We start from the raw sequence: 144,179 nt of genomic DNA on the forward strand, positions 1-144,179 counted from the left end.
GCACACGAGTGGCACACAAGCAACAACCAATAGTTTTTTTGTATGTGACAGCTTAACTTGCAATAAACTCCATTCATGCCTTTGCTGTGTACCGCCTGAACTTCTTTCCCACATTTGTCTTCACACACAGAACTTCACACACTTAAGTTAATTGTGAAATGTCTTTTGCATACATTCAAATTTCTAATCAGTTGGCTACCCTATGCACAATATATGTTTTAGCAATTTTGTGACGATTATCAGTTGACCAAAAAGTCAGATTTCCAGGTTTTCTAAAAAATCATCACTCTTTAGAACATTCTGGGTTCTTTCCACATACATCAATAATCCAGAGTATGGTTGTTTCCCATAGATTCGATTTTTGAAAAAAAAAAAAAAAACAATAAATGCAAAAGAATGTTAAAAAGAAGCACTGGGTTCAGTGACCCCTGCTGTATATAACACAAGATTATTTATGTAACAAATAAAAAGACATTTTGAAAATGATCCTGATCCCTCTGGCCACAGACTAATTAGACTTGAGGTGAGTGGGTGAGAGTTGGTGTTGGTGGAGCGCTGCAGTGATTGTTGGCGACAGCAGCAGGTGGTGCTGCTGGTGGGCTCTGCAGTGGGGCTACAGTGAGACGAGGCTGTGGGGTTGACAGTTGGTGAAAACTTCCCCTCCCCAGAAGCCCCAGCGCTAGACTGCTGCATTAACCCCTCTTGACCTTCTATTCTCACCTGTAATAAAGGAAAGGAGCAGACCCTCCCTTCACAATGCACATCGACACACACACACACACACACACACACACACACACACACACACACACACACACACATACCTCGCAGCAAATATCAGAGGGGCTCTTAGAGTGCCCACGCTCATTAGCCCAGCACCAGTGCCCCAGTGGAGGAAGTGTGTAAGTGTGTGAGTGTGTGTGGAGGGGGTCTCTGGTGGATCACAAGCAGATGAAAGAAAAGGGGGTAGAAGATAGAAAGGGGGGGGGGGGCAAAGTAAAATGTGTGACAATACAGTGGTCGTGGCGTGGGGGCCAGCTGCTCAGGTTATTGTGTGTGTGTGTGTGTGTTTTGGTGGACAGAGTGAGGCCACCGGTGCGCAGCCTGTGAACCTCTCATTAGGCCCTTTCCCACCGTGACAGAGCAGGGGGCTGCCAATGGGCGGGGGGGTGGGTGGGGTTGGTTGAAGATGGGTGTAGATGTGTGTGAGGACAAGTTTCCGGGTGGGTGTGTATGCAAAGCTGTCAGCAAGCGTGATAACATGCTGCGTCTACACCGACACACACGTCACACTCATTACATGCGACAGCCACAGACACGGATGTGTGCGTGACACTGCGTCCTGACGTTGGTGCGTTGCAGTGTAACAACCCCCAAGCCACCCAGCCGCTGCAATGTAGCGGATGCTGCTGCATGCTTGCGCCCGTGCCGAGGCGATATCTGATAATCGGGAATGGCAGGCCTGATTTAATCATGCACGCCGGCGGAGGAACGCAGCGATGAGAGAACCTGCGCCGCGACATCACACCCGTTCGGCCCTGATGACGTCCTCCTCCAACACCGATCACTCCCACTGCCCACTAATGCACATCCAATTTACCCTTTCAAAACCTATTAAGCTTGCTGTGAAACCAAATTTGCACACATATGTCCAGAGTGGCCGTGTGCCGTTCTTCCCGCACCTCGCAACATATTCCGGTCAGTTGATTAACAGTGACTATTTGTGGCCGTGAACTGTCTATATACTGTATGGAAAATGCATTTTTCTCCTGGGCGTCCACCTTTGGGGAAAAATTCTATTTTAAACATACGCACATTTAACATGCAATAATGTCTGTAAAGAACATTGGTTGTAGAGCGTGTGTGTTTTTTTTCTGGTGTAAGTGTGTGTGTGTGCATGTAAATTACACTGTCCGCAGCACGTTTTGGAATAGAGATATCTGGGCATTTTCTCCATTATTGATCGGCGAGCGCTTTGAGAACAAAGAGTTAATCCCTGAAAGGCGAACAGCAGAGATTCCTTCTAAGTCATGAAAGTTTAAAATGTCTTCTTTTTTTCTTGTTTTGGCCCTGCGAGACGTGTTCTCAGTGTAGCTGCCTGTGTGACCCGGGGCACATTGGAGATCCAATACTCAACCCTATTCATCCTACATTGAACCAGTCAATACCTATTATTAGCTACTGTTGGCCTATGCGCTGAGTTATGGATGAGGAGGAAAAAAAAGTAGGTTTCCAGTTTGGCTGGTGAGAGAAGATGGGAGGGGTGCAAACCCCGCCCATTCCCTCCTTCTCTCTCAGACCTGGAACATCTTCTGTGAAAGCTGCTTTTTAATTGCACAGGAACACAAAAAGTGATGTGGGTGGGGAGGGATTTTTTTTTTGTTTGTTTCAACAATACAACAAAACAAAAATATGGCCGCATTGTCTCCTCATTTATGCATACAGTACATTCATTTCCACAAGGGATGTGGGCAACAAAAAAAAATGCAAAACAAACACACAAACAATAAACAACAGCAGAACAATGGTAATGTAAACTGTCATGATGTGATTACTCTGGCAATAACTGTGAGTGTGTGTGTGTGTGTGTGTGTGTTGCCCTGGCCTCTCACCGTCTCCCTGCTCTTCAGGGCTGTGTGTTACTGTAAGTCCTGTCTGATGACAAATGCAGGCCCGGCCACTGAGGTGACAGTTTTAGGCCACAGTAGTGGGTGAGACAGAGAAGAAGAAGCTTGTTTGCTAATAGGTAATAAATTGTGGGCGTAATTATAACAGCGCGGTAATTACAGTAAGTGAAACGCCCTCTGAGAGAAGAACAGCAAAAAAGGAAAAAGAATGACATCTAAACTGCAGCGTGAATTAGAAACAGAAAATTCTTTTGTGAAAACATTGGTATGTGCAGTAAATAACTTAATAACGTAAATATGTGTAAAGATGGGAAAGATTTAAACAACTGAATGCACACAAATGTGGCCAGGCTTGGTTTTTTTGTGCCGAAGCACTATTATCCCCACCTCGAACTTTGCAGGCCTGCCGAGTTGAGCTCTCAGTGCTGATTTGTTAAAATGGCATCTGAGAGAGTCAGGCCGTCAGATCCGAAGGCCTTGCCAAGGTCTGCTTTTTGTCTATTTCTCCCCGTCTCTGGCATTCATTTTCTAAAGCCCTTTGTTTAAATGGCCAGCAGACCCCGCTGGTTTGAGTCGACCCTACAGCGGAGAGCGCGGCTGATTATGCACACATTCACAAGCGCGCGGCTCAGGAAGGACAGCAATCAGATTGCTTCAGAAAGACAGCAATGCTTGTTCAATCAAGGAGCGGCATAATAAACAGATGCGGCTAAAAAGAGAATAATCACATCAATCCCGGTTTTCTGATGTATAGAGATATTTCAATGAGTTTATTCATGCTGAAACTTTTGAATAGATAGACAGAGAGTGAAACAAAGTCACAAAATTCCAAATTTCGTTCAATACATTAGTTCATAATTCATTAATTTCATGGTTGGACACATTTTCAGTATAACAAGTGTCTAAATGTTTAACTTAATGTTAAATGCATTGAGTTAACATGGACGGTTCCTGGACTATTAGGATATGTTACACTGCACCATCTTGTGTTACACAACATACATTTCCACAGACACAATTGCATGAGTCCTAATTCCATTTCTTACTCACATACACAAAATGTTGATTTATATACATATAATTATTATTACAATTCTGGCATTCAAATGCATTCAAATCAACTGCAGATATTTGTCATTATGACCATCCGGTATAGATTATTGTTGCCTGAAGAGAGATGATTTCTCACACATGCATGAAGCTCTTAGACAGACCAAGAGTGAACTTTTGTGCCAAGCAGTATGGGTAGGAGTGGTTCCTGTGGTCCTTTAACTTCTCCAGGGGTCAGACAGTGACCACAATTCTCCTACGGGTGAATGAACTGTCCCCGGAACCTTCCGGAACACTCCTTGTGTGGCAGCGTGTTTGTGGTGAGCCAAACAAAAGCCATTCTCTCTGTGTGCTGTTTTTTATATAGGCTGAGGGCAGTAGCTGAAGGAGCTTCAGATGTCCCCCCCCACCCCCCCATTTCAAACACGCACCTCCAACCCACCCTGTCACCTCTCCATATGGTGACATCCAACCTGGAGCGCAATACAGTGATAACAGATTAAAGGAACTTCAACCCCCTCCCGAAAAGTCCACCTCCCCTCGAGACTCAGGCCCTTTTTAATTGCGCTAGCTACCCATGCTGCTGCCCAATGGGGGGGTCATCAATCACATGTCCAAACCTGTTTATCTGAAGACCCCTTGTCCCCGCGCCTAAGTGGCAGTCTGACGCAACATATGCTTTTAAAGCTGTGTGCCTGCGCCACGCCGCGCTGCGCTGCCAGCCCTGCCTGCTTCCTGCAATGTGAGGACAGATGCATGAAGAGGCTTGCAGGCAGCTCTCTTTGTCAGCACCGCTCGTCTTCAAACGGGGCCACAGCGGGCCACTAGTTTAAGGGGTGGTCGCAACACTGCCTGCAGTCTGGTCAAGTGTGTGTGGAGCAGGCAGCAGAAGCCATGCTGTGCGGCTGTGGATGCAAATATGTGTGTGTGTGTGTGTGTGTGTGTGTGTGTGTGTGGTCATGCAAGCATCTTAACATCTCCTTATATCAAGTTTAATATACATTGGGCCATTTTCTGTATTGTTCCTAAATGTTAATTAGGTTCATTATTGAGTTATTTCTGCATTTCTGTCTACCTTTGACAAACGGAGGTGTGGCCGCATTGAATAATGCACTTTCTGTTTGGAATAACTACATTTCCACTGTCAGAACTGAGTGCCCATTGCACTCTGTAGAGCCAGTTCTAAAAGAATTGGAGAAATTTCTCTTAAATGATTATCCATATGCACTGTTATACTATGGACCATTTGACGTTTGAGGACATTTTAATTAGGTCAGTGCTGAAAATGGCCGAACCGTCCCTTTAACTGATCCAACGTCCTTTCAGTTTTCACTCGAGCCCCTGCAAATCAGACCCCTGCAGTGGTGACTGAGGGGCTTTGGTGTCCCACTCTCTTACATCTAGGGTCTCTTGTCCCTTCTCCCACTCCCTTTTGACAGGCCCTCAAAGCTGACGTGGGAAAATGCGTCAGGAGAAAGAGAGTAGAAGGCGAGAGGAGAGATGAGGCGAATGCGTCTCGCCCGTCTCAGACGCTCTCGTATCTGACCAGCTCTGGGGTACGTTTCTTAATCCTATTATTTCTGCAACGCCACTGCTTTACATTCATTTCTTCAGATCCTGTCTCAAGCCATTATGCTGACCAGCTCTCCCCCTTTATTTCGGAGTCATCACAATGAGGACAGAAAGATTTTAAAATGGCCTTCTGTCTTAAAAAAAAAACATTTTAAAATACAGCTTTTTGTTTCATAAATATTTTGTGTAAAACTGATATATTAAATCTATTTATTCAGCATCAGCCTTGGAAAGAAATAAAAAACCACAAAGCAAAAAATCTTGCACAGGGGCCACCAGCTAACGCTGAGGTAGAGCCGTTAAAATTTCACTTACCTGCTGAATTACTGCAGTGAATCATGGCGACAAAAGATGAGCAAACATAAATATAGCATTTAGTCGAATAATAAAACACAATGGCTGTTCGCCGCATGTCCTCCTGTATGAGCTCAGTCTAATAAAATCTTGACCGTGACCCTCTGACAGAATATATGATCCCACATTTGCGGTGTGTCAGAGTGAATAATAAAGAATTAAGCAATCATACGCTGGTGAGGGAGCGCTCTCCCATTTAATATCAGCAGCGTTGATCAGCAACACGGTACAGCATCCAGTAACCATGAGTCTGTCATAACACACACATTCTCAAACACACATGCACACACACACACACAAAACCGATGTGTGCAGTGGTCAGAGCAATATCGCTCAGCAATGACACTCACTCAGCAGTCTTAGGTGATTCTGACCCCAAATTAGACTGCTATGTCTGTCCAAAATAATTTTTTTAATGTAAATTGGTTATCCTTTGCATATTTCTGTGGAATTGATAATAGAATGCAAACTGTCAATTGACAGAAAAACCTATTAATAAGATTATTAGTCTGATATAAGGTCAAATAAAAAAAAAAAATTTAAATCAGCAACTGGGACAGGAAGAAAAGGGGTTTAGCTGCTGCAGGGTCTTACTACATATGTTGATATTTGCCAATAATTTGATGATGATTAAGTTTATTTTTTGCAGATTAATATCATCCAATCAAAGTGAGTGCACGAAGCTAGCTGTAGAATTTCACAGCCATCTAGCCATCATTGAATCTTTATTCATCCAAAAGCTATGTCTCATTACACATTTCCTGTGTAGATGTGAGTTGTGGGTTGTTCCTTGTATACTCACATAAGTCACTAAGACAGACAGGTTTTTGCCATTATTCTCTGACGGATTTTCACCTTGCAACATGGTTTTTGGTGCAAATGCGTGTACGTGGCCTTCCTGTTGTTGTACCTGACTTTTCTCATCCTAATCTCAGCTTGCTGTGTGCTCGGGGTCTCTGCGTGGCGTAATGAAAGGTTGTCAGGACGACGCACATTATTTGTTAAAGGATATTATCCCCTACTTGTTGACCGGCCCTTCCCATGACAGCTAGTAATGGGCCACTTTTGATAAACAGAGAGACTTGTGCTCAGATGCCCCAAAGTGACAGTGACTGAACGGGGCCACGATGCACAATGACAAGGAACGCCAGGGAGCTACACATACACACACACACACAGACACAAATGCAACACACACTCACACCCACTCGCTGATGGGGGTGATGTGACATGAGAATTGTGGCACACTGTCACCTGTGAGAGGGGATTTTAGGACAGCTACTAAGGCGCATGGCTGTAACTAAACTGGTTCTACCGACAGTTCAAGTGTCCCATGGGTGCTGGGCACGAGTGAAACTAGCATACAGTACCTGAGCATAGGCAGCATTGGCAGCATGCACAAACACAATAAACCTGATTCTGACTCTGAACAGCGTCTTAAACTTTAATGGTGCTCATTAGAGTGCAGAACAAAAATTGCTTTATAACTCGGCATTGTCCTATAAGCCTGTAAATGTTTGTTTTATGCTCGGCCGCTGCAGTAAAGCGAAGCCATTCTGCTGGCTGGTCGCCGCTGCTAATGCAGGACCTCGACCCCTTTATTCAATGTAAATTCATTACCGCCACTCTGGAATCAAAAGACGGGCAATATGGGGATACATCGGTGAACAGGGACCCGTTTGGCAGTTGGGAGGAATGTGAAACTGTATAAAAAAAGGAGGTGACAAAACATTTTAATCCATAAGATTAAAGGGGAAAAAAACTGACAAAATGTTTGCAATCGGTGAGAAATAGAAAAAGAATAATGGGCGGGGCATGTACAGGTGCAAAGTTGAGATAATGAAAGTGGGCATGAAGCTGGGGATGCTGGGAAGTTCTTGACTTCTGACTCCTCCTCAGGTGATGAAAGTGCTCTGCTCGCAGGGACTGTTGACACTGCAGGACACAGCAGGCTGTTGCACGTCGGGACGTTCCGGGGTCGGCGCCGCCAGCCGCACGTTTGTCGAGTGCGTTTAGCATCATGGCGATGGGGATGGTGCCTCGGCCCTCGCTCCAGCTTCATTAGCGGCTTTTCCTGCGTTGTGCCACTCAACATTAGGCTTATTAACCCCCGGCCGCCCAGCCCTGTCCACAGCGCCTGGCTGAGTGCGTGGGGACCGGGTGTAGCCCTTGGCCACAGGAGGACAAATCCACTTTAGCAGATATGGCAAATCTAAACGACTGGAGACTCGGGAACACATTCTCCGGAGGTGAGCGTCGACGTGGCCAGACACGTGCTGTGAGCGCTGGCAGCGAGAGACCCCCCCCCCTCCTATACTTCTTCCTTTTTTTTTAAAATCCATTCCTTATCTCCCTCCAATCCAGTCTTTCTTTCTTTATTCATTTCTATTTTTTTGTGTGTGAAGTGGTGAACTGTTCTGCTGTTCATTCAGGATGCACAAGGCCGAGCCATTGTGTCGGTGTTTCAGACAAGTTGACACACAATTTCCTGTAATAACGTTCATGGCCTTTTAATCTCTTTCCTATTCCACCGGCTTTCTCTTTCATTCCGGCCCCCCTTCCTCTCCCTTCCTCTATCTAGCGCTGCTTCTTTCCCTTGTTTTCCTCCTGTTCCTCTTTATTTTCCATTATCTATCTCTCTGTTTGTGCCGTCGTTGGTCTAAATATTACTTACCTTTTGCTTACTTCTCTAGTGCCTCTGTTTTGAGGTACCGAGTGGCAATGACCTTACCCTCTAACCCCCCCCCTCTCTCTTTCTGTCTCTCTCAGTGTCCAGGGCCAGGGCACAGTGAATAACAGAGCTAAAATGTTTGGACATGAAACATTAAACAGACGCAGATATGTGCAGGTCTCTGCAGGCCTCTCTCTTTCTCTCTCTCCCTTGTTCTTTCCCTCTTTTCGTTCCTTCTCTCTCCCTCTCTCTGATGTAAATCTGGTGCTGTCAGCCCCGTATCCCCTTTCCGCTGCCAGGCCCGCCTTCGCCTTGACTCCCCCGCTTAATCAACCGCAAAGGAACGTTTAAAGCCTTTCCTCACCTCCTTACAGTAAGCCCATGTAAATCCGAGGGTAACTTTCACACATGCGGGGGGACGGCGCGGGCCGGGCCGGTCGGGGGGGACGTCCACTCGTAACCCAAGTCCCTGTGTGCGAGGCGCCCACCACATCAAGCTCAGAGTCAGTGGGCACTGCCATCTCCAATTCTGCTGCTCCAACATGATGCTGGCCAGGAGAACAAAAGCCAGAGAGAATGAGGGGAAAAGGGTGGGATGGAGAAAAGGGGAACATTTCTAAAGCATCCACAGTCCCAATTTAGATTTAAGGGTTTACATTTTTTTGCAATTTATTTTAACATGTTCTGTTTTAGCCATGACACTTTAGCCTTTACCTTTTGTAAACTTAAAAAAAGTCCATTCATCCGTTCATCTTTTTTTGGGGGCAGTGGTGGCCTAGCGGGTAATTAAGCAGACCCGTAATCCGAAGGTTGTCGGTTCGAAACCCAATCCACCAAGGTACCACTGGGGTGGCACTGAGCAAAGCACCATTCCGACACACTGCTCCCCGGGCGCCTGTCATGGCTGCCCACTGCTCACCAAGGGTGAGGGTTAAAAGCAGAGGACACATTTCGTTGTGTCACCGAGTGCTGTGCGGCAGTGTATCACAATGACAATCACTTCACTTTCACTTCACTTCACATTTTCTTGTGGGACTGTAGCATTACAGGTACTTTACCGGTTTATTGTACAGTTTTATTTTTTATTGCTGAGCAAATGTCGTCACAGATCTTATTTGCAAAGATTTTTAGTCTTATGATGCTTAGAAATATTCCCTTTGAGTAATTTTTAATATGATCAATTTAATATTTAGTGATGTCAAATCATGGATAAATGGACATTTGTACTTAAAGATCTATTTAATAGTGAAAGTGAAAGCATTTCCACATGAACTATGCAAGCAAGAGGTAGAAAATTCAGACTGAACAACAGCTTGGAGACTGGACGTTGGAGGAACCGAGGAAGGTCATGTTCTCATAAGTCCAGACTGACCCTGTACTACAGTGATAGGGGTGTTCATGAGATGATGCAATCATCATGCCTAGTACAGACTGTACAAGCCTGCAGAGGCAGTGTGGGCTGCTTCAGTTGCTCAGGTCTGGGTTCAAAATGTAAAGTCTGAAAAATGACCTGTGGACTGAAATTGCTGTGATGTTTAAGTTTATCAAAACAAAACCACAATGGCGAATGTCTAAATCGAATTATTTAACCAGCTGTAAGAGTATGCAATAGTCTCTTTTGTCTCTCTGCTTCCTTCTTATCAAACAGTTCAACATTAACAACCTGATGACACTCCAAGGAACACCCAGGAGGGCATGACTGCTCTATAATCTGAAAATTGTGGAAAAAGGCGGTGAGGGAGAGGGACGGGAATGGAGTTGTCACGGCCAGAGTTGTGCCGAACTCCACTGAAAGTGTCCGACAGCTTTGTGCGCAGCTCTAATCCCTGTAAATGTGTCTCTTGGGCAGGCGTATTAAACAGCCCGCCACAGAATGGTAATAATGCAGCTATGCCCCAACAAGGAGACTTAGCTGTGATTACAGCCAACACACTTCTCTCTCTCACTCATTCTGTCCATGTCTCCTTTGTCTCCTTCTACGATTTCAGCAATTAATAAGTATTATTATAAGTATGTAGACTGTATGATTATGACAACTATTGATCTGCAGGATATGACACCAATAGGCACACTTACCTATGAACATAAACACCGCAAAGTCACAGGTTCAAATACCATGGTGTCTCTGAGCAAAACACTTAACCCTGAGTGTCTCCAGGGAGACTGTCCCTGTAACTACTGATTGTAGGTCGCTCTGGATAAGGGCGTCTGATAAATGCGGTAATGCATTTGTATAATGCAATAGCATGCATAAACAGAACCAGATGAATGCAGAGAAAAGAAAAAGATGTTGGAGAAGAACATAAGCATGTCTTCTATACTGCTGTTCCACGTATAGAAATCCTTTGCTTTCACGTTGTGCCTATCTTTTTCTTTTTTGACTCATCAGAGGTCAGTCCCAGTCAGGACTGTGGTGGCCATCTTTGAACCTCTCACAGAGTACAAGGTAGGATCACCTTTTAGGAGCATTGATCAAATGCCTTACCAGAATGAATTCACTTTCTTCATCTTTCATCTATAAGAGTCTGAAAATGAAGAGGACATATTAGAAATGAAAAGCTTGAAGAAGAGTTTACTTTTTCCCCTTTATTAGATATGAAAGAACTGGACAGTGAACAACTTGGAGCTCCTGTAATAACTGACACATCTGCTTTTCTTCTGCTTTTTTACTGTTTGTTCTTACGTGGTGTCTCTCAAGTGTGAGGAAATGCTTCTATTCTGCTGAATTGAACACTCCTGCTCATAACCTCCAGCCAAAGGCTAGACAGAGGTCTCCATGCACAGAGTAGTGTTTCTAAATCTTCGCAGCTGTGTCCCGGTGCGTCAGCTCTTGCGCTAACATTAAAATCCCATACCCTCGAACCCCAAAAACATGAAAACGTCCCGACAGAGAGATTAAACGGGGTCACTTGCACACGCACTTGCGCATATACTCATCTTGTAGCTGACCAGCAGAGACAGCGCAGCAGAATGGCCAGCATTTGCAGATCGGTTTCCGCCCTTCTAGGGAGTCTGCAGCGTCTTGTGCTACCCACTCTGGGTCAGTGAAGATGAAGAGATGGAGGGATCAGAGCAGAAGAGGAATAAGAAAGGCGAGTGGCAGTGGAGGAGAGAGAGGGAGCGAGCGGAGGGCAGGCTGCAGTGGAAACAGCGGGGTGAGAGCCCGTAGGCCCTTGATCAGGCAGCCTCTTCAGATGAATTACTTATTAGGGAATATGTGCAGAACGTGGGCTCCTTCCAGCCTGTGATCTCCATGCCAGTTTAGCCAAAGTCCTCTGAGCTGCACGGCCAGCCAGTTCCTTCATCTGCCACTGCACTGAGACCCCAGTCCCTCGCCAATAGCAGACACTCCGAGAAAGAAAGAAAAAGAAAGACAGAAAGAAAGCACTTAGGACATGCTTATGCATTACTGGCATGTGACACTGGGATTTTCCTTAGGGCATTTGGTCTATAACATACATGCACATACACACACACACACACACACACACACACACACACACACACACACACACAGAAAAAACACATACATGGCTATACACATATCTACAGAGACTATATGTGAGGACATTTGGTACTAAGTAAAATATAAATTTACATTTACAGCATTTATCAGATGCTCTTATCCAGAGCGACTTACAAACAGTATTTACAGGGACAGTCCCCCCTGGAGCAACAGTGTCTTGCTCAGGGACACAATGGTAGTAAGTGGGATTTGAACCTGGGTCTTCTGGTTCATAGGCGAGTGTGTTACCCACTAGGCTACTACACCATACAGACTCAGTCACACACACACCTGCCATGCTTATACACACACTAAACACATTTATATTTAAAAATGCTCACAAAATAATATACAGTATTAATACTCAGATATGGCAGTATTCACACATACTCATAGAAACAGACACACAAACATACACTACAGTGAAGGGGCCATGCCTGCTCTTTTCCCGGCTGTGTGAAGAGCGGGTGGTGCTGGTCGGCCTGGCGCTGTGATGTAGCGCCAGGGAAAATCGATTAAGCAAAATCCCCACCAAATCGTGTAGCGTGAGAAGTTGGAGCTGATGACATTAAAACCAGAGTCTGGCACAAGTGGCCGAGCAGCTGATGGATATTTTTCCCACTTTGGTAAATAGTGGCGCAGCGTGCCTTAACGGCGCTCCACCAGACCGCGCTTCAGGAACAAAAAGCAAAAGCACAGATGGCTTTAAAAAAAAGAGAGGAGAGAGAGAGGGGGAAAAAAAAGAGTTTCCAGCCACATGCATTAAGATCCTTTAATGAAAACCAGACTACTGCACGGAGACACACACAAAAAAAATGAGGCAAGATGTGAGAATTAAACTAATCAGATCAAGATGTATACATCTTCAAATTAAACATCTGATAATGAAAAATCGTTAACGCCTGACAAAGGGTGCAAACAAACGATAAAATGTTTCATTAGTTGCTTGTAGAGTCTTCCTTCACTCGAAAATAATAATAAACACACACAGTATGTACTGACACTGAGCTACTGTACTGTGTGTTATTTCACACACACACGTGTGTGTGTGTGTGTGTGTGTGTGTGTGTGTGTGTGTTTGGCTCGCTGTGCCAGATGCAGGGAAGCGTTAGGGCTGCACTGTGCTCAACTGCTGGGAAGCAATATGAAGTTTACCTGTGGCGAAAAACCACGTCGCGGCGCCCTGGCTAACGCTGCTGCCTAACACGTGTTGGCAACGCACTGCCCGGGGGCTACTTTAACGCCGCGCGCAAATCCGACCTGAAACAATAGTTCCATATAACTTCTGCTGCTGTCATGTTGAGAAATGTAATTTAAGGCCGGTGAACGTGACCCTCGGGTTATTCTTCCTCCTCTCCATCCGCTCCACCCTCCCTCCCTCGCTGCTCGGTGGGCCTCAGTAACAGCTGGGCTTCCTCAGCTTGTAAGACTTGGCTGTGGGGCAATGCTTAATAAAATATAATGGGCTAACAAACAGCTTTCCTCATGCAGAAGTGGCACAGAGGTGGGGACCTTTAACAAATGTAAGAAAAAATAAATAATACAAATCTTAAATGTGTCAGTGGTCAAATCAAGAGATTTCCTCTGGATACTACAGAGAGAAAGTCAGAGAGGGAAAAATGGATGAAAGGAAAGAAACGGATACGTAAAGACAAAGAAAAAAAAAAAGTCAGCGTGATTAGATGCCCTAGATTTTTAAAATTATCTCCTGTTTTGGGCATTAAGTAAAATAACCATAGTAATATAATCAACTGGCCCCATTATGGAAAGTTCCCATGTAGGGCAATTGAACAAAGTGGTGTCCTCAAAGTGTGAAGGAGCTGAAATCAGGTCGTTCCTGGGAGCCATCGGTAATGAACTCCGCCAGTCGCGGGAGCCGCTCGCCGCCTGGGCTGACCTGGGTTTAATGCTATGCGGAGGCTGGCGCCGGGATCGGGGACGTTCGTGTTAATTCCGAGGGAGAGGTTAGGCACGCAGCAGGCCCCCTGTTCCCCCCTCCATCTCCTCGGCCCGCCGTCGATACCCTCCGACGCAGCTTGTTTGTGAAAACTGGTCCCTATTAGCGGCTCGGCTGTTGATTACACCGCCGCGGCGGCGGGAGCCGTGTCTCTATTAGCACAGCTGACCTCCCTGGAGTACGGCAACGGCGGCTGCACTTAGTGCTTAAGAATAAACGCCAGCCTTTAACTGTGCTGCCTGACGTCCATTAAAGCGGATCTAAATCTGTACCGGGGTGCTGTGATAGGTGACGCACACCTACTAAATGTGCTTTGCAGACCGCTGGGAGGGGAAGGGTGGGGTGGGGGTGGAGGTAATATGGCTGCTTTAGCACACAGTGGAGCATTGTGTGCGGTGGACACAGTCAGCTGCTTTGTGGAAGATCTGTCTGACAGTGGTCCTCTGTGGTCAGGCCAGAGGCGGTTGGGGTCGGGGGTGTACATAGTTAAGGTCTAATTAGATTAGTGGGAACATCCCGAACGCACTCTGGCCCTTTGAGGTGCACTGGCCTGGGACAGGATTCTGCATTCTTCCGCTAATCAAATTAACTCTCCACATTTTGGCAAATAAACAATACTTATCTGGACAGGGATCATGTGGCTAGTGCAGGCAAAGAGTGACCTCTTGGTCCAATCAATACTGCTTTGGCCTTGCACAAACTCCACGAACTCCACACGCACACACACATACACACACACACGCACACATACTACCATCAAAATTAATTGCAACTAGAAGTATAGCAAGAATGAATACTTACAATGAATACTTACATGCTTATATTAAGGGATTTTAATCAATAGGCCAAAATGAGTATTCTAATATGCATTTAAAACAAAAAATAGATTTAAAATGTCTCAAGGGAATGGTGTTAATAGATGCAAATGTGTCAAACTCTCTTATACAAAGAAGAAGGAAACACACAAGTATGGGTTGTGACGACAGGGAAATTAGCTGAATTGGTCAGAACATATGTATGTAAGAGGGTGGAGTGAATGACTCTGCAGGCGTGATGGTAAAAGTAGGCCAAAGAGAAGCAAAAGCTAAATGCTAACTCCATAGTTTGTGTCCATGACTGTTGTAAAATCTATTTCTCTCTAGTTATATTATTATCATTGTAAGAGTGAGTGAGCATGTGTATGAGCATTTGTGTCTGAGTGTACAGTGTGTGTGTGGTTCATTAGCAGTAGACAGGAATTGTAATCCTTCCATTAGATGGACAGAAGTTGACCCTTTGTACTGACCCTGGTCCGAAAGCAGCCTAGAGCAAAGCTGCAGGTTAGACAAACATGCATATCCTCACTCTCTCTCACTGTCTGTAATAAACACACACACACACACACACACACACACACTCAACCACACACACAGGGCGACTCAACACAGAGACTTCCTGCTCCAAGGACACAAAGACAGACACAGCATCTGGCCTGGCCTTGATCTCCACTCATCTCTCCCTCTCTCACATTCCCCCACTACTCTCTCCCTTTCCTCCCTCATTCGCTCTCGATCATTTTCTTTCCTTTATGGCTTTTCCCCCCATCTGTCTAGACCTTCAGGCCCCTGTCCCTAGGCCCTCTGCTCACATCATAGACTCTGGCTTCAAAAGTGTTAAATTAAAAATTATTCTCACTAAAATATTCACACCATCCGCTTAAATAATAGAACGTTCTGAAAATTAATATAATAAAATCAGCCCTAAATCTTCCTTGGCTCTTGGAATGTGATGATGAAAACAGAGAAAAACATTCCCCATTTCCTGCGAAAGAAGAGTAATAAAAGACTGATGGTGATATTATTAGTTATCCAGTTAACAATTAAAAAAAAAAATTGTCTGAGGTTTTGGAATGTGTTGGGGGCGGGGACACTGTCCCTCCCACTGGACCGTCCACCTGTGCATTAAATCCAGCCTCCAACATCTCCGCTGAAGCCTGTTAATTACTCCGCACTGCAAATCAATATCTCTCAGCTAAAAAGAGAGAGGGGGGGGGGGCAGATCTGTCGTACCCCTCCTCCTCTCCGCTGCTCGTATTTTCTCCTTCCCCTTTTTTCTCTGGCTCTACCACATGGTAGACGAGTGCTGCCCCTCTGCCGGCTTTTTAATTGTGGCAGCAATCATGTGGATTCGGCGCAGCTTATTAATATGCAGTTTCACAGCATTTCTTTTTTTTTTTTCACCACTGCCACTGTTTCCAACCCCCCCCCTAACCTAATCTCAAAGATTTCACATAAATTAGCGCTGAAGAGTTTCATAATTGCTTATATAAAAAGTGCATTAATGCTCACCGGTTCCTTTTTTGAGACTAAATATAGAGCTCATCGGCAGCGGCCTAATATCCCTGCTCCGTAGTAAAAGACTGATGCAACAGCGCTAGGCATTTCCGCTCCATTAATAAAAAATGGCTCTTAATTTATTAATGTGCAATGCACATATACATCTGTATGTAATTCAATTAGGGTTGATAGCAGCACGTCACATCTCATAGAACAGTGGAGGTATTACAAGCCCACCAACGCAAGCCCCCATCACAGCCGCCTGGGAGTGCCACGCCGCCCTGCCGAAAAAGACAAAAGCAATTTTTGTCTGGAGACACTAGGAGGAGATTAAAGCTTATTTTTCTTATTGTCTGGGAGAGCGGAGTGACTAAATTAGCCAGATCATTTGTGTGTGGCTGTGGGTGTGTGTGTGAGTGCACCAGACATCAACACAATATAAAAGTTCCATGCAGAACCGAGCCCATTGCAGTTAATAGTCAGATAATGAGACCGCGCAAGCAGAAGCCTCAATTAAATCATTGTTTAATACTTCCTGCTGAACGATTTGTATAGCGTGGAGGTATTTCAAAACAGCTTGCTGCCGTCTTTTGCTCTCATATGAGGAAAAAACCCAACAAACTATACATTTCATGGCTCAACAAACACCCACAGCGAGGAGCTTTTTCAAACAAAATGCTCCAGTATGGCTCACCATCAGGACCTGTCAATCATTAAACGCAACAGCCAACACACACACTTCTCATCTCTGGACGCAAACCAAGAGGAGACGCTAACTTGCTGATAAACAAACATAAACAAATGCAATATCAACGCAAACACATAAATATTTGGAAAAGCCAAAGGACTTTTTACATTTTTTTACATGCAGCTCTTCATAGCCCCCCCGGTCATGGTCAGCACAGTGCGACACGCAGCTCGAAAGCCAGAGCAGCGTCTCCATTGTCAGACCCAGATTACAGTTGGACTGACAATGGCGCGCCTATCATCTCCGCGACGAAGGCGGCACGGACGGCTTCCTCCGTCATACTGCGCTCTAACAAGGCAGCCAGCGCATCTGCGGCTTATTCTCATCGCCCGCGCTCCCTAAAATCTACGCCATGTTTCTGAAATTAGCCTTTCGCCAGGCGAGTTAATCGAATCTGCCAACCAGCATTCACGACACCCGGGCCTGGCACAATAGTCGGGCTCGGAATACAAAAGGCAATGTGACTAAAGATATCATGTCAATGAGTGTCTTGAATTACAACAAGACAGTGATGGCAATTTGAGTTTTTTTTTTTTTAATGCAGCCTTGCCACCTTCAATACAATAGCCCAATCTCACGTTACGTGCATTTACAGCACAGAGTTACTGAAAGGCAATGGACGGAGATGCTGTGGTAAAGGTGTTATTCACCAGCTGGCCTGGGATACCCATGCTGATATTATATACCATCTTTTATTACCGGAGCATCTTATTTCAAAAGTTGCTGGGGAAAAGTAATTTCTGTCTCAGTATCTGCCTACATTATCGGCTGCATGATGGCATTTACTGTAAATAGATAAAGAACATTATACAAACGCATTGTGTGTGGGGGAAATTGAGTTATTTCACCCAAACAATGGCAGGAGGGCGGTTTGCTGTCACGTGACTTGGTTCTCGGTCTGCATGAGGCGCTGACTGATAACCCCACCACACGCACACCTCAACCCCAACCGCAATACCAACCCCACAATGCTCATATACAACACAGAGCCCAAATCTACTTGTATGTTCTGGTATAAAGAAAACCTATTCAAAATACTGCCGTTAACACTGCTGCACAGCTAGCAACAACACAAATTGAAGTTAAGTTCTAATTAGGTTTTCACCGCACTGGTTACACTTCATTTAAAGTGAAGCAAAAGTTATCGTTTTGTCATTGTGATACACAGCAGGTAACCTTTCGTTAGGTCACTACTGCCCCATCAGAAATGACAGAAATAAATATAGATAGGTCGGTAGTTCTTGTTCATGCATATTTATTTCAGAAAGCCCATTTCAAATTAAGTTATATAAGGGTAGTAGATTGTTAGCGGGACATACTATCAATTAACCCTAACCAGAGGATCAGCTTCTATGTTCTATGTTAACATTACATAGATTTGTATTTGTTTGTGACGCTGGGACAATCGTTATTAGTAGTTATAGGGACTACTGCTTTGGGGGACCACTATTCTACAACCTACCATCGACACTGTTGAATACTGATGGCCATTCAGTGTGCCATCTAAACATGTCATTTACACTCACTAAGCATGAACTTTTTTTCAAGGAATGTGAAACAGACCAGTTTTATACAGCACATTTAATGTATCAATTTGAATCAATTAATAAAAGTCAATCCTAATCTTGTATTCCAAAGGTACACTGCTTGAGGTGGGCAAGTAGGCCTGTTTGGTCAGGTGAATGAGGGGAAATGAGCTGTGTGTATCTTTGTGTGTGTGTGTTTTGTGTGCTAGAGAGAGACAGACTGGAGGGACAGAGGAGGGGGCTGGCGGTCGGGAGATCGGGGGTCCGTCTCCTCTCACTGAAGCAGAGATTTGGAAATTCAGATGGCATAAGCAGAGGCAAAGTCAAACTGCTGCTTGCACATATTTGTGAGGATATTTAATTAAAAGTGGATTACAAGAGTGTTGGATAAACAAAGATCAGATTAACAAATAACTGTACGCTATTTTCCCATTTGCCAATGCAAATTTGACTTTGAGTCTGGGATCGGCGACACAGAAGAGAAGATTTATGACACCTCCAGCATATTAAGCTCTGGTCTGGAGCCTGGAACTGAAGCCTGAGACTCTGAGAAGTTGCTAAATCCCTCACCTTATGGCCAACATAACCTTGAGCAATCAGCTGCAGGGCTGATGCGTAACCAGAACACCCGTCACCAGCAGGGTTTTTGAAACCGAACCGAACTGACACACCACTTGTCGCAGGAACTCCACCTATCAATCACTAGAGTGGGTTTTTTTTTTTCGGCAGAGAGGAGTCGCAGCGGCGGTTGAGTCGCTGAGGTAGAAAACAGCCGTTGCGCCTTGGTTACGAGCGCTGTGTGCCCGCCGCCGAACACGACGACTTGTTGAGTCGAGTTTAATTGGAATTTAAATCGAAATGGACTCAGCGGGAGAACAGCTGATGTCTGAAAAGTAGTTTCCTTTTTCTTTTATTTTTTCTCTCACACCCGCTCCTTTCTTCGGTGGTTGTTTTTTTTTTTTTTTTGTTGAAGTGCAGACACCAGACGACCTTGCTGTGATAGACTGCTGGACTTTGTTACTCGGTTTTGAGAGCGATCCGGCTCTGAGCCGGGCAGGCAGAGAGGAATGGATTTATTGACTTGTGACTTTGACTCAGGCCGATGTATCAGAGCTCACATTATGGGGGATGATTGGGTTGCAGGATGTCAGCCTAAAACACACAACACCCCCCCAAAAAAGGAAATATAAATAAAGAAATAAATAAAAACATGCCACAAAGTGCTTAACGTAGAGAGAGAGAGAGATATACAGGCTGCAAACTTTTTCTCACTCAGCCTGGCATAGTGATGAAAATGTTCGCTGTTCTCAGTATTAACAGGACATCTTGTCTCTCTATATTTCTCGGCCGCCCATCCTCTGCTGGACTGTCTGAGGTCCAAGTGTTGAATCCAGGCGTTGATGCTCTTTCATCAGAACTGCTGACGAAGTAGAATTCAAGCGTTGTCATTTTATCCCCCGGTGATGTTCCTCACTCTTATCACCTTGGCTCTATGGGGACTTGAGGACCATAACTTTGCTTTGCGACAAGAGCCATTGTCCAAATAAAACTTATTCAAGCAGTGAAAACAAGAGAGCATGAGAGCAAAGTAGTCATGAGGATGAAATTTCATGTAATTGGCCCGAACACGATGGACCTGAGAGAGCCGAGGTAGAAGAAACATGACTGTGTGCTGAATAATGCAGGAGGAGTGGACAGCCATGGGACACTTTGCTACATTCAGCCTTTCCTGGGACCTTTCCTCCTAACAACCAACAGAAAAGACCTCTGCATCATCCCAAATTTTCAATTAAAAGAAAGAAACGTATTCCTTCAGAAATGCGGAAAGGCAGGAGAAACACTCTGGATCCCTGCAGCGGATGCAGCGGCGGGAAGGATGGCGAGAGGAAGCGAGGGAAGGAGAGGGAGACAGAAAAGGAGAGAAGCGTGTTAAGAAGAATCCCCCACAGCCATTAGAGCGCTCCTCATTTCCGGAGCGAATGCATTATTCAGGCGATGTAAGAGGCGTGTGGCGCTGCAGCGTGATGTGTGGGGACAGAGGGAACGCCTGCCACTGTCCACCTCCCCACCTCGCCTCCCAGTGTCACCGGCAGGGCAGGGAGAGCGCCGCCTCGTGACTTCCTCTGACCCCCCCACACATAGAAACACACACACCAGCTCCACACCTCTGGCCCCGCCCGCTTCGCGGCGCCACCCGAGCCCGTGGGAGAGAGAGGCCGAGGTCCACGGCCTGTCAGCTCTGCTAAAGTCAGGGGAGTCGGCCTCGGCACTTAAGCGCGCCGCTGTTGGGCCGCGGGAGACGGACAGGACAGTAATGCGTATTGTCACTAATGCAAGCCCTGGCGCTCGGGGCAGGGCGCGCGTCACCCCCGCTGAACTCCCGCCGCCGTGCCCGCCACTAATGTTCAAGAGGAGGCCGAGCAGCCAGGCACCTTCCAGCAGATAATTGATTTAGCCTCCCTGTGACATACACACATGTACACACGCAGTCCGGAGCCAACTCACCTAATCGCACATAAACAACTGTGTGATTGTGGGGGGTGTCAGCGAGCGCCAAAGTTCCCCTCACCGTCTGTGACACGGTGGAATCTGCAGCAGCGTGTGTATCCATTTGGGAGCCTTAAGTGAAGTGTAGCTGCTTCTCACACACACTTTGTTTTTCTGGTGTGTGTGTGTGTGTGTGTGTACGTGTGTGTGTGTGTACAGGCAAACACATCTCCGCACACTGACACCGGAGATGCGGGAGAGCGACATGCCGCCACTCCCTTCCCATCTGCCGGTGTCCTGGCCTCACAGGAAACGCATCACACCTGCCAATCACCCCCTGCGCCGCCGCCCGGGACGCTAACAGTTCCGCAGAGATAAAAACAAATAAATCGAACGTGCTCCATCTTCTCCTCTTTTCCTAGATCTCGCTTTCTTTAGCTGGTATTGACACGAATCGGCTTTTACGGTGCCACCGCCGTGGTTAAAAAAAAAAAGGACAGGGACCCCCCTCTTCATATATCACCTGCTGTAAACAGAGGAGGTGGCGTGTAAAGCGCATCACCATCCTCCCCATCACTGAGCTGCTCCGCCCACGGCCACCTGGCCGCTCGCTATAGTAGCCGGCGCGGCGGGCGAGTTCGGAGCGCTGCTCGCAAGGCTCTCGAATTACTCGGGATGAATTCCGTTCTGTTGTGTACATAATTATTACTCTGGACCAGCGGTGTAGCGGCGTACATAAGCGGCCTCAGCGGGAGTCCCTGCTTCCGATCCGAGCTTTATTTTAGGCCCAGTCGGGCCCTCGGGCAATCAAGCCCTTTGTCCCCCTGCTAGAGATGTCACGCTCCCTTCTCCCATTTCGGATAATGCTTTTGCCTTAAGAACGACTTGTTGTTAATTCATTGCAAAATGCGCAAAACTTCTGACAAAGAATAATTCTCTTAAACAATTACAAACACACGTAGGTTTCCAGGCTCCTTTTAAATTCGATTTTCATGCGGTTCCAGCAAGACACAATGCCTGATGGGTAATTTTGCTTGCTTACCACCAGTAAAGTGACGGACCACTCTTCACTACAGTATGGAATCTTACTCAACATGACTGGATGCGCTGTGCCATCCCCTATGAAGGGAACAACAGGCTGGTTGAGATGCAGCCCCCCCCATACATGGTATGTGCTGAATGTATATATGCTAATGGACAAAGTGAGGAACATCTCTCTTTGTTCGGACTATTTCTGTCTCTGTATTTTCTACGTCTATTTCTACTTCCCTGTCTCTGTCCCCTCTGTAATTGTGGCTCTTCAGGACCTGGAGGAGGCGGCGTGAGCTGGATGTCACACGGCGCCTCTGGGTTTGCCGTCACTCGTGGCGCCTCGCTTCTCCGGCGTCTGTGACTCCAATTTGAGAGGAGCGAGCGGAGGTCTCACACTCTGTCACACGCCCGTCCCCTCCGCCACCCCACTGCCTCCCTCTGTCTCTCCCCCTCACAGGGCCTACGCTGCAAACAGGGGCAATTACACGCTGAACTGGCACCTTGTTTACACCTTAAACTGCCACCAATTACAGCGCACTGACACCCGAGACAACGCTCACTCCCAACTCATGCAATCCATCCGCCAGGGAGAGGGGAGACGATATAGGGGAAAAAACAGGAGGAGGAGAGGCTGGAGGTGAAGCTTTTTGTGGACAGGGGAGGCGCTTGCCGGGATAATGACTGGTCACCAGAAAGCGGCGGCTGGACGCTGGTGATACCCTCGGTGCCGGTCAGAAGAGGGTGGTCTGCTGAGTTTAATGAGACAGGCTGGCTGATCCCGAACTGTCCCACTCACGTCCGTGGTGCAAAGACGACTGGGCCAGCCACAGTCACAGCGAGGATGCCATACGCCACAGAGGCAAGCAGGAAGTGTGAGGGTGATGTAACACATTTATTTGCTAATTCCCTTAGCGAGTGGACGTGATTGGCTGCATTAATGAGCTGACCTGAGATTTTTTTTTTTCTGCTCGCTTCACACACTGTCTTAAAGGGGCTTTGACTGCCGTCTCAGACACTAGTCACCCAGTTCATGCCTCCTTCACACCCCTTTCAGGTAAACACCTCTGCTTCAGAGACAGATTTTACCCACAAATCATCAGGACACACACATATATAGACATATAGACAAGTGTGTAAATGGGGCAGTGGTGGTCTAGCGGTAAAGAAAGTCGCCCCGTAATCAGAAGGTTGCCGAAGGTTTTACCTTACAGCAGTACTAAACCAAAATCATTTCAATACATGAATAATAATGTTTAACATCATCATAATTGATCAATTTAATAAAGATAATATAATAACAACCAACATATTGTCAGACATCAGGCTTCATTTTTCTGCTAGATCCTACAGTTATAAACCACTTCTAAATCTAATATTTAACACTAAAGAGCATTGAATAATGTGAGGAACTTAATGGTTGTTCAACAAGTTCAACAAAATTTAACCGTGGTGTGCACCAATGCTCCATATGCCCATAAGTGTATATTTATTTAGAGTGCATTTCTTCCTTATTTAGAAATCTCTTTACTTTATAATGGTTAACATTAGAAATACTGTCGCATGTCTATTTACTTTTTAATGGAAGATTCTGACACTTTAACACTTTCAGGGGGCAGGATACAGTGTATGTCCAACCACTACTTTACCCAACTGAAGAAGGTCAAATATAGTGGCAGAAGGAATTAAATGAAATGTGTAAAATTGAGTATATTTACCGTTTAGGTTATTAGGTTCTGCATATCAGTAATTGTTCCGTATGACACAGCGGTGATAAGTGCACGTCCACATACTAATAGTACTGACACTAAGTCCTCAGCTGACCCAAACAGTTTCATTAGCAGGAGCATGTAGTAAAATATTAACTTGAGGCATGGTGGCCTGCTTGTGTGTTAATTACCTGTGCTGGTATCCCACACATCTATTCATGCTCTTATTTGCAAATCAATATGAGAGACATTTTCCAGTGTCTCAGGTTGCGGCCATGACGATCGCATGTCCGGGACCCCGTCTGTCTAAGCTCATTCTCAGACGTCCTCAGGCTTCAGGTGGTCAACTGGCATTTCAGGCCATGCCTGACGAGCCGAGCTGATTGGGTTTCAGAGGGTGTGGGTCATGTAGAGGTCCGGGCACACATGTCCTTGGCTCAGGAACACAACAGCGTTGAGCAGTACATGATATTTGGGTGGTTAGGTTGCAAAAGGGCAGACACCCTGCACCATCAATGTTCAAGATATTTATCGCTTCATACAACCTCAAAACGGGGAAGAAAAATATTTTTGATGCCAATAAGTTTGCTGAAAATGCATTGAGCATTCTGATTATACTAATATAATAGTAATTGCTCAAATCACGTTATATAGACATCAGTACAATGTGATGGCATTTTTCACCAGAACATTCACCAGGGACTAGTTATGTAGGGACTGATGGATGGGGACTGAGAGCTGGTGCCTGTTCAATGTGGTGGGTTATTAGGAGACCAGAGTTAAAAGGGTCATTGTAGGACTGGCTGGGTGGGCTTTCTACCACTGGGATTCCGGTTCAACGTCTCATTCAAATGACAGCACCTGTCTGCATCATTGTCCTGAGTCTTTCCTGTAGGCCTCACCAACATTTCTTCCAGCAGAAACCAGAAACCAAAGAGGTCTCCCATTAGAGTCCTGGCCAGGCGCCAGCCCTGTTTAGCTTCAAAGGACAGTGCTGCAGGTCACTAGCAGAGCATCACACAGTTTGTGGACATGCACCTGAAGACAAATAAGCTGTTTGGCAGTTAGGTGTATCTGGGAGCAGAGGAAGGCCTACGGAGCATCACCTTCATCTTAACTTGAACTCGTTTTGTGGGGCAGTGGTGGCCTAGCGGTTAAAGTAACGGTCCCGTAATCAGAGGGTTGCAGGTTGGCTGCCCACTGCTCACCAAGTGTGATGGGTTAAAAGCAGAGGACTCATTTTGTTGTGTCACCGTGTGCCGTGTGCTGGACTGCAGTGTTTCACAGGGTGGTAGTAGCCTAGTGGGTAACAGTAGACCCAGGTTCAAATCCCACTTACTACCATTGTGTCCCTGAGCAAGAGACTTAAGTTGCTCCAGGGGGGGACTGTCCCTGTAACTACTGATTGTAAGTCGCTCTGCTAAATGCTGTAAATGTAAAATCACTTCACTTTCACTTTTTTTCAACACAGAAGATGAACAGTGTGTACTGGATGCCACCTGCACTTTACCTTATTTGCACCTCTCTAGGTGACATTAAAATAAGGACCCTTACAAGAAAAAAAGAACAATCTTAAATCGTGTGAACACAGCACATTTTCTTTTTTGCTGGCTTTCCTCCGTCTTGTCCTCATTCATATGTGATATGTGATATTCCACAGAGGAGCAATGTCACATTTGTCACAGTTGAGCAGTCATATAGCAGCGACCATGTTCTGCATTAATGACCTCGACGTGGTGCAAGCAGAGACCCCGGGCTGTTCAGGAGAACATGCGAGGAACAAACGCATGTCTTCCTCTTTGTTAAATCCTAATGCAAGCTTTCCCAGTTCCCTGTGAGCATACCCGCGCCAAGTCCCGGGCACATATGTGGGCCCTGCATCCATGCACGTGGCCCCCTTAGTCTTAGTCCAGGAAGTGACACCGGAGAGGGCCGTGAGTGCTGCCTCTGCGTCGCTGGAATTTTCCTTTATGCAAGCCAGGTGAAAAGTAGGAAATTGGCCCGTTCCATCACTGCCGGACACGGAGGCAGCGATGACACCCTGATCAGGTGTGCATGCATAATCGTCACCAAAAATAATCACTGTTTTGAATAATTCCCCCCCAAAATCCTGCAGCTTCCACTTATTCTGGGGAGGTATCCCATAAATCTTTGCAATGAATGTAAATCAGAGACGGAGGAGCCACAGCCTGAGGCCTCCGAGGAGTCCTGCTTCATCTTCCTCCCTCCCTCTCTTTTTTTTCCTTCTATCTCTCTTTTTTCTTGCCCCCACCACTCCCCCCGGCTCCTTTATACAGATGAGCCCTCAGCATCCTGTTAGAGCGGACGCAGGAAAAGACTCTTTTAACGCTCTCGCATGGGCTGCCGCTTTAACGCTCTCCCGTTGGTCCGACGTGATCTCGGCTATAAATGACTGCTCCGCTTCCCGCATACCTCTGAGGATAGGGCAACACTGAAACAGACCCCCCCCCACACACCTCGACCCCACTTAATGATACAGTAGCACGATACAGTAGTGCGAGTGGCTATTTTTACCGCCCATCGCTTGTTTTCGTGATTGTGAAAAATGAATAAGATTACGTTGAAATATGAAATGATTATTTTATCCGTAGCACACATTTTGTTAGCCCTCATGCGTCATTAATGGCAGAGCCGCCTTTCAACTTACTGACACTTAATAAAAGAAATAATAGAAGTATCAACTCTGCAAAAAGAAGGGCCAGGTTTTTTGTTTTTGCTGACAGGGTTTCATGGTTTAATCCTGGTAGGAGCTGATGGGAAAGAGGGAGGGAGCAGAGAGAATAGGAAACACAGTGGGCCGGGCGGATCTGCTTATGTGCATGTGTGCGTGTGTGTGTGTGTGTGTGTGTGTGTGTGTGAGTGATTCCTTCCATTGGGTGATTGAGCGGCTGTGCCAGGGCACAATTGTAATGAGCCTTCGCCAGAGTGGCAAAAACTTCTCGTTGAGAAAGTTACAGAATTATTTAGAGAAGCGACTGTGAAAATTACAATATGCACAATCTACCTACTCATTAAAGGAAGGAAAATAATGAAATTCTTTGTGACAGCCATCCAGCCCTTGCAATGTATAATGATTTTTTTTTCCTCCTGGAGAATTTGACTTTTTTTTTTTAGATTCTGGGTACATCTGTTTTGCATGAGGTGCATAAAATGACAGGACTTAGACAGCCAGTGCATCTAGTGACAAAGATTACTGTCACCCACCTCCTTGAGTTAATTCATCACTGCAAATGGTCCGTTCCCTGCCTCTGTCTCTTAGCAACAGCCTATCCCAAAGCGCGGGCTTTGCCACGTGTGTCGGTGTAATACAGTACACTTCAGCATACCTTTTACATAAAAATAAGCGGATCATTTCAACTTTACATTTTTATTGTATTACCATAAAATATTGGCCATATTATATTGAAATTCATATCCTGCGAATTTGATTGTACCAGCTATTATGCAGTGAATGCTGCTGTGGTTATACTTGTTAATCTGGATGCATGAATAAGGAAATATTTGCTTTGGATATTAGTTTTTTTCTTTTTTCTGCGACAGGCTGGAAAGAGAGCAAGAAGAAAAAAACTTTGCAATAACGCAAGAGGGAGGGGGAGTAACCTCTTAACATGCAAATCACCTGGCTGGGCTCGGCTGATGAATGGTTCCTGCAGCACGCTTAAAAAATTGCTCTTTCAGAACGGAGTTCCTGGTAAAGGGGAGAAGATTAGCGGCTAACAAGCACAAACAATAACACAACAAACAAAAGTTCTGAGTGCAGAAATGTGATGCTGACATTGATGGAGGTCAGCAAGCTCAGATGATGGTATGGTAGGACATGATGGAACATATGTATTGCAAAAATGTATCGCTAGCATAAAAAATGTGATTGTTTTTATTGTTTTGTAGTCAACTGCATGAATAATTAGAGAAAACATGATGTATGTCTAATTAAGTAAAATGAAGTAACCATTTAAAAACTGATAAATTCCTGAATTAAAATATGTAAAGAACAGAAGATTTCCACACATCCACATCAGAACAAGGCAAAAGGAAATAATGCAGAAAAGGCTTGAGCAGCCGGTTTAGGCAGCTGGAGCGTGCTGTTATTTTTCCTCTTTTCTCTCCTCTGGTGACATTGTAATGTTACCGCACACAGCTTTATCCGGAATGAAAAGGTGAGCCCATGAGTGATCTCTCCAATTTAAAAGCGCTCAACCCTCACACAGCCCGAAATGAATATTTTGCATATATTCATGCAACAATGATTCAATTTAAGGATATTATTTTGCAAACACTGCCTGAATTCTTCCACTGCATTAATAACAGATCATGGATTATGTTTCAGTTTCTGAAATATCGCGAATAAAGATTAATTAAGAACTAGACAACAAAATACATGAGATTAAAAAGTTAAAACTGATGGCCTATTATTCAACTTAAGAAGCATTGACTAAATGTACACAGGCTTACTCAGTTGTGGCATTTTTCTTTTGCCTGTCAGAGCAAAAAAAAAAACATGGGACTCTGACTGTCACTGATTTGCTGATATTTATGCTGACAGAGGTGGACAGTTTTTTTTTTATTTGCCCAATTTGGAATATGCATCTGTAACTATTATGCCTTTAAACAAAGGCAGAAATCATGTGAAATATAAAGCTGTTTTCTAATTGTTTCCCCACTGCCTTGTTTGAATATGTAATCAGTCCCCCTGTTCTTCAATAAATAAATAAACAAATAAACAAAATAAAGAAATAAAAAACCTCATATCCTTCTACACCTTCTACAAGGTATTCTTTAAACTGGGACATGGCACAATTATTGACTATTATTTGCCATCCACAATCAGACATCTAAGGTGTTTATTGTGCTACTTTTCCTTTAATAAACTGCTGTTTATTTTGGCATCAGAGAAAAATCATCAAGACAAACAATCCCAAATTATAACAGCACTCCAACTGAATAATTTGCTTTCAATTCAACACAGCAAGCAGTGTCTTAATTAAGCGCTTGGACAGACAAGAATCCAACTTGAATAATGATTTCTGTGTCTGGATAAACAGGAGCTATTGACTCTGAAATAGGTGGATTTCACTGGATATGTGGTTCAATAGTAATGAAATGAGCTGGAGTGTGTCTTGCGCTCACAGTGAGCTAAGTACAAGACTGGCAGTGTGTTTGAATCAAAGTCTGTATAATAACAACAACAACAATAATAATAATAATTTGTTATGATCATTATTATTATTATTATTATTATTAATAATAATAATAATACTATTATTATAATGACAACATTGAATGACACTAATGAAATAAGGACATATCCATTAAGGCAAAAAATCATATAATCCAAAAATCTACCAATGGAAATTGCAGGTTTTCCAAAGTGCTTTCATTTGTTGTACAAGCAGGTTTCATTGCAGTGATGGGGGTCAGAGTGCACAGTTCACTTCAGGCTGGGACCCCTCGTTAAGGGGGTGACGGCAAAAACAAACAGTATGTGTAACACCGCCCGTCTGCTCGCCTCCATTTGCATATTTCAGGCCAACCTGTGCCATTAGCACACATGGCGATAAAATTCTCTAAAAAAAAAAAAATCCAAACCTCCAACGACTCTGCCCCCATGAGTCAACAACGCTGCATCAATCAGCCAGTGAGCTAATTTACCAGGTCTCTCAGAGTTTATCTGTAAGTGTTATGTTCCGGTGGGCAGTGTTTATTTATTTATTTATTGGGATGCCTCTCAATTAATGTAGCACAAGCACAGAAAACAAAATGTCTAAAACTGTAAAAAATCTGTAAAATAAATTAAATCCCAAAAAATAATTTAATAGAACTCACATATATCAAGATGTTTTCAGGTTCTGGAGGGGTTGCAGGGTTCACTGTTTTGGGAACAGTGGTTGGTGGGATATTAGAACTCTGAGGACAATTTGACCCTTTGAACCGATTTGGCCATTTCTGTGACTCCTCTCCTCCCACTCTTGCTGGTTTTGGCAGGTAGCAGGTAAGGGCAAGAAAGCGGAAGAAGGCAGAGATGGAGGGACAGGAGGTGTACATGGGAGATATGTCAGCAGAGGGGAGTGGAGTGGCGTGGCGTGGCGGCCCGTCTCTCGTGTTATTAGTCTGGAACCCGTCTAATGGCGGCTCTGCTGGAGTACCACTTCAGTTCCTGCTCAGAGAACAGAGGTTCATCACACACAGCGAGAGAGAGAGAGAGAGAGAGAGAGGGGGGGGGGGGGGTGGCAAGTGTTGTCTGTTGTATGTAAATTCTCCTCATTTATGGCATTATCTCAAGGAGGGGTTTTGTCACTTGGCGGTAATGTGCATGAACACACCGGAACATGAAAGGGGGGAGAGAGGCTTTGTGAGCATGCATGAGAGCGATACGGTAACACGTAACAGCAATTCCACATGCAAACGAGACAAATGAAAAAAGGCACAATGAGGGGGCGAGGATGTGAGAAACAGACAGATGCAGGTGATGAAATACTGCACACTGAGTATATGAGAAAAAAAAGGTGCTCTCTGTGTCTGTGTGTGTGTGTGTTTTGTGTGTGAGACAGAGCGAGAGAGGTGTTGGGAAGTGTGTTTTTGAGCCGAAGTCGGAGATGAAAAATAGCCAGGTGGCTGAATGTGACTACCTCAGCTGTTTGGAACACCCTGAAGAGGGGAGAAGCTGAGGAAGCGGCGCCTGCGGCGCGGCAGAGAGGCCCTGCAGAGAACAGGGGACAGTGCAGCGCCGCTGAGGTGGACACACACGCATGCCGAGGGACACTGGGAGAGGCCACCACACTGAGACACGTTTAAATATCTGCAGGACAGAGAAAAGAAGAGGAACATGTAGATAATTCACCTGCTGGCCAGCTTATTTAGCAAACATACCTGCCATAGAACAGCTTTGTAGACAGACGGACAGTTAGAAAGTGTTGCAGTCAGACGGTCATTATGGATGTCGTGGCCTTTTGAACTGTTTTTTTTACAGGGTAGATGGGCTGTGGATAAGCAGCGGATCTGCCGCTTATCCACATAATTGTAAAAGTTCTACCCTCGTTTACCCGAGCTTGGGACCAGCACCAAGAAATACACCCTTACCCGAACCCCCAGTGTCTCGGATACAATAAACATCTGTAAAGAAAAAAATATTACTTTAGAGTATCTAAAATTCCCAAAGGAACGTCCTTAAAACTTAATACCAAAAGTCCGCTCACAGGACATCAGATGCGTCCTTCTAAAGTTTTTCTGTCGCATGCTGTATTATTGTTGTTGTCTCCATTAGGCTGCTCCTGTTAGGGTCGTCCAGAGACTGTCCCCATACACTGTCACCTGCGTCCCCAGTGGCTGGGTTTGTAGCATGCCGTAGAGTAATGGAGTATAATCTGACATGACACCAACATGCTACACCCAGACAGAATGGTCCCACACCTAATTCAAACGAGAGTTCAAATGAGAATCCTGGACACTTTGAAATTGATTGATTGTTGTGTGTACCTAATATAGTGGTCACTATTAAGTTTAGAATTTTCTTGGCAGAATGATTTTATAAAATAATAGTTACCATAATGTAAAATTTACATGACCTACAAAAGGCGCAGTGGCCCCATAATCAGAAGGTTGCCAGTTCGAATCCCGATCCACATGGTGGCACTGAGCAAAGCACCGTCCCCACACACTGCTCCCCGGGCGCCTGTCATGGCTGCCCACTGCTCACTCAGGGTGATGGTTAAAAGCAGAGAAGCAATTTCCTTCGGGATTAATAAAAAAAAAAAAGAATTGGTCTTGAACAGCTTTTCTCAGTTTTTTATTGTAACCCTGCCGGCCATTTAATTTTTATCTCATACTCGTTAGTTAGGCCCAAATCCCCACATCCGGTATTTTGTGTCTGCAGTGACGCTGGATGCAGTGTGTGCCAGTGGCTGAAGTGCGAGTGGCGCACTGGTGTCCTTCTTAAGATGCCACTCATGCTTATAATGTAAATACCTACAGCGGCGCACTGGAAGAAATCTGAAATTGCTCTGTCATGTGCCTTAGTGACGAAATTAATAAACCAAATCACAGAGGCGGAACACATCTGACAATGGCAATCTCTCTCACACACACATATACACACACACACAGTGTGAGTGTGTGTGTGAGTGTGTGTGTCATACTTTCTACTCCTCAGCGCAGGCCCTAATAAGCTTCAATTACACGGGGCTCTTTCATTCATTAGAGACAGCCCCTTGCACTTCGCAGGCCCGCAATAAACATCAACACAGGAAAATATTAGGGCCTGTTTATTTATGAAGGCCGTTAATAATGAGGTGCTGGATGAAAAAGCGCCTCCTCAGCAGCGCGTCCGCTGAACAAACACTGCGCGGGACGGGGAGGGGGGGGTGGCTAGTTAGCCCCCGTGACTTAGACAAAGCTACAGAGGAACAACAAGTGCTAGCAATTAGCCAGAGCCCCTTCAACAAGGTAACCCTATACATCTTAGTCTATTTCAATCACAGAGAAGCGCAGTACGGCTGAGAATTAAGGCAGGGATGTCATCAATTTCCCTTAACCCCTCTCCATTGTTCTGTGCGCTGCATACGTGATAGATTGTTTTTGTCGTTTTATTAAACAGCGGCGGCAGCGGCGGAGGACGCTTGACTACGAGACAGGGAGAGAGAGGGAGAGAGGTGTTGACAGAGCCGAACTCTGCCGGTGTCACCAAGCTGTTTGATATCCTAATGACTCTGCATGCATGTCGGACATCACAGGCTTCCTGGGTAATTAGCGGCTGTTACTGGAGAAGCAAGGAGAAAGTTTATCCAGCGAAACAGCTCATATCTAATGTCACAGGATCTTTAACACCTCCGCCTATAACACGGAGGGCTCCGCTGGTGGAAAACGAAGGGGAATAAAAATAAAGGCAACACAACGGTCTGGCTCTGATTTTCATTATTTAAAATGCCCAGTCAGGTCCAAAAATCCAATAGCATAATTATCAAATTGCTTTTTGCAGTTTTGTATTTATTTATTTTTTCAACAAGTTCCAAGTCAAAGCTTTGCCAATTTAGGCAAAAGTTTTCATACACATCAAAATTTCCAATTTAATGTGGACTGTGCTTTGCACTAATAGCCACTGGGCTACTGGGTTCATGAAATTCACTGTCCATTCCAGCTCAGAACTTTTGGCAGCTTTGGTGCTAGAGGGATAAGTAGAATGAGGGTGAAGAAAGGCAGGAGTTGAGCTGAAACATCAATTCCAAAGAAATAATGCATGAAATAATGTTTCAGATCTTTTACCCCACAGACAGATGGTGCATCCACAAATACAAATGTTGTAATTAAAATAATTAAAATTTGACTACAGATTGTAACATGCATTTACAAATATATCATAATTAATGTGTGTGTTTGTTTTAATGTGTTTTTAGTGTATTTTTCTCACCTGCAACCTTACAGTACTTGCATTTGCAGTGTAAGTTGTTGTGGCGGTTCTGTCTGTATTACAGTGTTTACACATGATAATGTGGCACACATTTTATACAGTGTTATTTTTTTTTATAGTAAAAGTGGCTCATTGGCCTGGCCACGCCCACTAACTTTTGCTAAGTATGATTCGGTGCCACATTCATTGCATAATAAAAACACATCACACTTGTGCAAGTCAGTGACAACAGTGCAGCATGGGCAGAAGAAAGTTTCAGCACTATTCATATTTAAGCAAATTAGTTAACTCAACAAACAAGGATCAGACTAAACAAACACCAAATTAAAAAGCACGCACAAATTCCAGTCAATCTGTACTATTCCATGTCTGCGTGGCATGGACATGTTTATGCGCATGCACTAGCATGTCATATATTTACACTATGTTTGCACTTTCTTAGCAAGTTCATGGGTAACTCTGCTCTTTGCGTGTTCTCGGTCGGACAGATGCTGTCTGAAGTGCTTGCAGACGTGCCCGCCAGTGAGGTAGCATCTAAACGGCATCTCTCAGGTCTACAGTGACCTGCAGACGTGTGAGCAATCTGTATGTGTTTACATTTACAGCACAGACGCAGGCCGAGCGAGAGAACGAGAGCGAGAGAGAGAGAGAGTGTGAGAGAGACCTTGCCCTGGTCAATCAGGCCTGCATGCATTCATTCAGATATCGCTCCCCCCCCACCCCTCCCTCCACCTCCGGCATTGTTGGAGCAGTGGTGTGGAGATTGCCGGCCAGGGCTGTCTGAGTAGAAAGATGAAAGATGGCACCGAACTGACGCTGGGGGACGATAGCCCCGGTGACACGTACAGAGCGCGCTTCCTCTTTCTCATTCCCTTCAGAAATGCTCTCTGCCTCCGTTAATTTACATAATACACTTCTGACACCTTTACTTTATTCATCAATCACCGTGCCATCCTGCTGTCTATCTTTTTGTCTGAGCATGTCTCTACTCCATCAGGACCTGCACAAAAGATTAATTTCACAGTTTTTTCCCCTTCCCCCTACCTCCATATTCCTCAGATTTCCATCCCTCTCTTTCTCTTTCTTTTCATTTCAGAGATACAAAGCTCATGAAATGACAGTGGCAAGATAATGAAAACAACAATGCAAGCAATTTTTTACTCCTGCAGGTCGCATCCCTGGATTTCTTCTCCCCTCTGCTGCCCCACCACCCCCTTCCCCTCGCGCCTTCCAACGGCGGCGCTGCCATCTGCCTCGGGTTCACACTCCCGTCCCTTCTTTAATCTGCGTCCTCGCAGTGCTGGGTGACCACGGAGATGAATTCATCCACGTACCACCCATTAAACAAACCTTTTGCTATTCTACATACTTTTGAATTATTTATCTTGCTTACGCTCTGTTTTTTGTTGGTTTGCGTAAGTCTTGTTGAAGAGCCACTCCCCCCTGCTGCCTGCACCTGCGCTTCCGTATCCTGTAGTTTAGGAAGGTGGGCAGGCCGGAGCGAAGGTGCAGAAAAAGGGGGTAATCAGTTCCTGGTCGCATCTGCAGCTAACAAGTAAAGAGTGCGGGGACGGTGATTTGTGCCGAGTCCGCTGCAAACACACGTCCTATTAATTCATGTTGCAAAAGGGACACACACACACACACACACACACAAGCTTGCAGCTGAGTCGGGGGTGTGTTACCTGTCTGTGTTGCGTGTGTATACTCACTGTCATGTTTGCTGGACTGCATTACACTTTACTCTTGTGGAACAGCGGCAGGAGCTGCTTGGCAGTGTTGGATGTGGGGAACAGTTATTCACCTACTGACACGCCCATCAGTAATGTAGCGCAACACCTGTTACAATGTACTGGGCTGGGTTTTAGACACATGTACACACACACGCGCACACACACACACACACACACACACACACACACACACTCACTCACACACACACACACACCCATATGTGCGTTTAAGCATCTGTGTTATGAGGATGATGTTCAAAGTGTATAATTTACTGACATGCACAATCAAAGACACAGATACACACTCTCACACATATGCACAAAACCAGTCACAAACACACACCAGCAGATACACCAACTCACACACACAGAGGTACACACAGAAAGGCTATACACAGAAGTGAAATGAAAACATCTGCACACAGACACACTCCAGGACACATTTTTGGCCCTAATCTTGCACACGGGCAGAGATGAAGACGCAAGTAAACACGCACATTCACATGTTTGCACAAACAAGGAGCTGCAACTTCCATTTTTTTCTCAGTTTTAGGGAACTTTGTGACCCTTGTGTGTCATCTGCCTGCCTCTCCCTCTCCCCTGTCCTCGCTCTCGCACTCACTCCTCTCACTCTCTCTCTTTCTCTGTGGAAAATTAGCGCTCTCCTCCCACGGCAGGTGGTGCAGGAAGGGGAGGAGGACGCGGGTGCGGGTTGATTTATCTGTGGCTGTCAGTTCCTGGGAGGATTGGAGGCTACTGGAGGGTAGCGGCTCCTCCTTGGCCCCTTGGCTGGTTCTGAGGCAGACCCCATCTCTCATTAGGAGAGCGCTGGTGCTCCACTTGAAAGTGACATTCACACTCCCTTCCCCTCTCGCAAATGCAAAGAGATGACAGCCCCTCGCCACTTAAAAGGCAGGGTCCCTCTTTTTTAGGCCCGGGAAAACATCAATTTATTACATTATGCTTGGCAGATATCCATATGATACCTATATGACTCAAACACCCCCTGCTTCTCTCTCTCTCTCTCTCACACACACACACACACACACACACTCTCTCTCCCCCCCTCACTCTCTCTTCATCACCTTGCCATGGCCCACCCCCTCGTTCTCTTGCTGTTCTTTCACACCTCCTCACGGCTGTCACCTTCGCTGCAACCAAATATTTTGTTTCCTCACTGAGATTTTAATTTACAATTAGCGCTCGGATGCTTGTGAGGAACCGGGGACGAGACTTTTTTCGGTCTTGTTGTAAGAGGGGCTGCTGATCAGGGTGGAGAATTCTTTTTTTAAAACTAACATGACCGCATCAGCTCCTTACACAGTCAGATCTCAGCACTCAGTGCTGTTAAACGTGTGTAATTCCCCACGCAGAACAGCGGCCGTAAATTTGTCGGAAGAGAGGGGACTGTTACTCGCACGTCACGGCCAAAGTGGTGCAAGCCGGAAGAAACCAATCATTCATTTCTGAATGACAACTAACAAGAACGACACAAATGTACTTTTTTCACCCGCTGCGCGCCTCGATCACATGATCTAGTTGATACACAAACTAAAAAAAAAATGCAATTGGAACTAATAAGCATGTAATTATGAGAAATACCCCAGAAATATCCATATCAAAAAAGAAAGGAAGCTGTCATATTGTTCTAAGCATGTTTCAACTTCACAATCTGTTGTTTTTCTCCCCCTGTCCCCCTCCACCACCACCACCGCCACCCAGAATTATAATAGGTGTAGCCCTCGCAAGCAGACAGTAGTGTGAGCGCCGTTCTCTAATTAGTCTGTAATAATTATCTTATTTTTAGGGAGAAATGGAAATCAGTTTCCTTTATTTGACACAATAGGAATATAATATTGGAGGGGAAGAAAGAGGCGGGCGGGACTGGCAGAGGGGGGACGCTCACATTCCAACGAGAGCTGTCACGCACAGTCGGGGAAAAAGAAGAAAAAAATAAATAATGAAGGAAATAGAGAGAGGAAGACGAGGCAGAAAGAGGCAGACAAGGGGGGGTGGGGGGGGGGAAGGTGTGCGCGCGTGCGTGTGGGGGGGTGAATCAATCAATTATGCTACGATTTTTGGGAAGACGAATGTGTGACACGTGCCTGAAGACGAGGCAGGGGGAGAGGAGGAAGGGGTGACAGCGACGGGCATGGGTGGAGAAGAAAGCCCGGAAAAAAGTCACTCTCTCCCTTTATCTCCCGCCATCCCGCTTTCCTGCTCTCCTCTGCTCCCTCTCCCTCGCTCGCTTTAAAGATCGGCCGCGTGTCAGGGAGGGGGGAGGGCGGGGTGGGTAGCGATATGCAAAACATGGCCTCCATAACCAAAGTAGCCTGCAAAATGAGGTGTCAGCATGCGGAGCTCATTGATGTATGAATGCGGAAAATCAAAAGCGGCAGCAGACAGACGGGGCGAAAGGTGAGACAGGCGCGATGTGAGCAGCTGTACATCTACGTCAAGGTGCCGGAGTATGAGCCCCTCCGCCCCTTCCCTCCATCTCCCCTCATTTATTTATTTATCTTCCTCATTCCCTCCATACCCCGCTGAAGAGGCCGCAGTCTAACAAGGTGTTACTGGCCAGCGCCTGATGGAACAATACCACCCCCCCCCCCCCACCCCCTTCAACCACGTCTCCCCCAACTGCGTTATATGTTAACATAAGAAAAACCTTGATCCCCCCCCCCCCAAAACAGGGACAATGAACCGGACATTCTGCAGGCAGCCATGATTGGCTCTGGTACTTACAGGAGTCATGTGATGAAGGGAGCAGACGGGGTGTAATAAAGTAGGCGCGGTAATGAGTTAAATCAAAATGGCTGCCAGATATTTCCCCTCCGCTCTTTCGTTTGCGACTGGGCATCTGTCCAAATTGACAGGCTCTTTGAGAACACAAATAAAAGGGGAGCTTAATGGAACAGCACCTTTACCCGCCGCCTCGCCTGCGCAGGCTTCGCTACAGACCCAGGCATGTCCTGGAAAATAAAAGTCACCCAGCACATGAGAGAAAGGCCCGTTATTGATGGTCAAAGCCAGGCCAGTGGCTGAAAAAGCGCCCAATGTGGTTTTTATTGAATCGGAAAGGTGTTCACTGATGTCGGAGCTTTCTATAAGTCTGTGTGACCATGCGAGAAATTCGGACGAAACCAGAGCTAGTTAAGGTCAACCATTGTTTCCAATGGTTTCTGTCTGCAAAGCCCTGTGGAGTGTCAGTTCGTTACACGACTTATCATTCATTCAGGGTGACCAGTTCGTAATGAAACTACGACGACTGGCTGGCCAGCTAGTTAGCCATGCTGCTGTAAAAGATGCAAATTTATTTTAAGAAAGTAAAAACATGAAGTTCAGCAATTAGACACATTCATCTAAGTTCATCAAATGGATGGTAAAATGGTCAATAGAAATGACCACCTTACTCTCCACTAATGTCTAGCCGAGTGCCATGTTTTTAATGTCAAAACATGACAACTTGGTTATCATAGTTATCATTTCCTCTGCGGAGCATGTGCTTGGACCTGAAGACAGCCGGAGCTGGTGTTGTGGTGAAAAGCAGCTGCACCTCTTCTCCTCTTGTGGCATGGTTTCTGAATGTTTGTTGTGGGGAAGCCGTTATGTTCTCCACACTACAATTCTATTAAAACGTTGTCCATGATTTAAAATATATTTCACAATGAGGTTATGTGGGACGCCACGGCACAATGGTTTGTCTGAAATTGTCACAGCAGTGCTGACAAATCCATACGTTTCCGGCATGCAGCGCTCCGCGTGATTTCAGCAGCAAAAACTAATCAGAACTCTAATGTCAGATGTACAGTGAAGGCAGGGACGTATCGGTTTAAATAATCACCGGCATGCAGCGGCGGGCTAAAGTGCAGGTTATCATTAATGAGATATTAGCCGATCGGCGCTAGGATTATGAAAACACCCGTGCGGGATGGGCGCCGAGATACGATGGCTTTTAGGGCTCTAATTCATCTCGCTGCTTTCAGAAATTGTTGTGTCTGCTCAGTAATTTGCTCTTTTGTCACAGCGGCTGATGCAATAGTCATTTGCATGCAACCCCCCCCTCAACCACCACCACCCCTCACTCCGCTGGCGCGGAATAAATGATGCTCTCCTTTAATGCACTTTGTGTTTGTGGCAGTGCAGATTGATAAAGTGAAGCCCGCGGTTGTGCAACACTCATTTCTGGCCAGAGGGCCATGAGAGAGAGAGAGAGAGAGAGAGAGAGAGAGAGAGAGAAGATGAAACCACGGCTAACCAAGATTGAGAGTTTGAGAGACACGGCAGTGGGAGAGCGACAGAGAGAGAGAACAAAATGAGCTAACCATACCCTTTCTCTGGAGGTGGGGGTGCGGTGGGGGGTAGATAAAGCCTTCAGAAAGAGCAGAGCTGAAATGAGTTGTCAAGGTATGCTCCTGGGTGCAGGACTTGTAAAGCAGATGTCATTCTAATAATGTGTGATAGTGAACAAGGCGGGCCTAAACCCTGTCGGATGAATTGCCGAGCCCCTGCGCTGATGGCTAATGCCACTTTATGAGGTGGCATCTCCTAAAGACAATGCCTGCCTCATGCCACGTTCTTAAGGTATTCCACCCCTGGCCGCACAAAGTGTTTGCACCAGGGATTTTTATTTATTACTTTGTAAGCTCATGAAAAGAAAAACATCTGATTTTGAGCTGAGAGTCTGCACTGCTTTGTTGGAGGGGTCACCTGTGGTCATTCTGGCAGTTTCTAAAAATAAGGATGCTATGACTTGCAAAATAAAGAAATGCAAATAAAATACACAATGTCTCACAATTTTTATGTTTTCCATAAAAATTAAAAAATATTAAATGAATTGGAATAGAAAATCTCAAAAAAATTAACAGGAAATAGTCACTGCCAATGTTAGAAATAGTGATAAAGTCAAACTCACATTTGCTGATGGAACATACAGTTTACCCTGCTACTGTGATAAAGTTTTATTTGTTCTTTATTAAGTCCAACAGTATTAACCTCTACTGAAATAGTTCCAAAAGGGTTTTCTAATAAGCAATGCCGCTTCTAAAGGAACACACTCCATTAAACAGTGGGCAGTGGTTGGACTAGTGCAGCGTATCACAAACAGTGGGGCGATGCCAGGGGAGGCGCGTGTGACTCCGTGGAACATGCTTTTTTTGCCGCAGGGAGTAGTTATTTTTGCACCGAACAAGAGCATGCAGGATATATGAAATGCAGCGAATAAACTGGTGGAGGCAAAGAGAGACGGAGATAATGAGACAAATGTAAGTCTCCCGAAAGCTGAGACAAGGAAGTATGAAGAAGTGTATGTGGCATTGTGACTACGGTGGGTGACGAGGAAAGACCGGTATGTTTACTGTGCCTAAAGATCAGGGCCGGCCCATGTCATAGTCAATATGGGCAAACGCTAAGGTCACTACCCATCCAGAGGGCACAACAAACAAAGGAAGAAAAAAAGTGTTTCTTAAAACTAGTTGGTATTAATGTCTCCAAATATGAATAAAACAAGCCCACATGAATTTACCTGCATTGCAAAACCTGGTAGTTTTAGTAATAGCAATAATAACAACAATAACAATAATGATGATGGCTCACTACGGTAAGCCATCAGGGCCAATTATTGCCAAATTTTCAGCGCGTATTTAAAGGTAATGCAAAATGTTTACTTCTTCCTAGGCCAGGAATGAGGAAGCACTGGCCTACCAAGTAAGGATATGGGCCCGAAGACAGAAGGTGGATGGTTCGAATCCCCACGCACTGCTCCCCCGGTGCCAATTGTGGCTACCCACTGCTCAATATGGTGATGGGTTAAATGCAGAGGACACATTTTGTTTTTAAAAACACATTGCAGTGTTTCACGATGACAATCATTTCCCTTTCATTAAACACAATGGAATAATCGGGTTTCTGTACATTAATGCAAATATTCTATTCATTAACAGAAATTTTCAGCTACCATAGTCACTTACAACATTAACCATACCTGGACAGGATATTTTATTATTTTGATGTCATTTTAATGGACAAAGCCAAAACTTTTTTATTAAAAACAACTTCTAAATGACCTGAACTAAATGACCCTAAACACCTGAACTTAAATATAATGATATGAAAACTGGGAACATTGTTCTTAATTCTGTGAATTACATTCTTTTTTTTAGAAAAAGTAACAAAAATCATGCCGGACTGCAACGGGTGTGTGAGGATTATGCAGTGCGCTGTGTGCTGGTGAGGCGGGCAATGTTTTACGAGTTGTCTCGAGCTGTGGGAGTGCGTGTGTTTTTTCCGTCCTGGGCTCCAGCCCTCACTCATTACCTGACAGCTCCGGGCTCAGGAGTATAGCTTAATAAAAGTTAATCATGAGAAACTTGCTCATTAATTACATTTCTGCTGGCTGCCTAGCGTAATTCCTCATCCCCTGCCCTCATCCCTCTCTCAGCTGGTCACACACAAACACAGAGCAATACTGCCCCGGGCGATACTGAGTTGTGAGCTGGGGGTGGCGGCAGGTCATGCCACAGACGTCCACAGGCTAAAAACCGTCTCGGGCCAAAACCCAGCAGGCACTGGGTCTGGGATCCAGAAATAAAAAGGGCCAAAAATGTCCCCCTGGTGCCATTGCTGCACTTAAATTTGAAGCTGATGTGCTGCCGAGTCCTTGTAATTAAGAACACGCAGATATGCAGGCGCTGACCGATGCACCTAATGCTTCCAGACTGTTTCCTCCAAGCGTATCATTTCTCCGTCCTAAATCACCGGCACCAGATAGTCATAAAAAGCATAGAACCGGAGTTGGAGGCACTGTTGACTCCTCGTATATGTGTCTTTATGTTTATGTATGGGTCAATAGGCTCATTTGTAACAGCTCTGTTTGTTATTTTTAAGCCCTTGTTTGGACAGGGAGTGAAAGCCAGGCCGAGCCAAGCCGGGACCCGGAAAATTTCCTTGGAAAAAGGCCATGTTTTAAAAAAAGAGGCGGAATGGGAGAAGGGGGGGAGAGAGAGTAAATGAGAGTCTAAACACCCTTGTTGTTGCAGTAATGTCAGGATGCAGAGATATGAATTATTATATGGCTTTGGCTCAGGGACAGAGGAACCCAGCATATCATTAAATACTTAGCATGTCTTTATTTGCCTCTCTCATGAATAGCTTTACCCTCATTATGTTTTAATACTTCTGACCCCACAGAACTCTCTCATCAGTGTGTTAAAAATGCAAAAAAGACGGCCAGCACAACAAACATGGGATGAATGGGATTCTGGGCATGATCAGCTTGTTTTTATCCAAAAAGTAAAAAAAAAATGTGGAACTACTGTTCCCCTTTCTACCGAAACAACATTGTACAATCGTACATTTCCTTTACAGTTAATTTATGTGCAAGTCTGTATGTGGGTAAATGTGTGTGAGGCCTATTGGGAGAGGCATGCTAATTGGAAGGAAGCTTGAATCTCTGTCACATTTTCAGGTGTGAGCTGTGATCTGAGCTGTCAGGAACGGCACGTGCTCGCAGGGACCAAATAGTGCACATAATAGTGTGAAAAACCTGCTCAAGTGGTCTGATATAGTGTCAACAAACTGCAAAGTGGACACACTCATGATAAATATATTACATACGTAGCTCCCCAGTACCACTCAGTTACACTTGCATGTATAGTAGCAATAGGAAATTTCATAGAATATTAAGGTTTTTAAAACACATTCTGTTCTGCAACCCTCGGCTTCAAAAATACTCAGATGCTGTAATGAACAAAGGAAACAGCACCATAATATAGATATTATGCAACATCAAATTCCCCCCATTGTGGAATGTTCCACCTTGCTCTATTTCTTCATTCAAAAATGACATTATGAAGCTGGTAAGCAATGTGTTCAGTTTAAAAAATTAAAATAAGAGTAATGGTTATAGCATGATTTTAGGTGAGGAAATGATTGGTCTCTGTTACTTTTGAACAATGACATTAATACCTATATTGTTGCTACTACTACTACTACTGTAACAACAACAATGGAAATAACTTTTAATTTAAGTATACATAAAATTACAGAAAAATTACTTCTACTACTACTTTTAGTTATAATAGTTAGTTATAATAATACAACTCATAGAAGGTGGTGGGGTGGCAGTGTAGAAGTAATGAAATCTGACTGCAAATAGAAGCAAATATTATTATGAATGTCAAATACTGAACAAAAAAAAGCTTTTTTTAGGACATTTGCCATCCCAAAGGACAAGGCAACAGAATTCATACCACATATAAATTAGTCTACAAACAACAGCATTAGTAAAAGTTCCCCACACCATGACAAACATGTCTTTTTTTTTAAGGGTGTCCATGGTGAAAGCCCCCTGGGGATTTAGAAATAATGCTCACTTATGAGTAAATGCATTGGAACAGCGCAGCCTTTAGCCTGTTGCCCCATCCCCACAGCTCTGATGGGCTCTCAGCTACATCCTACTGCCTGGCAGTAGCAACCAATCACCGGAATGTACTGCTTCTGAACCAATAAACAGGCAGAACGGCCTTAATGGCTCTGATTATTCAGAAAACTGGTGTCGCTTTTGGACTTTTGCCTATGCCGGCTGTAATACATGTGAATTATATGTGTGAGTGTGAGTTCTTTCTTAATGAACACTGCTGTTTCACTTCCTAATGTGTGTATGTATAATAATTTTATGCTACCCACCATGAGGACTTTTATAGAAAAGAACCAGCTTTTTTTATGCAAACACATGAAAACAATTTCAAAATGTCAGAGCCTGCGACGCAAGAAAGCAAGGGGGGGCCCAACAAAAAGAAATCCTTGCAACAAGTCCGCAATATGGGGCACGGACAAAGGTCCAACAACAATCTGAACTTATTTACATGACCATTGAGGGCAAAGTGGGGGGTGGGGGATACCACCTGAATGAGCCACTCCTGCTGCACTCCACTAAAAGGGTTTTGTTCTGGCTAAAGAAGACACTGCGCATCTTGAGCAGACAAGGGGGTGGGCAGCAGGGACAAAAAGGAGGGGAGAAGGACAAGGCTTAAATGTCCAGACATATTTTAACAATGAAATAAATATATAAAACAGAAAGAGAGAGACGGATGCATAAAGAAGAGACAAAAGACAGGGAAAGGAGAATGTCTGAGAAGTCTATTACGCTCTGACGTACACCATATTGCAGAACGATTGCAGTGACCAACAGCATATTGATCATTTGTCTTTATCCTTGTTATTATCGTATTATGCAAAGCTAACTCAGACCCCGGCAGATAAAATGCTGCCATCTCTGGCTATTGAAATGAAATACATCCTGTGCGAAGAGGCCTGGCTCATCCAGGCTGCCGCTTTCTGCATAGAACATCTGGGATGAGCTCGTGAGAGGGGACACGTCTTGTACGCTGTGTTCAGAACTACATGAAATAAATATATACCTGTGACATACATGACCATGAGGACTGATCCTCAACTTTACTTACGATGACCTTCGGCTTTTGATTGTTTTGCCCCCCTCTCCCCTTCGCCTGTTGTCTTGTGGCCCCTTTTCTCTATTTTCCCTTCCTCCTCTCCCTCTCCCTGCCCCTCGCCATGCAGATCTGTATATTCACAAATGAGAGCTATTCATCTGCTCGCCGCGGCATTCTTCAGCTGTCCCCGCCGCCGTCTGCGCCGCAGCGCTCCGGCCTTTGTGCCCAGCGCGAAGGCTCTTCATCCGCACTGTTCATCATCTTGATGGTGGAGCTTTATCTTGCTTTAGCGCAGCTGCTTTCAGCCTATCAAAAGTGCTGAGAGATACAGGCGGCGTGAAGAGAGAGAGAGAGAGAGAGAGAGAGAGGGGAGGAGAATGAGAGCGAGTGAGTTAAAAAAAGGAGACGGAGGGAGAGAGAGAAGAGGGAAATGGCCAGTGCCCACTAGAAGGGATAATTTGTACTTTCTCAATAAATAAGGAGGACAGGCTAATTACTGGCTTAACAAGGGCAGCCGGTGGATCCTCATGTCAAAAGGACAGGCATAATTATTAACCATCAGCGTGCATTCATATTGCAGCACAAAGGAGAGAGGTGGAGGGAGAGGTGGTAGTGGGGTGGGGGGGGGGGTCGTGGCAAATGGATTCGGCTAATAAACACTGCTGAGAGGAGCATTATATGCATCTCTTTGAATGCACGCGCATTAAGACACTATGACATGGGCGCGCTTCGGCCATGGAAAAGACAAGAGCCGGAAGAGGGGATGGTGGAAAAGAAAAGGAGGGCATGATCGTTTGAAAAAAAAAAAAAGAGAGAGCCCATTTGCTCGGGTTCGGGCAGGGTGTGTGTGTGTGTGAGGGGTGTGTGGGTTGGGGCAGTCTTTGGGTGACCTCTTTAAGAAACCTGAAGGCAGTCTATTGGCAACATGCTCCATTGTGAAGGAGCCCACAATAGGTGCGGGCCACCGAGACGTGGGGTCAGCGGAGGTCACTGAAGTTTGGCTGGAGTGGCTTTGAATGGCCCTGCCAAACATATTGAGGACGGGCCGGCTCCAGGTGGGTTGTGACCAATTTAATTTTGATGAATTGGCCATAAAGGAGGGCCCTATTAAGAAGGGGAAAAATCTATAGCCCCTATTCTCCCTGTAAAACAATGACGCAGAACTCAAGTCTGTCTCTGTAAAGACTGAGGTGGACAGAATGGAAGACAGATGAAGGGTTTTTTAGGCGGGGCTACTGGCTCATAATGAAGGTTTGTTGGCAGTGTAAAAACTATATAAAATATAAATGTATATATAAGTGCAAACAACAGACATCAATACATGTGCATTTTACCTTTTTGTGGCTACATACATTTTTTATTTAAATTAATGTAAAGTATTAATGTCTATATTCAGAATATGCCCCAAATATGTATGAGATTCATAATTCCAGAAGGTTACATATGTATGTGTATTTAGAAAAATATTTGCTTTAATGACAGCATGCAGACTTCACTGTGTATATTTGTGCATCTATACTTTATTGGTTGCATATATATATATGCATAATGCCTTCGAACCATAACCCTGTCAAGATGGAGCTTGTGTATAAAGAGAGTGAGTTATACAGGAGGGAGGACTGAGAAGGAACTTTAAACCCCTGCTTGTGTTTCTGAGGATATGGGCAACCAGGATCAGAAAATAAAATAAAATCAAAAATGCATGGCATTAAAGTGAAATTTGTACCACAGCCAAAGCCAACTAACAGCCAGGTCCATGCTGGTCCATTCTGGCCCAGGATAAAAGGGGAGGTAGCATCCGCTCAAACCACTTACCACCATGTCTGCTCCCATCTCTCCCCCTATTTGGACCTCTGCCCAAGCTGGTTTATTAGAGAGCGCCATGTGCACCAGCGGGGGGGTGGGAGAGCAAGGAATGCGCTGGTCAAGACCATTTTTTGAGTATTAACAACCCATGAACACAACTATGCCTCTGTGTGTGACTGCACCAGCACATTTTACACACATTCTACATGTCGCACGTGTACCCACACAACTCTTGATCGCTCCATGTGGAAGCTGATAACTACACACTGTCATTGGGGCCATTTTGAAACTTTCTAACAGAGGTTTGGGAAAGTAGCTGTGGCATCGCAGGGCATTAATTAAAATCAGGATGTCCTCAGCGAACGCCACAGAAAACCGGAAACTGGTTTCAAATGAAACAGTGACAAGCAAAACATGTTCATATTTAGTCACAAGTGGGAAGCAGGACAAAAACAGGGGCGCCTTGATTGTAATTCATGCGGCCAAAAATCCCATGATACAAAATGCTGCAGTAGCACAAAAGTGACTTTCATTCAGCACTGAAAAAAAATTTGTATCTAAATGCCCATCCAGGTCAAAAAATGATGCATATGGTGCTTGTGGTCTGTTTAACCCAGGAGTCACCAACCCGTGGCTCTTTCATCCTTACACTACGGCTCCCTGGGGCTTTAGAAAATAAATAATTATCGAAGCGTATTTTATTTTTATCCATTTTTTGTAGTTCAAAATTGGAAGGTTATTATTCTTTTTTTTTTGTCACTCAAAATTTGAGTCACAAATGCCTTATATTTTTATTACTGGAGCATTTATAAATCTACCGCCTCTTGTGGTGAGTAAACAGTTGTTTGCAGTATTTAGTGTTTAATTATTTGAATATGCTGACTTTAAAGGTACCCTATTATGAAAATTTCACTTTGTGAGATTATTTTACAATAATACAAGGTCTCCCGGCCTGTCTATGGTCCTGCAGTGACTAGAAATGGCATCATAAGGGGAAAGATTACCTCCCCTGACTCATCCCTTGTCTGCCCAGAGGATTTCCCACTACTTCACCAATAAAAGTGTCTCCACCAACCGTCATGGCTTGGAAACGTGAAGTGCTTCAGTTCCTCTGTGATTGTAAAAATGAGCACAAATTTATTTTTTAGTTCTGTTACCTGAGACTCGTGAAGAAACAGTAGGTTAATTACGTTTTTTTCTAGAAAAAACGCCGACACGACATCCTGTTTGCGCCAAACAAGAAGTGTGGCTGATGTCATTTATGCCAATGCCCACTCACTTTTACAGGCCGCTCTCCTCCTCCTCCCACTTTTATCCTCTTCATTATAATTTGAAGGTACAGACACTGAAATGGCACGTCCTGGGGAACTCTCATTGTGGGACTGGATAAAAGTGGCGGAATTTCGGAAAGAAACTTTGGGTACAGTATTAGGGGACCACTAAGGCTTATGTAAAGCAACAGCAAAAATGCTCATAATAGGGGACCTTAAAGTTAATAAGTAAGTTGTTATAGAGTTAGCATAGTGCTGCAAATTTCGGGTGCCAGAAGACTTTTCTGGGCTTTTGAGGTGACTAAACATTTCTACACGTATATTCATCCTAGTAAAAAAAATGGTCCCCCCTCCCCCCCCCCCCCCCCCCAAATTTATCTGCACAAATACAATGTTAAAGGTTGCCGACCCTTAGTTTAACCAATCCATTATAACTCCAAAATCAAGCAATAATGAACCAGAGGGTTACAAGTGACATTTCACTTTAGCTTGACCTGACTGTGTATACTGACCTCACAATCTAAATAACTAAATAATACTCTTTCTGCAAGTAGAATACATGTATAATTGTAATAAATACATTTCTTTCTACACTAAAGTCATCACTTGCTCATCTTACTAATTTTTTTACTAATAAGAAGAAGTTTAACATCTGTGTGTCTGTAATGCAAAAAGAGTGCAATGTGTGCAATTTCAGGGGAAAATAACAGAGTGTGTATTGCAGTTAAGGTTTGGATTAAGGGTAGAAAATGCAGAAAAATTGAGATCTACATAACCAATAACTAACCAGCTTCTATGCGAATGAACTGACGCACCTGTCATTTAAAACCATAAATGGAAATGTATCTCCTCTCTCACTGATGGCTCGTAATGCAGCCTAAGAAGGTCAAAGGCAGCCACACAGCAATGAGGCCAGAAAAATGAGATTATTGCTGAAATTGCTAATTATGTGCATTTCATTCTCCAAGCCTGTAATAGGCATAAAGCATAATGGCAATTGTCGGATGGATCGCTTTGTTGACTAAAACCAGAGCCCCCTGACCTGCCCTGGAAGACATTGTGCTAATCCATTAGAATGCATTATGGAAATGATTGTTGTTGTTTTTTAATATAAACCATGATACAGAGGATAAATGAATGCTGGTGTAAACTGCCGCCCAAACCCAATGCTAATCCACTGGAGGTTAGACAGACAGTATGTAAATCAGAGGAGACGTAGGGGAGAGAGCGAGAGGAGTGGAGCGAGTGAACGAGCGAGCGGCGGCTGGAAAAAGTGGCAAAATCTCTGTTTTCTTTTACTTCCCTGAGGAGTCGGTCGCACTGGAGTCATTGTGTACTGAGAGCACCTATTACAGACCTTTCAGAGGGGAATTATCCACCGCCCTCCCTCCACTGTGCCATGCTAATTTCTCATCCCGAGGTTGTGAGCGGAGGGACGGCGGCAGGGATGAGAGAGTGCTTAATTTCACTCAGGGAGACAGTGCGTCTGGGACCACGCCGAGATCAGGCCGGCCTTTCGCAGATGCACAGCCCCTCGCCCCAGCCTGAGCCTGTCACTCAGGAGCTGGAGGGGCTGATGGGTAATCCTTTCACACTGAGCCGGGTGCTTAGTGGCTGCCGAGTGAAAGTTGGAGAAGTTGGGGAGTGTTGGACATTTTGTCATTGTAATAATGTAGGGCGGAACTCTGTAGAAGTTATAGGTGAGGAGAATAAGAAGAATAAAATGTCAGAGGAAGCCCATGCTTCTCGACACTTCCAATCTTTCTGTGACACAAACTGGAAGATTTGTCTGTCATTCATTTGTTCATTAACTAGTAACTAACAAAATTAGCAAAAATTATTGGTTCTGACTCTAATTTAATGCAATTAATTAAAAGGGGAAAAAAACAACACATATGGTTAAGTAAAGGTTGCTGGTGAGTCAGCTAGGGCAAAGGAAGAGTAGCTAAGCAGAGACTAAACTGCCCAGAGGGTTTTCTTGCACACTTGCATTCATTTCCAGCAATGCAGAAAACAGTGTTCTTGATGAAATACAGCAATCAAGCACAAGCTGGGCAGCTTCATTTGAAATAAATGGTCTCCAATAAGCACTGGCCTCATTTGCTCTAAATGTCTGAGCAAATGTTGTAAGATTTATGCTCATCTGATTAGACATGACTTCACGACAGAGGTTTGCTGAGCTGAATTTGCTCAGCCTTCATTACAACAGAATAATAGGTGACATGACCCATGAATACAAAACTCGAAGAAGACTAGATGCTATTGGGCCAAACAGTTATGTGAAGTAGCTGCCCGCATCAGATTTTAAATAGTAATGCTGGCCTACAAAGCCAAACATGGGGCAGCACCATCCTACCTCAGAGCCCTTATTATACCTGGCACCCTCCAGTACTGCTCGCTTGGTCCCTCCACTGCTGAAGGTACGAGGAAGACACTCATATAGACTCTTCTCAGTGGTGGAATTAACATTTTCAAGAATTATTGGCCAGAAAACAAGTTAGCAGTAGGTGGACAAGAGAGTAACTAGCCAGCCAACAGCACTTTATAATTCACTTCCTGTCACTTTCATTTTTTTTGCAAGGCTGGCCCATGCACCAAACTTAGCTCTATTAAAATACTGTACAGGATTAAATGCAAAATGCTTCAAATGCCCATATGTTGGCCTTATGTGAAACTGGAGGTCGGCCCTTTAGACTTGAACGCTCCTGTGAGTTTGCCTACAAAATGGCTCCTCCAGTCAAACGTACTCCAGTGGGACTTGAGGGGTCCCTGGCAGTCACTGGTTCGCCCTCCATTCTGCCTGTGTCCTGCCAAAGAAAGGGAAGGGCCTTTCATTTTTCTGACACTCTTGTCCTTCAGCCTATTGATCGTCAGAGGGAAAGAACATCCCCGCCATGGCCGCTAATAGAAACTGAAGTTCATCAGGCGCTGCCTGCTGATCCTTCCGCACAGACGTACAGATCTATAAAGGCCACCCAACTAACCTTTTCAGCCTATTTTCTTCCTTTGCGAACCTGCCTTTGTGAGATGGCTGTGCATGTGTTGTCTTTTTTTTTATATTATTTCCCGCCCGTTAGCATTAGCAGTTCCGATTAAGAGCGCAGGTGGGAATTCGCCAGCAATTGAAGCATTCAGAGGAGAGGAACGTTTGTTTGTCCTCGTCGTGTTTGTCCTGCTCCTGCGTTACCTTGAGAAGCATGTGTTCCCTTAATTCATGTTATTATCATATTATTGTTATTGCCCGTCTGGCACAAGAAAAGTAAACAATGAATGCTTTTTCGAGAAAATAGGATAACTCTAATTGTCCAATTGTCCAAATAACACCCAAACAGTTCCATAATGCTACTACAACAATAACACAGATACCGAAAAAAAAAATTAACCTTGTTTTCGGGAGCAGATATGAAGGGAAGGAAGTGTGAGGGCACGTCGGCTACTATACACGCTCCCCCCAACACACACACACACACACACACACACACATCTTGAGTGAGCGAGAGAACTTTAGTCTACTGAGGACAAGCAGACAGTGTTTGTTGTCAGCATGGAGACAGACACATTTCTCACTCGGGCAAGGGTAGAACGTGGGCTCCCGTACAGTACACACACGGCACTAAATCCTGAGTAAAGACTTCCCTCCGTATTGCTGTCACAAGGTCAGATAATGCGTTCTAGACAAACAGACAAACTCGGTCTTTGCTCTCCAAAATGGGGATCTCCAAAAATGCAAGACCCTTGTACTGTATCGCTTTTTGTTCAGCACATATTCAGACTGAGAACTGTCAAATTCGGACCAAATTTTAAAGAGAAACATTAAGAAATTTGACTTCATCAATCATTCACAAACCTCAAAGTGCAATGAGATGCCTCTGAAAAGCCTCTGTAATATAACAATACAATCTAAGAAATGGTGTACCTGAATTAATTTTAGTTTTAATTTTAGGATTTTACATGAATGGAAAGATGGACAGATATATAAAGGACTTTTGTTCTATTCATCGTGCTAAAAAGAAAACAGAATTCACCTGAGCTCCTGCATTAAAATACATGAAAAAGAGATATTCATTAAAAAATAGCTTTCTCTTTTCACAGGGCTGCAACCTGAACCAAGGATTTAATCTTACTGCCTTTTTTTTCAAATACGCTATTGTTACAAAGTGGTGGTTGTTCTTGCCATGTTTCTTAGTTAATACATCAGCATCAGAGAATGCTTTCGGCTCTGGAAACCCACTCGTTCTTCTGATGACATGCACCCTAGTGCACCATAAAAAGCCATAGACTGCCTTCCTCATCATGGATTATGGCAACATTTCCTTCGTCACATCCACTGCATCCATTTTCTGTTGCTGGCGAGAGGCCATATACTTATGCGTAAGGAAATGGAAGCCATCACATTTGCATTGGTAAATTCGACTGTGAAATACCTGAAAATGTAAATATGGCTGAAGTAATTGTTTGTCCCTCAGCAGCACGCTGAAACAGCACACATCTCATCTGACACCCTGATTGAAAGCATCCATACCCAAATTTCCCTTATTTGTGTAAGGTGCGAGTGGAAAGCAACGCACTGATAGCGCTGTAATATGCCTCTGTTTTCCCACATCAGAACAACAGTGAATCATCAGCGGTGCGAAACTATTTCATTTGAGTCGCACGCTGCCATTCCTCTCGGACGTCAGAGTTATTGGCAAGGGTTCACATCGATGGCGTAGTGGGCAGAGGGTCATTTCTAATGCATAAATTTAGCATAAAGTCAAGAGCGCAGAAATCGTATTTCATACAAATGCTCTTAACTCAAGGTTGCCCGCTGGCTTTAATGCATTCATAACGTATGGAGCATATGGACAAATGAGGTTGCTAATGAAACTATCTGTATATATTTGTGTGTGTGTGTGAATATGTATGTATAAGTGTGTGTGTACTTTTTCTTTTTTACTTTTACAACTGTTAAACTGTACTGAAGAGATAACCAGTAAATATAAATTCTCACATTAAAGTGCTCATAATCTATCATAATCTATCAAAGAAAGGAGGAGAGGAGGACACAAGTTCTTTTTCTGTCACTAAAGAGTTCAGTCACTAAAACAGATTCCTCGTATGTGTAAACATACCTGGCAATAAAGCTTTTCTGATTCTGGATTTCTCTGTGTTGCCAGTGTAAGAATGGACATCGCGGGAGCCTGCTTTGTCTTGCATAACAGATGTCTGCAGGGGGAAGTGTAACATTCCTGTGTCGACGGTTGTGGGTGAAGATTCGACACCCCGGTTTTTACATGTCTTTTGTCCGACGTCAACGTGCGAAGTATCAGCCGTCAGGACCGCCCACCCTCTTTGTCTTCACCAAATGGGAGGCACCGGGGGCGTGACATCAGAAACAACAGGTTCTGATTGGTCAGTGACAACTTCCTGTAGGCCAGGGGTATAAATGTCTGCACACATGTGGAAAAGTGACCTCTGAGCTATCTTGCTCAGGGGGGTTTTTCCCTCAGAAGCCGGAAGGCTTCTGGGACTTTTATCTTCCCTTCTCTTTCTCTTCTCCCTCTTTACTCTTTCTTCTCATGTTTACTTTCTCTATAACCTTGGTACCTTTTTACATTCAATATTCACATTTAACTACAATAATTATTTACCGGTGTTAATAAATTAGAAACTGTTCATTTTTAACCTCTGTTGTGCCATGCCTCTTTCTGCCAGGTAACATCAAATTGGAGTGGTTAAATACAGTGCTCTGTGTGGAGGGAGAAAGAGTTTTTTCTACATGCCACATTGTAAGTGATACAGTAATTAGTCTATGTTCATTTTATACCTTGTCGGAGTGGATCTGGATTTAGAAATGCCTCGGTTTCTACGGTCCCGGGCTTTTAGGATATGTAGATCCTTTTTATTTAAATTAAAGCACATAGATTCTATTCTTCCCTATGCAGTAAAATTCAGATAAAAGAGACTTACGGTCACAGATCCACATCCGAGCAAAGGTATCACGTCGGGATCACCATTTGTAAAAAGCCACACATGAAGACCATGTGGTGTTGGAGAAGAGAATAAAGTGTGTAGAAAAAACTCTTTCTCCCTCCACACAGAGCACTGTATTTAACCACTCCAATTTGATGTTACCTGGCAGAAAGAGGCATGGCACAACAGAGGTTAAAAATGAACAGTTTCTAATTTATTAACACCGGTAAATAATTATTGTAGTTACATGTGAATATTGAATGTAAAAAGGTACCAAGGTTATAGAGAAAGTAAACATGAGAAGAAAGAGTAAAGAGGGAGAAGAGAAAGAGAAGGGAAGATAAAAGTCCCAGAAGCCTTCCGGCTTCTGAGGGAAAAACCCCCCTGAGCAAGATAGCTCAGAGGTCACTTTTCCACATGTGTGCAGACATTTATACCCCTGGCCTACAGGAAGTTGTCACTGGCCTACAGGAAGTTGTCACTGGCCTACAGGAAGTTGTCACTGACCAATCAGAACCTGTTGTTTCTGGTGTCACGCCCCCGGTGCCTCCCATTTGGTGAAGACAAAGAGGGTGGGCGGTCCTGACGGCTGATACTTCGCACGTTGACGTCGGACAAAAGACATGTAAAAACCGGGGTGTCGAATCTTCACCCACAACCGTCGACACAGGAATGTTACACTTCCCCCTGCAGACATCTGTTATGCAAGACAAAGCAGGCTCCCGCGATGTCCATTCTTACACCAGCTTGTGCGGTTTTGTATTTGTTATTTTGGGAGGAAGATATAGGTTTAGAGTAACTCAAATTTCATTTAAGTATGTAAAGTTGTCGTACAGATAAATAATAACCAGAAAGTTTGGTGTGTTGGTAGATTTTTGGACCACAGGCTCCTCTTATTTTAAACTCAGAGTTTGTGATATAAATGAAATAAATGAAGAAAAAGAGCAGGAAAATTCTCTTCTTCAATATACAGATAATCAGAAGTTTTCTCTCTTTTTTCTGTGTGAGAACATACTTGACCTCACACATCTCCAGCCATAAAAAAAAGCTGCAAATCGCACAGCCGGCCAAAACAACTAAATTTGTCTGCTCAATTAAAAGTACAGCAGCTTTCTAAATCAAAGGAAATTACAATAATCATGGTGGTGTCTCTCGCTCTGTCATTATAGAAGAGCATACCAGAGATTCTGGACGGCGGTCAACTGGAGACATCAGCTCCGTCTGACTAAACCAGCAGGCATTTTTAGTAAAACCGAACAAACGGGAGGCTGCAGTCATCATGCACTAAGGAGGGACCGTCCCACAGCCAACAAATGTATTGCTGAACTTTGCATCATAACCTTGCATAACCCTGATATGATTTGTGTTGGTTTCATTTTGAGGACGGGATATGCCCTTGTTGGTCTACAAAAAAAGGACACTAGCATGAGTGACATAAACGTATGTACAGCACAGGCTCGGGTTGACACGCCTGAGCGTGACCCTCCTCCACTACATTATGAAACAGAGAGCCCATTTCCTGGGGCTGTGGTCATTTTTTCCTCCGTAAAACCTCTCTCTCCTCCTAAGCCTTGTCATTTGCATGGAGGGCCCAGCGCTAACCTCTGGTGGGCACTTAAGATGCAGCACATGGTCGACATACCTCCCCTCTCCGGTCCATTTTTAACGCAAGACCAATGGCTCCTATTAAGGGCTCAGGCAGGGCTCCTGACAGGCCAGTCAATAACAATGTGGGGTTACTTCATTAACGGTCTAATGGCTGATGGACCGAGGGCTCAAAAACAGGGCCGTGACAGCAGCAAGAGCACATGATGGAGATTCTCTGCTCTGTGAGTGTGTGCGTGTGTGTGTGTGCACGTTCGTGTGTGTTCATCTATGCATTCCTGCCCTTTTCTTATTCAACATTGCCTACCAATACAGCGAGAACTGATGAATACGCTGTTTGGTAAATATGACAGACAGAGGAAGTCAAATGCATGAACATACAATACACAAGCCCATCCTGAGTCTCTCGCAAACACACTCGCACAGGTGAAAAACATACATTTCAACACAATGTCTATGGTCTGCACTGCCAACATCTGGGGCTGGTCTTGCGACATTTCACGTGTCTTCTCCAAAATAGTACGTTCCAGATGTCCAATTGTAAGCCACATTCTTGCTGTGCCTGTTGCTGCCCAATGAAATAGATCTAAATTCAACAAAAAGTGGACCTTTGTCAATGAAAGTACTAAAGTACTGTTGTGTAGCCTTTGTGATGAACCATGTGCTTGTGTGGCTAACATGTGCACAAAAAGCATGGACAAATTTATTCCACTCAATTGCATGCAGCTCATGATCAATGCATGAGTGTAGGCAATACGGGGTAAAATATTGGGTGTTAATGTCTTTCCATTCTTTTTTAAGTAAATGTTTATAGAGGTCTACTTCGAGGGCTACTGGGGAATCATGATGTGTGAGTGTGTGTGTGTGTGTCTGAGTGGGGGGAAGCATTTCAGTCCACTTTCCAGTATAGCACACATGGTTTAGACCATACAGTAGATCCCATTATTTCCACAAGTGACCCCTGCAGTTCACTGGCCAATCATCCCCAGCCACATTAGCATAAGGCAATCCATTAGACAGGCCCTGACACATGGTGAGGAAATCCCCAATAGAGCTGATCAGAGGAGGACAAGTTCATTATTTATAATGGGAGGGCTGAGCGGAAGGGAGAGGAGTGGAGGAAGAGAACGAGAGTGAGCAAGGCAGAGGGTGTGTACACATTATGGAACATAGTTAGGCCACTGCATGTTAAATGCCTAAATGTGTTTGTTTTATTGAGAGACATAAGAAACACCACTGTAAAGCAGTTATGAAGTGTACCACAGAGTAAAAAAAATAATCATTAGAGAGAGATGCTGCATTTGATATCGCTTAAATCAATGATGTTTTATTCATAATATTCATAATGTAATATATTTGCAAAATTCGATAATTTTCACAAAAGCAAGGGTCTCTGACATTATCAAACTGGCAATTGGACAGCTGGCCATGATTGGCATGTAAGGTTGAGCAAGACAGAACTGAGGTCTGTGCACACACTGATCAGAGAGCACACACTGCGCACTGAGCAGTACAGTAAAGCCACCAACAGTATTGATTCCAGCAGGGATTGGGACACGATTGAAGGCGGCTCAACACTCCTCATCCTAATGTTGTTTGTGTCCAAACACAACATCAGAAATGCTTTGACAGACTTATCTAGCATTATTGCTTTCTGGCTGGGACTTTTGCTTTTGTAGCCGTAACACATAAGGGGACAGAGAAAGGTCATAAAAATGTTCTGTGCTCAGTGCTGAATATTAAAAAACCTCCCTACTGGAATATCAGTGACAACAGGTACATTTAGCAGCTTCCTTGTTTTATTTACTCTTCACCACAGTACAGACATGTAATATCTATCCATTTCTAGCTAGGCCTGGATTTTAGAATCACTAGATCAGCTAAACTGTATGTGAGGAAGCAGGAGCACCAGTGGTAAATTCACATGAAGACATGAGGGAGAATGTGCAAATGCAGAGAGCACCCAGGTACTAATCACTTTGGCACCACAAAGTAAAAAGTAATGTCCCAGAACTGGTCCCATCAATCCAACACACTGTCCTATTACGACAGAACAGAGCTGAGCTTTTCTGCCTCATCTGAATGTGAAAACATGGCACATTCAAATTTACCCACATGCTCAAATTGTCATGTTCTGGTTCACTTTAGTAACATTGCATGGGTATCCTCCATGGCAAAATTATATTTATGCTAAGGATTTGCACCATTTAATAACACAATGTGATGAGAGCTCTTAAAATTAACATAATTCAGGCTTGAGATGCTGATGGGCTATGTCTATTAATACACACATACACAGACACATACACACTTTAAAAGATTTGTAAAGACGTTTTAGCATTTCTCCCTTGTTAAACAGAGCTAATATCACGGCCGCCACAGTGAACAAATACACACACATTAGGGAGGCATAAGTTGAGAGCGAAGTTCTGCTGACGTGTAAAGTTAAATGCCAGCGTACCATTTAAGACAGAAAGGGTAGCTGCACATCCAACCTTTGTAGTATGCCATTCAGAGTCATTTAGAAATAAAATGGGTCTTGCAGTGCATAAGATCTTGATGTAAAAAATGTGAAATGTATAAAAGGGAGATCTAATAATCTGATCTGAAAACAAATTATAAAAAATCTTTTAAAATTCAGTAAAGAAATGTTGATAACGAAATGAGTATCGCCATCAAAGTGATGGTGAATAAAGAGATATATTTTGGGAGATGCTGAAGTAACAGAAACTGGAGAATTTGGCTGCTGTGTTGTCGGACAGCTCAGGCATGCAGGGTAATTTGAATGAACTGTTGCTGTGCCCGTTACTCTGGTTACCTGGTTATTATAATTTTTGCAAAAGAGCACTGATTTCCTAGGCTCTTCCTTAATTTAGAGCACAAGGTCTACAGAATGTATAAATCATATTCTGCATGCTAATAAATTCTGATTGCAAATTATAATTTGAAAATATTGACCCTCAAAAGTATATAGATAACAATAAAAAAAATAAAAAATTCAGAATGACCACCATGGGACAGAGGAGCCTGAAATATAATGGTAAATGACTTTTACTGCTCCACAGAAAGATCTCTCCATTGCAGCATGGATCCTCCATTCATGCCAATGACAGGGCAACACTATATCTTTTCCAGGAAAGAAATGCCATTTCTGAAGGGCTTCCATTTGATTCATATTTATAATGAAAGTCTGACATTTTTCCATCCACTGGCTGTTTTATTGTTAGATGGTTACCCCTCTAATTTGAGGTTTGAAAATGACTGTCCCCATGATGGCATTCTGCCAGTGAAGGGTCTTCTTTTTGGATGTTCACACCCGAATGTTAAAGCTGTGAGTGATAACAGCCCTCATTCCTTGCTGAATCCCCCCTCGCTCTCTCTTTACATAAGTACTCATGTTAGAATCACTGGCACTGGTCTAATCCTCCCACTGTAGGATGCTTGGTCAGTCTGGTTCCCCGTATCCCCACTGTCTGCAACGTTCCGGATTGGTGCCGCTATTTCACACCTTTCCCCCCTGCATGATGTTCTCGGGAGCTTCAGTTACACGAATAGCTGCTTAAATGTATGTAATGTCAGAGCAGCCACCAAAAAAGGGTGCTGTTATCGGGTGTTGGGGAGCAGGCTCAGGAGAGGAGGGGAGGGCTTTGAAGTAACTGTTGGGCGAAGGGGTTTTAGACACAATCAGCGGGGTGGCGCTGGGGAAGCGGTTTTGGCAGCTAGGTAAACATTACACGGGAATGCTCCAGGCGTACAACGGCACCTCTTCGGTCAAAATGGTTGTGCTTTGTCCGAGAGGCGGTGAATTTGTTCGGTTTGCGCGGAGAGAAGCGTTTTTTTTTTTTTTCCCCGCTGGTGACTGGGTGACTTCAAAAAGCAGCTGCTACAATAGTAGGGAATGACTTCACTGTTTGTTGTTGCTGGTTCATTCAACATCAGGAAAAAAAAAAACACACACACACACACAACTCAATCCACTTCAAATAGCAGTTGCGTTCAATTTCTAGCTCTTGAAAATAAACTGTAGACTGCTTTTTTTTTTTTTCAAACTGCATGTCAGCAGCAGGAGAGCGGTGGGTGCGGGGGTCTTTTAAGCAGTGAATGCAGCTAAATATCTTGTTAGAGCTTACACGTCAGGCAGAAGCAGGCTGAATGACACAGGCACAATGACATAAAATAAACCCAAGGCTTCAAATCGAGGGCTTTCAGGCGCAGCTCAGAGATCGGCTGGTACAATGCCATCTGCAGAACGATGGGGCCGACATGGTCATCCAGAGGTACTCACCGCAGGGAAAAAGAGAAGAGGAGACAGGTGAGCCGGGTGACCTTGGACCCACTGAGCGGCGAGTGATGAGTGTGTACACATACGCTTTTATGCCATTACTCACCGGGCCTCTGCTGCTGGCCAAGGAACATTCTTGATCTTAAGTGTGCAGCAGATTGCAGCAGCCTGAAGGTGAGGTGAGGGTGGGGAATTACAGTATACGCCATTTTACACTGATTAACCTGGTTTTTCACAAGCAGCAGCATCCACAAAGAAAGACTACAGCTCATTTGTGCCATAAATTTCATAACATCATAACAAACATGAGCCTAAATTTACAATGGACCTGCAATAAAAACCATTTTCTGAGTATCCTGAATGCTGACACTTTTCTATCTTAAAAGAAAAAATGAAAAAAGTGAATGGGACTGAAACTCTATGTTGGCTTTTACATGTTGATGAATGACAGAAGATTCTATTCTGCTGTAAAAGATTTCCTAAGGCCATTCATGGTGACTGGGAAAAAAAATCCTGATGGCAATTTTAAAGGTCTCATGACATTAATTTTTTTGCCGTTTATATAGGTCTTAGTGGTCCCCTTAATACTGTATTTGAAGTTTCTTTCCGAAATTCTGCCTTGGTGCAGAATCACAGCCAATTTGAGCCAGTTCCAAAATGAGATTTTTGCACCAACACAATATATACAAAAAATACATTTTTACATTTTTCCTTTTTACATCCAATCATTTATCAACCTTTGCAAGCCATGATGGTCGGTGGAGCTACCTTTTTAGGGGAGGGGTGGAAAACTCTGGGTAGACAAAGCATGAGAAATGGGAGGTAACATTTTGCCTTATGAAGACATAAATTCCATCGGAGCTGCCACTTTCTGAACGGCAAAGCAGAATGACCAAAGCACTCTTTACAACTATCGTCATTTCTAGCCACTACAAGACCATAGACAGGCCGGGGGACCTTGTATTCATGTTTAAATAATCTCACAAAGTGAACTTTTCATGTCAGGGGACCTTTAAGGTTGCTAAGCCATACAGCTAACATATGTCCAAATATGACACAACATGCATACATATATACAGATCAACATTAGCACCATGGTTTCTTCTGGTGTTTAAACCTATATAGCCACATACAGCTATACAAGGTCAGGTTTAAATACCAGCTGAATCTGTTTAGGGACCTTTTGTGTGATTTTGCACCATTTTGCTTCTCATCTTTATTCTATTTTAAAAATTCAATGTGCACCCACGTGAGTTGTGGGGCCAAGCATCACTGGTTTCTCAGTGTCGAAAATGAGATCTAATAATGATTTGCTCACAGTGGATGGTATCAGCACATGAAATCATCCAGGTTAATCAAATGGTTGTTGTGGAGGCCATTTCTTTTTGTGGAACACTCGAAAACCTAGCTGGAGAAAGCTAAAGAGATCATTGATTTTTAATCTGCAATGAAAACCCCTTGTCACCCTTGGTTGTTTCTGAAATAATGCTGTTTTTTTGTTAGTTGGACTTATTTTAGCCGTTCAAGGATGAACACATACAGGGAGTGCAGAAATATTAGGCAAATGAGTATTTTGTCCACATCATCCTCTTCATGCATGTTGTCTTACTCCAAGCTGTATAGGCTCGAAAGCCTACTACCAATTAAGCATATTAGGTGATGTGCATCTCTGTAATGAGAAGGGGTGTGGTCTAATGACATCAACACCCTATATCAGGTGTGCATAATTATTAGGCAACTTCCTTTCTTTTGGCAAAATGGGTCAAAAGAAGGACTTGACAGGCTCAGAAAAGTAAAAAATTGTGAGATATCTTGCAGAGGGATGCAGCACTCTTAAAATTGCAAAGCTTCTGAAGCGTGATCATCGAACAATCAAGTGTTTCATTCAAAATAGTCAACAGGGTCGCAAGAAGTGTGTGGAAAAACCAAGGCGCAAAATAACTGCCCATGAACTGAGAAAAGTCAAGCGTGCAGCTGCCAAGATGCCACTTGCCACCAGTTTGGCCATATTTCAGAGCTGCAACATCACTGGAGTGCCCAAAAGCACAAGGTGTGCAATACTCAGAGACATGGCCAAGGTAAGAAAGGCTGAAAGACGACCACCACTGAACAAGACACACAAGACTGGGCCAAGAAATATCTCAAGACTGATTTTTCTAAGGTTTTATGGACTGATGAAATGAGAGTGAGTCTTGATGGGCCAGATGGATGGGCCCGTGGCTGGATTGGTAAAGGGCAGAGAGCTCCAGTCTGGCTCAGACGCCAGCAAGGTGGAGGTGGAGTACTGGTTTGGGCTGGTATCATCAAAGATGAGCTTGTGGGGCCTTTTCGGGTTGAGGATGGAGTCAAGCTCAACTCCCAGTCCTACTGCCAGTTTCTGGAAGACACCTTCTTCAAGCAGTGGTACAGGAAGAAGTCTGCATCCTTCAAGAAAAACATGATTTTCATGCAGGACAATGCTCCATCACACACGTCCAAGTACTCCACAGCGTGGCTGGCAAGAAAGGGTATAAAAGAAGAAAAACTAATGACATGGCCTCCTTGTTCACCTGATCTGAACGCCATTGAGAACCTGTGGTCAATCATCAAATGTGAGATTTACAAGGAGGGAAAACAGTACACCTCTCTGAACAGTGTCTGGGAGGCTGTGGTTGCTGCTGCACGCAATGTTGATGGTGAACAGATCAAAACACTGACAGAATCCATGGATGGCAGGCTTTTGAGTGTCCTTGCAAAGAAAGGTGGCTATATTGGTCGCTGATTTGTTTTGTTTTGTTTTTGAATGTCAGAAATGTATATTTGTGAATGTGGAGATGTTATATTGGTTTCACTGGTAAAAATAAATCATTGAAATGGGTATATATATATTTTTTGTTGATAAGTTACCTAATAATTATGCACAGTAATAGTCACCTGCACACATAGATATCCCCCTAAAATAGCATAAAAACAAACTAAAAACTACTTCCAAAAACATTCAGCTTTGATATTAATGAGTTTTTTTGGGTTCATTGAGAACATGGTTGTTGTTCAATAATAAAATTATTCCTCAAAAATACAACTTGCCTAATAATTCTGTACTCCCTGTATAGCATTTGTGATGTGCTGTCATAACAAAACAAAAGATATGAAATTCTTTCTGCCATTTCTCAGTAAATACAAATTCAGTTAAAATGTACGGCTGGTTCCAACCTCCATCTTATTCATGCATCTTTTCAAATGAGGAGGAGGGAAATACAAAATAAATAAATAAGGAATAAAACAAAGTGCAGCCAATAACAGATGTTGCAACATGGAGAAAACCTCAGGCTAATATCGACTGATTGCTCGGAGTGGGGGGGCATGCTGTAAAATTAATTCTTGTTCTAATGCTGCCAAGGTTTTGTAAATGTAAATGATTCTTATATCAAACATTTTTACAAAACCGAAGTCTATGACAACAACATGCTGCCAGAGATGAGACCTTGTAGTGTCGAGGCAGTATCAAAACTGAGGAAAAACAAGGCATGCAAGGAGTGCTAAATAAATACCTTCCGACAAGTACATCAGAAGTTCCATCAAAAAAATAGAATCATTTTAATTGGACCAAAATAAGCTCAACTTCATCCACTACAATCCAGACTCTGATTTTCATTGCTAATATGATGAGCATTAACTATATACCAGCAGATCAACAGCACAAGGACATATATTGATTTGACTTACAACTCTTGACAGAAAATAATTAACATTTAAACCACAAAATGTATCATTTGAAGTGTTTCATGTGAAATTTTATGTAAATTGACTGCAGGAAGCAGAAACTCCCCTGTAGCTAAGATGCGCGGCGATGGATTCACCCCCCTCAGATGCTTTGATTACAGTATTTTGGCAGGTTGGAAGTCTCAGCGGCTCATAGACTGTGCCAATCCATGTTTAGGCCGCCCACCACCAAAGGGCTACCTACCCTCCGGTTTTAGCAGCCACCGAACGCAGCTGCAGCCTCTCCTGAAAAAGATAGGACTAACACACTGAACCACCTTTTTTCATTAATTTTCTATGATTCCACTCATGAAGATCAAATAATCGGACAGGACACCAGGACATACATTCACAGAGCTGGGCCAACTGACCTGACCTCTTTGGACAGTATGAGGAGCCCCGCAGAACAGGCAAGGCTCATGAACACTGAAGTAAGAGAATTCTTATAATCATTGACTTGGTTTGGTATCAGGAGTGGAACTGTAATCAATGCATGGTAATGAGGTAAATTGTGTTCTAATGGGTTTGCTACAGTTCAATATATGCAAGTTGGAAGTGGGTTTTAAAACCAAATGTTCTCTGCAATGTTTAAGTGTGTCAACCCCACACTACAGGGCATCCTCTGAACTTTTTGAAAAAAAAAAAAGTAATTTTTCATTCAAAATCAAACTACTGGTTTTTGAAGGAGACATATCAGGGGTGTCTTTAATACACTTACATACACTTGGCATGTTTCGTGCCGGAAGAGTCTTCCAGAAATTGCTGGAAAAGATGCAACGAATCTGTGAATCTACTGTGATAAAGGTGAGGGCTGGTTAGTTTGATTAAACTAACCATTAAATTACAGTGCACGATATTACATTACACTTCAGCAACCAGTAAATCTAACATTTTCTTGTCATATAACAGTGAAGCCATGAATAGCCATGGGTAGGCCCAAAGTTCTGGCCTGAAGTGTACTTATTTTCTGTTGTATTTGTAGTTATTTTATTCTATTAATATTTAAATTCTTTAGTTCAAAATATCAAATAAATACCATACACTTTATACTCTACCAGCACAGTAGTGACCGGCTCTGAACGCTTTGTGACGGAGTCACTGACAGGTCAGTACACTGGTCAGGTTTGTCTGGTTGTAGGCAAGCTTTGGCTGGGGAGAACCAACATGACAGGCTTGGAAGCCTATGAGAAAGCAGAGCACATCCAAGACAAAGACACAGAGTAGTGTGCGATCGGGGGCTGCAGCCAAGGCTTGACTCGCGCCTGCAAGCCCCTCCGACCACAGGGCCGCTCATTTAGAAGCAGCTGGGCATTAATTGCTGCTGAAGTACATCACAATGGGGGTGAAAAGCAGGACAAATAACTGCTAAGCAAATCTGAGGCCTGTAGTTAAATTCACGCTGGCCACCACGGCAGTGCCGCACACACACAGATTACTGAAAGCGAACCAGCCCAGCTCTGGGAGACTTTTCTCCAGCACGCTTCACGCCGATATGAAAAGAGATGTTTTCTCAAGCAGCCACTCCAGTTTTCTGCAAACAATCTGAAGAAACAATACATCTATTTTTCACACTCAATACCTAAGTGCTACTTTTATTCATTTGCATAAGTTTTTTTATAAGACTTTTAGGCATCCTTTCTCATTTTCTACCCCCCCAAAAAAAGCAGTTTTCATTTTATTGTATTAATTGTTAATTTTTTGTTCTTTTGAAAAACCACCTTTGACATTGTCAGTGTCTACTCTGCCTCACTGGGTGGAAAATAAGCATATACTACACAAACTTCAACTGGATATTGAACATTAGTGAAATAGATGTTTGCAATTATATGTGTTAGCAATCATTTTATAATCTTGGTCATATGTAGAGCCACAATTCTATTTATCAGATCCTCAGAGATTTCTTTGTTGAACCATGTGGAACTTCCAGTGACCAGTATGAGAGAGTGTGAGTTTAACCCACCTGCTCCCCATTCACATCTGAAACCTTGTAACACTAACAAGTCACATGACACCAGGGAGGGAAAATGGCTAATTAGCACAATTTAGTTATTTTTACTTGGGGGTGTACTCACTTTTTAATCACTTTGTTAGACACTATATGTCAGGAGCAGTGGTGGCACAGCGGTCAAGGAAGCGGCCCCGTAATCAGAAGGTTGCCACCAAGGTGCGACTGAGGTGCCACTGAGCAAAGTGACGTCCCCACACACTGCTCCCCGGGCGCCTGTCATGGCTGCCCACTGCTCACTCAGGGTGATGGGTTAAATGCAGAGGACAAATTTCACTGTGTGCACAGTGTGCTGTGCTGCCATTAAAAAGTACTTTATGTGGATAATATGGAGAGCAATTTTGATACCTTAACATACACAATACTGGCAGGACCATATCTACTGGAAAGAATAATATGAATATGATTGTTGCATTTTGTATGTCTCAAATGTCTCAAATCTGAAGTTGTCTGCATACTAGGAAAGACTTCAAGGAACTGAAAACAACATATTTTATCAGGTAGGTGCTGAAAATGAATGAGGGAATATCATTTTTCCTGTTTCTGGTCTCATTATTGCCTTTCTCCTGGTGGTCCTTGTCTTGGCTGGCGGCCTCCCAAAAAGCCGAGGCCGGGGACTGCTGCTCTGCTCCGCTTTGAGATAAAGCCTCAATAAATGTTCAATAAATCATGAACCTGACCTTTCCTGGCACAGAAAACCTTACAGCTCCAAATGTTAAAGACAAGAGAAAGATTGAGACTTGTGGACTCGTGATGGAGCGCAGTTCCTCTGAATTCCCTCCCCCTTTTTCTCTCCCCACATCCACCCCCCCCCCCCCCCCCCCCCCCCACTTTCCCTAAAGGAGCCTTTATATTCCTCCTCCCTTCTTCTTCTTCTCTGTGTTCCTTCTCTGTCTCATCTCCGTACCTGCCCGAGCGTTGGGATGTGGCGGACATTTTACATATGTGATCCTTCATACCGGGAGGATTAATGTTGTTTGCCGGCTTACGGAGGCACAGCTTGCGGTGCTGGGTGGGCGACAGCGGGTCTTGGCCAGGCCTGACTGCAGCGCGGCGGGTAGGGAAATTAACCCTTGGTGGCGGGAGAGTGGGAGGTGCGGGCGTAGGCCACCGCTCAGGTGTCCTTACATATGTTAGCAGTGTAGAGACAGGCCCGGACGGGGCCCCCTACAGGGAGAGAGCAGCACCGGCTGCCCCGTCACAGAGCAGAGGAGGGGGCTTTTTGGCACCAAACACAGCCAACATGTGAGCTTTTTCTTTTTTTTCTTCTTCTTTGTCCATTTCTCTCAACTGCTGTGGTCCTGTGGCTGATTGTTAACCACAACCCAGGAGCTGTGATACTGATTAGTCATTAAATAACAACTACATTTTTTTTTGTGCTGTTGGAGGGATGCTCTGCCTGCTGAGACACAGGTGGCTTTGTGTTTTATGCTGCTGGATCTGTGTGTGCGCATCCAGAACTCAGTGGGAATGTCATGCTGCACTGACTATTCAGTAATTAGTGCTCAGTAATTTGGAGAGGGCTGTTTGGGAGATATTTTGCTGGTGCGTTGTAGGCAAAATGAATAAATGAAGTGGAGGAACTTGGTTTGAGTCCATTTATCTAGACAAGTCACTGTAAAATTAATGAATTATTGATATGATGCTCACGTCCACCACCAAAACACCAATCCCGAGAACATCTTGTGAAAGAATGGTGTCCATCCAGTATTAAATCTGTGTAAAGAAGTGACTCTACTATGGTGGTCACTCTGGGGACCCCAGCCAAAAGGACCCTGTCTGACCATCTATTGAACCAAACTAGGCCTGGGATATTATAGCTGTACTATAGTTGCCTTTACACCAACTGATCACAACAGATTTAAATAAATGTGCATAAAATAAATTAAATCGATATAAAAAAGACCTTAGGTTGTGTGAGCGATATTAATATTAGCATATGAGATATGGTTTAACACCAATGTGTGTCATGTGATGAAGTTAATTTATACAATGAACTGCCAGTAATTTCCTTCTTTGTAAACATTTTGCTTGGAGTAGTACATGTATATGATCCCTTTATTCACTAGTGCCAGTGAAAATACAAACATATTTCAATTCAAATACATAAAGCAAGGTTTTCTTCTATAGTTTACCCCAGATTACTGTTTGTAACATGAGTACACAATCCAACATTCTCAGGGCCCAACACCCTACCGAGACACTTTATTTTGCATTTGCCTTAGTTTGTTTCTGTTCACAACATTCCCCTTAAATGATTTAGATTTTTTTTCTTCACCACACATTTAAAAAAAATGCATGTGACTCACTGGGCCAAAATGACAATATCCACCAGTTGTCGTCATGGCGTTGACCTTTACTTTGGCCCAGGGTGACCTGTGATTTTGCATTCAAACTTTTAAATTGTAAACTTGAACGTTGACATTTCCATGCCTCAGTGCTGGGGTGTTATCTTAGGGGAGAGTGACAGTATGCTAAATGTAACCGAGAGCAGACATCTGACAGTTTACTGAGCTGTGGCAGGCAGACAGTGCTCACGGCAAGAGCTGCTAACCTGGCTCAAGCCACTACTACTACTATTATTATTATTATTATTATTATTATTATTATTATACTGGTGTATGAGAAAAAGGACAGTAACTGTAATTCATACAGAGTGGTGAGACAGGAGATACTGAATCTAAGGAGCGACAAATGAAGTGATACTACAGGACATGTTCAATTAAAGTGGGCCGGGATCCCCTCTCGTCGCTAACAGTCCTCTCAGATTCTCGCCAAACATCCCTCCTTCCCTGTGATCCAGGCTCTGTCAATCTGAGAGCCGGTGTCTATCTGCCGGCTGCAAAAAAGAGGGAGTGTAAAGGACGAAAAAATAAAGGAGTGAGAAAAAAAAAACCAGCCTGAGGCTAGAGCCGGCACCTCCACCACATTTTCCATTATTTCCAGTCAGGTTTGAAGTTTCTGCTATCTCTAATAGAAAAAAAAAAGCCTGAGAAAGGGAGCCTGTGCACGAACAGCCCCAAAAGAAAGGTAAAGGGATAGAGAGAGAGAGAAAAGGGAAGGAGGGGGGGAAAAGTAATAGTCTGCAAGCAGGATGCTAGGCATGGAGACAGTGCTGGAGATAGCTGTTCCGGCTACCGAGATAAAAGCTACATTACATGAAATTAATGGAGGCTGCATGAGCAGTACATGAATCACTGTTTCAACACTATGAAACTGGCACAAAGGCATAAAGAATCAGAGCACTAACTACATCTTCAAAGGTCTGCCATTTAGCCAGCGAACACGGGCCTGACAGAAACAGGGTGGGGGAGAGTCAGGGAAGGAGCACAGAGGAGGGTGCAGAATGAATTAGAGCAGATGAGCGTTACCGGTGAAGCCACATGCGATTCTTTTCTTAGCCGATATCAAACACAGTTTAATGAAAGTTAAATAGTTTCTGAGGGCTGTGCGAGCTGGAACCGATGAGATTGGGGTGCCGGGGCTGTCAGTGCTGGTGCGCGCATGCACACACACACACACACACACACATCCTCCCCAGTGAGGAGAACGCCACAGAGTCCGCTCGCCATTCGCTGCAACACAAAAGGCGTATGCAGATAGCAGACTTGAGCCGCACCCACCGTGTTTGGGTCATAAAAAGATGAAGAGGCTTTCTCTCCCTTTCTCTTTCGCTCCCTCCCTCCCTCTCTCTCCTTGCCTCCTTTTTCCTCTGCACTTGGCATGTTCATCTCAGAATAAATCTTTGTAATTTGAAAGCGACAGGGGCGAGATTTATGAAGGAATAAGTGGCCGTTTGTGGTGAAATTTACAGCGTGGCGGAGGCAGTATGCAAATGCAGGTATGTGAGAGGCAGAGGCTCTGCAGGTAGGTAGAGGCTTTCATTATGGGCTGAAATGACAGGGGTGTCTGTGCTACCCTTTGATCTGAAAAGTGCGTGTGGGGGGTTAGGTGGTCCAGGCTACCCACTTCCCTCCCTCCATCCCAACATGCACCCTGGTGAGCACCAAATACCACCCTTACATGGCAAAAAGGTTTTTTCTTCCTTCTTTTATAGCTGGTTTTGAAATAGCATCTCCTTGTCACAGATTTTATGTGTAGATGCAGACGGGAAATAAGAGAAGCAGTTTTGGTTGCTGTGGTACAAGACATAGCATTCCTTTGTAGTGGGCATGACTCTGAGATGTCCACTGATGTCCACTGACCTACACTGTGCACAAGGGATATAGAGATCTAATTGAAATGTAGGTAGCAGGGAGGATATAGGCACTGCTTTAAACCTGAGCATGTATGGACAGGACCTATGGACAGGAGAGGATTTAAATCAGAAAATGAGGACAAAGAGTGAGTGAGTGCTGTGAATTGTGACACTAGGACACCATTGTTTCAATTGCATGCCCCCCCCCCCCCCCAACAAGGTCCAAGGTCTCAACCCATCTACGGGATGGTAGTAGCCTAGTGGGTAAGACACTTGCCTATGAACCAGAAGACTACGGAGTCACAGGTTCAAATCCCACTTCCTACCATTGTGTCCCTGAGCAAGACACTTAACCTTAAGTTGCTCCAGGGAGACTGTAACTACTGATTGTAAGTCGATCTGGATAAGAGCGTCTGATAAATGCCATAAATGTAAATGTAAATCTAAGCTTTGAAATATTAGAGACACCTCATCTTCAATACATCATTAAAGTATTCATATTTTACGTAGTGTACATGGGGCAGTTGTGGCCTAATGGGTAAAGTGACACAGTTCATTGTGCCATCGTGTGCTGTGCTGCAGTGTTTCACAATTACAATCACTTTCACATATAACGGTCAGGTGCCCACTCCGTGGCCCACCCCGTGGCCCACCCCGTGGCCCACCCGGTGGCACCCATTCACTGCTCTGTCTCCTCTAATTACCACCATGTATTTTCCATTCCTGTGTAATTGTCACAAAAAACAAAGCGAGACAGGTCAGTGAGAACCTGTACATGGAAATGAAAGGGGAAAAATCCTGTGTGCGCACGGCTCAAGGAGGCCGGTGAATTTCCACGACGTTAATCTACGGAGTGTAAACTCAGTCGAAGCTGCAACATCCATGGATGTCAACACTCGCAAAAAAAAAAGAACAAAACAGGGAACAAGAAGGCAGGGATGCAGGACGGGAGAACAGAGAGGAAAATGAATGATCTTACTGGGTTTTGAATGCATGTGAACTGAGTCGATGATTCCCAGAAAGACATTCAAGGAGTGACATGGGAGAGGCCATCTTGCCCTTTTAAAGGAATCACATCACCTCGTTTCCGCAACGCTTATGGTCACGTGAGCACGACAGTAATTTTCTGTTTTTTTATTTGTGTGGTTAGGTTATATAATGGCATCAGTGTATGTTGTTATCTGCACACAGAAATTTGTATTTACTTCCCTTTTGTGAACTTTTCCCGTTTGGTCTTTTGCAATGGTAAGAAAGAAATCCCAATAACAGTAAATGATTGTATTAGCGTTGCAGTATAGCCTCACATTGTTATTTGTTGCAAACAACACATCATGTTGCAGCTTGTTCATACACTCAAGTGATGGTCATGGGTGCTAAAGGGCGGGCTCTGGTGTGTGGGCGGTAAATAAAACAAGGTCGCGTTCAAATCTGACCCCTGTGTGGTTTAATTAATAAACAGTTCCTATGACCAATCATTTAACGTCCACAGACAGATTACTCCAGCGCCGTAAACACAAAAAATGGTCAATTAGGACAGGCCAGTAAGCAGGGATGTTGACCTCTGCTGTGGCGTCTCATTCAGGCACAATAATCACTTAACACTTAAAATAGGCTGCCCACAACAGCCGAAGCTGTAAAATCAGAACATTTTATGTTCAACACATTTTTGTTTATGTAAAGTAGACTTCAATCATAACACCGCAGAGTTCAGAGGTCAAAGGGTGAAGTGACAAGCATGACAACAAAAGCCAAGGACTCAAACTTTTTTCTTTCTTTAATCTCACAAACACATCCTGTAAAAGAAGCTCAGTACGTTTTTATCCCAAGGCCATGCCACGGCATTTCTGTACCGCCTTGTGACTTGATTCTCGCATTTCTCACATGATCAGGCCGCAGCTTGGCGCTGACAGGCCACTGTTATTTATTTGGCCGGTTTGCCGTTAAGAAAACCGCAAACAGCAAAAGACAGAAATGTCTTTAATGGGTCTGTTGGGCCAACGGAGCTTCCCATGGGTCACCGCGAGTGTGCTGTTAGAGAGAAGTCATTTGAACTGATTTGGCTGTGCCACATTTAGGATCATTCACAGGAAACTGCAGTGGCCTTGTGGTCAATGTCACACTATGTTTTAACAGACTGTGAAGTGTTACACAGTTTTTTGTTAAGCTGAGTGGTATTTTGTTCAATTAGAAAGAATTATGTCCCATTTACCTCCTTCAAAAGTAATACATTTAAACACAGCATAGAAAGGAGGCCTTAAAGAAAAAAGCATAAAGAAATACTCTCAATACGCTTTTAGAGATGAGCAAAAACAAAAGCAGTTGACCTTGTCCCATGTTCAAGTCACCATTCCTCTTCAGCGAACACACATTTGCAGCTTCTCACTAGGCCCAGCCTTCAGCCACAATAATCCTGTCTTTTCTTAAATAACTTAAACACACACATTTAAAAAAAAGACTTTAATTAAGTTCCTCTGTGCAAACATTAACCTTGTGCGGGGCTGAGGAGAGTCAGCGAGAGATCATGTGCCGAGGACGAGGACTGTGGTCACGGTGCCGTGGAAAAGGTTAATGAACAGGGCCAGGCGTGTTTGCTCAGGCCGAGTAGCCACCGGCCAGAGGACACTGAGGATCATTCACCGGGGGCCACACACACCCATCTCTTCATTTTACTAGAGTGCTGCTCAAACAGCGTCCAAATGACAAGGTGACACTGAGTACGCCATTACGTGCCCGGCGCTGGAATTGCATTCATCTTTTTAAGATGACTTTAGCCTTTGTGGACACTGTGCCGCTATTAGGAAGATCAGGGGAATAAACCACCGAGATCCAAGAGATTACTGTGACTGGCGGGGAGATGATCTTCCAAGGACAATGTGGCAATGCAGCCAACCACTGCGCCCGACCACATTAACTTATTTATTCATTTATTTATTTATTTGTATGTTTAATTATTTATTTCTCCTGATGGTCCCTCGACATTTTTTGGCACATGTGGGATGACTGCAATAACAAAAAGCTACTGCAAAATGTTGGTCATTTTCACCATATCAACATATGGTATGCTATACAATTCAAGTTATGGAACAATAGGGAATGACACAACATAATTGTGGGTTTGCTCTTAATTTTTGCTGTCATCGAAACACCAGCAGGTTCCTCCAGTCTTCCTCTACCTGTGAATCAGGTGTGTAGTGTTTGTAGCCAGTCAGAATCAGAACCTCCCGTTGAGAACAGGAAACAAGCCCTGGGTATGGATTCAAGGTCCTGTACCTATGTGGTGTTAGGTGTGCCATTTTCTTACAATACAAAATGAGAAACCTGAGACCTTTCTTCTCTCATGTAAAGTCGTTTGAGTTACATTCCAGCTGTTGTTATTGTTGCTAAGCAACATAATTCGTTCAGCAGTCGGAGGAGGTCACAATTGCTTCAGCGGTGCCTTGTGACAAGGGAAATAACAATGGTCAGGAAGTCAGAAAATGTTTCTCAGCCAGTTACAAATGGAGAACAGCGGTAAAATCTGTAGCACCTACTGTGTTCAGAAGTGATCAAAGAGTTTCTAAAACTGTGAAATAAAAGTTTTCTGTACTGCTAACAATCCATCATTTAAAAAAATGGAATTAACAATTCCATTAATCACTTATGCTGACATCATGTCAACAGCTTTTGAAAAAGATCAGGAGTAGAGTCCCTTGACAACTGATCTGCATTCATTCTGAATATGCACTTTCCTGTCTTAATGGATAATTAACACTAAATAAATATGTGTCCATTGAATACACTGCTGTTCAGGTAGATAAATAGCAGGAGGTTTTCAGTAAGATTTCAAGGCTGTGGTGAGGAGGGAGGTCTACAGGTGTATCAGTCTTGGTTTATTATTATGTCATTATTATTGTTCTATTATTGTTCTTATTATTATTATCATTATTACCATGATCATCCATTCTCTGCGAGATTACATCACCATCAAGCTCCGGGCTGTAGCCATTACTGCTGTGGAACATTTTTAGCCCAACAGTTTACAGGGGTCAATAGGTCACTGCTGCCAGTGCACCTCAGCTGGTATTTTCACCATTTATATGGAGAATGACCTAAAAGGTGGTCACACAGGGCTTTACTGTAGCTGAAAATGGCTCACATTGACCACAATTGTTTAAATGATTGATAAATGTGGATGGTTTTAAATGCAAATACATTCTTGCCATCGATGTTAATGAAACTTGCTTTATTCCAAATAAATAATTTGGAATTCTAATAGAAAAATTAAGATGTAGGTCTGTGGTCATAAAAGGCTACATTTTCACATTGAAGTGTGCTTGTTAGGTCTTCAGTGTAAATGGAAAACAGCCAGCCAGACGACCATTAGGGATCCCCCTGTGGTCTGCTGGCTTGTATCAGGAGTTCCTTCAGTGTATATAATCAGGGCTGATTCCTGCAGACGGAACTCTTTAACCCCTTTAACCCCATTGCTCTCATTGCATGTCCCCTGGGTGGAAGGGTTTTCATGGTCCTGTATGTCCACTTGGTGATCCTAAAGCCAGTGAAGATAGATATTTACCAAACACATGACAAGATTACAAAGGACAACCAACTTCTCCAAAATGTACTAAAAGCAACTTACTTACTCATTGTAACAAAAAACTGTGTTTAAAAGACACCTCCTGAGGGGTCTCCTTCAACTGCAACATGATGACCCTGACTCCACGTTCCACTACTCCACACTTCTAATCCCTAGAGACCAACACAGTCTTAATTACCGGAGTAGTATGAAGTGTGGACTCAGCAGAACTGGCTTCAGGTACTTCTCTGTGTCCCAAATAAGAAGGCACATCTTTGCACAAAAGCATGTTACTGCAGTAAATCTTACATAGTGAATACACCCTGCCCTCCACATTCCCAATTCCCTGACCTCTGTCCTTACAAATGTCCCACAGCCAGGTATGTCCAGGACAAAAGGTCGGCTCAAAGTTATACTGAGGCTTTATGTTTGCCATATTTAGGCTGAGCTCTCGTCTCTCTCGGACTTGGCTAAGCACTGAGGGACTGCAGGAAATGCACCAGTGTGCTGGATGCAAATTGTGGGAGGCTTTTCAACGATGTTAAATTTCACACACTTTATATTCACCGCGAAAATATTCTACAAAGGCAACTTATCCCTCAGCAGCACAGTGGGCAGGTCTCCACTGGGGGTGACATGTTCATGGTCACTGGTGAGAACTGCTATTTTTTCCACAAAACCTGACACCTAGTACTGCAACTGGAGTTATCCAGCAATTTCCAATGGATGCAATTCAACTACCCACTAACCCGATCTTCAGTGTTTTATTTCTCACCAAAGCAGCGCCATTTCTTTACATGTGGCAAAGGGATGCTAGGAGTCACAGTGTTAAGTAGTGCTGATGGGATTCTTACAGCTGTCAGCGGCTCTGCTGGGTTGAGAATGGTTCAGCATCAGCCAGAAACTGACCACAGATGAACAGATTCTAATGAAACTGCCTGAACAGTAGAACATATACACACACTATAATTATATGTGTGTGTGTGTGTGTATAATTTACTGGTTTGTAATGTTTCAACTCAATGAGCTTTCAGTTATCACTCAGGGATCCGTTCATTTTAAACTTATAAAAACATCATTAAGGTTTTGTCTTCTGGGTAACAGGAAATCCGACCACACCTCACACCTCCCAACCCAACCATCTGAATGTTCACTGCTGTCGGCTGCAATCTGTTACTGTTAAACTGGTCATTGCACAACGCTCTTTAGTATAATCCTTAGCCACTACCAATGAAGTCTGTCTTTTGTCCTCACTGAACATAAATATCTTTGCTTGCGATATAGCTTTCATACTTTTTTACTACTTTTATTCTGAATTAACTTCCCCTTTATTCTTTAACTATGCACAGTCAAAAAAAGAGTGGTTCAGTAGGCATTTCACTGCATGTTGTACTGCTATAACTATGCATAGTGACAATCCTGTAAATCCTGAGGACATACTTGACCTGACATCAGAAAACATTCTATGCCTTTCATAGTGATTTGAAATGTTTTATGAATCAGATTGTTAGGAGTCGCATTACTTGACTGCTTTGCTCCTTACTGGCATCATCATAGAAAGTGAAAGTAAAAGCTACAGACAACTGCCCCATGACATGACACAATGACTAATGACAGAGTATGTGTGTCACAACTTTGGAACTGGTAGTGTAGTTTCTAGTTTTGACTTCCATCCAGTGGGGCCGCCTTATACAGGTTCTGTTGAATATTTCTAGCCCTAGTAAGCCGTAGCATCTCCTGACAACATTATCCGGATATCTTGGGTAACGAGAACAAAACTGGCTGAAGGAAAAACAAAACAGCATGTCGAGCAGAAACAACAAAACACTGTTATTCCCTTCGCATAAGAAGCTCATTTGAATTTGGTGCAGCTCCTGGGCTCTAAATTTAGACGTTCCTCACCCTCTCCTGTGCACCCTCTCCCTCCCCATGCCCATAAATAAAGAAATAAATAAATGAAGTGCGCTTGCCACTTTAAACTCAGTCTGTGTGTCTGATGTCGGCCCCCGGTTCACACCTTAATTACCCGCCACATTAAAAGATTTCCAAACCCTCGGCCCTATTATGGACCATGAGGGGAGAATAAGCGTTTGAAGTGCCCCAGTGCCTCTCCCCTCCAGCCTTCATTACTTTAAATGACATTGCTCACATGGTGATGTGGGGGTCCGAGCTTTTTTTTATTTATATATATATATATATATATATATATATATATATATATTCGCAAAACCCCCAGGCATAAAAAGGGCGGTTGGAGGGTGGGAGGAGAGGGGGGGTCATTCGGCCTGCCAGTGGAGGAGGAGTTCGCAGTGTACCCTCTGCGATGGTTCAGAGCGACGCAGCGGGCGCGGCAGGCGATGCGTACGTTCGCGCACCATTAATGTGCCCTGAGAAGTCGGCAGCCCAGCAGTGGACATGCAGAAAGAAAAAAAAACAAAAAACCTCACGCTCGTATTTGATCTGGCCAGCGCCATCTGGGAGGTGACATTCATGCGTCTGTTTGAATTAACAGCTCCGGCTGGCCAACGGATCGAACTGACGGAGGGCATTTATTCCTCCACCGTAATGTGTTCATATTTACAGGACCAAGTGGCCTGGTTAATTACAGCGTTTTTAATTACACCCTGCCAACGTGTAGCATATAGCTTATACCTGCTCTGACGAGACCCTTTGTCCTTTCAGTGATCTTTCCCCTCATTTGCAGCCTTTGGGTACAAGCCCCTTCACTCACACTCACGCACACACAGTCTTCCCAGGGGTCGGCAGTGACAGGGTTAATGTGGCAGAAAGCTTTTGCCCAGTGGATTGTTTATCGACTGAGAGAGAAGGTCTTCTTTCTCTCAGCGAGTTAAGTCAGCCTCCCTTTTGTTAGACGCTGGCCATTTGAGGAAAGCTTATCCCTGACCTTCTGCCGTGGAGACTGATGACAAGGACACCGCGCACTAACCTTGACATTCAGCGGGCTAAATGGCTTTTTCCACAAGCAGTCAGCAAACAGGGAGACAGGCGGTAAGAGGTCAAGAACTAATGAATCCATACCTGCGAGAAACTTAGCAACAGCGGCCGGTTTAAAGGGACAGCCTGTGCCGAAAGCGTGTCATCTGCACGGGGAATAGCCGCTGAGACATGGTCAGCGCATACACACACACACACACACACACACACACAAAGGGTGACTCTGTGCAGCTGCTCCGAGGCTCAGAAATATGATTATAGCGATAAACCTTGCTCTCGTGGCAGATGCACTGACCGGCCTTCATAGTCCGTTCACAGTCTGTACAGCAGACTTGTCCTTTGGCAGCGTGCCGCTGTGACATCATTTATGCAAATGCAGAGTGTTTTCTGAGAAGACCAGAGATCAGTGCTTATGTTGGAGGCAGACAAATGATGCTGCATTTAAAGAGCAAAAAAAAAAAAAACAGCACTTTATGATTTTTGTTTAGAATTAAAGGCACATTCTCACTTTTCTGGTTTGCTCAGGAGAGACAGGTTGGAGCAGAGGGATGAAATGCAACAAACTGAAACAGAACAAACCAGGGTTTTTTAACAAAAGCAAGCAGGGTAATTACAGGCAAAACTCAGCCAAACGTGTTAAGAAGTGATCCCTGGTACTTACAGCATAATCGTGATCTTGGGGACGCTCCCCTAGAGAGAAATGGAAAGGAACATGAACATAACAAAAGAAAGGGAAATAGATGGGCTTAAACTGGAATTGGCAACAATTAAACAGACTGGAAGCATTAGGGCTGCGAACGTGACACTTGAAAGTTCTAAAGTTGTCTCCCACTCTCATAGGGCATGAGTTAATTGGTCATAAGTGCATAAGGTGAATAGGGAGCTTTATGTGTTTTTTACGTGATGGCTGCCAGAGAGTAAATGCCACCAGATCCTCTGTGTTCTCGACTGACACTGAGTTCTAGCATCTTTAAAAAGATGAGATGTACCAACATTGTAACAGTCTACTGTACGAAAAGAACCGGCACAAACACCAAGGCAGACTGGAGGTCGGCGGAGCGCTTTTCCACAAGCGCTCTTCTTTTACGACTGTTGTTGTGCGAGCACTTAACTCGGCGTCCTTTGTCCCTAATGAGATAAGACAGTGTCAGGTGAAAACAGTGCTAACCTTTCTTCTTGTTTACAGTACATGCGAACAAGACGGGAGGTGACCTCTCCAAAGTTTACAGTCGAGCCCATGAGACAGCGTCAGGCCTAATGAGAAGCCTTGTGGGAACTCATATCAGCATCTCGCCCTGCATGGAGACAGTGTCAGTTGGCAAGGGAGAGTCGGTCACTCACACACACACACACACACACACAAATACACACTCACTCACTTCCACTTCCACTTCCACTCGGTTGTCTTGTGTTCATGTGAACATTGCAGTTTGTACACATTGCGTGGGCAGTACTGTTGATTTATTGATTATTAAATGGTTCTCAAATGTGATTGACCAATACACACATATTTGTGCATATGTTAATTTAATTATGTATAATTCCATTATATCATTTTTTAATAAAAATATATCATTTTTGCTGATATGTTGCTTCACAACCATATTTATTGGATGACATAACAGATTCTATTGATTATTATTAATAAAAAATGTTGCCTAATTAATTGCAATGGCCTACAGGCTAACAGTTATGACAGCTTTGAAGACCTTTACTTTCGCACATTTTATAATGTACCCATGCACCCATTGAGCTTGGCAACCTTTGTCCACAGCAACTCAAGGGGTGATATCTTAAACAGAAAGAGAGAGGGGAGCGATGGAGAGATGAATACACTCGTACAGTATAAACACCTCCCTGCAGACCCCCTTTCTTTCCCCTCTGTAACTTAATCAAGCTGTGGACTGGGAGCATGCTGGAGCCAGGTCCTGTACGTGTGTGTGTGTGTGGGGGGAGTGAGCTTGCGTGTGTATGTGTGCCTGTGTAAACTGTAGAGCCGTGGGTCTGCTCTATATCTATCAGGCGACTGGTGACGGGGGCCGGACTCTTGTCTTTATGGGGCCAGAGGGCTGAGGCTTCACTGTATCACCTCCCTACAGGACAGCTGCTCCCCTCTCTGAAATACATCATCCTGTCCGCCCGTCTCCTCCCTGCTCCCCCTCTCAAGCAGGGGGGGGTCAGATGTGCAGACAGAGAGTCCTTGTCCAGCAGAGGTCAATGGATCTAACAGAGAGAATAGTTGGAGGAGCTGAAAACTATCCCCCTATCCCAGCACTGTCATGGGACGGCGCTCCGTAACGCTGAGTCAAACTCCTGACAAGAGGACGGAAAACCTGCTGAAATTAAGAACGCAAGCTGCATCCTGCCTCTCCTATGGCCCGTCTTCATTTCAAAACTGCGTCCAGAGTTTAGTGCCATCCGGCCAGCACACATAAACATTGCCAGTTTTCATGGTCCGCAGTGAAACCAGGCACTACAAGGGCGCTGCGGGTAACCGAAAGCTCTCAACTTGGCAAGACGGCTGTCGTGAGCGAGCCGCGGAATAAGGGTTAAATAATCACCTTAATGTAAGGCTGTTTACTGTTGGCCTCAGTCAATTATTTGAGCGAGGCGGCTACACGCAGAGCGTTATAAAAGCGGCCGTATCGCAGACACTGCCATTTGCTCCAACTTTACTGTGCAAAAAATATGACTCATACTTTTATGGGGCTCTCCATTCTTGACGGGCCTTTTTGAATCCCTGAACCCCACTGAACTGTACATTTCCTTAATTGCAGCGCAGCTTGTAACCCAGGTAATTGGCCATCTTTCTCCAACACTCTCTGCTCTTGAGATGACTAGACAGCTGAGGTGGTTTAAAAAAACAATATCTTCTGAGAAAACAATAGAGAATGAGGACATGCTTAACTCCCCGTCTAACTTAATTTAAAAAAAACAAGTGAAAGAAAGTCTGAGCCACTCTAAAATCATCTGCATTTAAAGTATGCATTCTAAGCAGTCTAGCATTTAAAAAAAAAACAAAGAAGAAGGATTGAACTGGCAAAACTCCTGGCAGATGAAGATTGGCTGTTGACAGCTGGATGACCTCTGCCCTCTGCTCTCCGGGGCCTGTGATTGGCTGCTGGATAGACTCGCACTGCTGCGCTGCCTGCTGTAGCGGACCACTCGCTTCACATGCTGCTCTCCTTTCGGGCAATGTTCCATACTCTAGTGTTCCTGGCTTCTGAATGCACACACACACTCACAATCTGACACATACACACTGTGCATAAAACATGCTGTTACTTATATCCAAGGAGAGGGCCTGGCTGTAATGCTGTCCATCAGCGCTGCTTAGAGCAATTTATCGGTTGTTTTGACTTGAGTTATATTTCCTGGAAAAAAGTGCATATTTTCCTATGTTGACGATTGTAACAGCAAATGTTGCACACTGTGCACACAGATGCTGAATTGCTCCGCCTCCCAGCGCTTGTTGGGTTAATATTGGCGAGACGCAACGCTGATCAACGTCCTTCTGAGTCGACCAAACTTTTTCTTTGTCCTCCAGCCCCGTCTTGTCCCTCCCCTGGGTTTAATGTGTCCATGATATAACCCAGCCTTGAGGGGAGCAGCGTGTTTACTTTCTGCTGCTAAATCCACACACTGGCCAAAGAGGGGTCAGCAGCAGGCCATCCTGTACCCCACCAAAGCCCTGCTATTCATCCACATCACTCAGCAGCCAGCCAGCCAGGTCTGCCGCTGCCTGCAGGCCCCGCTCTCATCTTCCCCTCGGTCCTCCCTCCCGTTCTCCATCTCTCTTCATCCGTCTCTCCATTTGTCCCTCCTGCTTTTTTTCTTAAAAAAGAAAACCAGCCGAGGCGGGACAGACAAAACACAACCCATGTGAGGTTGTGGGGACAGAGGTGGACCACAGTTTGCTCTTGCACTCTTTTTTTCTCCTTCAACACCCCCAGGCACCAAAGCCACACTTGCTCTGGACAGAACACTCTCTGACAGCAGCTGGGCCAACGTGCAACTCTGCACAGTGGTGCTGCCCTCTTTTTGGTCATGTTAACCCAACCTGTCGCAAGCCCTGATAGAGCATGGCTCATCTATCATGCTGGACGGGTGATGTCCGGCACACATTCCAATACTGTACATGCAACCACCGTTTTTTCACCCTAGGGAACGTCTTTTTTCCCCCTGACCTCCCCCTGCAACTCTGCTCTATAGAAGTCACTTCAGAAATGCTGGGGGGTTTAACCAACCATGTCCTATAACATGAAGGAATGCTGGCGAATCATGTGCCTGTTTGGACACAGTAGAGACCAACTGGGATTTCTATATCATGACTGTAGCTGGTTATATTGAGGTGAAGAAGGATGAACTCTTTTTGGAATTATAGATTTTATACACACACACACACACATACACACATATATATATATACACACATACACACACACATACACTATATATAAATTATATTTGTGGGGACGAACAACTTCAACAAACTAAGTTTAAATTTTATTCTTCAATATATACAGTATTTCCTGTAACCGTTAGTTCAAATCTAATGGTGAGCTGTGAAAATAAAATAAGTTGTAATAATAGAAAAACTAATTGGTTTTCAGTAAATAACAAACTCTCCACAACACACAGAAAGCAGGAGACTGTGACCTCTCAGGTCAGGACAGCAGTGTGTGGGATGAATGTGACCTTGCGAAAATGTCCCCCTCTGTGAGTTGCCGGTGAAAGGGAAAGACTCACCCGCTGCCTCAGGATCTGTGCTGCTGATCTCCGGGGTCTGAGACGCAAAACACCATTAGCATCAGCTCACATGCAATTCAGATGAGCGCCTCAAATCCAGCATGAAATTAAATTTAAAACTTGGACTGAGACACTTTCATCTGATTTGTTGCCAGATATCACAAGAAGAACCCCTGTCTGAGCTCAGCTTGTGCATGTGTGTGTGCGTGTGTGTAAGTGTGTGTCTTTGGAGAAGCAGTTATGAATTTGTAAACTTTCAGTTTACCTAATATCACATCTGTGTGTGAGTGTGTGTGTAGACATGCAAAAAACTGGATGTGTCTTCAAGTGACTCTGTGTCTGGGCTCAGTGAGTTAAGGTAAGAGTTTGTGTGTGTGTGTCTGTGTTTTCTACATGATTTGTACTGAGATGAAATGCACACAAAATGTATTTAATTTCAAATAAAAATAAATGGTTTGTAATAAAACTGTTTATTTACATTGTGTATGTCATGTACACTACATATATGGCAATATAGAGCATACAGTATGTCTGACAGGTCTAGTATTCAAAAGTGGAAACGCAAGTTTTTGGAGTTGTCTGGTCATTCTCAGTTCTTGATGCTAAGGAATGCAGAAGGACTTCCCAGGAGTCTATGCTCGTCTCCAGACATAAACAATAAAGGAGTGGCTGCACTGGACCATTCAGACAGTGAGCACACAAAGACACAAAGGCAACCCCCTGACTACACAAACAATGCAAAACCACTGCCACCCCCCAGTGCAACGAGGCCTCTTGCTCACATACACCAAGGTTAAAGGTAATTTAAGACTTCTGGACATGCCCTGTGATAACTCATGTGAATGCTGTGTGATGTCATTTTGTTCTTGTTTGTACACTTATACACAAACACCCACATGCACGCACACACACACGCACACACACGGCAATGACTGCACTGCTCTGATCATAAGATTAGCCAGCAGGTCATCTGCACTGAAATCCATTTACCCAACTGTGCCCTTGGTCTACAGTGCTCCCTGGTTAAGATTTATGATTGCGTGGCCCGATGTGGCGTGCACTTGGTCCTGATAATTAAAGGCCCCATTATTACTGGCAAGATGCATGCAGAAAAGGGTGGTGCTAAAGGTCGCATGAGGCACTGAGCAGAGCTGCAATTCTTCACGTCTTTCCATTCAAATGTGCTGCCTGTTCACTCCTTCTCCCTACTTGGCCTTCATTTACTTACCTGTGCCTTTGCACTGCGGTCACCGTATGCCAGAAAAACACACTTATTTTTGAAAAATCCTATTTAAATGACATAATGGAAAATATGGGGGTACGTTTAAGACAGGCATAATTGTGCTTAATGTGAATTTGTGGGCAGTGCGTTTGCAGGCTGTGTTGTTATGACACTCCGATGTCGGCTTATGTAAATGGCCCCTTCCATTGTCCTCTACCAGGGCTGAAATGTGAGAATGATCAGGGGAGATGAAGAGATTGGCCTGGTGACATCCTTCCTACATTAACTGTTAAATGGGAGGAATGGGCAGAACAATACCCTACCGTGCTGTCGCCCAGACTACATGCCTCTCAACAATGTGCTGGCATGTCCGCCGCAGCCTCTATTGTGGCATCCTGACACACCTATCTGCTGCTGTCAGAGTGCTGCGCCGTTCCACGCCACCCTCCGTCTGCTGGCGTCCAAACGGGAAAACAATGCATCGCCCGCTAAGGCACCATACTGAGAAACAGACCGACACAAGACCCACACATGCACTGGAGCAGTCCTCATGCCAAGCTGCAATTAGAAAGGTCGAGGGGGTACCTGAGTACCAGCATGCTGATCTCGCAATATGCCAATGAAAGAAAAACAGTTCTGTACAATACAAGGGGACAGGACAAGGTATGCATAAGTGAAACAAATTCAGGAAAAAACCCCAAAACAATCAGTATGCCTGGAAGGCTACAACAATAATAACAATAGTCACAATAATAACAATAATAATAATAAAGAGAGAGCCGAGAATGTGGCGGCAGAAGTCATAGCACACCTCAATCAAATTACATGGATGCTGGATGAACATGTCACCCTTGGATTTTTTCATTTGCATAAAACAATTACCCCACGGACAGTGGGTTCAATGTCGTCTAGACAACATGCTTCACATGGTGTCATCAACTTCAGACACACTAGACTGGCTATAAATTAGCAATGAGCTGGGCCTGGCCAAGATGCATTATGGTGCTTATAAACCATGAGAATTTATTTAAATAGATAACACACATGCAAATCTCCTCGCTGGCATGGCAACGATCTTGATAGGAGTGCTCCATATGCGGAACAGAGGGCAGCTGAGCGAGCAGGGGAGGGGGCAGGGGGTCTCACAGCCCCGCTCTCATTATTAGTGTACACAACGGCCACTTATTAACTCCTAATGGTAAAGAGTGACCCAACGGGTCTGACCTATACATAATATTGTTATTCTAATATTTTTCTGAATATGAAAGAACCGTACTACCATTTTATTTATTTACTGTAATCTGTAGGTTTATGTTAATAATAATAACAACAACAATAATAATAACAACAATAATAATAACGATAGTAACAGTTTTTTTGATAGTAGGTAGCAGTACCTGTAGTAGTAGCAGTCCAATCCTAATTTAATCTGTTTGTTTATTCATGCGGGTTTAAAAATGTTGAAGAATGCACTGTTGATGGTGCAAGTCACTATTAAACTATGGTCACTATGTGCTGCATTTGTGCCTTCATAAGAACAATACACACACAAACACACACACACACACACACACACACACACACACACACACACTGCTGGAACAGATGAGCAGCTGTGAGCATCTTCAGCATTTTACTTGTGGTTTTCGTTCCGGCACCTCCTCTCTCCTCATCCTCTTTTCTCTCTTTTTCTCCTCTCATGCCTGGGTTTTTCAGGAGTTAAAGGGGGTGTCAGCAGGGTGCCTTTCATCCTTACATCTTTATGTACTGCAGGGCATTTTGTTGCACCTCCTCCAAGCTTTCACCACACCGTCCTGGTCTCCTCGATCAATACAGACAGTGTGCTGAACGTCAGATGGAGGGAGGGAGAGAGAGAGGGGGAAGAAGACCACAGAGAAGGGAGAGACATGCTTCTTCTCTCTCACCCTCTGCTCGCCCTTAACCTTCCCCTCTTCTTAAAGAAAAAAGAAAGACTAAAACAAAACCCATCTTTATGCCTATTCTTCCCACTAAACTGCCTTTTGTTTAACATTTTACCTTGAAATCTAATTAGACATGAGAGAGAAAGTGTGTGTGTGTAGACATGATTTGTGTATATACAGCACACACCCCCATTTAGGGGGGTACATTTTGCCAAAAAAAGATCATAACCCAGCTGCCCCCCTTTCCTTGAGCCCCCCTCCTGCTCTCCCCCATGGTCTGCTTTTTCTCATGGTAAAATATGACACAAAGGTGGTGAGATGGCCCACAGTGCTTCTGAAGGCACCATTATAGAGCATAACCGGTCAGAAAAGGCCACATTCACACACTTGTGTTGGGCTTCACTAAAAGTTGCTGCCCCTTCAGGATGGAGCAAGACACATAAAAAAAAACATGTTTTCCTCTTGTTCTTCTCATCTAATTTCTGCCCTGTTCTCGTGTCCTCCGGGAGGTTAACCACGACATCCGACATGTGGGGTTTTACACCAGGCTTCTTTATCTGTGTAAACAGAGCAGGTAATGGTGGCTGTTTATCGTACAGCGAGCCCTCATCCTAACCTTTATGTCTTTATTGCTTGCATACCATACGCCTTGTTTATGTGTCTGGGTTTCCAGCCTGTGCCCTTGAACTTGGCCCCCGCCAGACTGGGCCCAACCCCGCACCAATGCGTCCCTACACCCCTCCTCTCCCCGGCACTTATCCAGCCGCTCAATCTCACCCTTACCCCTCCTCCCAACCACTGGACAGCCCTGACCCCCCACCAGCTCCCCCTCAGTCACTCAGGTCAGGCTGACAGCTGGGTGAGAGACACAGAAGAAGAGAGAAAGAGAGAGAGAGAGAGAAAGGGAGGGCGGGGCAGCCAGAGAAGGGGAGATGTGGCCAGCTGATGGTTGAGTGGTGGAGGGGGCAATTAACACAGAGCTGGAGTGTCATGTATTGAATGGCTAGCAGAGTGACGAGGCCGCAAATGACAAGCCCTTATTTGCACAGACAGAGGAAGTGGAAAAGAGTGAGTGAGCGAGCGAGCGAAAGAGAGTGAGAGAGCACTGTGACATCTCCTGGCCAAAGCTCGAGGATTAACGATGAATAGAAACAAAAGGACATCAGTAAACAAAGGAGGAGTGGTTAAAGGGAGAGCTCCTTATTTTCACTTCTCTTCCAGGATAGAAAGAGGCTAAAACGGTGGGAGGGAGGGAGATGACACGAAAGCAGAAGCAGTTGCTCTTCTCTTCCTATGGGATGGACACATTCGGATCTATATGCATGCATGTAGTGGCCTGGCATTGTGAATCAAGGGGGTCTTAATCAATGTCAGAGCTCAATCAATACACAGTCCCACGTTCCTCTCCTCTTCTCTGCTCCGCCTGCCCCTCTCCCCATCACCCAGACTTTCACATGTGGGTCAATACAGACACACTGCAGAAAAACTAAATGAAAAAAAAAACAATACCAGAGACTCAGCACTACACATAAACACCACAATACTTAAAGAAAAGAGAATAAGAAAATAAAAAAAGAGAGGGAGAACAAAATACTCACAAAGCTAAAACGGGAGGAAGTCGATAAATATGGTTAAGGAGGGGTTTAAAAAATGGGTTAGGGTTTCTGTTTGAAACAATGGACCAAGAGCCGAAAGGAAAGTTTGCTAATGTGAGAGGTTACAGGGTGTGTTTTTACCCTGTAAAGTTTCTCTGTCTCTTTGTTTCTGTGTGTGTATGTGTGTGTGTGAAGCCCTTAGGCTGCAGACAGCTGAGCAGCAGTCCCTCTGATCTGTTTAAACTACGCATGCAGAGACAGGAGAGGATAAACAGACCCTCTCTGGCCCGCAGCACCTCAGGCTAACATCCACCCCACTCAGCACAGAGCCCGTCCGGCTGTAGGACCACACCGCAGTCTCTGATCTCCTGTGAAAATCGAGATTAAAGCCACTAACTTCCTCTGAAAAGAATTGACGCAGTTCAGTTAAACTGTTAATGCAATAACAACAGCACAAACCACAGCAACAGCTAGCAACTATCACTACTATTACTAATAGTTCTACAACTATCACCAGTAGGCAGTGGTGGCCTTGCGGTTAAGGAAGCGGCCCCGTAATAAGAAGTTTGCCGGTTCGAATCCTGATCCACTGAGGTGCCACTGAGCAAAGCACCGTCCCCACACACTGCTCCCTGGGCGCCTGTCACGGCTGCCCACTGTTCACTCAGGGTGATGGGTTAAATGCAGAGGACAAATTTCACTGTGTGCACCATGTGCTGTGCTGCTGTGTACCACATGTGGCAATCACTTCACTTTAAGTAGTAGTAATAAAATTCTTCTTTCAGGTGTTCCCACTTGTGGATAATAGTGTTGTTTTTTCAACAAAATTTATGACACACATGCATATCTTTGTCAATTTTTCTCATGACAAAGACAAGACGAGATGCAACGGAAACGGTGGTCATATGACGATAACCGTAACGAAATATTTCATTTAATATTATTGACGAATAAAAACATTTTTCTTTTTGTTTACAAAGGACTACTAAAATATCTCTTAATTTATGTTGACAGTTTTGTTGACAAGATGCATTACTAAAAAAAGGAGACAAAGATTTTCACTGACTAAAACTATAATAAGATGTCATCAGTTCTCATAGAGTAAAACTAGACTGAAATGTCATAGGTTCTCGTTGACTAAAACTAGACTAAAATAGTAATGTCAAATTTTTGTCTAGATTAAAATGAGCATGGATGTGACGAAGACTAATAATAAAATGAAAGCTTCACACAAAGACTAGACTAAAACTAAAATTAAGACAAAAACAACTACAATGAACCAAGGATCACCTATTTTTTCTGTTGTTACTCCAACTGTGTTGTTGTCCACATATTGATTTGACAAAAGTTTTAAACTGGATTCACTTCCTGATGCAACCCTCCTCATTTATAGCAAAAAATGGTTTATTGATTATTTATTTCTGAGGCCAAAAGTCTATACTACATGAAAAATTAAAAACTCCAGGTGATACAACAGTTATAAAGGGCATAAAATAGAAAGATACTAATTAGTTGTACTGACTTTTTGAACCCCACTCAATTTAGATGCATGGTCATTGTCTGGGATTGGTCCTGCAAGAGAAAATGTAATGAGTAAATACAAGGTTTTATATTAGCGCTGGACATCATTCCTTGTGTTTTGTTCTGCTGCCCCCCTCCCTAAAATCTACTCACTCTGTACTAGACACAACACTGCTGCCTGTTAGTGACATCTGCTGGGAAATGGATGTTCCCCATCTCACCTACATACACTCTTAAATACACACATAGCCCCATCCTGCTCATTCCAGACCTCCACAGAGCAGTGTGAATAGGTCCCAGGTGGTGGCAGGCAAAACCCACCCCTTCACTCCGCCCAGCCAGTACCCATTCTAGTGTCCAGGCCCTCAGCTCACTGGTTTGCAGGGTTCCCCTCCTGTTGAGACTTCATAACCTGGTCTTGGAGTGCACAGTGAAAAGGTCTGGGTGTGTGTCTGTCTGTGTCAGTGTGTGTAGGAGGTCTGTTTTTGGGAGGGGCAGGCTGACAGCGGGATCCTCCCCCTGCTTATTCAGGATCAAGCTGAACCCAGAGAGTACCGCCTACCAAACCTTTACGATCTGTCAGCTTGAAGACTGTGCATTTATAATGAGTGTCTGTGCATTTCTCTCTCTCAGTGTGTGTGTGTGTGTGTGTGTGTTTGTATTTGGGGCTGTGTGTGTGTCTGCGTGTGCATGCATGCATGCAAGAGTGAGAGGAGGAAAAAAACATGAGCAGTGAATAAAAAAAATATAAGGATACTCTTCTTTGATGTTTTGTTTATGAGCTTTGCAATGGAATTAAACCCTATGAAAGTTGTTTATTCTGTACTGTTCTCTGGGAGCAGTCCAGCTGCTGACGTTTCGTCATATATTCCAACCTGATACTACAGTCCGGAAAGCGGAAAAAAAAAAAAGTTTAACTTTTAATGGCTTCCACGACTCAAGCATAACTCCGACTCAACACACAAACTAGTCCCATTAAAAGTGTTACAACTCCATTCACTTATTTGAAATCTTATCTAAGTTTACGTCATCACCTCAGTAACGCTTACATTGGCAGAGTGTCCTGCTTTGGCACCAGGCACAGACTTAATTCAATAGCTGCCACTCCTCGGCCATCATTTTCCGGGGAAAGTTGTCATGTCAAACAATGCCAGCCATCTTAGAGCGGCACACGAGTCGAAATCATATTTCACGCGAGCGCTGTCAGACCCTGGTACTGACAATGGCACAAGTGCAGATTACGGAATTAGAAAAATCAATCAAGGTCCTATTATGCTGATTCAGAGCAGTAAGTGCTGTCTACCTGATAAAATCTGGGGCAGAGAGAGGAAACTTTCCCACTAAATCACCAGAGCACGCGCTGTTAAAAGCCTGCCGTGTGGGATGTTCATCCGGCTGCATCGCGCGCCTTTAACAGGGAGCTGATAACGGAGAGCCTCTGTCAGAGTAACTCTCAGTGAATACAGTGCATCTAGAAAGTATTCACAACGCATCACTTTTTCCACATTTTTTATCTTACAACCTTATTCCAAAATGGATTTAATTCATGTTTTTCCTCAGAATTCAACACACAACAGGCCCTAATGTTCCAAAAATTTGTGAGGTTTTGGAAAATTTATTAAAAATAAAAAAACTGAGAAATCACATGTAGATAAGTAATCACAGCCTTTGCCATGAAGCTCAAAAGTGAACTCAGTTGCATCCTGTTTCCCCAGAAACATCCTTGAGATGTTTCTGCAAGTTAATTGGAGTCCACTTGTGAAAGTAAAAGTGAACTGAAAGTGAAGTGAATGTCATTTTGATACACTGCAGCACAGCACACGGTGCACACAACAAAATGTGTCCTCTGATTTTAACACATATCCCTTTGTGAGCAGAGTGCAGCCATGACAGGTGCCCGGGGAGCAGTGTGTGGCACCTTGGCGGATTGGCATTCGAACCTTCTGATTATGAGAGGCACACACCTCTCTATATAAGGTCTCTATATGAACTCTCTATTTAACCGTTCATGTAAGCGCACAAACCAAGCATGAAGTCAAAGGAATTGTCTGTAGACCTCTGAGACAGGATTGTCTCGAGGCACAGACCTGGGTAAGGTTACAGAAACATTTCTGCTGCTTTCTGACAACCTCTGATACATTAAGATTTGCTTTAAAGCTTTCACCTCACAGCAGTCATGTCTCCCATCCAACCTGATGGACCTCAAGAGGTGCTGCCAAGAGGAATGGCTTAAATTGGCCAAGGATAGGTGTGCCAGGGTTGTGGCATCATATTAAAAAATCGCTGCAAAAGGCAGCAAAGGCTGTGAATGCTTATGTACATGTGATTTCTCAGATGTTTTTATATTTAATACATTTGCCAAAGCCTCAAAAAAGCTTTTTTTCACATTGTCATTATGTGGTGTTGTAGGGATGCACTGTGTGTGTGTGTGTGTGTGTGTGTGTGTGTGTGTGTGTGTGTGTGTGTGTGTCTAATTTTACTAGCCCCTGGTCCTAAAAAGTTACCTGTCACCAACACATGTAAACACAAGGTGACAGTGATGACACAGGTGAAGTGTTCCCCCGAGGAGGATGTGGACATCCATCCTCCCCCTGGTTTGTGGGGTGACTCATTAAAACTCAAATTAGATACATGATACAACATTGAACACACACTTCCCTCTGGCATGCACATGACAGAGCTAAGTGTTTGAAGACAGACTGAATTTTTTATTCTGAGGTCATATAAATAATCTTGTCAGTATACTGCATACATCTTCAATAAAAAGACTCTTGTAAAAACTTCAGTGGTTTCAGGTAATGAAAGACCACATTGCATATAATGTTTAACTGAACATAAATAAGGATTTACAATTCTAAGAATCTATATCATTCAGACCAGTGCTGACCCAGTTGATCGACTTGGTCTGTTAAGATCTTCCCAGGCTGAGACTGTGTACAGCTGGACCAACATTAAGTTAAAAAGGAAATATTTTGGGAAAGGCCAGCGGCGTTAGCGAGGACTGTGAACTTTGTTCAAGACTGGCCACTGTTCCAGTGTGTTGTGCTATAGTGTAATAAAAGTTATTGTGCAGCATTCACAATATAACGGACATAAATTTATGCGGGACATTCAGTGCCGACTTCCTTTGTACATAACAAATACCTGTGAAATTTGTTGCAATCCAAGCAGAGGCACAGTTTGTATGCCTCTTTTAAAGTACCGTAATAAAGGGACTAGCGTAATGTAAAAAAGAATTGTTGGAACACAGATATGAAATATGTGCAAAATAGTCTTGAGTGCCTATGCACAGGAAACACAAACACACCGACACACAGTGAGTCACAATCAAGCACAAGCATTAATTCGCAGCTCAAAGTTCACTCGAGCCCAGAGAGGTGAAACTGCCCCCTGCCCGTTCACATCATGACTGTCTTGTCCTGACCCATCCAACATGCCATCCTCTCCCCCGCTCTGCCCCTTGTCACAATAGATTTGGGGAGTGGCAGCGTGTGCGTGTGTGTGTGTCAGCGTGGTGTGGGAGGATGGGTAGCGTTGTGGGCATCAGGGGGGAGGTGGTGGTATGGCACCGCTGCGGCCCCTGCGTCTCTCATGCTCAGTGGTGAGTAGCCCCTGCAGCCACGGATTTGATCTTTGCAAAGGCTAACATCTGTCGGCTGTCATTTTAGTAAGATTGATGACAGGCGAGGGAAGGGAGACGGGGGGAGGGCTGGTGGTTTGGGAAGGAGGTGTCGAGGGATGGAAAGAGGAAGGAGAAGAGGGAAAGGAAAGAGGGATGAAAAGGGCTAGCAGGGGGAGGGGTGAGGGAGAAAAAGGTTGTGCCAGGCTGGGGCCTGCCAGTGGGAAAGGGGTCTCCTGGGGAGAGGAGCAGAGGTGGAGAGAGATGTCTCCAGTCACTCAGTTAGGGTGAGGGAATATGAACAAACTCAATCAAATCTCCTATTCACAATATGTGGATGTCCATCAATCCATCCATCTATATTAAAAAAAAAAAACTGTGGATGAGGTGCAAACCAGATTAGCACTATATTAGTAACCCATTTCCTCATCACCAGGAGGACAACACAATACGAACCTGAGGCTGGCACCATGTCCCTGTGCTCCAAATAAAATCAATAACTCCCACATTCGCTACTCAGAAGGAACATTCCAGGAACCCTGGCGTATGTTTAAACCGTAGCCTCTGTAAATTATACAGTGAAATGTTCAAAACTAATGCTCGGTCATAACGGGGGACAGAGAAAGATGTATTAAGGATCACCTACAACAAGCATCATTTCCCGTATTCAACAATGAATACTTAACCTTTGACCTTTGGCCATCAGCTATGACACAACACACAGAGAGTCAACTGGTATATGTTGACATTTAAATAAGGTGTTCATGTGTACAGTATGGACAGAATTAAGGTTCAGAAGTTGCTCAAGGATAAAATCCTGTAAAATGAAAACTGAGCGTTTTTTCTCCCTCCCCAAACAAAGTCATTCAAGGTATGCTGGGTCTTATGAATTATTCAGATTGGTCCACAAGCAGGTAGAAAGTTTAAGTGGACACTGACCCCATGCATGTGTTAATTCTTCATGCTTGGTTAACGAGGTTGAGTATCCCCCGCTTTGTGTCCTTTGTTAACGAGTTAATGGGATTTGAGTCAAGAGGATGCATGTTGCGTATAGGCAGGCGCGCTTTTGCACTTATCAATATTCAGGGAGATAAGTCGCTGAGTTGGGGTGGGAAAAAGCGACAGAGCTGAGGTGAGAGATTTATGCTGCCAAAGTGCTGCGGCGCGAAGAGCTGCGAAAGCAGTGCCAGTCTCCCTGGTTATTGGACGTGGCTGTAGGACAGCATTTGCGGTAAACCAGGAGGGGAGTCCATAAACAGCCCAATCAACACCTCCTCATCACACTGTTTTCCTGTCGAGCTGGTCTCCAACACCGGTGCATCTCCTCCGTGTTCCTTCAGAAGTCCTCTTTGCTGGTGGAAGGAGGAAGGTGAAGCCAGCTGTGACGATGTCATTCATTGGCAGAGTTCGGAGGCGGGACGCTTCATAGCGGTGGCGATGATGACACTGAGAGGAAACGTCGGCCACAGCCTGGCCCAGGGAGGGCACAACAACTGGCTGTCAACATCTCACAATCTGCTGCCAATCTACATCGGAGACAGATAGATAGAGAGAGAGAGAGAGAGAGAGAGATTCGCCTGTTCCACCGCCCCCCTCTCTGTAGTGCTAAACGGTCTGGACTTGTGCACTGTTTACGCCTCAGAGAGTGCATTCTGCTGTCACTAATGCACATCATCTTTTCAGGATTATTATTTTGCTTAATTACTCTAATGTGTCAAACTTGGTGATAGACAACTAAAGAGAGCTTGAAGCCCCACGGGTTGCAGACACTGGATAAATATGCCGCACAATCAATTCGTAGCTAGGCTTTCCACTGGGCCTGAATTATAGATTGCTTCTCACAGTACCCATGTTCACATGAAAAGAAAATGTGAGGGAAAGAAGTGTTTTAGGGGGGAAAAGGGTCTGAGAGCATTTTTAAGGCCTTCCCTTGAAAGCTGTACAACCTCCCAAAAGGTGCATCGGCTTCTAGCCCTCTGGCTAGCCTTGTATCAATTGGGTTACTTGACTTCGGGGTGACAACAGACGGATCAAAGATGGACCTGTTAGCTTAAAGACATTAAACTCCAATAACCATGATTTTTGTTTTAAAGGAACAGCTCCAGAAAGCATGGTCAACGCATTATCATAGTTGTTTGATGCACCATTCACTGTCTTTGTAGTCTACCATACAGTGGGGTTCCATCTCTGAGGTCACGGGGGAGTGGATTGGTAATCTGGCCTTTTACGAGGAATAGGCAAGAACTATGCTATACGATACTGGAATCGAGAATTGTCAGCATCTGGTCTGGAAGGGGCTACTCCGGATCCGAGGTTCGGACCGGAGTTTCGTGTTTGTTTCATGGGTTCTAGTAGCCTAGTGGGTAACACACTCGCCTATGAACCAGAAGACCCAGGTTCAAATCCCACTTACTACCATTGTGTCCCTGAGCAAGATACTTAACCCTAAGTTGCTCCAGGGGGGACTATAACTAGAGTGAAGTGATTGTCACTTGTGATACACAGCAGCATAGCACATGGTGCACAAAGTGAAATGTGTCCTCTGCATTTAACCCATCACCCTAAGTGAGCAGTGGGCAGCCATGACAGGCACCCAGGGAGCAGTCTGTGGGGACAGTGCTTTTGGCCAGTAGCTAGGCATCCACTGCCCCTACTAACTGTAGCTACTGATTGTAAGTCGCTCTGGATAAGGGACGTCTGATAAATGCTGTAAATGTAAATGTGTTTGTTTTCACCTGTGTCTGCCTGTATAAAGCTGCCCTGTTCATGTCTGTTCACCATAAAGCAGTTTGGAGGGCAAGAAACCGGGCACACACGTGGACAGCTGCCAGTTGCAAGCAGGACGGCGAACAGCATCAATGCAAACCACTGCTTCTGCCAAGCAAGACTAATGCATTGAGTCATAGCGTGGACATGGTGAATTGGAGTGCGTCGTTCACCGGCTCTCGTTGAAGTGCACACACTGCATGATGTTGTCAAGTGCACCTCGTTGGACCTGTAGATATGACTCCTCAAGGTTCTGCAAAGCAAATGAGTGTAATTTTGTAGGTAAGGCAAAGAAAATGCAGAGTCTGAGAGGGTCAAGAGCTGAAGGTTGTTTGTGACAGAAAAGAGCGGAAATCCATTTGTCCGCAAAAGTCTTGTCAATAAGTGTACAGTATTTCTGGGTTTTAAAGTGTTTTTTTTTTTTTTCAAAAGATGTCCAGATAAGCAACGCTAGGATGAGAGCAGCTTTTGCATCACCCAAGACAGTGAGGCAACCTTTCCTCTCCTTCTCCAGATGAAAGAAGAAAAGTAGATGGAAAAGTATGAAAGGGAATGTTATGCAAATGTGCTTTAGAAGTCAAGCTCGGCATGTTGTCATGACACTGTCTATATTTAAAACAGGTCACCTCCACCCTGCCCCGCTGTCTCAATGACACACTCTGAATGTGAGGCTGCAGTGACATCTGGAAGCAAGGCATACACACACACAGACACACACACACACACTCTTACAAGCACAATACAACACAAATCCACTGCTGCAAATGTTACACCAGTGGCTGCCTGTCTGCCCACTGGTGATGTAAGTATGTATGTATAGCACATACGTCCTCCGCAGCCATTTCAGCACAGTGCAGAGGGATGCAGCGAGGCAGCTGAGATGACAGCTGCAGCATCTATACCTCCTGCCTGTATATTCTGTATATTCTCTCTTCATATGCCAGGTTATATTTATTACATACAAAACAGCGGGACGTATTGAGAACCGCTGGCATCTGTGTTTTGCCCAGTCTCTTGTTAAATTGGCTTTTGTCATTCTGGGTGAGGGAAGGTGTGAGCAAGCGAGCAAGAGAGAGAGAGAGAGAGAGAGGCAGAGCTGACCACTGCCTTCTGCCTCCTGTCCCTCTCCTTCAGCAGGACTGAATTTCAATAATTTCATCAGTTCATTTGCCTCTCAGATATGCCCAGAGCTTTTTCCATTTCTCTCTCTTTCTTTCTCTCGCCTTGACCTAGATTTTGCGTGGAGAGAGTGACACGTTTGCCTGGCCAGAGCGTGTCCGGCCAGCACGGCGCAGCTCGAGTGTCTATAAAATATGACTCCCTATCTCCAAATAAGAATAATGAAACACACTGGCATGACAGATTGGACATAGATGAGATTGCTGCTGTATGCATGCGTGGCTCGCTTGGCTTTGCATCTGAAATGGAAAAAGGGTGGGTGGATGGGTGGGTAGCTGACGGCACTGACGTTAAAGGGACATGGTCCCTCAACCTTTGTCTGAAAATCCTTGCAGACAGACACATGCGCACACACAATCAACTTGTCACACAGATACCAATAATCAAACAAAAAACAGGAAAAGACTGTTTTAAAAAGAGTGCATACAATGTGGTCTATGTACAAAATAAAACACCGTTTTATAAGGTACAATTGCATAAAAATATCAACAGATCAAGCCTAATGTTTTACTCTATAATCTGAGCATTATACGCTGACGTAAATCCTTCTGGCCCTTTTCACTGGTGGCACTTAATATCGATCACTATCAACAATCAATGCTGTTTAATTAAAACCGCAGTAATAAAACTGCACTGTTTTGCACTATAAATGTAATGTACTGTAATTTGTAATAACATTAGATGTTCACAATAACTGCAAGGTATCCTGGTAACATGTATCACGCTGTAAGGAAAGCACAAGGACAAATCTGCTGACTTTTGATGCATTTGCACTTAATTGGCTTGGAGTTCTACAGTGAACAACAAAAACTTTGCTAATTACACCATGTAATGTAGTGATTTGATGGCTGTGGTCGCATATTGTTCGTTCAAGGTCTATCTAGTATTTAAATACTGCACTGACATTCAAACGATCAAATTAGAGAATAGTGTTTAAGTCACTCTTAATTTGCACAGAACGACCGATTCTGTGAAATGCTGGCTGATTATTTCTGACAATCTTCAATTTCTCAATAGAATCCAAGGAAGACATCTGGATAATTTAATCCATTTGTCAAAAAAGGCATCCACATATAAGCAAATAAATAAATAAATAAAATGCAGCACGGCAAAGCACACAAGAAAAACAGACAGTACCAGACAGAATGTTTGACGCCCATCATGCCACTTTTCAAAGCTAAGCAAATCAATTAGAGGTGCTGAGAGCCAGCGATTATGGGAAGGAGGTTCAGTGTAACCGGCTGCCAAGATGGCGGGTGGTGTGGCAGGGTGCCAACGGGCACATGTAAACACCTGTTACTGCCAGTGACAGACAGCTCTCCCTTCCTCCACCTCTCTGCTCCCTCTCTGGGCCATCGGTGGGGTCAGGGGCACGCGTTATCTGGATAAGAAGATAAAGTCTGTCCTCACGTTTGACTCATTAATTCCCCAAATGTTTGATTTTGGGGAGGAAAAAAAAGATTAACTAATCTGCCGTCCTCCGTAATTGTCCGCACACATAATGTATGGTGTGTTCTGTGTTAAATACATAAAATATCATTAGAATAGAGGGTTTGCACTCCTATATTCAAACCTTTTAATTACTCTGTTTCGCACAGTGTAATAATAGTAGTAATCCCCTGCAGTCTAGAGGCTGACGCGTGGCTGGTTGTGTTTGGTTAATGATGAAGGCATGGCCATGTCACATGCCATATGATTTTTCACACCACAGGAGAGATGACTGATCTGAATTGATGTTATTATGTTGAGCCATGGGCATCAGGGAGAGAAATAAAGGTCACTTGTGATCATCTCTGACCCAGTAAGGACACACTTCACCATGTGAACGGTCCCCCGATGTGACATTTGGCAGATATGTCCAAACAGGCACACAAACACACAGACTTTGTTTTTAAAGAGGTTTTAAAGAAAATGACAGACAGAAATAAACTGTATTGTAGGAAAGGGAGATAAAAATACAGCAGTATGGTTGTATGAAGGTTGCTACAGGTGTGACAGATACCTTTAAAGATTTGTTGATAGACAGATGGCTACGCTTCCACCATCCCCATGTGTCTTTTTTTTATGAGTGTGGTTCGACATACATCCTTGAGTGTAACTCCACCTTCAGCTGGATATTTTTTTTAGGGTTCGGTATAAGGTGCTACCTGTCTCCACACAAAAAAGGAACAGTCAGCATGGCTCCTGTCCCCCTCCTGTCCAGCCAAATGTGGTCTGACTTGAGCCCACTGTGACTCATCCACAGAGCCTTTCCATGCCAAAGGACAGGAAGAGGGATAGAAAAAAAAAGAGCGAAAAAAAAAAAAGAAAAACAGGAGGAGGGATGTGGACAGTCTGGCGCTGAAAGCATGTAGCAGTTAAGCAGAAATTAAACTGACATGACCCTGTGTGCGGCAGGTAAACAGAAAACCTGCTTTGCCTGAGGTTACCATATGGCACAGGCTCCAGCACAGCGACCTGCCGGCCTCGGCTCACATTGCAGGGTCTGCCTCCCTACCTGCTGTCCTTTTTGTTCAGTTTTGTTTTCGCCCGCGTCGCTCAAGCACTGACACACTTTGGCCAAGAGCAACGGCATGTCACATATTAGAAATAAATGAATAAACAAACTGCACATGCACGCATCCTCACACAGACATGCACAGCATAGCAAGGGAGGGCAGATAAATAGATAAAGAGATAGATAGATAGATAGATAGAGAAAGAGAGAGAGAGAGAAAACAGCCATTCCCAAAGTGTTTAAGCCATATGGTGCTCAGGCTGTGTGCTAGAGTCTTTAAGTGAAGCTGCTAACCTGACCCGAGGCTACGGGCAAAACAGACGCTCCGCAGAGGACCTGGTCACATTCTAAGACTGCTCCTGGAAATTATATCTGATCTGATGCTTAAATGCCATGGAAGTGATATCTGTATTTTAAGCTGCCACATTTTTTTTTCAATTGGAAATATAAATTAAGAAACACAACATGTTGTATTGTAATTATTAAAAAAATTACAATTCCATTTGAATTATTTACATAACAAAATGTTTTACCTGATTTCAGATGTGATGACCAAGGCTTTTTCTTTCTTAAAAAGGAAAGCCCCCCAAAAATTAAAAGCTATGATTTCTGAAAGAAGAAAAAATGTTAATGAATTTCCAAATTATCAAGTTCGTCATCTTCTTTTTTTTTTTTTGTTAATTAGACCCCATTACTATTCTAATTGGTTGGTTTTACCCATCCGGCTATCATTGCATTATGAGGCTATTAAAACACATTCTCAGAGGAGGAAAAAATGCTAAATAAACTAATCAATTAAGATTTTTTTTTCTTTTTGAGAAATGAGCCTTGGAACATTATCATCTTGATCTTTTGTCCTTGTGTTAGCTGTTTTATATTCATGTGAACAGTAACTACGCACCGGCCATTTCACCCCCCCATGCAAATTAAAATGCTTTTGTAAGAAAATGCTGTGCGTGTTTTGTTGCATATCTTGAAAGCTGTCAAGCAGTACACAATACGACCAGGAGAAATGTATTATTATTTTGTTCATGCAAGTTTTTGTGCACCGTGACAATGGGACACAAAAGCTGGTGAAGTGTCCAGGCTCGGTGACTGTTGAGAGAGGTGGTGCAGGAGCGTATGGGCCTAGCAAACACCCTTGTTAAATGCTGTCAGCAAGACTGCCTGTTAAAACAAAGCAGACAATGTGCTAATTAGCAGATTTGCATATGGCCATGCTAATATTAAAGGCTGAACCCAAGGCTGCATTAGCATGTGGCGCAGTTAGGAGCTCCTGTTCTCAGCTCTGGCCTCCGCTCCTGCGTGCTTAAGAAGTGTTAAGTTGCGCAGTACTCAGCTCAAGAAACCTGCACACAGCGCGAACTGCATTTTATACACCACTCAAGTGGTGAACGTCTGAGTGACAACGTTTCTCCTCTCAGGATTATAATATATATAAATATATATATTGCTAATAATACATATGTAAAAGCAAGGTTTTTATATGCACACACAGACACGCAACAAAAAGCATGAAAAAAATACAACTGCTGCACTATCAGAAAAAAAATCTCAAATGAAAAGAAAAAGGGGTGGGGGAATACTTCCGGAGGCTGCATGGCCAAGGACGGAAGCCACAGATCCCGTCGTTTGATCTCACAGGAGCCAAAATAGGAAATCAATTTATTCCGCCGTCTCAAAATATTTAAAAGCGACCCAGCGATAACAGACGTAAAAACCGTGATAACTTCTTTTATTCCTCAATTACTGCATCTCATAACAGCCATTCAGAACTGCAGAAATGGACGGTAGAAGGGACCGTGATTCATCATTCCTTTATTAAAAAGTAATGCAACAGAATTAACTTTGAATTAGATTTTATTTGCATGGCAATGCTGGAATCATCTGAGTAAATAGTGTGAAATCCCCAAGGGGACATGCCAGTACTGCATAATTGTGTTGAAAGAGCCTTCCCTGGGATCTCGGGTTCCTAAGCACTTAGAAGTTGGATTGCTTTCTATGTGTATAAGGTGCATATTTCAAAGAGAAAAAATATAAAAACAGTGAAAGACTTTTCAGAAGCAACCAACACATCATTAACAGTTTTAGGCGAAAAAAAAAATAAAAATGCAGAGGGGTCGGTAATAATGGAGCCCTGATATAAATTGATAATAAAAGCAAATAAAAGTTATTATGGCATGCACAGGAAGGGAAGACTGTGTGAGCTGGTGGATTAGCAGTGGTGGTCCCAGTGGGTTCACATGATTAGTGAAAGAGCGCTCTGGATATAAAGCCACCTCACTCAATGATGCAGATCCAGTCAGATGACACACACACTCCCTCGTTTGTAAATGAACGCTCCCCACAGTTAGGGAGTAAGCAGGTACATGTAAAAAGCTGTTTTTCTGTGCTGCTTAATGGGTATCAGTCCACAAGTCGGCCCCGCCCACCTGATAAAATATGACATATTCGCTCAGCTGAGTGATGTTGCCTGTCGGTAATGCAGGGCTTTCCTTTAAGAGCCATTCTTCAAATGACTGTATGGGCAGAATGGCGTCCTGTCTTTAACCTTCTTTAGACTACATTCAGATTACAGGTTTCTTTAAAACGTTCTCGTTCATGCTACAGTTTTCAGCAAATATTTTGCTACCAATATGGTTTATGGTTTTAATAAAAATTGTGTATGACATAGGGTTAGTGTTTTCAACAAGTAAAATAAAGCAAGCTATAGTTTTATTCTCTGTGCTAAACAGTGCTTGTAAAAATAATAAAGAAAAAAAACTGTAATGTATTAGTTTATCTTTCCATGGCAAGAGAAGAATGTTGCCATTTCTCTTCCATTGAGGGTGTGGTCTGATTTCATTATTGCTGAATGTGCAGGAAACAATTTTGAACAAATTGACATTTTTAATATCTTTACATATCATTCAGCTGTATTAGTGCTAACTCACAGATTTCCCACAGTAACAATATTGCATTTACACTGCAATATTATCTAAAACCTGTTTCATGAGGACCCACAGAGCAGCTCATGGCTCATGGAAATATTTTTAATTGAAAACATATTTTAGTAATCAAAGTATGTGTTTGGTAGTGTGTGGTGGATTTTATAATTTGAGCAAATTAATTTACAAATGATTGTAAAAAGTGCTATGAACAGTACTTTACACATTCACTCCTCATAGCAGTGTTCAAATGTTGAAAATGCTTTTTATAAAATAATATACTCATTATAGTTATTTGGCCTCCATAATATGTGCAGCATAAAAATATTAATGCATTAAAAAAATCTTAGTATTAGGTTTGCTCTCCTTTATACTTGACTGCATTAACCTGGACAACAGAAATTGGTGCAAAACCTGAGGACCCATGTGAAGTGAGGCCTGATGTGATGCTACTTGCAAAATCTGACCTTTGTGGGAAGGAATATATGTAACACAAATTAGCTAAGATATTTTTTTCTTACTTAATGCCACATTTTGTGTACCCATATAAAAACGATAATATTAATAATAATAGTAATAACATTTGGAAGACAGGAAAAAAAACGGATCCTGATTAGATCTGAAGGGTTCATCCTCACTTTCACAGACTCAGATTTGGGCGCTCTGTCAGGCCGGCGCTGCCCATGACATGGTGAGTCCAGACAGGGCATTACCACGATATCACCTTCAGTCCAATCTAGTGTGAGCAAGAGTGGCCTGTCGCTGCTTGCCATGTGACCCGGAGGGGGTGGGGTGGATTTGGGGGGAAGGGGGTCTGTGGACCCCGACAGAGCTGATGGCCTCCGATTGAGTGCAGATGCAGGCATTTCATTTGAATAAAGAAATAACCCTGATCTATGGTATTATCCTGACAAGGCTGCAGATAATCAGGCGCTCGGAGCATCCCCATTACTGCTCGCCTTTGTTTTACTTTTCACTGCAGATCAGCACTCCATTTGGCCCCTGACAGGCCAGATTTCACTTCACCTTTTATTTTCCTCTTCTGTTCTTTTCATGAAAGCATAACATGCGTTACAAAACCCTTTCATGTATTAATTTTATCAGCTTTGTTGATTTACCAAATAGCCTAACTGTCTGAAAAAAACTATCACAAAAAAACAATAATATTAAAAACAATAAATAAAAAATAACTATAAAAAGGGTCATATTCTTCAAGGATGAATATCTCTGACCTCAACATTTTCCACTGATATGCTTCACTTCTGCACTTCCAATGTACTGATTATGACAATTGTCACTTAATCCTGTGGATTCTTACCAAAAAAATTAGCAGCAGTTTAAGCAAAACATATTAATGGAAAGAGAGTCCTTTTGAGACAGGAAAAGAACAGAGTGGAGTTGTGCTATTGTGAACATGTTACTGTGAAAGTGTGTGTGTGGGTGCTTGCTCACAGACATAGGGGCGGAGTGTGAGAGAAAAACAGGCACCTTGCTGCCTGCAAGAGCTTTCTGGGTCCCTCCCCTTTAAGATGCCAAAAAGTTAAATCTATATTTAATGGACTCGGAGAGTGAGGGGTGGGGGAAGGGGGGGGAACAAAAACTTTTAGCAACTCTCTGCCGGCTGCGCTCAGCATTGTTCTTCCTTTCTTTCTCTTCGCTCTGTTCTCGCGCTCGCCTCACTCGCGCTCGTTTCATCTCCATCTGTTCCAGGATGCTCAAACTCTGCACCTACCCCGAGTGTCTTGTCATTTTTTCGTCTTTCATTTGTTTTGTTCCTCTGTTTTTTTGTATGGGGGCTGGAAAATGTTTGAACTCCACGTCTGCTGAAACAGACCCCCCCCCACCTTCAACAATCTGTCTTAATGCAAGTGCTGCTTATGGTCGGTCCCATGCATAAATAATAAAACAATACAAAGGGAGAGGAGTGTGGAGGAGGCCGTCTGCGGTGCCACATGAAAGCCAAGTGGAGTCTCACGCCGTGAGCAGGGTGCGATGCTACAGAACAAGGGAAAAGGCACAGAAAGAGAAGAAGCGACAAAAAAAAAAGATTACAACAATGAGACGCGAAGACTTCCCCGGGTTCGTCCCTAATGACAACGTCGCTGCCTTTTTATCCTTCGCATATAAATGCATTACGCTCGCACCCCGGACACGCCAGGAACAGACTTCACATGGAGTGTTTTTGGAAGCAATATCAGTCTGCCTCGGCCTTATCCATTCCCGCGCCCAGAGAGGGAGCCCAGCGCCAGAACTGGGACGGTGCCACGTTGTGGCAGAGGCAGATGTTAGGCCTCGACGCGATGGCTGGCTCGGAGCGCTGTTCGGAACGGCCACGTCACTCCGCTCCTGTTGGCATGCCTGGAAATACGTGGCCATCGTGACGTCCTTGTTCACCAGAGGGACAGATGTTCAGCCTGTCTGGTAGTGATCGGACTACTTCTGTTTCTCCAAAACAGGAGAACCCTTCATAGGCTGGTGATGCTCAGTTTGATGCTCAGATTTGTGTCTGATTCTCCTTTTTTTTTTGGTTTTGCATTTTTTTGCTTAACACAACCCTTCAACACTACCTAACAAATATGAATTTCCTCAAGGCACTTGAGTAGATGTACTGCTTATCAATGCTTAAATTAAAGCAGTGACAGTTCATCCGCACATCAAGTTTTTTAGCAGACGTGGTTCAAAAATGATTTTAACATATGTGTGTTGTCCCCTGAATGCAAGGGGTATAAGGAGTCTATAGAACAGTGAGTGAGAGGAAGTGAGACAGATGGGTTAAAACAGAATGAAGCAGAAGGGTTGTGAGAGGTTGTGACAGTCATCTTCAGAGCGTCATAAATAAATACAAATCAATTAAAAATGTTGGGTGGGCAGGTTGTTCAATAATACAGGTACAGTAATGTGCAAAAGGCACTAATACAAACCAGTGAAATCTAAACCAGTATCTATGTAAGCTACAAAAAAAAAAAGTAAAGTCAAACATTGATCAAATATTGAATTAACTAAACTAATTTCCTAATTTCTATGACATTATGTGTTTAGAAAAAGAAACTCTGTTAGCCCTATTATTCCCTGAGCAGCAACACAATAACATTCTCCATCTGTAGACTTTTACTTGTCGGAGGTCATTCATTTGTTTGACTTGACTTAATTCGTTTCACTGCTGCCAAAAGTTTTGCACTGTATAGTAACCATTATATGGCACGCGGAAAATAAAAAAAGTGCTACCAATATAAAATGATTAAAGTCATCATAGATGATGACAAATAATAAAACTATTTCTTACACACCAAGGTGTCAAACCCACAACTCTTCTCTCCTTTTGTTTATTATATTTATATAATCAGTGCTACGCTGATGGTCATTCGCTAATTACAGGTTTTGCCCTGCTGCTGCAGCCATGGGTTGGGATTGGTGCGAAGGGGGACTCTGGGGCTAGGCTACTAACTGGAACACACACACACACACACACAGACACGCACACACACACACATGACACACAAACATGCTGTAATAACGTCCTATACATGCAGTGGCTCTGCTGTCAACTTGGACACTGAAATTTACACCAAAAGCATTGTGCTGACTTGCTATTTATCAAGTCTCTCTTCCCCCTTCCCATTCCCCCTCCTTCCTTCTCACTGCTTTTTTTTTATGAAGACTGCATATGTATTAAGAGGGATTTTGTTGTCCCTAGACACCAATTTGCATAAAGTACAAACCATCATTGGTTCAAGAGAAGCAAATTACTTCCCTGGCAAGATCACCCCCACTCTCCCTCTCTCCCTCCTTTTTATTTATTAATTTTTAACATCGCACAGGCTGGGGGTTGTTAAGAGCACTTAGCCAGATATGCAAAATATCACTTTTCCTAAACCGGTGTGATCAATGAGGAGCGAATGAAGAGGAGAGTGGGGGAAGAAAGAAATGATTGAATTAAGTAGCAGGCCAATCATTTAACAATTCCCCCGACTGCCCATGCTACCAGCCTCTTCCTGAAGCCTGTGTCTTAAGAATTTGGAGCATACCGATCAGCCACAGCATTAAAACCAGGTGAGGCGTTAAAGAGGTGAAGTGAATAATTGATTCATTATCTTGGTACAGTGGCACATGTCAAGGGGTGGATATATTAGGCAGCAAGTGAAGAGTCAGTTCTTGACATTGGTGAGCTGAAAACTGGAGAAAATGGGCAGGAGTGTGGATGTGATTGAATTTGAGAAGGTTCAAACTGTGATTCTACAATCTCTGAAAGCTGCAGGTATAGTGAGGTGTTCTTGCCAGAACTGACTAAAAGTAGGTCTAAAAGGGGACAACCAGTGAGCCACTGACAAAGTCAAGGCCATCTGAGGGTCAGTGAGTAGTGTGGAGATTGAATGCTACCCAGCCTGTTCTGATCCCAGACAAGTATTACTGTAGCACAACTTAACTCTGGTCAAGATCTCTCAGATTGAAAGAACTTAAAAGGAACTGCTGATAACAGTTTAGTTCTAGATGCTGCAAGACAACCAATCAGATCAGAGCTGTTGTGGGAGCATGGGCAATGGAAAACAAATCAAATGGGTAGAACCCATCAATACCCACCAGTGTGGCCTGGCAGTGCCATAGAGGAGGTGTGGCCTAGTCTAAAGGCAAGGCTGAGAGGTTGCTTTAGGTTCCACACAAAGATGATTGTTAATAATGCCTAAAGGTCAAACTTTCTGAAAATCATTCATCATTTTCATTCTATTACATCTGTTTATATGTTATTAATTTCCTTTTTTTGACTGTCAGCTAAAGAAGAACTTGTGGAGAAATGAGGCTATGGTTATAGGGTGATAAAAAAGCTGATTGGTTTTTATAATTTTATTGTAATTTCTGCTGAGAAACAATTGACAGAAATTCTGTCGAATTGTTACTGAATGATTTCAAAATCTTGTGACTCTCAAGCCTATCCATGTAAAGTCACAGGATAACCTTTTCTTTTTTTACAGAATTTTTTTTATCGACAGAAAAAAATACATTTCACATTTTAAGCAGCGAAAAAAGCAGATGATACTCTAAACTTGCAATTAGCTCATCATTAGCTACTTAATACATTTACAAATACAATCCAATGTATATGACTATTTATTTTCCAAATTGTGAAAAAACATTACAAAATGCAATATATGCAAGAGAGGTTATTTCATAAAATCTGTGATTCTTTGTGATTCAATATTGTTAATGAACGGCTTGAGTGTGTGGACCTAATGATCACTGCCGTTATGCTAATAAGCGTTCGACGAATTGAGAAACTCAGAAAATGAACTCAATGGTTGAGATTTGTGTAGGAGACCAGGCTACCGATAATGAAAAAATGAGTAACCCTTCATTCGTCACTCGTACGGAGAGAACAATCAATGACTGGGTCTTAACAGCCCAGACTTGACAGTGAGAGAAAAATACCTAAAAGAGAACATTCATTTTGTCACATTAGGTTTTGATGAATCTGTTGATAGCGCCGGGATAAAACGTTCCCTTCTCCCCTACCTGACAAAAGAGCAGGAAGTATTGTTATTTGGAATTAATCCATTCCACTAAGTGAGATCGGGGGGCCATTGTAGTTCAAATGTTATTCTTCTCCTTTGTCGTGTCTGTGAGGAAAACTCAGCCATTTTAGGGAGCTCTAATAAGATTAAAGTACTCTGACAAAAGAAGACGTAATTCATTTCATCATTAAGGCTGAGATGATTCACGGGGGCGGCATATTAATTCAGCACGGGCACCTCGACCGACAGGACAAAGAAGTTTCGGAAGACACCTGAAAAAAGCCAAAGTTCTAATAATCGCCAAATCTCGCTAAAAAGTATGAATTACAACCGTAAATAATGGCGGCAAATTTATGGAGTGTCTGAGAGCTTTGATTCACGGCGCTCCTGTTATTTGTAAGATGCTGGCAGAGTTTCAAAGCAGGGCCAGGTGAAACATGAGTGAAAAGGGGTTTTTGTTTATTTCATTATTATTACTTTTTTTTTTTTAAGCGTCCCAGATCATTGGAAATTATATGCCATTACATCCTTGTGCTTGATTCCAGCTCCAGCAAAAACACTCGAGTGGTCTGGATCTAATAATAGTGAACGCTCCCATACGATGCCTCTTTCATCTTGTCAGGCACCGGATCAGAGCCCTGGTCTCGAGGTTGAACGCCACTTCACATGTTTTACTATAGAGTTACACTCTGCCACCGCGCTGGCTACGTGTAATATACACACATTCTGGAGCGTTTAGGGCTAAGCCTCCAATCATCCAACATTTTCCCTTAGTCACTAAGAAAAGCACTTTGTGCTGTGAATTTGTGCCAGAGAGGGGAGGTAAAAAAAATGGCGTATGAAATATTCCCTTCAGAGTCTAACTTTTGTGTTTTGTGCTTGTTGACTTTAAGTTTCACAGTAAGATTCAAGAATCATAAGAATGCTCATTATAGCTTGTTTAAAACTGGTTCTGTAATGTGATTGGTTGAGACACAATCAGATCCTAACACCTGGGCCATTTTTTTTTTACTTTGGTTTATGCTGCTTTAAGTAACGATACATAATACATACTGAGGGCGCATCTTTCAAGACTGATTTCTGTTGCATTTATTTCTTCTTTGGATCAGGTGACACGTCATTGGCTCTCAGGGCTGTAAATAACTTCTGCTGCACCATACTGTCGGTAAATTTGCACCTTTAATACATTTATGCCAGAGTCACTTTGCACTTTATATACAACATGTATGCATTTTTATATTACATGTTTATTGTTTTCTTGCTTATCGTGTTGTTGTTGAGTTGCTCATTTCTTATCTGGTGTTATTTACTGTTCTTCTGTTGTTTCTTGTTATAAGTCTTGCAGGTAGGCACACGCATGAGAATTCAATAAAGCTGTCAAATGCTTGGATCCTTTGAATCCAATGGTTTATTATTTGCTTAAAGAATTAGTATATTTGTGTAATAACAATGCGACAATCTTGTGGCAAGATTGTGGCAAAAAAAAAAAAAAATTCCGTTCACTAAGCTGGGAAAGAGAAAAGCGATCCACTTCAAACACAAAAGTTTTGCTTGTGCAGAAAAAGAAAAAGTCTGGTGAAATACTAAATAGATGAATAAATATATAAATAAATAAGTTCTACAAATCCAGTGCCATTAATAATGCAGTGACTTCTGACTGTTCCAAGAACAATGGCATTGTGTGCAGAAGAGAAGATAAATTCGTACCTTATTCTTTATGTGAAGCTCTTCTATCTATTAATTACATTCACGTCGTCATTCATTATTTTATTCTATTTTGTCACTTCGCCCCTTTCACTAATGTGATTTTTAATCAACGGCGTAGCCGCGTAATCCAAAGCAGGGGTATTATTACAACTTTAGTAACTGTGGTTACGTTAATGTAAGTGCCTTGCTCTAATGTGGATGGATTGAGAGAGAAATAGATGTACTGTGGAACTGGAGTCATTATTTAAAAAACATGCTGGATGTTCTTGGGCCAAAGTCACACTTTGGTCCTTGTTCTGTAACTAGTAGTCTGCCAGCTAGTCTAGTTTTATACAGTTAAATTTATTCCTAAAAGTTGTAAAGCTTTCTTTATTTTTAATAACAGTTTGATTTATTTGGTATCCAGTGACACCCTAAAGCACTAAACTATTACTTTCATTCTACAAATATTTTACAATTTATCTTGTCACTTAACCTCTTGCTCACTCACTCACTATGGTAAGCAGGGTCATGGCTGCCGGAGATGACCCTGGGGACACTGGGCACAGGATGTCAACTCGGCAAGGGCAGTCAGCCAGTCAGACAATCAGCTCGGAGGGGAAAAACTCCAAACTCTACACTTACAAAACAGAAGCTGGGATTCAAACTCCCAACCTTGAAGGTCTGAGGCCACAACGCATCAACAAAACCAGTACAATAATATTATCATTGTTAATAACTTTAATAATTATATTACCATTGAAATTGTACATTGCATCATGTTTTTAACTTAATTTAGTTGATTTTGTGTGGCCTATTCTATCGCAGTATTTGGCGGCAGCCAGTCATGCCGTCATACTTGTTCCGATAGCCAGTCTCTGTCTCTTTGCCAGACAGACAAAGGAAGGACAGCTTAGAAAGAGCAGAGCATTCTGAAGTGACAAAGCCCATCTCAATCACAACGTACCCTTTAACTTACAAATGCACGCTGGAAAAATGTGTCTCAAGCCAAAAACACAAAGCCACAGGGAGAGAGTGAGATTCAAAGACTTTGGTCTCTGTCAGCTCCTCATTTCTTTTCCAGTATTCACTAATGATAGTGGCTTCACTGAGTCATCTCTGGGAATGATGATCAAAGCCAAATTAAGTCAGACTTTTATGCAAAATGTAATATGTAAGCCTCCAGCAATGTCTTCGGTATTGATTCTCCCCCCCCTCCGTTCTGTCTCCTTTTCTCTACATTTTCTGTCCCAGCACAAAACGCAGTGTGAAATTTGAAGAAAGGGGTTCTCTCAGCAAAAGATGGTGATTCGGGCATCCATAGTTATGCCTGTTTGCATTTAGAGTCAATTTCAGATGTAAGTGGTGTGTTACTAAAATAAAGGGGTGCTGCTCTGCATTGGGCTTGATTTGACACAGAAAGAGGTAGACAGTAATGTATGTCATGGACCCCCCCCCCCCCCCCCCCCCCCCCCACAAATTGCATTTTGTGAAATAATCTATCGTGCCGTGCTGTTATACGAGTGATAATGATACATTTGTAAATCTCACTGCTCCGACTGAAGCGGGCATTCTAAATGAGCACACGCAACCCCCCAACCCCCTTTCCACAGAACCATGCAAAGTGTGGCCCAAAGTTACAATTCAGCTACCCAGAGCGGTTTTTACACAAGTTAGAGCTGAAATGAAGAGCACATACAACGGGCACTACCTATAATCGGCAAAAAGTATTTTATGAAAGCCGAAATCAGTGAGACTGCATGTTATCTGTAAATGTTATGCTGCAAGCCACTGTTTATGGACACATGCAATTTAATAAACAGCATGAATCTCTGCTCAACGAGTCGCTTTGAGGTGTGCCTTTCTGATAGAAACAAAACAAACAAAGAAATGTTTTGTACAATTAACTATTCATGCATATATATTTTTTGAACATTGAAATGGAATTTAGATATTTACAAAATGTGCACATTCAAATCACTTGCATTAAGCCACTTTTCCTCAGCATCCTTCAGTGGTAGTGATTTAGGATATCAGGATTACATGTTTCGAGAATATTTTGTGCAAGCAAACACTTTCCACCCATCAAAACAATGATTTTGATAAATGGATAAACGCAATGTTTATCAAAATCTTCCTCCAAGCAATGTCTAGCCTGGTCCATCTAATCCATTCCAGGATATTTGTGAGGAGCCTGGTAACAAGGCCAGTGGTGGCCTAGTGGGTAAGGAAATCAAATTCATAATCAAACGGTTGCGAGTTCAAATTCAACTTTCAAATTCCCCTTTCATGGCTGCCCAATTCTGTGGGTGATGGATTAAATTCAGAGGACACATTTCACTGTGTGCACCATGTGCTGTGCAGTGTATCACAATCACAATCACTTCACTTTCACAACCAAGTGGTGGATTTACTATAAATGTGTAACTACATTCTCAGTACAATAGCTTCAAATATCGTATTAGTATAAGGTCACTCAGAGATCAATATGCTGAACATCATCTGCTCAAACCCTAACAATTTAGACTCAATCACTGATTCACTGATGCATGTAAGAAATCAGCCAACAACTTTACTTTTCAACTAATTATTTCATTTATGTCACTTTTCCTACCATTTTCAGGAATGACATTCCAACATCCCCAAATATGTCCAAGCAAGGGCATTTAGCTGGTTTGGGTTTTTTTTACGTATGCTATCATACATAAAAAAAAAGCATTTTTTATCACAAGTCTATTAATATTTTCAGAACATATGACTGAACACTGTAGTAAGAAGTTTAATGAAATAAAATCATCCCACAAGAAACCTGGCTTAATTTTCGTAGTTCTGTTCTGTTCCCAGTGTTCTTTTTGTGCTCAACCCAAACAAGCAGCACAAAGTGCACCTCGACACACCCAGAATAATAGTCTTTCATGTGCTCTACAGCACCACGAGTTTCAAAGAGCACCACTCGGCGCTCCACAGACAGTGACAAACATTTAATTTCCCATGACGAGCTGTCGCCCATTCGCTTTTGGAGGACAGGAGATGTTTCCGAAGGTTATTTATGTAATTGCTTATTTATCTCTGCCACTATGAGCGCAGCTCCTTCTCTCTTCACTTTGCTCTTCTCCACAGGGCCTCCCAAATATGTCCCGGCCTTTAATGAGGGCCTTCTTCTGCAGCATAGACAATGCCACATGTACGTGGAGACTAGCATGACCTCAAAAAAAAAAACCCATCAGGCTCCAGTTTATCTGCATGGCAGCCGTCAAACTTCAACTTGCTCTAAGCTGGCATTTTTGTACAATGTCCAGCGCAGCAGCTAAGCAGCAGACCGCGGCAGTCATTGTTGTTGCAGGATGAGCCAGGGGAAAAGTCCTGGAGTGAAGGTTGGGATATAGAACTTTCCGAACATCGTGGCGAAGGCTGAGCCGGTGTAGGAGCCGTGCTCTGATACAGCCAATTTGTCCCGCCAAAATAAATAAATAAATAAATAAATAAATTCATGTGCATAATGCGTGTTTAATGTGATTTGCCCGGGTTTGTCGGGGCCTGGGCTCAGCATGATTGCAGGCCCGCGTGACGCTGCATGAAGTTAAAGATGTCTCTTTATTACCAACCGTCCTTAGTAAGCCCCTTCTCTGCATCCGTTCCTGCTGCCTTAAGTACTTTGAAGAGGCTGTGAGCACACTTCACAAATTTCCACTTAGGGAGTATATCAAGTGTCAAAAAAACCCAACCATAATATCTTCCTCTTACCCCCTTTTCAAAGCCTTCCAACTTCAGATCGGGCTGCATTAAAATACTTTAAAAGCTTACACCCCTGAGAATTAATCACAGCCAGGTTACCTCAACTCATAGTTTAGAGGCTATGCTTGTCCAGCCATTTTCAATGTAAAAAGAAGTGGAATAACATATTTCTTCAGGTGATGTGAAATTGCACCAATGATCCAACACTGGCATGAAAATTTTGTGCATATCAGCAAAATCCTGACACAGTTATACCAGCGTGTGTGTTAAAACATACTCTGCGTGTGTGTGTGTGTGTGTGAGTGTGAGTGTGTATGTGTGTAAAGAAGTTTAGACGACTTCTAGACTTCTAACACCCCCACCCTGTGGTCTAACCCTCACCCGCCTCCCCCTCTTTTCAATTCGGCCCCTTTGTCTTCCAACTTCTCTCCGTCTCTCTTCCTTCTCTCTCCTCACAGCGTTTTAGACGCCAAAACACATCATCTTGCATACATACTGCAGAGTGTGATGAGGGACTCAAGTAATACAGGCATCTGCTCTGGGCTTTTGTGTTCAAAAGATTCAATTAAAAAATAATTACCAAAAGATTAGTAGTAGTCGAACACGACTGTACTGGTTGAATTGATGTTTCCTTTTCATCTGGTTTCATAATAGAATGCTTTCTTAATTAACAAAAAAGAGAGAGAGAGAACTGCTTCAGTACACCCTGACTGAATAAAAGTTTGTTTGATGTGTCGAAAAATTAAATATTTTTTGATCTAACAAATTAATTTTTTCCCCTTCCTCCCTACTCCCATTTTCTATTCGAAGATAAAGACAATTTAATTTAGATACCAGTCGCTAGAACAAACCGTTCCATGAGCTTTGGTCAACGGACGGCAGCCATAATATAAAAAAAATCCCAGAACAATTAATTGCCATGGCACTCATCTTCGGTGGCACAGGGGTGTGATAGTGCATGGACGCCCGCGTAATCATATCCGAGAGGATCTGTCGCGTTTTTTTTCCGCTTAAATTACCTTTTCCTGCCACTGCCGCTAACGCTCAGCTCACAAATCACAGCAGGGACCCTCCCGCACCATCATAATCATCCCGCCGTAGTAATCTGCGCGGGACTTATGTGCGATTACGTCCTGAGGAACATGTTTCATGTTGTGAGAGTAGTTGTGAAGGAACAGGCCCGCTCTGGCCAGTCTCGCCGGCTTTGTTATTTCCACGCTTGGCGGCCCAGTCCGCCGCCCCCACTCACCCCCAATCCACTCCGGACTGCCGGACTGTCAGAAGCACGGCTACCTGTCACTGCTGACCACTTCATCTCCCTCCACGCGGGACGGCGGTAACCAGAAATGTTTGACCACAGCCTGACCCCCCCACGCTCCAGCTGGGAGGCTTCAGAGATGAGGGGAAGGGAGAGGGGGTAAAGATGAAAGAGCTGGTGTGAGGAGACAGGCCTGTGAGTCAGGGCCTGGTGCTCTTCAATAGGGGACTCATAACCTTATTTGTTCTGAATGGCTGCAGCATAATAAATGAACACTGTCATACATTTAAAACAGCTACGGTGAGTCTAACATCATGTGTATGTTGGGTAATGTACACACTGGGGTCTATACGGTGCGAAGGACAGTGAAGGAGAAGGGAGAGAGGGCGGGAGAGAGAGACATGGGCGTGAAGACAAGATCTTTTCCATGAAATCGAGGATAATGGTAAACTTCAAAATGACACTGGTACAGGGACGGTGAGGGGGGTGCAAGTTCATTCACACTTTCAGAGATGACTGTGTGGCCTCTTTAACACGCTTATACAAGTCTGGATCTCGTGACGGCTGGAGCCTAACCCAGCAAGATAGGGTGCACACCAGAGCCAGGTCATGGTGAACTAATGGATATGTCTCCATTTGGGAGATGAGATTTTTGGGAGGAGGTGCAGTCCACAGAGGCCTGCATCCTCACAATATATAGCCAAATTAATAATTAGAAGGTCTCCAGTCTCCATTATGAAGCTCCACTGCTTATAATTGTTCAGGAGCACATAAAAATTTAAATTGGCAGTGAAAAAGACTTGAAGGAGGCTCCAACTTGAGGCAGCCTGGTCGTGTCTTCAATTGCGGCCTCAGAAGGATCCAGCATACAGAATCCAGAGACACCCGAAAGTCTCTGGACTGTCGGACAAAGCTCACAACCTAGGCAGGAGCGTGAACCTAGATAGCCTTGTTACATGCTGTCCCGTGAGTGCTGAAATATTTAGAGGTAAAAGCCAGTGTCCTAACTCTACATGGGAACACAGAAGCTCCTCTGTGCCTTAATGTACAGCAGATGTTAATGATAATCACTCATCCTCACCTCAGCTTTTATTTCCTGTCTGGTGCAGAAACAGCCTCTTAGGTCCTATTGGACAGAAGCTTCCCTGAAGGGAGAAAAAATGAAAAGTGTCAGGAAATGGAGATCATATACAGATAAAAACAAAAAGGTAAAGTGGCTATACACGTTTCTGTCACTTTCATGAAAACCAGTTACAAAAGGCATCAGCAAAGGATATTATTAAGACACATGTTTTTAATCATTTTAAAAGATATATTTTATTTGACAAAGATTGAAATCACTGAAAAAAAAGAAGCAAAATTAATTCCTTGGTGGTCAGTCTGAGAATATTCAAGCCGACCTCGGCTGGTTACTTCTTTTTTTTCCCCATCTCAAGCTTTCTGTTTTAATTGCTGCAGCAGAAATGCTTTGAATGTTAATTACTCCGTGCAAGATTTTTTTCATTTCAAGAACAAAAAGTTTAAGAAATGAAAGGGATTTTGATTGAATAAAATGTTCTTGGCTGCCTTCATTTCTCTGCTAACTGCCTTTGTCTGTGCTGACTGTCCCTGCATATTCAAGAAATGAATGGTGGCAGGGCGAAGAAAAGATATTAATTAAGAGTAGATTCGGCATTGACTCTGACTTGTACATAAGACAAAAGGTTAAGTAAATGCCAGGGCTGCGATGTCACTTCAAACAATGAGTATTAGCTTTGGAATCATTAATGTCTGCTGAGAAAACACAGTCAAATTGGAGTCCTGATTGCCAGAAAATGTGAGGCCAGAGCTGTTTCATTTCAATCTATAGCTAAATTAGCCCTCCGGCGGAGGGCTGAAAACACACAATTAACCAAGCTAGGTGGGGCATCGGGGAACGGGACCTCTAATGGGGTGGCTAGATTGAGATCGAGCTTCGCCACCACCCCCGCCACCTTCTGAAACAGAAACTTTTCATTGAGCTAACAAAATCAGCGCAACCGTCCCTAGGCCGCCACACGGGGACCTTGGCTTTTTTGTGAAACATACGGAGGAAAATAAGCCTTTTAGGAGCTGGGATCCCGCTTGATTATTCTGGAATTGAATATTTAAGCCTAAAAGGCATTGAGAATAGCAAGTATCTTTGACCCAGTCATGACGCTCAGACTCGTAATTGTAACAGGAATCATTTTTTTATGCTTCATTCTTGGTCCTCGAATGCAATTCTGGTGAAACAATTAAGATCCCTTCGCCTGAACAGTTTTTCATGAAAAAAAGAAAGAAAGCTGCAGTCCTCAGCAAGCCAGAACTGAGTAGCAAATAAACAGGGTAAATAAATAAAGAAAGGGGGTATATAATAAAATAAATCAGGAGTCGTAATGCTGAGCCCCTTTGTATTGAAGGAAATTGCGGGAGCGTTTAAGCATTGCCGAGGTAGCGCTTCTGAACATATGGCGTTTTAATTCCTGTCTGTCTCATTTGGGTAACTCGGGCTCAGAGAATCTCTGCCTCCATCGGGGGAAATATCTGAAGAACTGAAAATACTTAAGAACAAAGGGCTTCAATCTCCACCCGTAATGGGATTTTAATTCCCTATTTTTGCCATAGAATGGCAAATTTCAAGAACTCAATGGTTAATTCTGAGGGTTTTTTTCCCCCCTCTCTCTTCTCCCTTTCACTCCGTTTCTCCCTCAAATTTAAGGAGGGGGGAAAGAAAACGTCTTTCCTCCGCGCACAGGAAGTGCATCAATAAAACGCACAAATAAGTGAACATTTCACATCTGACACCCAACACAAGCCCGTCGTGAGAGTGCTGCGGATGTTCATTTTTAATCATGAGCCTGCTTTTGTGACTGTTGACAGCCACTGAGGTATGACTAATAAGTCCAGTGTTGGTGCTTTCCCGCCGAGGCAAAATGGTCTCTGCCGACACACAGCCCTGTACATCATAATAAAATTCATTGCAGGGTGGCTAATAATTTCCCTGTTTTTCACTTTGGTGGCAATCATGGCCACTGCAATGAGGCATGATTCGCCAATTAATAGGCCATATTTCTGCCGCCTGCTACTGTAAATGGACAGTGTCAAGCGTGTTACTTCCAGACTGGAGTTAATTGATTGCGCCAACCTAGGCTCACATGCTAAGCCATGGAGAGAAAAAAAAACTGAAGCACTAAAGTATGCCTGCTATAACCGTCTAACACACAACTGCTATAAAAAGACATATTGTGTGCTAATAAGACGATATAATTTTATGGAAAAGTTAAGCGTGTCAGCATACTGTCAACCACGTTTCATTACAATAACATTATTCTTTAGCTGTATTCAATTTAAGCTTTATTAAAAAACTAAGACATAGAATGAAGTATTTTCCATCCATAGGACCAATCCATCAGGGCATGGACCAATCCATATCTCTAGTGCATCCATATCTCTAGTGCAGGGCATAACGGCGATGACTCCAGTAATGTTACAGGGTTAAATCAAACAATTCTGAATTTACTGAACACCTTGCTGGATTATCACATGGCTAATTTTAAACATGCTCACTGTATATATGGTGATCAGATCAGATCCCTATTTTTATATATATATATGGTGATCTGATATTGTTGTCTTGTTTACATATAAACTGTGACAACAAAGGAAAAAAAAAATATATATATATATATATTTTTTTTTTTCCTTTGTGGCTCACAGTTTATATGTAAACAAGACAACAATATCAGATCACCAAGGGCCACACTCATTCCTGTAGAGAACAGCAGTGGGCATCATGGCCTTGTCCCCTCCACTAGACCCGCCACACCCTCCCATAAAAGACACAACATGATGCGACACAAACCCTCTGCTGTGTTTTATGCTGCCAAAAAAAAAACGCCTGAAGAGACAGTGTCAAATCCAGGGGGTCGATTTGGGGGGGAACCGTTCTTTCTCCAAACCTGACATTTGTAATCTGTAACCTTTGGCAACGCGGCTAAAGCAGTGGAGCAGCTGGTTCACAGGCGTGCTTTAAAAGCATGCAGTCAATGTGTATGCAGCATGCATACCTTATGCATAAGACGAGTACCTGTGGGAAAATGCTGCATAGCTAAACGCAGAGGAGACGTAAACAAAAGCGAGCGAAGGAGCTCATTGTTTGTTCTGCGACCTCCGATTACATCACGGCTTCAATTACTGTATTTTGGCTATTACTGCGGGCATTGTCTCCCTCTAATGTGACAGCTGTTCCCGGTTTTGCTTTAAATGTTTGTAGGTTAAATACTGTGTTTTGGATAATGGGAACAATACGAAAGTGGAACCCCCTTGGGGTGCCAAGGGCTACGGGGCATTCTCTCAGAGCCTGTCTGGAAATAATATGGTTGGGGAAAAATACAAAAGAGAGAAAGAAAAAAAAAACGGACAGAAATTTGGACAGAGAAGTGTCGACCCCTGCTCTCCTCTGAACATATGCGTCTGTGATCAGCCTGGTATTTCAAGAAAAACAAGGTCCTGAACCCTAATCCTTAGACACATAACAAAGCACACTTCACAGCTGCCATGCACAGCTATCAGCTCCGAGGCCTGAGCGGGTCCCAAGACAATGCCTCCTCTATCACCCCCAGGACAAATATCTAGACAGCAATATTTTCTGCTTGAATGCTTGCACCGTGCACAAGTCCTGAGCGGCGGAGAGAGAGTGTGGATGTTTGCGAGTCAGAGTGAGAGCTAAAGAAAGAGAAAGGGACTGATTATCTATCTATCTATCTATCTATCTATCTATCTATCTATCTATCTATCTATCTATCTATCTATCTATCTATCTATCTATCTATCTATCTATCTATCTATCTATCTATCTATCTATCTATCTATCACTGTAAGATAGATAGAGAAAGCAGATAGTCACTCACTAGACACAAAAAAAGGAGGAGTTAAAGAAGCTCTGATCAATGATTGGTTGGAGGGTTTAATAATAATCATGACTGAAAGCATCTGATCTGAGTGTCACGCAAACACTGTGGCTGCACAACTGATTGCACTACCAGCATGCTTTTGCATATGGCATAGCAAATATACATTTAACCCAGCCACTGGGAATGCATGTGACAGTGTATTCCATGGTCCCGAGCAAAAGCCTGGGTAAATGGGGATGGGGATGGGGAAGTGAAAGTGAATTGATTGTCATTGTGAAACACTGCAGCACAGCACACGGTGCACACAACGAAAGTGTGTCCTCTGCTTTTTTACCATCACCCTTGGTGAGCAGTGGGCAGCCATGAATAGCGCATAGGGAGCAATATGTGTGCCTTTCATGGCTGCCCACTGCTCATAAAGGTGAGAAGTCAGTTCACCTAATGGGAGAATCCAGTGGAAGTAGATAGCATTTATAAAACTAGTTGTAAACAATACATATGGCGATTACATTTTTTTAAATTTATGAGTCACGTCAAACCGCTGTCTGTTTTTTAATTTATAAAACTGTTAAGTGACTTCATTGAGTGTTGAAGTGACACTAATGTTTTGGCTTTAATTCTACATCCCAAAAAAACCCAAAAAGTCTAGTTTTAATCAGCAGTAGTGCAGCTTTGACACACACACTATGCTACTACTGCTTCTAGGACCTGAGCCAGGCCCTGACTGTGTGTTAATTGGGTGGAGGGGCTGTGGGATGAAGGGGCTGGGGCCGAGGTGTGGGCTCCTGTCGAGGGCCAGACACAACCCGGCCTCAGTCCCTGGCTCTGGGCTAACTAGCCATCCATCACTGGCATGGCTGTCTTTATTACACTGCTGTGTGTTAGTGTGCACGTGAACCCTGCTGCCTGCGTGTCATCTAATCGTTTACGGAGTCCAGTGTGCCTGACCAGGGTCCTGCAGATTGAGAGGCCCTGACCGTCTGGCAAGACATCCCCCTGAAGCCTGTCAGCTCTAACAACAGCCAGAGCAGAAACAGAGAAGCCACAGGCCTCAGCTGCAGAGTCCACTTCAGCCACCAGTTACAAAGGGGAGAGAAGGGAGCATGCAATTGCAAAAAAAAGGTATATTTCTTTATTGCAATGTGTTACATCTTCACAGTGAAGACCATAATGAGTATAAATTTGTCTGAATGTGCTTGAACTCTGATCGCTGCCGATTATAACTGTGGTAAGTATGGTGTGTGTACAACAAATAGGATGACAGCAATAAAGTAACTGTTTTAGCGTGAGGTCAAAGATGTCCTGATTTGCATAAATGAATAGATAAAGGGAAAAAACACAATTGTTAATGACCTTTTGTGATGTTACATATTGGTGCGCGCTGGTGTAAATCATCCAGAAAGAGGGAGCAAGGTGCATGAGATCTGCCAATCATTTTCCTGTTTTAAAAGGCTAGTTTGTTTCTCTTCTTTAAGATACAGACCACCCAGTGTTCGTTTCTTAACGAATATATTTATGTCAGTCCTGACGATGCCTTTGACCTAACACTAGTGAAAAATACTCACGCTTAGTGCATAGAGCTACTATTTGGACCAATTTGAAAATAGTCTCTTTTATGTTTTGTGTGGAACAGGAGATGAAGATGATTGTCATTTAGATACTGGACAAATCTGTGTGCTCTGATCACTATCCAGCCAATATCACTCTCCACCCAAAGTGGATGGGCTCCACTGGAGAGTGCCTTTAAGCTGCTGAGGCGTTATGCCGAGGGCTCTGGTTTGGGTGTACAGTGGGCATGCAAAGGGAAAGCTGAGAGGCTGCCATATGGCAGAGACTCTGGAGTCTCCCCGTGGCTGTCCCAGCGTGCCCGTCCAGCCTCACTGGTTCCGGGATCCAGATCACCAAGCACACTCTGACTGGGGGAGCGTGTTAATTGCATCCTGTGTTTGTCAATCAAAACCCCAACCCCCCTTTCTTTTTTATCATCTTTTGTGTTCATTTAGCCTAGATAGCCTAAAGTATTGTCAAAAACTGATCACTGACAGAAAATGTTTTTCCAGAATATATTGGTTTCTTATGCACTCCTTGTTCCTTCCAAAGAGGAACACACAGTTATGTCGTTGTACAAAAAAGACAATATGCAAGAGGAAAGTCAGAGGAAAGTTTCAGACGAAAGTCCCTGACCAATCAATCTCTCTGTGGGTCATTAAGAGTGGGACAGACATTACTTTTATTTATTCATGTAGTGTTTACAGATTTTTTTTTTTTTACAATGTCTTTCCACATTTTATTCTGCTCCAAAATATACGTCATGCAAGCCTTTTCAAAATCAATGCAAAAATCATAATCTGTCCTCAAACAAGCTTTCAGCACATAACTAAAGTGACAATGTTTGTGCTACTTTATTCATATGATCCCATATGAGAAACATCATTAATGTTTTTTTCAGTTAAAGAGTGCTCGTTAGGTGAGTGTGAAATCCCATTCATTTAGTGGAACAGATAACAGTTGCAGTGTCAAGAAAATTGACACTCCCTTCTAGCTGGCCTACCTCTATGTACCATCCGACCACTACAACCAATACAAAATAAAGCAGCATGACTGATTTTCAACCTTCCCAAATTCTGCCACACCACCCCTCTGCTACGCTCCCTCCACTGGCTCCCAGTAGCTGTACGCATCAGGTTCAAAATACTGATGCTGGCCTACAAAGCCAAACATGGAGTAGCACCATCCTACCTCACAGCCCTTATTACACCTCACACTGCACCTCGTATATAAAGAAAGACACTCATCTAGACTCTTCTCTTGGTCCCTCCCCTTGGTCTTGGTCCCTCTGTGGTGGTCCCTCCCCTTGAGGTCCGAACAGCTCAGTCACTGAGTATTTTCAAATGGGAGCTCATGACCTTCCTCTTTAGAGAATATTTAGATTAACTAATAACCTTCTTATTGTCTGACTTATGTATAGAAACTACAACAGAGTGAATAAAAAGAATGTATTCATAGTTGGGGGTCCTAGTGAACGAGAATTGATCACTTCATGATTGTAACATGGAAGCACGTTGTAAGTTGCTCTGGATAAGGGCATGTGCCAAATGCCTTAAATGTAAATGTAAGAAAATCATGTAAGGAACACATGGCTCTGCAACAATGTAACCATTTTGAAAAAATACAATCCAGGGTCTTCAACCCTAGTTGCGAACTCAAAGAAGCTCGTTTTAGTTTCCAATAAACCCAACATATTCAGGCAAGAATGGGTTCTAGTGAGCGACATGACAGTTTAGAAAGCCTCATTAATATCTGTAAACATAAGGCCCGTCACAACTAGCACTGGGCGCAGAGAAATCAATTTTGGCGCCTTCAAAAGCACCACTTGAAGTGTGCGCCGTCGAAAGCAGTGAGAGTAGATCCCAATCTCCAAAGGTCACAGTGTAATACTTCCTCATTCAACAAAAGCGCCTCACAAATGCAGACCTTAATTACTACCCATAGGACATGGATTAAGGCACTAAATGGAAATGTCATAAAAATGAGTATTAGAGCAAATCATTATCACCGCCTTAATTGATCTTATCATAACAATATTATCGTAATCAGTCCTACTGCACTCCATAGTACGTTAATGTCTTTTTAAACAGCTGAAATGTCAAAGAAAGCAATGTGCTAGAAGGAGCCAGAGTATAAACATCACTGGCCTTAGCTGAGATTAAATATGCTGGAATTGTTGGTGGGCTGCTTTTGATCATCATTTAGCCAATTTGTTGTGTTTTGTATTATACTGGCTTATTGATATTTTCGACATTCAACAGGAAACATTACAAGATGCTTGGCCCTTGTCGCGCTGAACTTTTGGAGGCCCTACACTTATAGACGCAGTCATCCCTTTCCAACTGTCTTGTTCGCTCTGTGCGAACGAGAGCATATGAGTGTCAGCCTACATGAGCGTTAGCGCTGTACGCAGGAGCAGGGCCGAGCATCGCTGGTGATGTTCAGCAGGTCAGAGTTTCCTCGGTATGCTTTAATTTGCCTGAAGCATGTGTGTGGGTGCCACTTTGACTGATTCATGTGTACAGGCTGTTCGGAGGTCAGCGGGCCTGCGCCTGGAATAGCCTGTGCGTGGGAGCCAGGCTGACTTTTATGTGGACGGACTGATCCGGGGTCAGCTGTTAGCGCTCTCGCCGGGGCTCGCAGCCGAGATCAAGCAGCTGTCTCTCCGCGCTGACATGCAGGGTCTCGGCCAGCGAGGCGGCAGGTAATCAGCTCTGGCAGTATCTGTCAGCATGCGCTGCACACCTCTCACAAATTAGAGGCTATTTATCTAACGCATGTAACATTCAATGGAAATGATTAGAGAGATGGTCAAAACCCATTTAGTCGGGATGAATGGCACATCTTCATTTATTTAAAGCAGAAAATTCAGTTGCACATTCTATTTCAGGGAGTGTATTAAAACAATTTAGTGAGCAATCACGAAATGAGAGGCCAGGCGAGTTGCTATGCAAAATACTCGAGGAAATTGAACAGATAATGTGCTTATGAAGACAGGCAAATGGTCAAATTAATTTCTCAATTGTGCTGCCATTAAAAATATCCCCCTGCAAACTTCACAGTAAGTGTCCGCAATAGCAAAACATATTAAACATCAATGGTTTCTTTTCAATGGTCGTTTTTCTTTTCAGTTTCTATTTGAGATCAAAGGAGGAGTGAAAACATTAAAAAACACTTGGATCAAGAAATGCAAAGGAAAAAAAAGAAATTAACAGATAAAAGAACAAAAACACATACATAAATAATACTACAAACAAGAAAAGGCCTGAATGTTTTCCCCTTAAGTTTTTTTTCCCCTTCCTCCTTCATATTTTAACCCAACAGGGCAGTCTGAATTTAACAACCCACTGTGGAACCCTGTCTTTGTGGGTCTGCCTTTCTAGTGGATTTCAAATGAGTGATGCATATAATTAGTTGAGAGGGATAAATAATTACCTTATTTCAATTACAGAAGCACACAAATCTGTCATGGCAGGTCACAGACTTCGCTTAATCCTTGATGGAAAAGTGGTGGATTTTCCAATTTGGCATGACCTGTTCCTCCAAAGACAGAAGACAAGGGAAAAGTCATTCGCTGCAGCCCCTCAACTCAAGGCTCTCATAATCTCAGAATCTTGGGCCATGACTAAAGTGGTGATTTTCACTTTCAACTAAAACAGAAAAATATAAAGAAAAAACATGTATACACAATAAGTATACCAAGATAGATCAAAAGCTAATTCATAAAACAAGAAGAAATAAATGGATGCAGAATTTAAACTTCATAAAAATATTGTTATAAGATCCTCTAACATCAAATAAAGTAAGAGCAGGTTGGTAAACAAGCACTACTGCTTTTAAGTTTATTCTGAATCCGGAGAATACAGAAACAGTTGTCAGATGAACCAAGATGATGTCCCTGGAACAACAATAATGTTCAACTTTGGCTTTTGTGCATCTTTCTCAATCATAAGTTATTTTTCTTTTACACAATCAGGAAACACCCAGAAATTACAAGAAGCCCGGATTGTCGATGTCACACATGTGAACTTTATGTCAGCTCAGAACTTTGTTTAAATGTTACATGTAGCACCAGGTTCCAGAGAAACATTGTTTCTGTCAAAGACGTATGCAGCTGAAATGACAAAGCTCACTTGAACATGAACAATCATTAAAGGAAATACTCAGCAGAAGGCGAGATATTTAACAAAGGTCTAAAAAGTGAAGTTAAGCCAAACAAACCATAATTTTAACAATTTACACTATGCACAAATCTAATGTGCAACAATCAAGGCCATAACTACTCTCTTCAAATACATTTCTAGAAAAAATTATTAATTCAACCAGCCTGAGAAAAAAAATGCTGATTGTCATGCAAAGTGCAGAAATAATAATGGAATGCTGCCCTAGTCATTTAATTTAGCAAATGTCTTAAAGGACCAAGGCACAACCGTGACCATACTGTGACCATGTGACGAGGACGAAAACAAATTCAGCCTAATTCAAAACACCACCGTGTGCATTCATCACTCCTCATTGACATACAAGGTTAAATTATACTTAAAAAAAAAAAAAGATAATAAAAAAATAAAAATCCCAAAGACTTAGTCACATGACAGGGAGGACAGACCAGGAGGGGTGAGAGAGATAGGGGAGAAAAAAAATCAATGTGGCCTTTCGTACATTCTGTTGGAGGGTTTGTGAAGAGTGAGACCAAGGGAGAGGGGAGAGAGAGAGAGAGAGAGAGCACATTCAGGCTGAGGACATTTCAGGTCAATAAGGAATCAATGGTAGTGGGTGAATCTACACAGAGGAGATAAAAGACTTTGGAGAGGGCCTTGGCCTGATCCATTGTCTGCGAGCGATTGCGTTAAAGAAAAAAAAGAGGTGATCTAGTTATTTTACAGCACTACAACACTTCATAGCAAGCTAAGCTGTTTCCAAAACCTGGAAGCAATGGACCTATACCGTGGGGTTGAAGACCATTCTCGTTTTGAGAAGCAGTTCAGTCTAGCAAGAACCCTACTCAAACAAAATTGGTGAAATGGTGATGCTAAGTCTAAAGTTTTGTGCATGAAGTACTAAAGCCTCCAACAGACACTTAAAAATACTGAATCCTAGCAAGTGTCTGGTTTGTGGTTTTAGTTTTATCCAAAGACCCAGCAAACTGTTTAGCATCACCACTGAACCAGAACATGCAAGGTGACAAGAAAAAAAAAAAACTTTATTGTCAACACCTTTCCACTGCACTGGTGTCATAACTCGATCTGTATTTCCAAGGCAGCGAGACTCTAATATAATGGATGAGCATGCAAATGAAAGCAACTAAGGATATCAACTATCTGTCGTAATTGAGCACTTTTGTTATTATTATTGGTGTTATTAATAGCACATCTGTGGCTGTGCGAGTGTGACAGCAATTAACTGGAGTGTGAAGTATGAAGAACGAATTGTACGAATGAAAAGTTCACAGGTCACCTTGTGAGATTTCTCGGGCCTGAGAGGCTGAATGCAGGCAGTAATGCACTTCAGAACAGACATCAGGGTGATATGTAATATAATTACGGTTTCCATAAGTCTCCATAAAGCCATGACTATAGCCTACAGGTCAAAAAACATGAAACTGTAGCATATTAATAACTGTAGCATATTAATAACTGATAAATAAATACATACATTTTCATTCATATATTAGTATTAGGGCTGTCAAAATCGATGTGATAATTTCTGCAATAAATAGCCAGGAGAAAGATAGGCCGTTTAAAGTTATCTACAGATAAGTGAGGTGACATTACTCAGCAAAGTTCAGAATTGACTTACAGATGCAACAGAGCTTTAAAGGGACATGATTGTCAATGTGATACACTGCAGCACAGAACACGGTGACACAATGAAATGTGTCCTCTGTATTTAACCATCACCCTTGATGAGCAGTGGGCAGTCACAGTGGCACCTCGAACCGGCAACCTAGTCCGCTAGGTCACCATGGCCCCATCACGATCAGGATGTGTGTTCAGGTGTCTTAAGTGAAGTGGATGTGTCAGCTGAGAAGTGAATAATCAGATCCTGATGTAATCAGGTGCATGTGTGTGTGGAGTGTATAGCAGTGCGCTCACACCTACATAAAATGGAGATTTCGACACACGCTTTGTTTACATTGCATGGTAGCAATATACTTGCTGTGTGTCCATGATGCAATTGCATCTGGACGCATCTTTATTTAACATTTACAGCATTTATCAGACGCCCTTATCCAGAGCGACTTACAATCAGTATTACAGGGACAGTCTCCCTGGAGCAATTTAGGGTTAAGTGTCTTGCTCAGGGACACAATGGTAGTAAGTTGGATTCGAACCCGGGTCTTCTGGTTCATAGGCGAGTGTGTTACCCACTAGGCTACTACCACCCTTTTTTAACACACGCACATTTAGAACTAATGTGCAATTAATTGGTTAAATATTTTTAATTGATTGACAGACATAATGAATATCAGCGTCAAACAAAACTCAGTGTTTGTAGGTCTGCATTTACACACAGACACAGACACAGACACACCTGTGTGACTGAACGGCTGGTGAGAGTCCAAGGCAGAGCAGTGGGCGGAGGAGAAAGTCCAGAATCTTCCTGCCGCCGCATGGCTGAGACCTCGGCCTGGCTACACTCACCCAACAATTAAATATTATCTTTAGAAGCATTGTTTCATACATGTGCTTAGTTAATGATGTCCTCTCATGTACTTCTCTTCACGGTAATTAAGCAGGCTCTTTGTGCAAAACAAGTGCCCTCGTATACAACTGCCATAACCCCCTCCCACGTATGAATGTACACATGCAAAAAAGCTCATACACACAAACATGCACCCACTGTTCTCTTAATCACACACACTCTGTTTGTCAATACTGTAACAGGCTAATATCTGCCTTTGGTCATTATGCTGAACAGGACTGACCCGTGGGTCAAAGGTTTTTAGCGGGTGAACGGCAAGCAGTAGCGTTGTACAGGGGGCATGGGTTCAGGAAGTAAACAGAGCAGCAGCTAAACAGTGCAACCGTCTTCATTGCCTCAACACAGAGTTCACTCAATGTAAAAAAAAATAAAAAAGTCATCAAAAAGACAGACACAGATAGAAGGGTCTTTGTACGTCTGGCAAGCTGTTAGGTTACTGAGGTGAATGCAAAACAATTCCATGTCACAGGAAAATGAAAGGCCTTAATATGGGAAAGTTATGTTCCTATTTAAGATTTTTACTGAATGTGTTGTCACTTTTTATGAGAACTTGACATGGCCTATTAAATTTAAGGGGAAATCAAGAGCACCTTTTCCATAAGGCGAGGTTCATATCAGTCTAGATGACCATCGTTAAGCTCCTGCTTCTGGCATTGCTGTCTTTGTCTTTTTCTTATGCGGTTTGATGTTTACATTTGTTTCATTCTTGGATTATTTTTTTTATCTGTTGATCCTTTAATGTACCTACACTCCTTACTGCTGACTAGGGAAAAAATTGAACTGTTAGAAGAAGGGGCAGAGCTACAATAATGCAATGACACATTTTGATTGGCTATTCGTTGTTGTACCTTTCAGGAATAAAATCTAACTATTAACATATGAGCTCTTCGTAATAATAATGGATTTGCTTTGTGTCTCACTGTCCAGTTTTAAGAAGAAGGAGGTGCAGAAGCTCTACATGTTCTTAAATGATATTTATTCAAACAGAAGAAAAAAAAACAAAAAAACAAATGCACAATAGTGAAAAATGAAAAGAAAAAAACTCAAAATCTCTGGATTCTGCATCCACTCTTTTCCTGATCACTCGTGCCTAATCAGGTGCACCAGGACCCGCAGTGTTATATTACATAATTATGTCATACTGCAATAAAATATCCCTCTTTATTTTTACTTTAGTTTACTTGGCAGACACTTGGCATCCAAAGCGACTTACAAGACGAAGACACCAGCAATTCTCATTCGGTTTCTATAAATTTTGAGTTACAAAACTGAGAGCCCTGATATATATATACACACACACACACACACACACACACACACACACACACACACACATTTAGATGTTATATTTTTACAAAAAAGGTTAGAATCAATTTTTAATTGATCATCACCTGCAACTGTCAGCCCACATTTAGCATTAAAAAAGCACAAAACCATACAACAATTATGTGGTAACACAAGCATAATTACAATCACGGGGAAGGAAGCTGTGTGTCTGTCTGTCTGCCTGTGTATATGTGTGAGGGGTTGGGATGGGTGTGGAGGGGACAACCAAATGCTCATAGATCTGGGATAAAATATGAGGGAAGGTGAGACACACTCAGAATAGACTCCAGCCCTGTCTGAAGGACATGATGGATGGCCATGATAATGCTATCGTCATACCAACAGCAATAAAAGCTATTCTACTTCAGGCATATATTTTTCCAATCAATCAAGCTCAACTGTGCTGTAATTTATTACATTCCAAACAGGCATCCACATATACAGTGCCTTGTTGTCTCTTTCAATTTGCCGACTGTTTCCACATACAGTTGTACCTATACGTTACGTTCCAAAGTGCTTGGCCAGGATGGCGGCACGTTGGATGCGGGCTCAGTTTGGACCGGAAACGGCTCCGACAGCCTGCGCCCTGATCCACAGCAGGTTCCAGATCAGCTTGTAAGAGCCAAGCAGCGCCACCGCCAGAAGCCCGGACTTGAACCCTCCAATTAACATTTGGAAAGGATTAACGTTCCCCTGTTAGGAGCCCAGTTTTAATGAGACTGGATGCGCACTCCGCCAGATGTCCTCCTCTATAGGTATCTGCGAGTGGATGTGGCTTTAATTAATTATTGATGTTTTAATGCCTTCCTGCTTTGGTGGGTCTCAGTCACAGGCGAGCCGTGCGTCTCAGAGTCAAACATTACAGTCGGACGCAACTGGCACAGAAGATGAGCGAGAAGCCCTATTTATTACATGCTGGATAAGCTGAGCGAGAGAGGTGAGAGAGATAGACTTAAAGAGAGGATTGAAGGAGAACGTATTGGAAGAATGGAAAGTGAGGCAGAGAGAGCATGATATGCTCTATCTATATGCATTAACTGACTTTTAACCTCAAATGCTCTTTAATTTGAACTGATTGCAGAAACCTTATAAAACATTAGAAAAAAAACCTTTTCACTTTCATAAAATCTTCTAAAGTCTACTGGCTGACCAGTGGGGATGAGGCTATAAGGTTTTTTTTTGTCTCAAAAAACCTAAGCAACATTTACTGTGTCTAAAGATTTATACAAAGAAATATTTAGACAAAAAAGGGTTAGTTTCAGTGTCATATTCCAGTTATATTCAAATACTCAAATAAAATAAATAGCCTCAGTTAAAATAGTGAATGCATGCTTTCAATCGATATCTGGTAAAGGGTTGCTATTGGTCAGTAATGGGCAAATGCAAGCTGAAATGTCCATTTGGGTCAGCTTGTGGCTATTTTCTGGGAAATGTGGCCTTTGGGGTCTTCCTCAAATAGATATTTTTGGCTCACTGACTACAGTGTTCATTGATCACATTTACACAGGCCCACGTCTGGCTGTTCTGTGGGTTTGCGGTTTCTACTGAAAGTTGTAGTAAGAATATGATCCAAACAGTGAGTAGAGCTGATGTTGCTTTGGACCCTGTATGAATGCAACAAAACTTAACTCAGCTAATTTTCAATGCAATATAGAAAACTTTATAACAGTGAAGCCAATCAGACAGGAATACCACAAATGCATACATGAATATGAGGCATTTTTAATCTGAACACTTTTAAACTCGATAATTCATATTATCTGACCCTTATGCTCCACTGTAAGGCATACCTTTGAGTTTATTAAAGATAGAGCACAGATTAGCCTGTTTTGTCAGGGTTTTTATAATGCAGCTTGCCCCTCTGTGGTCCAATGTACAGGGCCATTTGCACCTTCACGAAGACACTAATGATCCACTTTGACCAGCCCGCATCGTGTAAGGTTGCATTTCCATCCCACAGTAGCCCTGCAGAGGACCAGTGTGGGCTTGTTTGCTGGTATAGATATATATGTGTGTGTGTAGTGTAAAAGTGTGTGTAGAGTGATCATGATGAAAAAAGACTCCATGCAAGAGAAGCATTTCCATGTTCGCAGGTTCCCATGCACGTGTTTAATCACACTTAATAATGTATCTACACTGCCGTCTCCAACTCAGATAAATGGGAACACATGCTGAGGTGCGGGAGATATTTATCAGGACGGATGAAAAAAGAAAAAGAAAAAAAAAGCCAACTCCAGCACTTTGCGCTCCCACTGCCCCGGTATTTGGGAAGAATAAAATGCAGAGCAGCAGGTCAAATGGTCACCTGGAGGTACTAAATGATTGAGCTGTGTTGCCATAAAGCAGACCCCCACTCCTTCCTCATCCTTTTTGCAGAACCCTTCCAGTTAATCCCTGCTGAACACTCTGCATTTTTCATTAGATGAGATGGAAGTTGACTTCGAGCCAGAAACAGTGGGGATATACTGGAACAATATTTTGACAAGCCAGAATCGTCGGTTTGGAAAGCATGGCTGGTGAAAAGGAGAGAAATCACGAGTGTGTATTTGAAAGGAAGGGGGGGGGGACATTTGCATTTCTAAATTTTGCTTTTTTTTTTTCAAATTTATCTTAGCACTGTCACATTGGCTTGGTCAAAGTGCTAGCTGCTCAAAATACACAGAAGTCTATTACTTTTTAGCAAGTCAGCTATAAAGCTCAAATCAGTATGCAAAGTATCGCAGCATGAGATTTGAGCGCAAACCATCCAAGGCCTTCTGTAACTCTTGGACACCAGAGTGGACGCTGCTGCCAGGATCCATGGAGGGAAAAATGAGTGCTGCCTCCCCAGCTTTGGTCTCGGCTCGCACACGGACGACTTAACGCCTATATTTAGAGTGTGGGAGCCGTCCATGTAGTGTTATTTCAGCGCTAATGCCCACAATCGTGGATTTGGTGAGGGAAGCCATATAGCCGACACCTCCTGAATATGTATGGCAGAGAACAGAGAGAGCATCAGCTGAGACACAGAGGATTTGATGTTCAATAAAAGAGTAAGCCTTTGACATGAAATATGAGAGGGCCGAGCATCAATATAAAAGAACCAAGGAGGGAATTAGGGGGTATGGAGAATTCTCTCAGATGTGAGGGCGTAAAGCGAATTATGAGAGGGAACTGTGTGCGCAAGATGTGTGTGTATGTGTGCGTGTGTTTACCAGTGACATTACAGATAAGAGCGAGACAATGAACTGAGGCTGGTTCATAAACACAGAACCTAGCAGTTCCCGTGTGTACAGCTGAAGAATCTCACCACTCACCACAGACAGGCCTTACAGTTCAATCATTCAACATCCAATCAGTGCTTTAATGCTGATAATGAAAATCAATGAGCAGCTAAACGGCTTGCTTAAATGAGGTAGTGCTATAAGTTGCAGTGCATTGCCGGACGTCTCTCATAAATAATTCTCTTAATGAATATGCGATGGGCGCGTAGTTGTTTAAAGAACACTTAGTGATTGAGCGTAATACCTTACAGCCTGAGTCCTTAATGAAACATCACAGGCCCTTAACCATCTCCTGGGAGCTCATCTTAAGGAGGCAGAGGAAGGGTTGGAGGCAGAGAGCAAAGTTTTCTGGGTGAGGAGAAAAAAAATCATGCTACTGGCTACTCAGGCCTGCTGCTCTGTGTGTTTTTAATACCCAAAAGTTCTGTGTGGTGAGCAGATAAAAGAGCATGAGGGGAAGAAGTAGTCAGGGCAAACCGACCAACAGAGATGGTCTCTGACTGCTGGTCTCCAGCCATAATAACACACAAGAGGCCTGGCTTGCTTTGTACCGAGGCAGATTTTAGGGGATCTCAAAAGTTTACACCCAGACTGAAATGAATTGATGCTAAAGGTACAAGAGATCATAACAGAATAGACTGTAATGAAGTAAAAGTGATTGCACATATCAAAATGTGTCTTCTGTATTTAACCATCACCCATAGTGAGCAGTGGGCAGCCACGAAAGGTGCTTTGCTCAAGGGCACCTCAGTGGTACCTTGGCAGTTCAGGATTTGAACCCGCAACTTCCTTACCTGGTACGCCACGGCTGCCACTGGGGGGAAAAGAAAGGTATGAGTCATGGATGCCTTGAAGACGATAGTCTGCGACCCAGAATCATAGGATGAAAACCAAAACATTGTGCCTGAAATACATTTTTTTCATTCACTGAACACAAGAGCCAGATTTGGATTTGAAATCCAGAGTCGCAGAAACCTTCTATACATGTTGTGTAACTACATAGAAAATTCATGCAGGTAAAGAAAAAAGGAGAAACAATCACCATACACATCACCAAAACACAGGAACACAAAGCACAAGTAAGAAGCTGTTATTTCCAACAAATATGCAAGGAGTCAATGCATACAAATTCAAACTCAGTGGTTGATGATTTAATTTGGAATCTGTAGTTTTAATTTTGCATTCCAGATTAATAGAATTCCAAAAAGCCAATAAGGGTGTGCAGACTTCAAAAATGTCCTGTACACTGCTTATTAAGCATGTTGTCCTGATCCCTTCTGACACTGTAATTGTTATTTCAAATAAAAATTAATAAATCATGCCAGTCTAGTTAAGAATTAAAATAGGTCTCCATTGTGTAGGACCACTGATGCTCCATGGCGTGAGTGCTGGTGGATGTAAGCCCAAACAGGCCTGCAAAGATGCTCTTCTGCTGTAAGCTCCGAGCACTTAGCAAGACCAAGAAATAAAACAGGGACGAGAACAGGAAAAAACAAAGAAAAACAAAGAAATCTACATAATAAATGCAGTATCCAAACCCAGGCAAACACACACATTTTTTTCCTTCATGCTTTATTCCATCTCTTTCTGTCCTGAAGCCTTCATTAATACAATATGCAAATGGTTTACCCCTTTCTCTTCCAACTTCAACTTAGGGGCTGCAGCAAATACAAAATTTATGCTGAATAATGTGAACTGCCCACATCCAGGGCTCGCCGGGCTCCTTCGGGTCTTGTGCTCTCCTTTGGTATGTGCAGAGCACTTTAGCTATCACAGCGAATTAGTGTATGACCTGTAATGCACCTTTAAGTATGTGAGCCCTTTTAAGCCACTCCGGGGTCACCTCCTTGGCTAAATATAAAGTACAACCTTTTGAACATTTATTTTCACTTGCCAGGCCAGTGGCCCAGATGGCACGCAAAAGGATGGTGAGCACTTTCCAGACCCCCCTTTCCTTCTAATGGGTCGAGCTGAAGGGATGGGAAGGGAGGGGAAAAAGTGGTGAAGACAAAGGGCCTGAAATGTGCAGAATGACCCCGGAGGACCTGGTGCTATGCAAGTTCCGAGTGTGGTCACCACGACAAACTGTAACATGTTCCATTTTCCAGGAACACGGTATGAATTCTAGGGAGATGTACTCTGCTGCCTTTGCTGTTGGTGCATCTTTAACAATGCACAGTTGTTTGACGTTGGAGGCCAGATTTTAACTGAGAAGGGATTGGTTCAGCAGCAGAAAAGAGAACCAGCAGGCAACACTGGCTTATTTGTAGGACAGAGAGAGAGAGACGATGGTGGATGAAGTGAGAAGGAGCAGCAGGGCAGTGGAGGTGGGGCTTGCCGGGCCCTGGAGGACAGCAGGCACCCGTGGATCCAGCCCGGGAATGAAAGGCCACTAATCTACTCAGTTGCTCAGACACTGGGCTCTTAACCTGGAAACGGACAGATGAAAGAAGAAGAGAGTCCTCTCCTGTGCTCTGCAGAACAGAGGAGGGGGGTTTCTCCCATGACCCCATAAAAGGAGGACAGAGAAGATCAACCAGCAAAATGATGGGCCAGAGAAAGAATTGAGAGGAGCAAGAGGGAGAACGAGGAAAAAAGCAGTAGTATGAGAGAGAAATGCTGAAACAGCAAAACATCACTTTGAGACACCAGAACTTGAGGGGGGTGGAGTGGTGAGAGGTTTCTAGAATAAAAAAAAGAGGAAAGGGAAGAAAAAAGGGATGGAACAAGTGGCTGAAGTGGCCCCTGCACTCTGAGCACTGGAGCAGACTGGCTAAGGTCTGAGAATGCACTCAGCTCAGGTTGCTTTTAACCATCCGGACCAGCCAATCAGACAGCATCTTTGGAGTCCATTTAAACCAGTCAAAAAACTTTCAGATAAAGAATAGTGTTATTTACCATTCAGACAAATTTAAACAGTAAAGCTATGTATTTATAATTAGTTTTAAAAATGATTAACACAATGACGAGTATTCCAGGACCTGATATTCTGGCAGTTTTACTGGACTGGTACAGCCAGACATGCGCGAACCAATAGAGTAAAAATTCGATTTGGTGCCAAAGGACAATGATCAAATTGGCATTCAACATTGTACCTCTCAGAATTATAATTATTTTGTGCAATCTTTGCAAATTAGCATTATGTATTACTGAATGGCATAACACAGCCAATTCTAATTATGGTTTTCATGGTGGTAAAGTGTTAGGGGCAGGATCAGGCTAAGCAGATCCTCCAGTATGCAAAAGTGATGAAAAGCTGTTTACCAATATAAAAACTATAAAATTCTACAGTCTTTTCACGTTTTCATCAGTAACATTCACAAATTCCCAACATTCCGCAACATACAATAAACATACACTAGATATAGCCAATAGTAAAAATGCAGCATTGCAATACAGTGTGGAAACTTGGACAGTGTGAGAGGACAGGAAGGTGGTTGGATGACAGGAAGTGAAAACTGGTGCAGATGTATTAGGTGTGCTCAGACCTGGCATTGGTGGCCAGTGGGAGTGTAACAGGGCCCCAGACGGTGGACACTAATTGGTCTGCCTGCTGGTGGTCCTGATGCACAGAGCTGTGTGACTGTACAGGGCCGTCCTGGGTTCTCGGCCCTTTGCTGTTCCTTGCAATTTCGAACCAGAGAGAAGCTCCTGCCACAACTGACCACTCATTAAGACTGTCCTCATGAAAAAATTTTGGTAAAAAGGCTTGTTTGCAAGGTTCTTTTATGCTGTAGATAGCTTCACCACTGTGCATTTGCAGCAAAGTGGCCAGACGATCAACTCATTGGCCTTGAAAGCTCCTGGTGGAGCACATCCACCAGGTCAGCTCCCCAGGCAGACGACCCCACTTTTGACCAGTTTGCAGGCTGCTGACACTCACTGACCCTTCCCGCCTCAGACCAATGCCCATTACCCAGCCTGACCCTCACCCTTGTGCTGCTTTAGCGTTGGGCTTTGCCGCCCACTCGGCTGACACACTCTCCTGCACTGCGACCCACAGGGCAAACATCTGTGTGTTTGCTGGAGCGGTTGCACAGCACTGTTAATTATGTATCAATGAGCCAACTGTATACAGGGATTAAGTGCAGGCAGAGTCATGTGACCGATTTATTTATTTTTTTTTGTAATGCACATGGCTGTTAAATATTCATGCTTATATTAAACCAGATGGCGACCACACAGCAGTGAAGTGGATTACTTTGATATAGGATAATGGTACTGCTTTACACAACACAATATCTCGTTTTAAAAAGATGTGCGGCGGCTCCTACACGTTCTAAGTGAGCTGAAACCGATCCAGATTCTAACAAGGCATACAGGGTTGTTTCTCATACAAGCACTGAATGAATGAGCATGCATGAAGATGAACATTAATTTTGCATGTATACAAGAACTCTTGAACTGTTAAATGATTTGGGGCAAATTCAGCTTAGAAAAATAGCCAGAAATAGCCACCCAGTCAAGGCTTATGACATGCCACGCATCAAGAATGATAAATAATATAATCTTTTTAGTTATGTAGTTCACAGGATGAAATATTACATTTGTTATTGTGGTCGGTGCGGGTGACAGCTCGCGGTGCTGCGCCTCAGAATGCTGCGCTTTTGGGGATGCCACAGAGAGGCAAAAGTCCCAATTAGTGCTTTCAGACAGGTCAGCAGCGCTCGCTAGTTTCTCTCCCCGCTCCAAGATCAGCATATGCGGCAAGTCCTAAAATAAAGTACCTACCAGAGAGGCACAGGGGAGAGGCAGAGAGAGAAGGCGAGGGAGCGGGAGCGAGCGTGTATGAGAGAGAGAGATAGAACAGGAGAAATTACACATAACACTCTCTACTATCACTAAGTCCATTTTCCTAAATACTAACTGTCACAACAGACTAGTTTCAACAGAGCCCTGACTTGGCCTGGTGCATTAGCAGGTCACGCAATTGCCAACGAGGGGAAAGACGTGAAGGAAGAGGTTGTAAAGAGGATGGGACATGGCTGGAGACGACAGGAAGGGGGATTATGTGTGAACAGAAACAAGCCAAAAGAAGGAGGTATCCAATTCCGCATGTCTGTGGGACAGTTCACCTGGAAGGTAGTTCAACAGGCAGAGAGAGAGAGAGAGATGTGGGTGAAGCATGGGCCCAAAGAATTAAGGTCTGCAAGTATCCCCCTGTTCTGCGGTTTAAGAAGTCTTATCAAATCACAAGGGCACCATCATTGTTCATACGATATCATTACTTTTGTGCTGACTTGAAAGCATGTGAGTAAAAATATTGCTATTCTCCTCAACAGTACAGCAGCAGATGAGGGGAAAAAAGGGAAAACACTGCCCCCAGTGGCAGAATGGCATCTGAATGTGGAGCGGTTTTGATGGCAAATGCATGGGAAAAAGTACATTATATACATATAAATATTAGATTAGAGGTGTATTTAGTTAATGCAATGCTACAGTTGCAAAGGCTGTGTCTGTGTGTGTGTGTGTGTGTGTGTGTGTGTGTGTGTGTGTGTGTGTGTGAAAAAGAAAATATGGAGTGTGAAAGGGAGTGTGGCCTGCGAGTCCAGATGCAGCCGCTCATCCAGACACAACAGATCCAGCCTCTGACCTCTCCCCATGGCCCACATTTAAGAGCCCACATTTAAAATATCAGCTTACGCGGAAAAAAACCACACCACCCCCAACCCCTCCACCTTTTAAACTCCTTCCGGCTGACAGCGGCACAGCTGGGCTCACAAGCGGCCTTGTACCACACACAGGCACAGGAAACACTGAGATGTCATTAGCTTCAGTGGTGTTTGTAGCCTACAGGATTGTTGTAGCAATGGTTAGTTTGCGGGGTTGAGAAGTGAAGATTGCAGAACCATGACACTTAGTAATAAAAGGAAGATGCTTTAAAATATCAATTTCAACAAAAAAAAAAATGGTATGAATAATATTATTGTTTTCATGTGGGCTAAGTAGCACGCCTTTGTGGGACGTGACCTTAAATAAAACTTTCATAACATTTTCCATTTTAGAAACCAAATCCAAACCTCATCACTTTTCCCATGTGGAATCATACGCTTTACACCTGATTCACAGGTAGAGCAAGACAGCAGAACATGGATCTTGAGGGCAGTTAGTTGAAGAAATTTAAATTAGGCCATAATGGATCCACTAATGCTGACTGTCATCATCCCAATAGGCCTGCACTGTACAACAAGAACCTGCTCTTTTCTTAGCAGACACGATGTAGCTGGCTAAGTCTTACCTTCATCTGCAAATCTCGAACATTATCTCAATATGTGGGATGCAGGACAAAAGGGAATAATTGCTTTGCAGTACAATGCAAATTGGGACACCTGGTCACCAAATAAAATGCCCTGCAGTACTGTGATTTTCACACAGATATTACATGTAGATATTCATCAAAAATATATTAGATCCCTTTCATTATGGATACAGAATATTTTTACACCACCCATTGGCATTTATTTTCGATGAATTGTAAGGATTTCTATATCTATGTCAATCTACTATCCCAGACTGTATCGTAGAAATGGTTCTCAGAATGTATATTATTTTCTTTTTTTTTTTCTTCGTGGTCTTTTTTAAATTATTTTACTCATTTTAGTCCATCTACCTGATAATTTCTCCCTGCCCCTCTGTTTCCAGGCTGGAGTTAACAGGGGAGTCTACAGGGAGCGATTTGTGTGGTTCTGCTTCTCTTCTCATGCAGAAACTCTGTGTTAGGATTCAAGGAGTCAGCCAGAGGTCAAAACTTACAGAGACAACAGCCAGTGAGGCACTTTTTACCTTTCTACCAGTCCCTTCCACCTCCATAGCTCCTTGTTTCTTATTTGTCCACATCATTCATGAAAATGAGAAAAGAAAAAAAATTACTCCAAGGTTCCTTATACCACAATCATTGACAAAAGTGCATCATTCTATAATCCCCATGATTAATGTAATGTTCCTCCCCACATCTGCCAGTCTCGGGGCATTGAGTGCAGGTCCCACCCATTCCTGATTCCCTGCACCTGGTTTCCCTCCCTTTAAAATATCCTTCTCGAATGTTCTAGGTCCGGCATTGCAAACTGTCTGTCACTGTGTGTCAGCATGGCATGAGTGTGTGGTGTTGTTGACTGTGTTTTGTGTGTGTGTGTGTGAGTATTATGGTCAGTGGGCTGGCAGGACCGCCGGCCAGACCTCCGGACAGACGTCGTCAACTAGTCTTGTAAGGAGTCGGTGTGACTCCAGTGTCAGGTATTTGTTGATGGAGTGTGTGTTTGTTCCCTGGTATGAATGTAACCTTTCCTTTTTTCCATTTCCACTTCCATTTGCCACAAGTAGAACTCGATGTGTTCGATTGTCCAGTTTAAATAAAATGGTTTTCTGTTCAAGCACCTGTGCCTGGGTCTTCTTTGGCCTTCTTTTGTGACAATTAACAAACAAAAGTTGTCAATGATTGACAGCAGTTACACCCTTTTACACCTTACATCAGCACTTACACCTTCTTCTTTCTGGATGGTTTAATGCATTAAATAATTCACTTTTTTTTAATAGAAGTTGCTAGATTTATTGCACAATTTGGAATTGTGCAAAATGTACCAAAAACACACAAATGTACTATTTTCCCCAAAACTACTACTCATTCACAGTGCCGTCATCACAAATGTGACATCTTTTAAAGACATCTTTGGAGCATGTCTGTTATCAAAACATTGCTTCTATTCAAGAATTCTGCTGAGGGAATATGAAATTTATAATTGTCCCCAATGCTTACATAGCTGTAATGCCTTGGCAGTTCTGGGTTAGCCAGGTGCCACCATTTACATGTGTGCTGGGTCCTAATCTCCCACAGGTAATGCCTTATACAGTTGTGGCCAAATGTTTTGAAAATTAGACAAATATGTTACGAAGAGTGATCAGATAAATTGCAAAGTCCACATTTCCACTGCATTTCAGCCCTGCCACAAAAGGACCTGCTGAGATTGTTTCAGTGATCCTCTTGTTAACTCACGTGAGAGTGTTGACAAGCGCATGGCTGGAGATCATTCTGCATGCTGATTGAGTTAGAATAGGAGACTAGATGCTTTAAAGGATGGTGATCCTTGTCAAGAAGGGCAGGAAAGAAGTTACTTTTCCCCAAGAAAAACATCAAGGACAGGCTCATATTCTGCAAAAAAGTGCAGGGATTGGGCTGCAAGCTGGGGTAAAGTCATTTTCTCTGATGAAGCCCCTTTCTGATTGTTTGGGGCATCTGGAAAAATTATTGTCTGGAGAAGAAAAGCATCCTGAGACCATTTATGTGTGGGGCTGCTTTTCATCCAAGTGAGTGGGCTCACTCACAGTTTTGTCTAAGAACACAGCCATGAATAAAAAATAAACATCCTCCGACAGCAACTTCTTCCGAACATCCAAGAACAGTTTGGTGAAGATCAATGGCTTTTCCAGCATAAAAGAGCACTGTGTCATTAGGCCAAAGTGATAACTAAGTGGCTCAGGGAACAAAATATTGTAATTTTTGGTCCATGTCCAGGAAACTTCCTGAACCTAAACCCAATTGAGAACTTGTGGTCAATCCTCAAAATGCCTCACGAATTCTGACCAACTCCAAGCATTGTTATGAAGGAATGGGTTCTCATCATTCAGGATTTGGCCCAGATGTTGATTGACAGCATGCCGGGGCAAATTGCAGAGGTCTCTAAAAAAGGGCCAACACCGCAAATGTTAACTCTTCGCATAAACTTCATGTAACTGTCACTAAAAGCCTTTGAAAATTGTACATTTATATTTCAGTACACCACAGAAACAAATGACAGAAAGATCTAAAAACACAGAAGCAGAAAACTTTGTGAAAACCATTTGTGTCATTCACAAAACTTTTGGCCACAACTGTAGGTAGGGGTGACTAGGACACTTTATATGTCTCTCCCAAACCCCCATGTTTACATTTACATTTACGGCATTTATCAGACGCCCTTATCCAGAGCAACGTACAATCAGTAGTTACAGGGACAGTCCCCCTGGAGCAACTTAGGGTTAAGTGTCTTGCTCAGGGACACAATGGTAGTAAGTGGGATTTGAACCTGGGTCTTCTGGTTCATAGGCGAGTTTGTTACCCTCTAGGCTACTACCACCCTAGGCTTCTACTACCATGTCCTCCCTTCATGACTATTATGAATTTTTTTTTGTTTTTTGTATAGGTCTTAGTGGTCCCCTAATACCATATCTACTATATGTTTCCAAAATCCATGTGGTGCTGAATTACAGCCACTTTTAGCCAGTCATACAATGAGATCTACCAAAACATGGCATTTCAGTGTGTGTAGCTTTAAATGCCAATGAGGAGGGGAGAGGCAGAACAAAGAGGAAAGCAGCATATAAGTGTGCAGGCATTTGCGGAAATGATGTTATCAACACTTCCTGTTTGGCGCAAACAGGAAGTTGTGTTAGCATTTTACCAGAAAAATTTACTTGCGTGACGGAATAAAATATTCATTTGCGCTCATTTTTACATCCAATCACGGCTTTGCAATGCGTTTCCAAGCCATGACGGTCGGTGCACTTTTTAGGGCAGGGGTTGGAAAGTCTCTGGGTGGACAAAGTATGAGATGACATGACAAATTCCAGATCCGACTGTCTGAGCTGCCACTCTCTGAATGGTGAAACAGAATGACCAAAGCACTCTTTATACATATGGCAATTTCTAGCCACTGAAGCACCATAGACAGGCTAAGGGAACTTTGATGTTAAATAATAGTGAAAATTTCATAATAGGGGACCTTTAATGCTGTTTTACATATGATATGTGCCTTTTCTGTTTAAACTGTGTATGTTGTGGTCATTACGACTTTTCTTCTCTATTATTATTATATCACCATTTATCCCAAAATTTTGTGTTTGGCACATCTCACTTCATTACCCACCGTGGCATGACAATAGCTCACTGGAAATGTCCTTCTAAGCATAACAGAGTGAGAACACTTTGGAGGAAACTGATATTAGAGTTGGATTTTCAGTTAAATTATAGGGGAGCAGTAGAGATTTAAACCCTGAGATGTATTTGCTATCAGGCTCCATGGCAAATAGAAAGGATTTAACACATGGAAGACTGCAGCATGAGCCCGGCCTCTGGAACACAATGACATGAAACTTAACCCCACGCTGCCACAGCTTGACTGTTCTGATCCGCTGGCTGAATGGCGGTGTTCTCTCCGTCTGTCTGGGCCCTGTGACTGAGCTTCACACGTCAATTAATAGACATCCGTCCACCAGGGTCACCCTCCCACTCAGTGGCCAGGATGAAAGGTCTGAGTTCGTTTGATACGTACACCAGTCATCCACTCACACATGACCGCTGAACCTCACACTGACCTGGCCACCCGAGGCTAGACAGGGCTAGTTGGACAGACCATGCCTCTCTCTTCATTTTTTTTCTCCTTATCCTTTCACCTTCATTCCCTGCACGTCCCCCTCCCCTTTTCCCACGTGACCTTGTTGACCCAACCCCTCTTTCAAGCGCATTTGGATAATTAAAGGACATGAGAAAGATGGACATGAAAGGGTCTGAAATCTCATGGGATGTAGGCCAACTTCTTCACACACACAGGTCCACCGTCTCCATGCTCGCAGTGATATGCTAATGACAGATGCATCCACATGTACTGTGGAGTAATGTAGGGTCCATGCACTGCAAAATCAGAAATGCTGTTAGTCACCTTAACTATGACACTTTCTTAAAACCAGTTCTCAGATTACATGCAGGCCATGTGCTAATGTGTTCAACACATAGCCAACAATTTTTGTATGATAAAACTACTCTCACTAACATTTTTTCTAATTTTAGGACACTTCTTTCCTGAAGGACACAAAATTTCTAAACTTAATTTTCAGACTGGTTTGCTAAAACTGTGATTTTTAAGATAAACCAAAGTAATAATATAAAATTAAAATAGTATGAATAAAGCAATTAGCAATAACTATTTTAGAAAATATTCAGAAATTTGCTACTCATAGATAAATCAGAAATAATAAACATTAATTTAGGGTGGTAGTAGCTTAGTGGGTAACACACTCGCCTATGGACCAGAAGACCCAGGTTCAAATCCCACTTACTACCATTGTGTCCCTGAGCAAGACACTTAACCCTAAAATTGCTCCAGGGGGGGACTGTCCCTGTAACTGATTGTAAGTCGCTCTGGATAATGGCGTCTGATAAATGCTGTAATGTAAAAAAAATTTAAAACACAAACAAAAAAAAAATAAAAATAAACAGACAAATAAGTTTTAGAGTTTATGAATGCTACAAGCTAATATCATGTAGTGTCTATGAACCACATGACCACAAAGTCACAGGTTCAAACCCCACTTACTACCATTGTGTCCCTGAGCAACACTTAACCCTGATTGTCTCCCGGCTGACTGTCCCTGTGACGACATGAAGGTAAATGTATAAATATAAATGTAGTTTGGGTGAAGGACCACTTTTGAAAGCTGTGAATTTTCCACTATTTCACACAAACACTGACACACACACACAGACACACATGCATTGACAAGCGCACCCATACTAAAGCAATGTTCCATTACAACCCAAATAGAACCAGGCACAATGGACCTGCTCATACTACTTCAGAAGACCCACTTTCATGCGTAGGGTGCAGTAATTACATCCAGCATTCAATGTTAAATTCCAGCTAATCTTAAAAAAACGGCTGGCGATTAAGCATGGCAGAGCAGAATTTATCTTGTGAGCGGTTATCCTTACACCTGGGGACCTGAGCAGCATTCTTCTCCTAATCTATTTATAGAGACGAGGATCCACCGGACCTGTCCAGGTTAAATTAATCTCTCAGAGGTACAATGGCTGCGTTTCACCAGGGACTGAAGCCTGCAGCCCACTGCTGCTGTCTCCGTTTGATTCTCCCCCCACTCTCCAGACGGACACGTGGAGGCGGGTGGGGCGTAGAGACTGTCCCTCGGCCCTCAGTCCTAGCTCTCTGTGGAGGATGAGGATGCCCACAGCATGTGGAGATGGTGTCCCCCGTGACAGACCGGCCTCCTTCATGGTAGAGTAACACCGGCAGGAACTCAGAAGTATGTTCAAGCTGCACCAAGCTTCACTCAGCCCCAAACCAGAGCAAATTTCTAGTAATGTTTCTGTCCTGGCAACATATCCAAAACTGTAAGGAATGAAAGCCATTAAAGGAAAGCTTCAATGCTCTACATCATAGATTTTCCACCCTCTCTGTTATTGTACCAATGGAGATTTGAAAATTAAAGGTTATATTATAAGAGTAGGAGAAATGGACCCCAACACAATGTAGAAAGGTTGTTTACAGGACAGGAGAACTCTGTGGAACAGCAAAACAAGAACACGCACCACGGAAACCAGTGGGGTTGACACAAACAGTCTGGTTGATCCCCAATAGGAAAAGGTGAGTCCAAATCAGCTCCATAAGCTAGATAGAGACTCATAAGTAAAATTTCATAACAAGACAGGCTCAAATAGGGAATTCAGTCTATACCATTGTTGTGACCTCTACAATCTATGGTGTGTCTTCAGTTGCCAGGGTGGTAGCAGGGTGGGTGCTTAAGTTAACTAAAACATAGTTTCAAATCCCTGTGTTCTTCAGTAAGATATACAACCCTGTGCTGCTCCAGGGGAACTGTAAATGTAGGGTACTAGCAAATTGGCTCCACAAATGACATTACCCCCTTATTTATTTAGCCCTTTTTCTTGTCACCTTGAATCTTCAGTTTTTTCAAAAGCAGGTCTGTTGTAATGTAAAACAAACCACATTAGCAGCAATTTGGGTAATATTATTGCATCAGATTGCTTTAAAACAATAGCAGCACAATTTACTCAGACAAGCCACACTTCCTTGAGACCCCACGGATACAATTCTGCTAACAGTATTGTCAAAGAAAAGTGTATGTGTGTGTCGGACCCATCATTAAATCACTCTTAAAGACTCCAGGATTGATGGGAAACAGGATATTTGGACACTGGTTTCTCACTGGGCCTCGGTCAGTGGGCCAGGGAGCTAGGAAATGACTGTTAGAATATTATCAGACAACAGCTGAACACCTGACAAAACTTCCTCTCTGGAAAGGAAGTGAGAGTGGCCACAGGGGCAACAGTTAACAGTCATCTTAAGCAACCACAAGAGGGTAGGGGTGAGGGAGATAAGGGTGTTTTATTACATCCCATCAGTGCATTGTGCATATGATCTAATCTCTCATGTTTTTGTAGAATTACTTAAAACTGTGGATGTCAACTGAATATGTTGATCAAAAGATGACGACAGGGGCAGTGGTGGCCCAGCAGGTAAGAATGCGGCCTTGTATCCGAAGGGTTCAAATTCCAAAATACCAAGGTGCCACTTGGGTCCCCTTTAGCAAGGTACTGTCCCCACATACTACTCCACGGGCCCCTCTCATGGCTGTCCACTGCTCACAAAGGGTGATGGTTAAATGCATAGGACACATTTGGCACTTCACAGTGTATCACAATGACAAAACAAGCACTTTCTCCTTAAAATATAATTTTTTTAAATAAATGAACACAATGAATAAACTTTACTTTTCTTGTCAGACACTTTTATCCAAAGCGACTTACAAGAGGGGGACACCAGCAATTCTCATTCGGTTTATATAGATTTGAGTTATATATATTTTCACACACACACACACACACACACACACACACACACACACACACACACACACAATTTTTATTAAAC

The 144,179-nt window shown here is 43.3% G+C and overlaps 2 long non-coding RNA genes across 3 annotated transcripts; one reads left to right on the top strand and one right to left on the bottom strand.

The window, feature by feature from the left end:
- Positions 1 to 4,200: 4,200 nt before the first annotated feature.
- LOC114795897 (uncharacterized) lies at positions 4,201 to 86,556 on the bottom strand. 2 transcript variants are annotated; one of them, XR_003750565.1, is made up of 7 exons: positions 86,292 to 86,556; positions 30,198 to 30,367; positions 29,395 to 29,725; positions 27,191 to 27,259; positions 11,196 to 11,622; positions 10,760 to 10,799; positions 4,201 to 8,822 (listed from the first exon to the last, which is right to left on the bottom strand). It is a non-coding gene; the product is annotated as an uncharacterized LOC114795897 (long non-coding RNA). The 2 variants fall into 2 exon arrangements; XR_003750566.1 differs by lacking the exon at positions 86,292 to 86,556 and adding an exon at positions 77,188 to 77,218.
- Positions 86,557 to 94,039: 7,483 nt separating this feature from the next.
- LOC114795899 (uncharacterized) lies at positions 94,040 to 95,292 on the top strand. The gene is made up of 3 exons (XR_003750568.1): positions 94,040 to 94,070; positions 94,353 to 94,460; positions 94,542 to 95,292. It is a non-coding gene; the product is annotated as an uncharacterized LOC114795899 (long non-coding RNA).
- The last annotated feature ends 48,887 nt before the right edge of the window (positions 95,293 to 144,179 follow it).

The sequence above is a fragment of the Denticeps clupeoides genome, chromosome 8 (genome assembly GCF_900700375.1).
Source record: "Denticeps clupeoides chromosome 8, fDenClu1.1, whole genome shotgun sequence".
In the NCBI taxonomy this organism is placed as follows: domain Eukaryota; kingdom Metazoa; phylum Chordata; class Actinopteri; order Clupeiformes; family Denticipitidae; genus Denticeps; species Denticeps clupeoides.